At 40.5% G+C, this 144,179-nt stretch overlaps 1 protein-coding gene across 1 annotated transcript; it reads left to right on the top strand.

The window, feature by feature from the left end:
* Window positions 1–48,262: 48,262 nt before the first annotated feature.
* grik3 (glutamate ionotropic receptor kainate type subunit 3) lies at window positions 48,263–134,863 on the top strand (the record flags this gene model as incomplete). The annotated part of the gene is made up of 16 exons (XM_079274648.1): window positions 48,263–48,377; window positions 96,803–96,976; window positions 97,181–97,438; window positions 97,576–97,757; window positions 100,629–100,682; window positions 103,000–103,170; window positions 105,257–105,400; window positions 108,821–108,928; window positions 111,097–111,210; window positions 114,606–114,809; window positions 120,884–121,107; window positions 125,234–125,352; window positions 130,457–130,674; window positions 133,182–133,407; window positions 133,629–133,879; window positions 134,579–134,863. The coding sequence occupies 16 exons, from the start codon at window positions 48,263–48,265 to the stop codon at window positions 134,771–134,773; spliced, it is 2,757 nt and encodes a 918-aa protein (XP_079130774.1). The 3' UTR covers window positions 134,774–134,863.
* Between the last annotated feature and the right edge of the window lie 9,316 nt (window positions 134,864–144,179).

Here is a 144,179-nt window from a genome sequence, read left to right as displayed (position 1 = left end):
ATGTCCGTGTTTTTTTGATCCCTTTGCAAAAGATCAAAGGGCTTTTCATTAGGTCTCTTACAATAAAGATAAAGTCACCAGTGTTTTAGCCTTGATATCTAATTCCCCTTGTTCCACTTCATCCTCGCTATACCATCTTTCACTAACGGCTTCAACAATGGATTGCTGGATGTCAGCACATTATTCACCTGGGCCTGGCAAAGCTGGAGTAAAAGAGGAGGGTGATTATGTGCTGATTTACTTTCGCCGTACATCAGGCCTGTGTTCTGTTCCTCCTGAATCATTTTTATTTCAGGGTGATTAGAAGACAGACTACAAGGTCCAGACCTCTGTTGTACCCTGCAAAGAAAGTAAAACCTTATACCAGCACTACAATTTTATCAGCACTATTTCCAAGTTTCTCTTTTCACAGTGACAGCAATTCTTTCAAACTCCAATCATGATGTAGTCTACAGTTGTTTTGTCTGCTATTTTTCTTTAACCTCAAAAGTCATGATGAGAGATCATGTAAGGATAGATAATACACTCTCACCCGATCTCAATTGCTGTAGCTTCCACACTACAGCTTCACAGTGTTGAGTGAGCCATTTGATAACAATCATCTGTGCTGATCTCTGATGACAGGGCAGGGGTATGGGGGTCTGGCAGAGCTCATCTGATGAATGAGTGGAAAGGGAGGCACAACGGCAAACAGGGAATCCATCTGGCCAGGAGAGGGCTCTGGATGTTAGGAAACTAACAAAGACCCTGCATAGTGGGAAATGCCAGGCTTTAGAAAGCTGGTTAGTTAGATCTGCCATCGTCCTCTTCCTCATCCTCCTCTATACTGTTTTCTGTCTCTTCCACGTCTTCCTTTTTCCTCCATCATCCACTTCTTCTTCTTCTTCTTCTTCTTCTTCTTCTTCTCCTTCTTCTTCTCCTTCTTCTTCTTCTTCTTCTTCCACCCTCTTCGTCCTCTCCACCCTGCGCACCAAGACACCATTAACACCCTGGACTAGTCTCTCACTGCTGTTGAATATTTCAATATAGCTCTGCTTATCTGGCAGCCCCTATGACCTGCCTGGATGAGCGAGGGAGAGGCAGAGATTCGCATGGCGAGCTGTGGAATGGATACTATACACAGTCATATATAAGTGAAGAACTTGCCTCAAGGTGAGCAACCACATGAATACCAGATCTCCCCGCACTCTCATTTGTGTGGACAGGCACTGAATTCCATAACAGATACAGAATTCCATCCTTCATTTGGGAGTTTCTTTTCTGGATTCTGTTCAAATAGCTCAGGCAAAAAATTGAATAAATAAAAAAACCTCTGCTTTTCTTTTGGAAATACAAGTCAAACAGCCACGGGAATAAAGGCTTGTAAATGTAAAATGTTTTCTTGTTAATTCTTTGGTGAATTGTATTACAATTGTTGTAAGAAAGTGAAGTATCGAACTAAAATATTTCACAGTCCAGGTCCGTCCCACTCATGCTCTGTTCAGCACAAATCATTTCACCCCTGGTTAATGAAGCACACCTCTTGAGATGGAGGCTTGGGGGTCACTTCACTGAGGGAATGAATAAAACTATGAGCAAAATACTGTGGAGTAATCTTCCGTAAATATACACAAAGCAGTCACACTGTCGGGCTGCACAATTCTTTTCATCATCCTTTCATACCGATTGTTTTCTCTGTCAGCAAATAGCAAAACAAATGGCCAACCCAAGTTCCCAAAGCCCAGACTGATATCTTAGAATGTCTTTTTCTCTCCAGACAACAATCCAAAACCCAAAGAGTTTTTCTTTGATGACAAAGAAAACCCCAAAATATTCAAATTTGAGAAGCTGGAACATGCCAATTTTGCTTAAAAGATTAATTGATGACCAGAATAATTTCAGCTCTAAAGCAGCTACAATGTAACAATTAGCATTTAACTCAAATAGCCTGAACACTTGATATTCAAATGGTTTGCAAATTGCAGCTATTTCGTCAGAGGCAGCAGAGACTCCAGACTGCACTGAACCGCAAATACCATCAAATAGGATTGCCTACTTGTCAATATCTATTACCATTAGAGTGGTAATTTTATACATGTAGTCCCTGCATCTTAAACACATAGCCTTGTCTGTCCTTGAGTGGAGACTGACATCTTTCCAGAATGCACAATGAGATTGGGGAATTCATTGACCATCTAATCCTGTGGGAAAAAAACCCCAACTCCTCATTGTGAGTGCATTTGACTGGGTGGTTAGTGATCTACTTGTGGGTTGGTGTGTTGCTGTCAACAACAAACAGTGTGGTCTCACCACAGACTAGCAAACTGACAGTCTGGGGGGTTGGGACTGACCGTTGGGGGTCTGGGTGGCGGTGGACCACAGCGAATAGGAGGAAGGGTCTGGACCTCAGATCTACAATGGCAACCACACATTAGGGGGACACTGCTTGGGGAAAGATTTGACTCCAACCAAAGGAGAGGAGTTAAAGTATCATGGGATGGCAGCGTGGGGGGGGCAGAGAGGGTAGAGGACACCATGCTGCCTGTAATTGGTTTCTCTTTCTGGAATATCCATTGCTCCCTTTCTCTTGGAGAGCTGCTGTGCTCAGAAATCCACAACTGAGAGCCCAGCAGAGCCTATTGGATTTAACGGGAATCTGTATCTTAAAGGGGTGCTGGGCTGCAGGAGGGGGGGGGGGGGGGGGGGGCATCACAATCAATAATTCATAAGACCTCTTCTTATTAGGGCATCTTCTGACTGGGCTAGTGGTTCTTATGCCCGGCTCCGTGTCGGATGAGAAGCTTCTTGGAAAGCAAAGCTGCACAGGAACTGCCAGCTCTATGTTGGTTGCTATAGCTGCATACACTCTACCATTCCCATCCTGCACTCGCACCCATTCAGAGCAGATCCCTTTGTTGCTCATGATTTCTCAAACCTTTCAAATATGAATTCAGCTTCCAGCCCTCTTAGCATAACAACGAGGACGCTATAGGGCACTTGATATGTAAAAAGGTATTTGCATAGACAGAACAGGCAGCTGTGAAACTGTATTGTTTGTTCAATGAAAAAAAGACATGTTTTAAAAAAAAGTACAGACTAATGTGGAGAACAAATATGGTTTTATAATGATGCAGTTGTAAGAGTGTTCTGGCAGACAAGCACTTGACAAAACCAAAAATAAATCCCAAGCACCTAAGGGTAGATGCCTGAGTTTGAGTACTGCATGTTTTTACGGGTGAATTGATTTGTTTTCTTCTTTCAAATGGAACATTTATTTTTCATCCTCCATACAATATGCTTGCCGTTCAAGTTGTGAAAGTGCATTTTTAAGTCATAGTTTGTGGCGTTATTGAGCAAATATACAGCATATACATTTAAGTGTTTTTCAGTCAGTGTTAGGGATTTTGCTAATTGACTGAACCAGAATTGCAGAGCCGTTTGGACATGATCTCACAAGGATCCTAAGAGAAGCCCTGTGTGCCCCTGTCTGCATACCGGCCCAACACACGTGCGAGGTGACTGGTAACTGCGGAGTCATCGGGAGCTGGTGGCCAGGTCTCCTCTCTGGGCCTCTCTCATTAGACTGCAGCTGCAGCACATTAAGAGCAGACAAATTACTCATCTGCAATGTGGGGAGATGTAATCAAGACAACGCAGCTCCTGTGGATGCCTTTCTATCATCAGCTCCCCCCAGGTTCTTCCTCACACCTTGTTTGGCTCGTCATCCCAACCCGTAAACTTAACTAGATTTATTATCCTTAGTAGCATTTAGAGATATTACCTGGCAGTTACCGACCCTTCAACCCCAATGGGTTTAAATTCTTTTCATTTACGTCTCACCGTTTTAATCTTTGAAATATTGCGATCACCTTGCAGTGATGAATGCGTTTCTGAATATATTCCGGTACAAGGTCCACAAGGGACGCTGCTAGAGGTGATATTTCCAGGCACATTGAATTCCACAGGTTCACTTAATGCTACTAAAAGTGACTGCTGTGCAGGTAGGAGCCATGATGCGAAACAGATAAACAGTGATTACACTCACCGTGATAAATGAAAGGGCAGCTCGCCAATGAGAGGAGTTTTACTCACCATAGATCACAATTTGTAAGTGCTGCTTGCTTGGGATGCCAGAGTGGAGTGGAAGCCTGCTCTTTTTTATTCAATCAATATGATTTTATGCAGCGGTATGCCACATTAAAAAGGTGGCTGCAAAGCAAAACATTCGGCCTCTGAGACTATATCAAACACTTTCAGTCCATACCACCTTAAAGTCCAGATGAAATGACAAATAGCTTATTTTTTAAACCCTTTTAGATCGCATTTCCGGGCAGATTAGGCACCTATATGGCAATTTCTTCATATGTTTAGACCAAAATCGAATAATCTTTTCTTCCTGTAAAACTAAATATGACGTATAGGCTTACGAAAGCTAGTACCAACCAATAATATGACGTCCATCCATCAATCAAACGGGTTTTAGCGATAAGGGAGGTGTGTGTGGAGCCTCAGTCCTCTGTACCTCCGTATCGCGATACATTCAACGCAGCCCACTTTTTAGTGATACAGTCAAATGCAAAGGATTTGATTTAAATCCCAATCGGAACTTTACGATATATATATATGTATATATTAGGGGTATAACGGTACGCGTATTCGTATTGAACCGTTCGGTACGAGGCTCACGGTTCGGTACTCATGACGAACCGAATACGTTTGGAAAAAAAAATAAAACATTTTTTTTTTTAAAACCTTTATTTAACCAGGTAGTCCCATTGAGATTAAAAATCTCTTTTGCAAGATGTAAGTAACAATACTACATAACATTAAGGAGCAGTTTTTGTTTTTTATGCTTATGTGTTGCTAAGAAGACACCCCAGAAGATGGGTCACTCAGGTATAGTTCCATCATTGTTCAAAGTCAAAGAATAACTTTATGTTGTAATGAATAAATATATTTTAAAATCAAGTACATTTCTCTGGCATTTATAGTTTTCTACTGTACCGAAACGTGGCTCCACTGTATATATATATATATATTTGTTTCACTGGGGAATGTGCCACAGTAAAGAAGAGGCTATAACCTCCATTTTACTGGGACTTTAATGTTAATTCGCAGCGCATGCACCTATGATGATCATTCAAACATTTGAACCTCTTTATCTCTTTTCAGCAGGTAAAACCACATGATTTATTTGACCCTGCTGTTTTTCATAGCATTATTTGAACTGTTCAATGACTAATAACACCAGTGATGTGCGATACATATTTATAAGTACTGTGTTCCAGTACAGTTTTGAGAGACTTAAGTTGAATACTTTTTTTTTATACGCCGTACGACAGCCGAGGTTACTAGTTACTTTGTAGATTAAGATCTTTGTTGCTTTATAAAATGAGGAACATTGTTATAGAATAACTACCCAACAATTGTTTTGAAAGTAACTCCACCGGCTACAATTATATGCAGCTTACATTTCACATAATGTACTGTATATATGAGTGTTCTTTTGAATGCAAGACCTCAGCTGGTAAAGCATGTCATACCAGCAGACAACATAGGCCAGAATGACGAAGACATATAAACAGAATACATGTGCCAGTGGTCCTGCACATATTCCATAAATTACTCAAAGTTCTCAGTTAAGATATCTTGCTAACCAAGCTGCTCTTGACTTGAATAATGAATTTTTATGTGAAGCAGAAGAAGCACTGAACTGGGGTGACAAGGACTTGAATTCCTGCATTTTTCAGTGACTCCAGCTAATCTTGACTGACAAGACAGATAGTAACAAATAATGAAAGTTTGGTTGTACAAGATAAAATATAACCTTTCACTTAGAGCCACCTAACTTTTAGCGATACATGCATTTTTGTTTATTTTTCAACTACATCAGACAAATGACAGCGTGGGGACTGCAGTATGACGTGCAACAAAGGTTGGAATCGAATGCGGGGCGTTGCGGTTAATTGGCACGCACTGTAACCTTTCAGCTACTCGGCCGATGATTCAACATTTTGGCACGTATGGCAAATATGTAGCTCACCATAAAGACTGAAAGCTGAGGGAAAGTCTCTTCTGCTTCCCGTAAACCCACAGCTTTTATTTTTTTCAGTGGACAAAGCCAGGTTAGCTGTCTCGCCCTGTTTCCAGTCTTTGTGCTAAGCTAATCTAACAGGCTTCTGTCTGTAGCTTCATATTTAACAGAAAGACATGAGAGTGGTATCGATCTGTGAGCAAGAAAACAAATTACCTCATTTTCCAAAATGTCGAACTATTTCTTTAACAAACTAACACTTAAAATGATTAACCAGAAGTAAATACAAGTTGAAAATAAATCCCAACCCTCCTTTGATCCACTTAATAATCACATTTATTTCATTACTGTAAAGTGTTCCAGCTGAGTAATGAGAACCTCTGAAATGATTCAACCACTTGAGGCCAATGCCACATAAATACCTCATTTGTATCAATTTAGTGGGAGGGTTCAGGTATCACTGAGTTCGCACCTGTCTTGTCTACGAGTGATCAGTGGAATGCAAAGTCGACGCCTTCGTGGTTCCACCTGGAATTACAATTTAATTTATTCTCTTTTTCCTGCACCTTATAGATCTGCACGAACGGAAGAAGAAAGCGTTGAGTCCGATGATGATCAGAGACAAATCTCTCTCCAGTACAGTACATGTTTACTCTGCATAGCCATAACCAGAGCCTTTCCCTCCAGACAAGGAAAGAGACTGTGCATCCTCTCTGATGCAGCTGACAGTGCTCAGTTAGTAATGAGGCTGATTTTGTCCTTATGGGAACACCACCTGTTTGTATTCAGCCTGTTTGTATTGTAAGTCAGCTGTACCTCTAAATGCTTCTGTCTGAATTCAAAATATTTACTTGAGTAAGTATTAATACCTCACAAAGCTGAGGGGTAATCTGACAAATGTCTCCTTTCTTTACTTCGGTGACAATTTGAAGTTTAAACGCTGGGTTTTATGCTGACAGTTTAGTAAAACGTTAGAACAAGAACAAACTCACACTTCAAAAACACTCTTTGTACTTTATCTTTTTGCTTCCAGGATTCTTTGTTTGTTTCTGACAACTAAAATATCATTTGTTTTATTTCAATAATTGTTGGAAGAGGGAGGGGGGGGGGGCATGAAAGGCTTCTTTGTGAAGATATTCCAAAATAATCTCAAACAAGACGGCAACCATTAGACATTGTTTGCCATGGATATTAATCAGGCTTTGTTTATTGAAACAACATTTTAATGTCTTATTCTGTTTGAAATAATGAACTGCAACAAGATGAAAACAAGTTAATTTCTTAATCCATTCCCCGTTTCGCATTGCCCTATTACCCTTGAGTATTAGCAAGTTTTTTGTTCTTGTACAACAAAACTGTTTTTCCTACTTTAAATGATCTCTCTGCTTTTGTTTTTGTTGGTTTGTGTATTCGTGCATGTTTAACAGTGTGCTTATGATGCTCACTGGTCTAGTCAGATACTGATGTATGATATTTAAGGTATGTAACACAGTGACTTGTGTATTGCTACTTTCTCTGAATACAAACACTGGCCTGACAGTAAAAGTGACCAGCTGGATTTGTCTTTTTTTGTTCAAACCTGTGGTTTATTTGGGTGGCTGAATTGATTTCTTAAACTAGACACAATGGGCATCGTGCAAGACCCATATGTACCAACAAATGAACTGTTAAAAGAGTACTCAATTCAGGCAAACAGGTTTGATCAGATATCCAGGTGTGTCATGGTGAAGTCTGGTAATCTTGCTACTTTCTGACAACACAAGCCCACATTTTTTCATTTCCAAACTTATAGTCTTCAACCTGAACTGGCGCTGCCTTGAGTGAGGTCACGTCCGCTCTCGCATTGGCCCAATGTTTAGCAAGGACATGCAGGGAAAATATGTCATTGCTTTAGTATTCATTTCACACATTGTTTCATGCAGCCGCGGAATGTTGCATTCCTGCAGTATCTCAGGTGACCTAGGCAATCCATTGTTTATTTTTTTTAAATGTGGCGGCTGCGTAGAGGGAGTTGTGTCAGCACTTTGGGGGGCTGGGGCTTTGCCAGACTGTTGAGCTGCAATGACATGACGGATGTAAAAAATTGCCATTGACTGCTCTCCACCAAAATGGGACAATGTCCCTTGATAAAAGACTACTTGGCATTATCAGTTTAATTGTATTTGTGGGTACAGTATATGCCTGTCCATTCACCTTTCATTAACCTCCCATCATTGTTTTATGACAAAGGTTTTCAGTGGGCAGGCTTGACATAAAAAAAGCTGAAGTGACATCTCGGCGGTATAAGGGTGTGCTGCTGAAATGAAAGTGGACTAGCTCATATTCACTTATGGCGTTGTCAGAAAGAGGTATGTTTTTCTTCCTTTTTCATGTCAGTGCCTTTGGTTTCCTGCCTGCTTCATCTCTGCACTGTCACCTGGTTGTTGGGGGGTTTTTTAGCTGATATAAATAGCTCCACTTTCTGCAGCTGTGTGTATTGTTCGTCAGTGTTGCTGTCAGAGCCTGTTTACGCCACAAACAGCCTCTTGCTAAGGTCTGCGGTCCTCATACTGTCACATGTGATTGGCCGTCGACTGCTCGATGGCCCATTCTGCTGAGGGAGGGAGGAGTTGTGAAGCCCCAGAGGCGCCGGCAGTCACTGTCATCGCTGGGCCTGACTCTGGGCTTAGTGAATAAGCAAAGGTAAAGATTGATAGATGACATGAACATGATGTTGTTGGGGAGATGGGGGTTGCTGACAGAATATGCTTTGGATTGTAAAGGTCCTGAGAGGGCGAGCTTGACTTCAACTACACATGACTAACTGCCCCGAAGGCAGGTAGAGAAAAGGCCCTGTCGTAGTCTATTACTGTATCTCAGCTCTCGAGGCAACATTACAGCTACACAGCAAACGCATCTCCGCCTTCTGTATTGGGCTGCGGACAGAGATTTTGAAGTATCTGTGCTCGTTGGACTAAAATATAAATTGTGCTTGTTAAATCACACGCAACACACATTCACTCGTATCCCATGAGTAATGTGTGTGGCTCTGCTAATACATGTTTATCATGAAAATACGGTGTACATCTAATACCACTTGGAGTGAAAGGTGTCACATTATCACTGTGAAGAATCAATAAAACAATGGTGCCCAAGCTGGATGTGCTAAAAGGACATCCAGCTTGGATAGTAAGACTATTTTCTGATGCAGAGCTGAAATAGAAAAGCATTTTCCGAGGATTTTGTGTGTATTAGCCAAATCAACAGCACTCAGCCGAGCTCAATTGCAACACAGCCCCGCTGTTTAGCGCTCATCTTGCTGCGAGGTGCACATCATGTAATCCTTGAACGGTGACAGCACTAGCCACATTCTAATCTTTATTGTATGAATGAGGAAGGTGGTGTTTGAATGTGCTTTTCGTAATCTCCCTCTTTGACTCATACAACTACTATGCTATTAAAACTTTCTTTACTTTGGCACAGCATGATTGTCCATTATAGAGATGATAGGGCTCTCCAATTACTCTGGCTCTATGGGAAATGGACTTGCATTTATATTGCACCTTTCAAGTCTTCACTCAAAGTGCTGTTTACTACATGACATTCACCCATTCACACACATATTCATGCACTTATGGCAGAAGCTTCCATGCAAGGTGCCTCCTGCACTAAACTAATACACATTCACACACATGGCAGAGCCTTCGAGAGCAATTTGGGGTTCAGTATCCTGCCCAAGGACACTTCGACATGTGAACTGGAGGAGCCAGAGATCAAACCCCTCATCATACGGATAGAGGACGACCCGCTCGACCTCAGAGCCACAACCGTAGCTCAGAATAGAGAATCTTTAGTTGTTTGGGAACAGAGAACATTTGGGAAATATCCCAGCCTCCTTAATATGTAAATTCTTCACTTCTGGATTTTAGCACCATGTATTGGCAAATAAGAGGGCTCACAAAATTTCCAAAATGTTTTACCACATTTTACAGAAAGACTAAATTGATCATCCACGATAGCTTCTGGCTCAGTGTGGCTACTAGGTGAATAAATCTGTCCATCAAAGACAATTAGATAATGAAACCACACAGGGCCAGTCCGTTGTCTGCCTGAGGGTATGCCTCCTGTGTAGCTCTCTATGAAAATTAAGACACTTAAAATAGTGATGCCCTGACTCACTGGTCCCCAAACTGGTTTATTTTATCGAAATGATGGGGCTCTGATCTGCTTTCTTTTCACGCAGAACGAGAAGCTGGCATCAGCATGAAACACTTTACGTCAGCTGGTAACGACATGTGTGCTGCACAGCTTGTCATGAAAAAAATGACAGTCGCATGCTGCTGCTCAAGCCTCTAAATTCACTTGCATATTGATTCAATGTAAGATTATAATTCTATGAATATTTACAATATCATTCTGAACTTATACATTCTGACGCTCACTGGAGTCCAGAAATTGTGAATAAACTATAAAATATCGTGAACTATTATGATATGTAAAGAAATTGGCACTTACTACAAGCACCGCTTGGTTGTTTTAACTTAATTTGGACTAATAACAGTAATCAATGAAACAAAAAATACGTACGTTGTATGTACGTTTTCCTGAAAATTCCATATTGTTGACCATTGATTATGACCGTTATTCTACAAAATTGAGACCCTGTACATAAAATTGTATAAGTTCAATCAGAAAACATCAGAGGTTTGAATCAGAAATCTCAAGATCTTCAAAAAGACCTCGAAAAAAGTGTAAATTATTCATCAAATAATCAAAAATTAGAGTGGAAAATCGAGTTTGACATTGAGCCTACAGTGTCTTCACATTTGGATCGGTGGGTTATCCTGAATCAGTCAACGCGCACATTGATTTACAGTCGTGGAGCAATGAGACAGAAGTGAAAACTTTTTTCGTGAGTTTAAAGTGATTAATGTTTCTGTGATCATTATTATTACACCTACCTGTATCTCTTTATCCAGATGGGTGCGTTTTTCACGGATCCCTGAAGTGGTCATTCGCGTGTCACTCACTGAATAGGAGGCTGATCAAGCGGAAGGTGTTGTCATAGCAACTGCCAGAGGTACACAGGTAAGGGCACAGATGATTGCCCAAACTGAAGAGTGTTTGATGAGAGACAGGGGCCACTGTACAATCATGGCTCAGTGAGCCAGGTTCCATGTGACAAAAAATAAGAAGAAATAAAAACCCATTTGGGACGGTGCAGCAGAAATTCCCAAATGTCTGAAAATCACTGATGATTCGTCTGATAGACCAACCAGATCCGTCCGGCTTCACACCTTATGACAGTTCCATCTGCAATCTCAAAGGATTTGGACACTGGTGGTTCGATATGCAGGTCTTGCTGGAAGTTAGTAGACTCTGAAACGGCTGAAAATGCTGTATGTAACACAATGCACTATAACAGTGGTCCTCTATTTGAGGTTGTGATATTTTCTCCCTTCCAATACCTATTTTACAGTGTGAGATTTCCCCCCCCACTCTTGACATTAACCTTGTACAAGGTGTTCTTCTCGACCTTGTGTGAATCATGAGCATACAGCCTGCTCATGTAAGATTATGGCTCTAATAGTCCTCTACAGATGCCCCATTATTGATTCTCACATAGCGCAAATAGTCCGCTTAATGTACCAAGTCAGTGGAGCAAAACTGACATCATCCAGCCGTGGCCCCTTTTTCCCAGCATGGCACATAGAGATAAACGTTCTTCTAAACAAAGCAGCTTATTGTTGAGCCTTACCCCTGGCTGATGGATTAATTGTAGTAAATAAAATACATTTATTTCTCTGTCTTATCGATTTCACAGAGTTTATATACAGAAGGTGTACCTATGAGCAGAATCTGTGAGCATCCAAATCCCCAAAATGCCAACGATATGGAGCTTTTTATCTTTTTGTGCAGGGCCCTGCGTGAAGTCTTGTGACCACGCTGCAGTGTCAGGTGTTGTCTGGGTGAAAGCTGTGCAACAGGCACTCAAAGTCAAAAGCAGCCTTATGAGAAAGACAAGATGTCAGTGGAGGAAACAAAGAGACAGACAGCTGCGCTTGTCACAAGGGGTGTGAAAGATTTGCAATGCCCATGAAAATTGGGTTCTTGTACTTGAATGTCATCAGCCCATTAAAATCACAAAGGAAGTTTCCGTGTTAGTCCTCTCTATCTGTCAGTCTATTCATTCTACTGTACCAGCGTGTTTATTTGCACAAGTTAGGTCAGTTTGTCATAAAAAGCTGATGACAAACCTGGTGACATGTTAATATGGAAATTGTTTTTCTCTAGCGAGGGGAAATCAGGTTTCTCTGACCAGATTACTTGTTCATATGACATTTAAGAAATCAGCTTACTGGAGAAAGCGGACTGTAACTGCATGTATACGCTCTATATATATATATATATATATATATATATATATATATATATATATATATATATATATACACATGCATCCATCCATCCGAGTATGGGCAGTCTAGTATACATAATTTAATATTTCATTCCATTAATTATCTTTCAGCAGTGCACAGTATTTGTTTTGCCTTGTGAAATGTGCTTTGCCCTCATGTGCATGAGATTTTTCACCTATTACTGCAAAGCCAGTAAAGCAGAGAATCTAATTATTGGTCCCCATTCTGGAAGGTCTTTCCATTAAACTATTGGCAATACTATCATCCAATTAGTACTTCCATTTAATTATTGATTTCGCATTGCAAGTACCCTAACCCCCCATTTACATGTAAACAAATGAGGCACACTGAATATATTTCATCCCCGCTGAAGAGTTGCAGATCATTTAAGTTGTATGAATATTAACAATCCAATTTATATTTCTAGCACAAACAAGCATATGCAGAGTGCAGACATTGACAAATACACACATCCAGAAGTTGCTATGCATATTCATGTCACCCCGCTGGGCATTTATTATTAGTCCTGCTGGAATATGCTGTGTACGGAGACATGTGTGTACATGTGTGAGTGTGTGTTTTTGTGTGCACGCACAAATGATAAGATCTCAAATGAGTTCAGGTCAGGGTTTAAAACATGCTGTGAAAGTAGTGCAAGCAAAACAATGCCAAACTGTTTTATTTGTTATTTTATAATCTTCCGCGCAATTATAATTTTCTCAAATTTTGAAAATACTGCATTGCTTTGAGGCAAAGATGATAACAAGAATTATCACCTACATCTGCAGCTTCGCTTGGATTTATGGAGCTTCATAGTGAGTTTCCCTCATAGCTGTCCGAAACCACAAGTTTAAAGTTTTGGCTCATTCCCATAGCATAATTTATGACTGCAGCAGGCAGCTGTTTTCAGAAATAAAAGCCCCAAAAACCCACTGAGCACTACCTGCTCAGCACCAAACAGCAGATAGACACAGAGAATAGCTGGTGAATACAAAGCAGCATTTACAGTAGCAGTTAAAGAGCCACATATTTCCTCCGGAGTTGATAAGAGACCAAAAACAGAGCTAAAAGAGAGTGAATATTAGACTTAAATTCGATGAGTGGACAGCACATCTTTCAACGATGATCATGTTTCTCTATTACTACTGGATGTGTAAATAAGCAAACATTCACGGAAGCCAAGTTAACTCAAACTACACCACTTTCGACGTTGTTACATCGTTGTACTGTTCACACACTACACAACTCCGTCTTGTAATAGTGAGTCGGTCAGTCGTTTTCACATTACATGACTGACTGGCAACAGTGGGACACACACGACAAGATATTTGACCAGGAGGATGCTCGGTGAGGTCTCAAACTACATTTTCTCACGAAACGGCTTGTTCACATAGCAGCCTGTATCCACACATCTTTACTATTTACTAGTGCTGGGCAACGATTCAAATATTTAATCGCGATTAATCGCATGGTTTTTTTGCGATGAATCGCATTGTTATGGCAAAGTTCAATAATGAATTCAAAAGTAGTGTATTGCACACTTTTATTTTAAAAGTACTGCTGTATGATTCATATAGATCAGATTGTCATCCCAATGCAAATGTCCTCCATTACATTTCGTTTTTCAGAGTTAAGAAACATGTAGCGGCTCCTCTGACTCTTTCTCACGTCACACTACAGTCTAGAGAGCAGTCAACAAGGAACAATACTGATGAATAATTGTTTTTGGCAGCATGCATGTTTCAGCAAGAACGCTTGGCGCTGATGTCAGCAGTTGAGCCTATCTGAACATTTTCAGCATGGGTAACTGCAGTCAACTCCAATAGGCTGGCTTTTGTTGACTCTTTTTAAACAGTTTCACCAGCAGGGACTACATTTGACTCTGCATTCCTCGCCCCTTCATTGCATTTTACAGTAGCTTTTGCATAGTTTGGGGCCCACTGTGGGCTCGGTCCTGGCATGAAAATGTCTTCCACGTTGCGCGCGTTGGTGTAGTTTGAAAGGATTAAGTGTCTGATGTTGTGTTGCATTTGTTTGTCCACAGGACAGAAAATAAGCCATCCGTCTGATCACCTTTTGGTGGTGTGTGTGTGTGTGTGTGTGTGTGTGTGTGTGTGGGTTGTGTCGCTTCTCTGTGTGCATGCGTTTTAAACTTTGAGGAGGCCTTTGTCAGTTGACACAGATTGCTGGACCTCACAAGGCTGTGCTGTGAGATCAGACGGGTAACATCAAACTACCCACTTGCTTTTCAGCACGATTGGGTGACATCTGCACCTGCACAGGCTATTTTGGGTGAGAGTCTCTCCTGAACGTTCAAGAGCTGTGTTGTCACACACGCCTGCTGTTGTGCTGCTGAGTAACTATGGGTGTTTGCCTGAGGACCAACAGGAATGTGATGGTTGGCTCAACACCGCTTTATGAAAAAGACTAAAAGATCAGACATTGTAACTTCTATTAGCACAGACGCTGGCCTCCAACCATTTTACCACACACAAAACCACATGTGGTACAATTTACTACAACAAGTAAAATGTAATTAAATCAAAGATCCTCACTGCCACTTATTTCTCATTATATACCTGCTGTAAGTTGTGTTGCTCTGTTATGAGCCACACTGAGGGCCACGCTAGTTCAGTGCCCTGTGCGTGATATTGACTTCATCTATTCAGTGACTCATTCTCTCTTTTATTAATTTATCTAACAGCCTTGTTAATGAAACAAATTTAAAAAACCTTTGCTGCCAGTATAATATGTGATCATTAAATGATTCGATTAGATAGATCCTGAGGTAGCAAAGCCTTGTTTGAAAGGAAAAAGACATGAACATGATGTCCTTCTGAAACTCTGAGCCCGAGCATAAGTATTTCAGCAGTAAGAAACCAAGGTAAGGCTATGCTATTTGCACAATGCAACACTGGAAAGTTATTTTCCTTTTTGTGAGGGAGGGTCATACTGTACCATTCATGCCAGTCCTTTTTTTTTGTAGTTTAAAATGTAAAATACAACATACTCTCTCCAGTATATGTATCCACTATACATAATAGTTCCATTGACAATATCCACTTCAACTACCTGTACTGTAGTTCTGTGAATGTGCAGACCAGGGTGCATGTGAGAGTAACATCTCCGGACTATTCATTTGTTATCATCTGTAAGTCCAGTTTAATGAAAGTGGTAGTAATCCTGTGGTTTTACTCGGAGCTAATGCATCCCGATTGGCCTTCTTCTCTCCAGGCAAACCCGGAGGTGTCAGACTTCATCCGCTCACGTCCTGCCGGAGGGGATATCATCCGGTTTGATAAATGATGAATTCCTGAAGGATCGCCTCCAGTCAGTCAGCAGACAGAAAATAGCTTATAGCTCACATGACGAATGTTACCCTTCCCACACACTCCATTTGACCCGAGGAGAGATGGACAGCCTGCCTTGTTGTTATTTTTACTCTATCTTTTTTTAAACAGCACGCTCGACTGTCAGTAACGCTAACAATTACCATGTCCACCCACTAAATGGGTACATTTTCAGGGGACAGATTTAATTCTTTAACATACACATGGATTGATTGTTAGCTTCAGAATCATTAATTAAAGCACAAGACATTTCCTGGCAAGCGGCACATTGATGGAGAGAAGATCATTTAGTGGCCCTTTGGGTCCTTTTAATATACTCTTCCGACAGTGGGCAATTCAGCAGTGACTTGAGTAGGAGGACTCAACCCGCAAAGCAACCTTGTTGACCTGTAATTTGCTGTGGGCTGGATATCCGCTACACTAAAAATGAGACAGCCTCGGTGTTTCCCAACTATTGCGTTTATGTCAGCTGGTTGGAACTGTTGTGGAATTGAAGCATTAGCCTTTATATGTGTGTAGCAGAATTACAATGCACATTCATGAATACTATTTAAAACTAAAGGAGCATTCCACATATAACTGATAATGTTGATTTGATGCTTTGGTTTTTCTATATTTCAATTTTGAACTTGCAAAATGAACTATAACAAGCACAATACAATTGAATCAAAGATCCTCAATGACTTCTATTTGCTTTTGTCTGTATCTCATTATCGGCCCGCATTCCTTCAGTAAGTTGTGTTGATCTGTTATGACTGGTGTGCCACACTCGGGGCCATGTTAGTTCAATAGCAATGATCACCAATCCTGAAATCAATTGTGTCCTTATTTCCCCACTTGTAAGTATTGGCAGTTTCATAGATCTCATAACTTCAGGGTATTACATGTAATTAAATGCAGTAAAAAGGACCCGTGCGGTGGCAAGGCTTCGCAATTTCAATGACCTCATTTCCAGAGCTCACAGTCTATTGCAAACAGAGGAAGAAAAACGCGTGCGGCAGCATCGACCTCACCTTGAGCACATAAAAACGACGGGCTAGAAAGATGCCACATTAAAGTGAGTGTCCCCACACATAACACACTGTAAAAGGCTTGTGACCTTTACGAGAAGGAAGTGCTCACACTCCATTGACTATGAACTCAGAGTGATGGAGAAAATGACATGCTTTCTGAGTGCGCTATCTCCGGGCGCGCACACATACACACACAAAAGGAAAAGAAGCGATGAATCGGCGGGTTGCTAATTCTTAAAGGGACGTCTCTATGGGGCAGACTTTTTGGTGGGGAAAGCTCCCTTGTGACCCCTGAACCCGGAGAACGGACAGATTTCAGGTCACAAATCAAATGAAGCTCTCGATTGCATCTTCATCCAACATTGATTTCCCCCCCCGATCGAGCAGTTAATCTCAGATCCCTCACACACAATGGATGAGGAATCAAGACAGAATTTAAGGTATAAACCTTTTATGGTGTAAAATGTAATGAGATCCATTCAATATCACATAATACCAAGTCACAAAAAGCCCGTGGGCCAGTTTTACATCATTAAAGCTGCATTTGCCCACAATGATTTTGATCAATCTCAAATGATTTCTGTAAAACCTGTTTTTTGTCCAGGGCTTTGAAACATTCACATGTGAAGGCAGAACAGCGGGTCTCCGAGGCTTTCGGCCCATTTTGTCTTCAGCAAAAGAGCCACTTTGTCCTTTGAAGCCAAATGAATCACGAGTTAAAAGTCTCGTGGAATATTTGAGATCAGCTTCAGTGAATAAAATGATTTGTTCCTATCACCGTCACCTGCCCATGACACGCACTTCTGATCCCCAAATTTGATTCAAACTGTGGACAAGGTTTAGCACAACAAGGACTGAAATGCTGAGGCACAACTTGTGTTGATCATGCCATTTGTATAGCTACTGCCTTTTGAATGAGGATAAAACACATTTACTGTAGATCGACACTACCAAGAACAGAAGCCTCTCTTGAACCCATTTAGCATTTTACAGCTAGGCCAGTATCCAGTGATATTTGGTAACTTGCTGAACACCTTAATAAAATGTGCAGTAAGGAGTTTTTCCCTTCAAGGAGGATGTAAACGGATGGGGTGCTCTCCTAGAGTGGATTTGGGGGAGCCGGCCGAGGCTGACTAATCAGAGGGTGCTTGGGAGAGCATTAAGACAGACGTGTGGAGGGGAAATGTGACACCTGGAAATTACACAATGTAATGGAATCAGCCAAGTGGTAAATGTAGCTTTTAAATAGGTTTTGTGTTCTCCATTAACTTGCCAGACACTGATAAGTCCTGACAGCAAGGGAAAGTGACGGTCAGCATGTTGCCCCCTCCCTCCAGTACAGCCTCTGTACGCGCGTGCACACACACACACACACACACACACACACACACACACACACACACACACACACACACACACACACACACACACACACACACACACACACACACACACACACACACACACACACACACAGTTGGGACACAAAGTTCTTTGTGGGGGCTTCTGAAGCCAAACTAAAGTCTGGCTGGAGCTGGGGACAGGTGATGACGTTGGCTGCTTTCATGCTCAATCTCATCCTTTTGTAGTTGTACATGAAGGATTATAACCAGATCAGATCGATCTCCACTTTTCCAATACTGTTTGAAGTAATCACTTTGCATTAAATAAGTAATAATCAGGTTTCAATTTGATTTGTGTATATTGCAGCACTGGTTTAAATTGGACACAAATCACTTTAAAATAAATAATTGTAATATAGAATAGATTTGGAGTGGTTTGGATTTCCTATATATTTTGTAACCATTCTGTTTACATATTACATTCCTCAGGCAAAGGAACAATGCTTTGGTGAGAACAGTATTGCAGGGCTCTAATTTCTTAGTGACATCTCTGATTCAATTTCCTGCTCAGAGTGGATTGGATTTTTATTGTATCAGTGAGATAGGCTTAACAGGCTTTTTAGTTTGATCATATTTCATAGTAATGACACGAGATTATAATATAGGGTTTTGCAAAAATTATAATATGTTCATTGAGTTACCGTTGTAGTGTTATTTACCACTTTGTAAATGAATGCCATACTTTTGATTTTATTGTTTACGGAGGACATTTAAGTCCTTCTCTTTTTTTGCATGAGGAAATATAAACTGTAATGCTACCACAGTTGTTGTGCAGATTTTACCCCATGGCAGCAGTGGAGTGACATTTAAGAGCCCAGGTTTCTAGGAGACATGCTGTCAAGTTGTGTGGTGTGCTACTGAGTCTTAGCTCTGTGTAGCCTGCATACTGTGTATGTTGACAGAAGGCAGTTGTGTCTTTTTTTTTCAACTTCCCCACATACAGGAGTGTAGTGCTATTTGCTCACCTGTGACACGTGCACATTAAAGAACCACTGTTTCTACGGTGGCAAGTTTACATACATTAAACCATGAATTAGAAAGGATGTCTTGCTGCCTTTTCATTCGTTAACTGTAAAAAGCTACGAGACTGAGAAAAGAAATGTAAGTCACTGGGCCGCTCAATTATCTTCCATTTGTAAATTAGAAGGTTAGCCTATCTTGCTACTGCTAGCACTGATGGAGGCCAGAGTTTCCTTGTCGTTAAGGTTATTTCAACACCTGCTCAGTAACCCGAGGCAGCTCCTGTACACTCAGTGTTTATTACACACTGTATCAGAGGTCACCAACATTTTTGATATGAAGTGACAACATTTTTATCTCCAAGGATGTAACTTTATTCCATCCATATACAGGAGTCTTCGTGAACAGCAACATTTACAAAACACATTTCTGGCAGAATCAGGACATTGTAATTATATATGAGCGCACTATACAACAATCCTGCTGAAAACATCCACATCTGAATTGAAATCATTTAATCCTACCAACCTTCCATTTGTCTTTGTCATCAGCATGAAAATTAACAAATTCTGCAAAGAAGGCAACGAGCAATAGCCAATCAGAGGAAGTGTAGCGTGGGTCTTTGCAGAATGCAGCTGGAGGGAAAAAGTCAATCAAACTAACATAAATAACAGGCCAAGCAACTGCCAATGGCTGTAGAAGAGGTCATTTGGCATGCGGATGAGAGGGCTTTTCAACATGTCCACACAACTCTCTTGCACACTTACTGCCAGTGTGCCATTGGTTCAGCTCAACCGCTGTAATATACAATACAAGTGGGTGTCGTTAGCATTAACTGCGTCTCTTTCATGGGTCCAGTTGTGGTGATGGAAAATCCCTTTCAAAGAACTCACAGCAACGAGTAATCCTGCAACTTCAGTCAGTTACCCTGTGATATGAAGTAAAGTGTGAATTACGCAACGTAAGGAATCATGGTGCAAAATAGGGAGTGCCTAGATTACAGTGCAAAGACGGTACAGGCGCTAATGGATGTTGCAGTCGCCTAATCAAACTAAATTGGCATTGCTGGAAACAAAAGTCCACAGCAACTGGAAAACACTAATCTAGGCGGTGCTATTTGAATTGCAGCTCATACTCAATTCCTACCAATTCAGGCAGTAAAACACTTAGTATGTAAACCACCATGTAATACATAACATATACCTGGGTATGTACCCGAGTTTCCATATCCCGAGTCTATTATGCATAGCTGCCAACGTGAGCTGGGGAAATAAGTGCTGTTTGCCTTGATTTGCTCAGAGCTCTTACATGTTCACCAACATGTGGGAGTATGAACTGACTGAAGGGGGCCCCACACAGTGCCATGAAGCTCATAAACCTCAGCCTTCACACGAACCCTGCAGTCCCTTCAATGCAAATGAGCAAGGGAAAAGAGAGGAGGGCTTAGTTGGGTATGTTCAGTATCTGCCTCCCTGCTTTTGCGTTTCAAATGAATAAATGATAAAAGCCCACTGTTTAGTCAGTTGGTGACTGTCCTCTCTCACTCTCTCTCCCTTTTCATTTACTGAGCTCCCTCACTCTCTCCAAACGTCATCCCATCCTTCCTCTCATTCTGAGTTTGCTGCGACTTTCCCTTGACTGCATGGTTATTCTCCCTCTTTTGAATGTGAAGTTGCGTATGCATAACATCTGCAGCTCATATTAAATTGCTATGTTGACCATTTGTTTGATCTGGCAATTAGCTGCAGTTATTTGATGGCCCCTGAGATTTACAACTAGCCATCCAAATTTTTTTTTTAATCAAAAGTAGATTCTCACTGAAGCCAACAACAACGGTCTGTTCAGCAAAGGCATTCGTGGAAATGTTGCTTTTTACTGTGGATCCCTAGCGACAGACAAGAGCCACAATCTCCACCTTTGTTTCCACTTGTGCTCTGACGCCTTAGCAGCCTGTGGTAAACAATATAGTTGGTGTACATTGAAATAATGGACCCTTACTACTTCTCTTTCTGAAGAACACTCGAGGCCTGTCATGCCAGCATGGTGGGAGGGTATGATTGACACCATGCCCACCTTATGGGATGTGGGGGTGGAAATGAGTATGTTGATGTCAAATGCCAATTGCTGTTGGCACTCTAGATAATCCAGATTGAACTGTAGCAAATCTGTAGCGACTAATATCATATCAGCAATGATTAGAATATTTGTCGATTACCACAAATAAAAACCGTTCGATAAAGCAAAAAAGAAATTTCTGATCTAGCAGGATATTAACAACTATTTAGAATTTTAATATCTCGTCATTTGTCGTGTCAGTCGGAGGCTTTCATTTCAGTGCAAAAGTGGGATTCCATTAAGGCAGTACAGAGTACAGTAAGGAACTATGAATTGGAATTCAGTTGTAACTTTACAATTACTTATCCCAGTTGCTTCAGCAAGGACTCAAGATGTGGGGAGGCGGTGAGCATCTCATCTACCAATGCGCCTTCAGATATGTTGTCTTATTTACATGTTGTGTCTTCTTAGCTGGCTTGCTTAAGTTGGCTACTGGAAAGCTTCCAGTACATTCAGGAATCACCATGTTTTTTAGAGTAGGGGGGTGTGAATCCTGCAGCTTTATCGAACAAGTGGAGAAATAAATAATTGAGACTCGAGGTATACAACAGAAAGAACGAGTATAAAGTTCCCGGTGAGTTCTGAGATCAAGAGCTGATCATAGACTGTATATAACAAGGGGACGGCTTCACCGTGACATTAACTAACAGTGCTGTCGAATTCATACAAATAACAGCAGGTTGAAATTCAACTCATGTCTGTCTGGATACACCTTGAGGGTACTGTCGGCAGATGTTTCCAATGCCAAAACTGTATAGAATGTAAAAGTAGTAGCACTAAGACCAACTGGAACATGTACTGACAAACGGTAGCGGCCTTGGGTATGTTTCACCCCCGTCAATTGAAACGGGCCTCAAACTGACATGCAAGAATCTAATAAATTAAATCATTTTGGACTATCAATAATTTATATTCCGCATTTTAGGCTTATGACATGTATGTCTTGGGGCCCCACATTAGCTCTTGAACCAAGCCATTACATCCCTACTTTATAGAACCCTACTAATAAATCTGGGCCTCGGTTGCATGAAGGTGACACTGAAAAGGCAATGCGTCACTTGTGAATCCTAGATGATATTTTATTTACAGACTATTCATCTCCAGGGACTCGATGAAGAGGTACAGCATGACATTAAGCTCTGTAATATTCTCTGTACTCTTCATGTTGCTCAGTATAAAACATTCTTTTTTTGATGATTTTCTGCATTTTTCGTGAAATGGAAATGTACGATAGTGTGCAGATATGTACAACTCTACCAGCATCAATTGAAACTTGCAAAAAAGATGCATCATTTGAAAACAATTGCACAAAAAAACGTTTCGACAACTCACCAACTATTTCCCCCAACTTAGATATTGTACTGTAAAATGCATATATGACTTTGGAATTGACCTTTTTTTCGTGATTGATGTCAACATGAAAATAAACGGTACGAGCTGTAAACTACTTGTAACGCATGCAGTGATGAAATTAAAGCTCAAACGTTTTTTCCATCACAAGATATTACATTTCGGCTGCAGACGGGTTTGCGAGCAGAAAAATCAGGGACAAATTCATTCATTATTTATCCAGCTTTTATTTCCACACTTTCTTGTCTGATTATCTGCTTTCTGAAATGGCAGCGCTCATTTGCCTTCATTTATTAATAATCCAGATACTGGTGTTCAGACACAGATACTTTCACACTCAGTGTTGTGTAATAGCAATGCTTTGTTTCCTTGTTGCATTCATTTCAGAGTCCAACAACATAGTTGCTCTCTAAATCCCTGTGTGCTGATATTAGGCACCTTTGGAAACCAATTGACAGCACTGCAATGTAGTAAATGTTCATGTTAGAATTGATGTTGTGTTCATGACTGTATCATATTCACCATTATGAGCATGTAGGGAGGAAAGGGTCTGACTCATCCTGAGTGGAGACTATTTTGAAGAAGGAACACAAACAGCCGTGCGTTAGTCGAAGATATTTTGCTTTACAGTAAGAGATGTCTTATTTTTCTGCAGTATTTTCAGAACCGCAAGTTCTTAAGGTTTGTGGCAGCAGCAATTTTGTACAAAAACATCTATGGCCTCTGAAAACTCTCTACCGAATTCACCGTTCCAACAGTAGCTGCTCATTTTTTTCTGCCTTCCAATGTGATTGTAAATTCTCTTAGGCTAAACATATACCACATTTATTCTTAAATGAGACTGGTTCAAATTTCATCACATTTCCCTTTTCCGTAGCATCAGTCAGAATCGTTCACGCCTTGTGTAAATTCTGAAGCCATGATGCGAGACGAGTCTTATCAGTGAAGACAGATGGGATTGTCGATAGTTGACAGACATGCTGATAACGGATTTTGTTTTTTTTTAAACTCCAGTCACTTCATAGGGCGGGAAGCCTGACAGCCTACACCTTCAAAGCGACAAAAGGCCAACAACACACTGTGCTCCAACAGATGGAGATCCTGTGTTTTTAATAACCTCAGTGTCACCACGGCCCGACAATGATGCCATACACGTTGGCGGCAGCAAGGGACACCACACTGGTGTGCCTTCTTGGCTCTCACATCTGTAAGGTGGCAAAGGTGAAAACATCTTTTCTAACATAAAAAAATGGCAATATGGTGAGAGGGACACTTGTAGAGGGATTTCCTCTTTTTGTTTGCATAATGTTCATGTCAGATGTCGGGTCACACGTTTGCATTCCCGAAGGCTATGCATTGAAGTTCATATCATATGGCAGTTTGTTTGTTTATTATTCACTCACATGCTGCGGCCATCAAGTAAACACAGTCAATGTCAGGTCAAAGCCATTTATCTTAAGTAGCGAAGCTCAATCCATCTGACGTCCCCGCAGCTGGACTGACATCTCACAAGCTTCAGCAAAGCTGCTTTAACTGTGTCAGTGACAGTTCCAGTAAGTGCCACAGAGGACCGCAGAGTATTAATGTGAACTGATCTTGTCTCTTAACAGTGCACTGAATTCTAATGCCAACAGTCATGCTCATTTTTCATTAGCAGTACGAGCCGCTGCCTCGGCTCATCATACTGTTGCTCTAATGACTCACTGCTGTGTAGGTTAGTTGTGGCACAACTGATCATTCCCTCAACAACTCCAGGAAAGTTCTCGTTCGGTGATTGACTTCTCTGGATTTTAATCCGGCAAAAGTCAGGATTTAAAACAATGGAGATAATCGTCAAAACAATGGATCACACATACTGGGGCACTTGTGCTCCAGCTGAGGAGTGAAATGGAGAGCCCCGTAGAGAAAAGAACAGACTGTTGACTGGCCATTGATTCATAATGGATAAGTCTACAGTGCAATTTGATGTGAATTGCAGAATGATATATTCTTAATATTTAATGTTTAAAAGTGTTGATGTTATTTCCAGCCATTGACACTAAACGTTACATTCATTTGAGAAACAAACTGAGAGCCTAAGTGAGTGATGGTAAAAGCATACATTACTAAAGTTAAGAGTGTTGAATTCAGCCTCAGGCATGTACAGGTCTCGATGCAGTGTGTGTATGTTTCCATTCTCATTCCAAAGCAAATGCAGTGGTGTTAATACAGTTGTACTTTAGAGCTGAATTTCTCAGGTATTATAGTTTTTTTCATTGCAGACTATTGGAGTATACAAAATATTTAATTTACACCCAAGTTCTGATCTGTTAACAAGTGGACAAACTTGCTTGCTAAAGGAATAACAAGACCACGAGTCTACAGCCACACAAGCAGCTCTGTGAGGCTGTACTTAGTTAAACACCAGGGTGCTTTGAGCTAAATGCTAATGTCAGCATGCTACTCTGCTCACAATGATAATGCAAACTTGCTACAAGCAAGTATAACGTTAACTAGGTTATCCGAAATGCCTTTTTAGCGAGCTAACTTTTGCTAATAACGTGTGTTTCCAATCCATCCAATGATTTTTGAGGCAATTCAGTTTGGACAAACATGGTGGACCAACCGGCAGTGGACATTGCCATCCACGGAGCCATACTGCCTACACGGCAGGCAGGCCTGGTTCTGCTTGCCCACTGCTGTCTGAGTCTGAATCCCTTGCACATTGGGGGAAGTGACAAATGTGTTAGCGCCATTGTTTTGACTGAGTCACTGCTACCTAAAAACGTAATCTACTGCCATAATCCAACCTATCCCTAAAAATGACAGCCGACTGTTGACGCGCAGAGGGGAACCTCAGGCTCAATCAATGCACATCTGTCAGGCAGGTTTGAGCAAAAGCATGCTGCATTATTAATAATGCCCCGCTTAGGGAGAAGCTGAAGGCCAAGCCTAGGGATGACATCTGTCAAAGAGTAGCACATCTCTTTCTAGGCCGAGGTACTTCAGTCCGGACTAGCGTGAAGGAATGAGAAGTGTTCGTTTGAGGGGGGGGGGGGCCCTTCTAGGTTGACTCTCAGTTTCCTTAACCTTTATTCATCAACCATTCTTCCTGCTGATTCTCTTACATTCCTATTCTTTCTCTGGTGCGGTTTTGTGCAGCTTTGTCAGACAACACACTTGAGGCTATTTTAGAACTCATTAGTTTAATTGGCAATAAACTGCAATTATTTTTGCAGCTGCGAACTGCATTTCTATGCAACTACAAACACTGTTAGACTAGCGAATGAAAAGACTGCCAGCACCAGCTTCCCTGGTTTTATCCTTCTACGTCCTGCATGACTGTATAGAGAGATAATAATTACTACTGAGGGGGTAAGCAAGTTCATCTTAAAAGTTCCCTTGCACCAAAGGAGTCAATTTCTTCTCCCCTGCCTTACAGTAATAATAATGCAATTGTGGGCTTGTCTGTGGCTTTCCATGACTCAATAAAAAATAGATGAATAAATAATAAGCTCAATTGAAGCCACTTGGTAGACATTCAAGCTCCAGCTTCTTCTCTCTTACACAGAAACCGCCCTATTCCCTGCTCACATGCATTATTCATACTTTTAGGAATGCAAGTGTGTTTGGAAACCTGACTGATGATAGGGAATTGTACACATGAATAAATTATGTTCGGTATACTGACAACACAATATTTTGTTGGAATTTTGGTATTTTTAACATTACAACCACTTGAAAATCAAAAGAAAATGTTTTAGATAATGCAGTGCGGTGCATGATAGCAGCTAGCGTAGTAGCAGTGCCTGCACATGCAAATATAGATATTAACAGATTTTAAATAAGTGCACAATAAAGTGGCACTATACTAAAGGAAAACCAGCAAATTGTAGGATACTCGCTGAATAAAAATGTAGGTGGCAAGAGACAATCACATTAGTGAAGAAAATGGACCGCCTAAAAGATCAAAACTCATTTGAGGCAAGTTAATGGCCACCTAGCCAACTGTATAATGTACCACAAATAGGTACAAGGTCTGGTTCAAGAATGTTGTGTCAGAGGTTGTGCAATTAACCTATGTGAATGACTATTTACTACACAAGGATGAATGGGTTGTGTCTGTGTGTGTGTGTGTCTACATTTTCCTATGCATTTGTTTTTCATGTGTGCTTGTGTGCGTGTGCACATGTGTGAGTATATCTCACAGGCAATGAGACCTTGGACAGCAGAGTAATTGATTCAGAGAATCTTCAAATCAATTGTTGGACAGCTGGGACTGAGGAGATTAGAAGTGAAGCACAGGCGGTCCGGAGTGCAGTCAGACAGGGCCGAGAGCAAACAGTAATCTCAGGATTATAGACCTGGGGGAGATGTACCTGTTTTCTCTCATTTCGTTCCCTCTTGCTCTCCCAGCAGTGACAGTCTATATTCACAACTAACCACTTTCCTACAAAATGCTGCACTCCCATCCTCCATCTGTAGGGCTTCACAATGTAAAGGTGACGAAAAGCACTTGCTGACATCGAGGTAACAGTTCAATGAGAATATATGAACGTAAGGCAATTGGGGGAGGATGTAGTCTGGCTGATATGTGCTGCCAGATGACTTTTGACCCTTTTTTCTGTCTACATTTTCTTAAAATAAAGCTCATTGCAAATATAGCTCAAAGGAACCACTTAACCTAATGAAGAAAATAAGGCAATGTGTCCAAAGGTCATTTGTATAATTGTTTTGGTCGGTACTGAGTGCAGACGAATGATGCAGACCTTTGTCCCACGGCTGGAATGTATCTCATTGCCCTTTCCAATTGATTGAATTCAATCACAAGAGTAAATCTGTCAGCTTAATGGTGGAAAAATTGGCCTGAAAAGAATGTAAGGAGGAGTTACTTTAAAAAGAGCTCAGGAACAGACAGCACCACAGTTGCAGCTGCAGTTGACGCAAAATAAACCCTTATAACTTGCTGTATGTGCCATACTTGCAGTTTGACTTCAGACTGTTTTTGTAATTCTGTCTCTGAGCAGCCATGGAAAATACAGTATATAAACCCCTAATTAACTAGAGCTGGCAAGGTCCGCTGAATGCATCTTTGCGTTCACAAAACATGGCAAATCCATTATGCCATCGTCAGTATTTTCCAAAATCGGAATTGTTTCTCAGGGGATTTTAATGAACAATACCACAGCTGAACATAGGGTAGTGGGGCAGTGCATAATCACCAATCACTCACACAAGGTATTCTCCAACTGAAATGATGCTCCGTTTCTCATTACCAAGTTTAATATTCAGAGAACCCATCCACATTATATGAATAAAGTATTTAAATATTAAAATGTAGTCTAATATCTCCCACAAATTAGGAGTGAATACACTTTGACAGTGACTCACAGTGTATTTTGCCCATGACTATTTTAACGAGCTGTAGGACAAGTGTTTACTTCCACGACATAGCGACAGGTCTGGAATAAAGAGATAACATTTGCAAAGAATAGCAACAGAATGCATACCAGTACAATTGAGCTGACACCTCAAATGAGCAGTCACCATCATGTTGTATAGTCTTCGGGGACAAATGAGTCACTCATGCTTGACTTATCAGTCTGTTCATCAAACTACCTCATGTTATTTGGCACTGCAACACCGAAGACAGTTTTTAGTTTGAAGTGTTGGACATTTATTCTGAGAGAGGCTATTGAGATGTCTCTGTAGGTTAAGATTGAGCAGAATGGATTGTAGAGGCATCTTCATTAGTGCTGAAATGGTCAGTCGACCAATAAAATAGATTGATCAACAGAAAAAAACAACAATGTAGAATTAGAATTGAGAACGTTTGAGGATCTGCTGCTTTTCTTTGTTTTGTATCTTGATTAAGTGAAGTAACTTTGAGTTTTGGTTCAGACAGAACAAACTATTTTGAAGTTGTCACTTTGGGCTCTGGGACAATAGTAAAAAAAATCCTTCTAAAGCACTTAAAGCACTTTGAATTACCTTGTTGTTGAAATGTGCGATACAAATAAACTTGCCTTGCCTTGCCTTCTATTAATCATTAGTTGCAATCCTAATCTACATATATATCTGAAACTGCCTATTCTTTGAGAAATTTGAGATCAGACCTGCAGGTCCTCACACTAGTGCCTGTGAAAAGTTGAAATTGAAAATGTTCTGTGTGAGGAGATTAGAAGAGGGACAATAGCTGGAGGTTGGATATCTCAGTCAGCATATTCCTGCTGGAGGGAGTTCAAATGAGGCCCTGTAACAGGATGAGACTTCTGTCAGCTGTGTGGTCACATTAATGAGAACGGTGGCTCCAACAATGCTCCGTCAAGGGCTTGACAGGCTCTTAAGATGATTACTAGATGATAAGTATTACAGTCATCACAAGATGATCCCTGATATGGATGTGATTGTTGCTCCACAGTTCATGGCCGCGGCAGAAGCCTCATTCCTGGCTCGTGAGTGAGATCGGGACAGATGAGAAAACCTCTGACCGTGTTCAGTGCACGATGGAATATGGTGAATTCAACTTACACCGAAACCCTGTCGTGATGCATTTTGCAGCAAGTCTCTCAGTCTGACATGAGAGCCTCTTGCTGATCCTGGCTAATTTACTGTTTCTATATCTTAAAAAGCAGGGGGCAGATCTTTAAAAAAAAAAGTTATCATTGGTGGTTGTACCAAAGACATTTTACCAATGCAAGGACTCCAGGGTTGACTAATACTATTTAAACAACACCAAGAATCATGTTATGATAAACTGAGGCACAGCCGTGCTTTGAGCTGAATGCTGTTGCCAGCATGCTAACATGCTCACAATGACAATGCTAATACTGTATGATGTTTAGCACAATGTTGACCACACACACCATTGTAGTTTCGAGTGTTAGCATGCTAACATTTGCGAACTAAACACAAAGTACAGCTCAGGCTGATGGGTATGTCACTAGTTATGCAGGTATTTGGCCATAAACCAAAGTACTGGACAAATTTAAACTTTGACCTGATGATGGCGTAACATGAAAAGTCAGGGCCAATATTATTACAACCCATTCTGCGAAGGGCATGAATACGAGAAACAATTTATAGATATCCATCGAATCCTAGAAACACCTCAGTAAAAACAAAAAATGTCAACATATTCATGAGGATAACTCCTCACGGGGTCATCAATGTGATGGTAATCCATGCAATAGTTATTTAGATGTCTTAGCTGACCGACCTTGTCACCCTTAGAGCCACTTGCAGGGCAAATAAAAGACACATGCTGTCTCACCTTTAAATTAAAAACTACACTTCACACACTATAATCACAATACATGCAAATCTCCTTCCCGATGTTACTGTTGAAATAGTAAATTCCTTGTGAGCTGCACTTTGAAAACAGCTAAGAGACCTTGGATTGACATTTCCCATTTGTGCGGAGGCAAAGTGGGGAATCAAGGCATACTGGTGCAATAGCAGAATGTTGGTGCGACATTTGCTTGGATTGTTCCAGAAATCAGATGTAGAAAAAGAGGAAAGAAAGGGAGACGGGGCTTGTGAGTGGGTACTAGTTGTAATGCACCACTGCATGTGTGCAGTGATCCAAAACCAGGAGGGATCGGATCAGGAAGAGAAATTAGAAGAGCTCCTCACAAAGCTTTCCGCTGGAAGCCATGAGGTTTGACAAAACCGTGTCATTTTTATACTTGTCAGAATGTGTACCAGATGCATGACATGTAAATTAATCTGGCAACAAAACACAGCCAGTGGGCAATGAAGGCAACCGAGGTCTGAAGTTACCCTAAAATTATTAGCAGGAAATAGATTTTGAATGCTGCTGGAGGAGCTCCATTACCCTCCACAAAAAAACATTTGCAGGGTTGAAAATCCTGCCTCACTCGTCTAACATTGCCAGTGGCAGTCAAAAAATCAATAAATCCAAAATAAGACTGCTGTTCCTCCATATCCTCTATGATTACTCCCACGTCACCAATAACTACTGCAAACACTGTCCTTAGCCACACTGCCTCAGATAATCTGATGTAGAGGCCACCATGACCGACAACTGAGCATGAACTCTGTTTAAAGACAGGGACAGTGCATCACATATCAATGTCTCTTTCGCTTCCTTGATAACATGCTGAAACACAAATACAACAAAAGTACATTAAATACTGGCTCTGGCTCTTTTCTTTTGGGGGGGGGGGGGTGTTAGGAGATTATGATGATGATGATACATGATGGCCCTCCAAATATACCTCCAAAATACCTTCAGAAGGAACACCATATACTATATTGTGATTTGGTGTCAAAAATGTTTGACATTTGGAGATTTATGGAAGAATGGCATTTTTCACCAATTGGATGGCGAGCACTTCTATTCCGGAAATTGCTCAGAAAGCCCATTATTGTCAAAAAACCTAGTAAAGCCATACATCCTCTGAGTTTACTGGGTATTAAATTTGTGGTTGTAAAGTTTCATGAGATTTTGATTATCATGAAGGTCACAACGGGTCCTTTTATACAGTGAGGTCATGTTCTAAAGAATTGTCTCGCTCCAATGAGATGGCTACTATGGGGACTAACATCATCACACATGAATACATTTGTGCTCATTGAATCCACAGGAGTCTCAGCATTCCAGTCATACCCAATGTATGTGATTCCAGGACTGTTTAGGGACCACCCCAGCACATCGTAATATTCAAATACACCATTTTTTGTGTATGAATATACATTTATACACATTTATACTGCATGCCAAAAAGCTGCACGCTTTTTGTCCGAAACTGGATGGGATTAGCATATTGGGTTTTTAACAGATATTTTGAGGTGAGAGGTCAAAGGACCCCATGTGAATATGGCAATGCTACTTCTTACCACGCCAAAATATAGCCCAACTTTGGGGCATTATTTATTCTCCTTCCGGACATGCTAGCATGACATGGTTGGTACCAATTGATGCCTTAGGTCAGGGCTTCTTAACCTTTTTGACCTCGGGGCCCAACTTTTCAAGTACAAAGTGTCCCGGGGCCCACTCTGACTATATACATCAAAAGTGTCAGAAAACCTGTAGGTCATACAGAAACAGAGCAGTGGGCCTTTGGAGTCAGTAAAAATTTAAGATTTTTGTCTTTCAGTATAAATAACTGCCGGTGGCTGTATCTGTACAGGTAAAGGACAGTATAGGGCTGTAACTACACTATCAGTGAACAACTGCCTCAAATTTGAAGAATTGGACAAAGTATGACCATTCTGCAGTGTTTCTTCATGAAGAGATCCAGGCGGAGCTCTAAAAGGACATTTGGAGACCCAAATGGACACATGGTAACCACATGATATTCTGACACACTAAAGGTGTTTCTCCCTTTATAGTTTGATATGATATTATTTTCCTTTTATTTTTAGCCTTTGCAAATTGCAAAAACTATGTATATCAAAGTCAAGGTGTGTGAACAGCGGACTTGCTGTGCGTAATGGCTGCGACCGAACGCACAATCGAGTATGAGAATAGCTCAGTTACGCAAACATTGGTTGACGGCTTATATAAGAGGAAGATACGGTTTGTACTATAAGTACTAGCATTTTCTGAAGCCAGTAGCTCCATGGTAACATCCGCTACCACATTGTTGGGTCTGTAATGTGTCTTTTTCCTTCGAAATGCTACAAGATATGACTTGCAGCGGTTATGGCGACTTTGGACAGTGTGTGTGGGCTCCTTTTGTGTAGAAACCATAATAAATGAAAGAAAATCGATGATTTCTTTGCAAAGATGAGGATTTTGGGCATGCTGGGATACCAAACACGGACATGTTTTGTGACATATTTGCGCAAACAAGCCGTAGGAACGGAAGGGGAGGGGACCGAGGATGCCGGTGTCCTTGCGGAGTTGAACAGGCAAAACCCTTGTCAAATAAATAAGTAAATGAGATGATAGAATGTGATGATCACAAAGACATTTATTGTCATGTGTATGTAAACCTGTATACACAACAAGAAGCCCAACAGACTTTCCCACGAGCGTTGGATGTTTCGTCGCTTGGTGTCGCTTTATTTTTGAAGGCTTCAGTGCTTCGTTTGATAGCATTAGCCCACATTCCACACACTGAGCCCTCGGCTCTGCCTCGTTGCCTCCGTTCACAAAGCCGTACTTAAGAAAGTCAAGGTTGTACTTGCGCACACATTTCGACTTTTGGGGGGGGTATGGCACCACTGTCTTCATTTTTTCTTTTTAATAACTTATCCATAACTTTCGCTACAGGCTAGCGGCTAGCTGAGTGTCTTCTTCTGCTTATTGCAGCTTGTTAAACAACTGACTGACGCATTACCGCCACCAGGTGGTGGGAAGCTATATTGTAACTGAGCGTCTCATGGATAACAGTAATATCTCTGGTGTCTTCAATTGATAACCTATGCAGTCCCGCGGCCCTATGGTTAAGAATCACTGCTTTAGGTTGTCTAGTTTTTTATTATCCCACTATCTTCACGGTCTTTCAGCCTGCTAAAGCCTCTGAAAGACAGTCATGTTGGCGAAGGATGTTGACATCCTAGAGGGTTTTAAGAGGTTAATCAGGGTCCCGCAGCAGAGTAACTGCAAGGTCTGAGCCCATTTGGTCACAGCACATTTTGCAGGATTGTGGCAGATGTGATTCTCACCATATGCTAGCTGGCAAAATCTCCAAAGTGGAATTCTGGTAGGATTTCATGCAGGCGAAGAGAGGAAAGAAACTGCTCAGCAACTCGTCTCTGATACAACTCTGACACTCTGATACAATGTAAATGGATGTAATGTCTTTTTTCAAAGCACCATTTTGTGACAGGTCTTGTAATTTACCTTTTTCCTGTGCCTATGTTTTTCTTTTATACAGTATTTATCCCAGAATGACTTTCTAAAATACATACCCAGAGATGACACCTGAACTTTTGTGGTTGAAAAGATTGATAGCAAAATAGTAAAAGTAATGAAGTGAAATTTTTTCAGGTCACAAAAAGGTGAGTTGAACCCATTACTCAAAAACCTGCCCTTCGTCTGTGATGCATTTCTTCCTGTATGATTGCTGAACATGGAGGAAACAAGGTACGTCTAGAAAGAGGTCCTTGCTCTCTGCATCTCAAGTCCTTACAATAAAACCTGATGTTTACATTTATGTTGTAGATAGCTGAGTTTCTCTCTATCAAACTCTAATATAGCTGCTCTGAAAATATCTCAGTCACATCACATGTTCCGTGGTTGACCAGTTATCCACAAGAGAACAAAATAATTGGCTCCTGTCCACTAATAGCTTTAACAGTGTGACAGTAAATAGATTATTTTCATGAATATTTCAATAAAATATCAAATACAGAAAATGGTAAGATTAAAAAATACGAACTTGATAATTGAAAATGATTGTTCTTTCATGTGCCACCGCTGTCTTCGTTAGCGAAATGTTACTTGTTTATTTGACAAATCCTCTTAGAAATCAGCTTTTCACATACATGCTCACCACCACATTTGATTTCAGGAGTTCGTTATGCATTCATGCAGCCTCTTTCTTTTTCCAATTTTCAGGACAGGGAGCACATTAGCGTGATTAGCAGGTGGCCCCAAATGCTGATTAATGTGATTTTATAGAGGGAGATAATTCTGCCTGATGCCTAATATTTAGCTGATCCAAAAGACAATGGATATTAATTATCATCGTTACTAATGCTTCTGGCATGAAATGTTCTCATTACCTATTCCCATCTAATTTAACACCAGGAAAGGCAGGCCAGTGAGACGGGGAGAGAGAGAGTGAGAGAGTGAGAGAGAGAGACATACAGATTTAGCGGGCAAGAGAAAATATGAAGAGAATGAAAAACAGTAAGAAATAATCAAGTTGGACAGACAGATATTTTTTCCATTTCTCCACATGGCCTGGAACGGTGATGCTATCAAACACGCTACATTATAACTAGAATTACTACACCTCGGCAAACATCAGCTCCATTACTTAGTCTTGGTATTTTTTTATGTTTTCAGCAAACTCATATTCAAAAAGGGAACCCTGCAAAAATTGTTCTAATATTCATTAACTTAGAAATGACTTCAGGCTGAAGTTACATGTCCCTACATCGTCAATGAAAACACAACACTTATCTTGAAGTGTCAGTATTTCTTTGGCTTTAAGGATGAAGCTGAACAACAGAGTTCCACAAGTCATTTCAGGTAAGTACACACATCCAATATAGAGCAGGACAAAGGCAGTAATGTTGCTGTAACTCTGGTACAGTGGCATCTACCGGTGACACACAAGAGAAAAAGACTAAAAGGGTCATCCTGCATTCGAGCCTGAACAATAATAATGTTGTTATATACAACTGTGTATCGCTGTTCTGAATTGATTGAGTATTGATTTTATAAGGGATATTTTAGTTCCAATACCAATATGGTTTGGATATGAAAGAGATTCTCAGAAAACAAAAGCTGTAAATTGTACACGGAACCTTCTAACCTGGTGCATTGTTATCAATGCTAATGTTTACATTAATAGCTGTGCCAAAAGTTACATGAATGTAATACATTCATTTTAACACATTACCTGCCACCACCTAATGATGTCCTGTTAAGAGGTCATGGTCATTTCATGTATTTCTGTGACAGTCTGGACGATCACTGTTTGGGGGGGGAGGGGTTTGATGAACTGTTAATTGAACGCAACATGAGCATTTTATTGCCGTTAAGGAGAGAACCTGAGCTACATTTGTCTATTATGATGTTTGTAAAACACTGAAAGTGAAAAGCTTCAGGTGACATTCCTCACTTTCTTTTCACAGACTCATTGCTAAGATCTGGTGGTCTCATTCAGCCTGCATTGTGATTGTTAACATCACACAACGAAGAGGAATTTCAAACACTTGCACCATCTTTTCCTCGATGACGACTTCAATTTAGTAACTGATCGAGGACATATTCTGAGCCTGTAATACACGATATTTTGTCCTGTTGAAGTGAGATAACCAATCCTTAGGCAGCGCTCAAAAACTGCCGCCTGAGATGACAGAAGACCTGTGCAATGCCTCCCTATCCAGCATTCAATGGGAAAACAATAAACAAGCCAGAGGGAGAGACGGAGAGATTGATAGGCGTGCAGTTCTGATCACTCAACCAACAGAAGCTCACTTTACCGGTTCTGTGCTTTATGCACATTTGTGTTTATGAAATTGAAATCGATTGTTTCAATTACATGCGCGGTTAGACCATGGCGTTGTCACAATTGATGTGCGACTCCGAGTCAACCTTTGTAAAAAATCATTCAAGTTGTAAGTGGTGTAGAAAACCTATTTTTGCTTTTCATCATATCCAACTGAAGTCTGAAACACTGCAGTAATACCTTACACAAACACTTGACTTGTATATATACTTTTTATATTGTTTTTGTTGTTGGTCATATATATCGTTCTGAAAATACCTTGGAGTCAAACCACCATTTCTTCACATTGAAAAGAATCGCCAAATGTGGATGGTGCACCCAAAAATCTTAAAAGAAGACAAAGTATGATACGCAGGATGTTACTTCCTGGTTAGAAGCCACTGAAAGATCAAGAAAGCCACATAAACTATCATGGCTAAAATTGTGTGTCATAAAGAGTGCTTATAGGTCTTGTTTTGTACTGAACTCAACTAAACAGTTTGAAACAGCGACTTTTGAAACTTAGAATCAGAAACTAAAGTCAAGACTGACCAAAAGAGTGTCCTCACAGTGTATCGGACGGTAATGCAATAGCTTACTTAACCCTCCTGTTACTTTTGAGGTCAATTTGACCCCATTCAATGTTTAACGTCTCTAAATAAATAATTTACATCATTTTTTTTGCTTCATATTTAATGGCTTTTCCTAATTTAATGGGGACAACTGGGTAAACATAAAATGAACACGATGATATGTTTTCAATGTCCTGTACACATGCTGTACGCATCGGTGTTCTTTGGGGTCAATTTGACCCCAGGCTGTTTTAGCTGTGTAAAACATATAAGGTCATCCACAGGTCAGACACAAAATCTGCAGGTGCAAGCACAAGTACTTGCACCTGCGGTATATTGTCAAACAATCTACAAAGTGTTCTCACGGCAGTATGTGAGGTCAAATTGACCCCGAACAGAACGAATGTTACTAGTTTTAATAACAGAAATAGTTTTTCATTCAAAACTTTACAGATAACATAAATATGTACTTAGAGATAATATAAAGCCATTAAAACACGAACAAATTATCTCTTTTAAATGATATGTCAATCAGTGAGATTTTATTCTGATCTGCATATTTCTCCATAGTCGCTTAACAGGTATTCCCGGATGTTTAAGGGGGTGGGTGTCTTTTTTTCTTTTTTTATTTAATGCGCTATTTAGGTAGTCAACAAACAAGCAAAAAGTTCCTAATCCATGAACTTGAAGAAAAATTTGAATTATGATAATTTTCTGGAGGTTGAAATTGCTTGGGTCAAATTGACCCCAATAGTAAAATATGTTGGTAAATTTGAAGGTAACAGGAGGGTTAAGTGCGTTGGTACCAACTCATTGTGTTGTGTAGCTCTGTCAGGAAATCTTTTGTTCATTACTACCACTGCATCTGTGTTTAGTTGCTGTGTACTGTAGATGATTTGGTGTGTGTCTCAATCAAGCTCAATTATGCTTTTCGTGTGTTTTCTGTATGTTCTTCTATTTCCTAATTTTGGTGGGACTTCTTGTTTCATTGTGTAGGGGCTGCAGAGACCTTTGAGACTGTAATTAAGGGCAATAATAAAATAACGCCCTCCTGTGCCACCTTAATTTTCAGCATATTGCGATGTCGGTCCTATTTTCCTGTTTCTTTACGTAGTTATAGTACACAGGCAAAGACTTAAACATCACAAATACCCCAAAATTACAAAAAAAACTTGTTGCCAACTCATCACTCCTTTCCCACAATATATAGGACACCCTTCCTCACCCAAAGTCTTTCAATTTACTGAGGTAGCACTAAGGTGTTGCTGGGAATTTCATTGACTGCACACAAATCCCTGCCTCTAATCCGCATAATTCCAGCATTTTGTATTGTCATTAACCACTCACTGGCTGATGCATTCAAATCCTTTCACTTTGCAGTCCGTGGATAATTGCTGTAGCCTCTCCTCAGACGCGTTTCCATGGGGAGAACCAAGCAGTACCCAGGAAACAGACACAGTTGCACTTCATACCATAATACGGAGCTACAGTAAACTGGAGCTCACTTGGCAGCGGAAGGGAGGGCCTTGGACAGGTCTGCCATCACTGACAGAGCAGACACAGTGGCTAATAAGACCTTTGCAACCTCCCAGTGGTGAAACACTGTGTGTGGTCTTTGAGTTGAAGCTCCAATCTTAAAGGCTGCTCCCTGGTGGAGCCAGAGCTTGATCTTCTGCGGTTTATTCAACAAAACGGACTTCGAACTGAAGCTCCACCACTCTGCCAGCGGAGAAGGGTCTAAAAATACAACAAGGAGTACAAACTGATTCTCGGTTGTCAACAGCAATAAACCAGTTATTATGTCATTTCAAAGGGATTAGAGACAGAAAAGCAACATTAAGCTTAATTAGACAATGCGTCTGCAACAACTTACATAACATGTACATTCACGTCAGGTCACGCCCTCTCATTGACTGTTCAAGTAAAGGAGGAGCACTCCGTTGCACTATTTCCCAAAGGGCCTTCAAGGGTCGTTATCAGGAACGATGTAGGTTAATTAATTCTCATGAGACTTGTTCTGGTCTATGATGACTATGAGATTCATGAAATTACAGAGCAGACAACAAAAAAGCTTAGCTTAGATATGAGCATGTGACAGCAGAAGGAGCATCAGTGGAAGCAACGTATGATGAAATAATGATATTCTCTAATGATTTATAGGATCATGTCATTCAGCAACAGTTGATATGAGTATTGTTGTTTTTTTTATTAATATTGCTACGGGCCCGTCGCCGATGTTGCACTCTTATGCCCGCCTGTGGAAAACCACATACCCCCCACAATACACCCCCCTCAGAGGTGCTGATGGTGTGTTGAGATTTTTTTTTCTGTCACGTTACATCCCTCCTCTCCTCCTGGTCCATGTCACCTGCGATATCTATTGTTTTAATTATTGTGAGCAGCACAAGCTTTCCAGATGGTTTCCTGTAATATTTTGTAAAGTGTCTTGTAGTAATTTGTCAGTAGGCCTATTGATCTGTTGTGTTAGGAGGGGTTTGGAACAGATTCAAACGGCCTCTCTAGCATGAACAAAATATAATTTAAATGCAGCTTCCAACCATCAGCGGCACTTCAAAAAGGTGGTTCAGCCACGAGTGACGACAACTAAAGTACCCTACATTTCTACGCTGTCGCATTGTTTCCCAGACAAGACATACGGTGCTTCTGTAAAGGGCTGAAAGGGCATTATGACAGTATTTTGCACAGAACTGTAAAGCGGTGGTTTTATTGGCTAAATTACAAATGCATTGCATGCAGAAAATCACATTGCATTACAGCCTCTCACAAAATTAAATGAACTTCATCAATTCCTCCCTGAATTATTTCCGACAGTATATATATATATATATATAAACCAATACATTGTAAATTTGACAATATTTCCATTATTATTAAATGGTGTTGTTAATGATTAATAAACATTAAAAAAAAGAAATATCAGATGCCAAGAAGATTTCTCAGGCTGCAGGACTGTATTGCTATCACTTATTGATTTGTTTTTAGGGATACTGTATATCTTGAATATGATCTCCATTTATCTATTTAATCATCTTGCAAATTTGAAATATATCTATTTATTTCTCAACTCTCTTTCTAATGTAGGGAGCTTATTATTAATTTTTTGTCAAAGAAACTTACATTGAAAATCTGCTAATTTAACTTAGACGTGATTATTTATGAACACTTCAAACTAAGAACTCCCACCAGAAATCGACTGTCTTTAAACTCTCAAAGACCTATTTGTCTTTTCAAAGCCTCCATTGCAACTGATGAAGCCGATGTCTTTCTTTAGAGCAGTGTGTATAACGTCTATATTGGTGTTTAATTGTGGTTGCAAAACAACAAACTCATTAGCGCCACCATCAGGTCACCAGTGTGTTAGATGGACTAAGATGGACTTTCTTCTATTGATCTCAACAAGTTCAGACTTAATTGTATCTTCACTGACTCAGTAACTGTGGCATCATATTTTTCTTTCTGCTTTTCTCTCCCTTCTATCACCTTGTGACCACTTTGATTTATCTCTCTGTCCGTCGTGGGTAAAGTGTCCCTGAGGGTGACCACAGGTTGGGAAAACATGTCTTAGACTATAGTGTGCACTTCATTAGGAAATCATGCACACAATACACACATTGATGAATCGGCTACGGTTCATTTGTTAATGAACTGCACATGTGAGTTAACTTTACTCTCTCTCTCGCTCTATATATATATATTATATATATATGTAAATTGGTTGAAGTTTATAAACTTCAACCAAATTACAGTAAGTCTATCATCGATTTAGAATTACATTCCAGCCCCCTATTAAACAGAGTCAACATCAAACTATAACCGCACCGATGTGTGAAAAATGATTGGAAGAAAGTGCTTTTGATGTTTTCAGCTCCTCTCAGATAACATCACATGTGACGATCCAGCGGATGGAGTCTGAGTGAGACTGACTCCTGTAACTCAATATATGCAAATGTCAGCCAAGCTAGGTTCTCTTGTAGCAATTATCCATGTACAAGATCTGTGATTAAGCCAGCACAGTGCAGTGTACATTGATTGAAAGAGCACGTTTCCAAACGACCCCTGTCTCTTGTTACGTTTCTTTTCTTTTTTTTTTAAGGGAGGTCATTTTTCCAATTTGCTTAATGTATGCAGTCATAATCAGTCAAGCATTAAATAGGTGTTTCATACCTAAACACGAGAATGCCTTGTAAGCATCAACATAAATCTTCCATGAATGATGTCTTGATGGTAAGTGTAACACAAAAAGAAATCAATATTTATGAACTTAATATCAAACTCACTACACCTTAATGGTTTCATCATCATGTTCATCGCATCAGATGTATCCCAAAGGTCTACCTAATACTCTCTGGAAAATATGTCTCATGTCATTTAGGATATTGAGAAATTCCAGAGGGAAGAAAGTGTACGAACAGGAGATTTGTTGGTGTAAGATTGCACGTTTCCAGCAAGTTCCTTACATTATCCACCCCAGTACATATCTGACAGACTACTGAAATAATTCTTGTTGCAACTATTTTAACTGAACAGAATCTGATGTCTACATGTTTGACAACGTGAGCTGCAGAACAAAACTGATTCAAATGAGGATAAATGTTTTTAAAAACAGAAAACATGTCTTAAATGTTGCTTTCTGCTCTTTTCCAGTGTTAAAAAAAAAAATGCCAGTTGATTTATGTTTCATATCTTTATATGTTGGTCAAAACTGGTCGTGAAGCAATCATGCTCCGATGTGTTCCCTAACTCAAGTGTGACAAGAGGGACTTGCCCAACATGAAACATGCTGCTGGTTGGTATGTGCTTTACTTCACACTCATCTGCTCCTACGATGATGGACAGCACACACACACACACACACACACACACACACGTTCGTCTCCACAGGGAGAGCTGTTTCAGGCATAGGCCATACAAGACATAAATGATCCACGCTGCCCGAGGAATACGTTACAGTGGGTTCATTCATTCATGTTGTCAGCACTGTATCTCTGCTATTCCCTTTCTTCAAAAAAAAAGAAAAGAAAAAGGACTTCCGCTCCCCTGCCGCCTCCCAGCTTCGGTAAGCATTACACGGCTTTGACACACATTATTTTAAATTCCTTATCATACATAACACAAAGAGCAATCCCTCACTGACATCAACCAAGACCACGGTGTGAGTTTATCTCAGTTTAATAAACATGTTTTCATGATTTAGGGAAGCTAGTCCTTGTACACCACCAGAGTCAATGTAATCGTTCAAGACTCCAGCAGAGACATTTATGCAGGAGAGCGTGTGCACTTTGTAACATAATTAAAAGTTGTCCAGGGGTAGGGACTGCTGCCGGCTGCAATTACTCATAACTGCCAATGTGATAACATGAAAGTATGCGGATCACTGTATTGTGCACAAATGCAAGCACATTTCAAACGTTTCTTTTACAGGTTGTCTGAACGTTTGCATGCGTGTGTCGGAGTGGGACACACACACACACACACACACATTTTGAGACACACGCCGATGCATGCTGTCTTCAAGCTGCCATCCTGTGTGACCTGTCTGACGTGAACGTGCGCTCTTTTACCAATACAACCAACTTGTGTACGTTATAACAAACAGGAATAGTAAAGTTGATATCAAATGCGGCACACCTCAAGGTCCCTCTCACCACATAAAAAAAAAGATAAATATTGTGTTCACTCTTGTTTCAAAATATTTGACAAGCTCATGTCTGTCTGACATTGAAGCTAAATCAATGGAGATCCCACAAGAGGATACTCATATACAAAAAGAACAAAATGCTGATTCTTAGTGCTGGCATGCTCTGCAAACAACTGCGCTTTCATGATATCCTTTTTATGTTGCTGCAGATTTTTTAATGGCCCATTGATTTGGCAGACGCAAACGAAAACAAGGTGGAAATGCATTCTAAACCATTTATAATGTAGTTTTGATGCCACTAAGCTCGTCAGGGTTGGATGCTGCATATAATTAATTTCTTATTGTTTGCGTTAGACAGGGTCATTGAGGTTAATTGAGTCTTACTTCAAAATTCTGGCTGGGAGCCACACGTGCAGTCCTTACTGTACATTCATTTTAATTAATATAGAAGGAGTAGGCAGTCTTGCCAAGCCTAATGATGGGCAAACGCTGTGTAAACAACAACAAAGGCTGGCCCTGTTCAACCAACATAGCGTCTAATCGTGCTGTGGCTGTCACCGCTGCGCCCTTTCCGTCACTGATAGATAGGCTACTCGAGTGAACTGAGTGGAGAGCAAAGATAACCTCCGAAACAAAGCCTTGTGGGTATTGGCTGCTGGAGTATTTGCAAGGCATGTCATGATACCGGCCTCTTACTCCGCCTCATTTTAAAGCTCTGAACGAACTCTCTGGAGATGGTAAACACACTTGAAGGGTGATTCGCTGATGGCCTTCTAATAGTTCTGAAACAAAAACCCATAATTAAGTTTTTTACAAAGATTCACATTGTGGAAACTGCCAGACGTGATACGTTGCATGAAGCTCAGCACAAGTCCACCTACCAGGAAGGAAATCAGCATCACGGCAGTCTTTGTACAGCATTATAAAGAAACACACCAGCTCATTGTGACATCAGGGTTTGATGCCATTTCATCTTGAGTGTTACAGTTGACCCTCACTCTTGCTTCGTATATATTTGAAAAAAAAAATACTATCCAGCTTCTCAAACGTGGATACTTACAGCTTCTTTGTCTTATATGATAGTAAGCTAAATATCTTTGGGGTTTGGAGTGTTGGTCGGAAAACAAAACACATTTGAAGTCATGCACGAGCATTTTCCCCCACTTACTGACATTTTAAAAACAAAACAATTAACAGGTGAATCAAGAAAATGATCAGCACATTTCTGAACTATGAAAATAATTGTTAGTTGCAACCTTAGATACAGCATGTCCTATTTTGATTGTAAATCAGGTAGGTGGGTGTTCGTGTATGGATTTGTGGTGGGGTTATTGTTGTTCTTGATATTTTATATTAAATAAACTCAAGTGAGGTTCCAGCTTCTCTTACCTTTGGTATTCTGTAAACAGAAAATTGAAAAACAATTTACTAACAAAGGCATAGCAACAGTTACAATACAAATAGCTGAAAATGCTCAATGAAAGAAAATATATATGTCACATGTTGCAAAATCAGTTTTAATTACCAAATGAAAACAAATAAAAGAAAAAAAACTGAAGTGAATGAGGATATTTTGCTCAAACTTTAAAAAGCAGATACCCCGTGACTTCAGTATCAGACCAACATCAAATACATGTGGTGAAATATAATGCAATAAATCATTATTTCTTTTTAAATATAAAATGTAATTATGACTTCAGGTTTTATAATCCTGAATCCTAAAAAAATGTCTTATTTTTCTTTGGTATTTTTCTTTTGTTTGATCGGAAATGCGGGGGATGACATGTACCAATGGATGTCAAACCTGTGATTACATCTGCACTTTAGACTACTAAGCAACAGGGACGTTAATATATATTTACATTTTTTTACTTTTCATAATGCATGAGTGAATGTGAATAGCTTCTGAATACATGCCTTAATAAACATTCATATGGATGGAGCACAGTGAGCTGAAAAAAAAAGGAACCACGTAAACAAAAACATGACCCCAAAAGAAGCCGACATATCCGAGAGGTGATGCAAATGATATGACCTCAGCATCGGACAAAAACAACATCCTGGCTGTGACTACATTCCGAGCGCAGCATGAGTGTAGGTCAGGACCAGTGATGCATACGGTGCACGCAGGGTCAAGAATAATCACAGCGGGTTTTGGGAGAAAATGAATCACTCAGTCATTGCACCCTATAGGTTCTCCGACCGAAGTGTTCAAGTGCGATTTGAATTCCCCCGTTCACCTCCTTGACCTTAAAGGTCAAGCACCAGTCACTTAAGAGATGAACAACAGGATTCTGTTGCAGCAGGAGAATTGTTCTTTATTTGACAGGCTCATGTAAGTATATTTGTAGCAACGACATTCATCTTTTTTTATATATATTTGCTCAAACTCCAAATATAGAAGTGTTGATTTAAAGGTCATGAAACGGTGTTTTTTTTAATACATGGTACAAACTGCTCCACAATTTTTAACTGGCAGTAGTTACAGAAGATAAATGACGGGGATGATAAAGAGGCTCACACTAATAATTCAATTGATAAATCAGGTTGGGTCAGGAATCTATTATTACTCGGTGCCTTTCTCATCTATAACCAGTGGCTGGAACCCCGCTAGCAGTCATTTCCCATCTCACAGACTGTCTGGATGACTGATCAGGGTTGTGATTGTCTCCCCTCTCCCCCAACACACCACCGCTACATACGTCAGCAGCAGCACATACATCTTGAGCAGTCTCTAACTCCAAGCCAGAGCAGCAGCCCCAGTAAACGTTGCAATCAGCGCCAGAATTGGGCCAATTCCTCATAACCTTGTCTGCACATGGCACCTTGCCTTGAATCATAAGAGCGTGAGGCTGTAGCAAGTGTTCAATCTATCAGCAAAGCTGCTGTATTGCCCTAGTACAGTTGAAGAGGGTAAATCGACATTTAATTATCTGTCTGCCCACAAAAGCTGCATGGGCATTGTAGTGATGGAATGGAGTTGCCACAAACCCTGTCACGGCAGCAATATGTATACCAACAGCAGCTGTATGAACATTGAATCGAGTTGCATAAGGTGTTCCATACTCGGCCTGACAGCGGACATGTATTTGGAACTGAAGCTTTTTGAAATGTTTGAATTCTTTGAAGACACAAAGCCTTCGCAAAAGAAAGAAACATGAAATAGACATCTCAGGTGGGCTTAAGTCCTCTCACAATGAATACCCAAATATGGATTATTTATTCCCAAACATCAAGCTTCTACGCCTTCAAACCGATTTGTGTTCTTCCGAGAGATCAATACAACTCCCTCATAGTTTGAAAAGTTGACTCTGTGGCTTTTTGATGAAAAAAATCATCTTTTATTTTAACAAAGCTAAAGCCACACCATCAAAAACAGTGAATCCAATCAAGAAGACTTGGGGGGGAAAAAAGCATTTCATTTACGCAGACGTAGACTTAGAAATGAGTTCCTATTGACCCATTGTTGAGGGGAGATGTTCGATCTTCAGCATTATGTTCAGTCTGGTGACTGGAGTTCTATATGTTTCTCTTGAAGAGAAAAGCAAAATCAATGGTGAAAATGTTTCATTCATTTTTTTGAGGCTCAATCGAAGTGCAGCAATTTTTCCAAATAATTATGAACAATCTAACATCTTGGATTGCACATCTTCTCCAGCCAATCATAGGTGTATACGCAAGCAGTGAAAGCCGCCGTGTGGAAATTGATTGTCCTCTTTCGCCACTCTCACAATCTTCAAAAACGGAACAAAATGTGCTGATCAATGCAGTCAACAAAGTACACCTCTTGTCAATATCTCTAGCTTCACAATGGGGACTTGATGTTTCTGAAGCCATTAGTAATGACCAACTTGCCAGACGAGGCATTGATCGCTGGCCAATTGTAAATGCAACAGCAATCATTTCACAGGGAGAAAAGTAGAGCCGACGGTGCTGTCGTCTATGGATAGGTGACCTGCTTAAAAGTGTCAACTTAAATTACTTTATAATTTACTCAAGTTGAGACTGGCGTGAATTATTTCAGCATGTTGTTATACTAGACCTCTGTGTCCTTCAGTCACTTTTCCCCTTTATTTAGCATCAACATTGCCTTGAACAGAAATCCGATAAAGACCATTTTACAACATTTGAGCCAAACAAACACAAACAAAGCAAATTTCCTTCAACAGCTCTTCCAAATGTAGAGAATCTAACTGCGGTACTACATCTTGTGCTTCCCGTCTCCTCTCTTTGTGTCACAGCGGGGAACTCTCCAGCTCCAGGGTCTGACTCCCTCCAGTTATCAGCCCAGGTGATTGAGAGCACAGACCGCCATCTCTCTATAGAGGGCACCCACAGACCCAGAATGTCTTGTTTGCGAGAGCTGTGTACATTTTGTATTTGAAAGAGCAGCAAGTCAATGAATCTCGATAATGCGAGAGCCGGGCCACATAACTCACGTTGATAGTCCTTACATTGTGCCAAGAGGCGATAAATCTGCTCTGGGAGACATGAATATGCAGTGGCAGTCAGTCTGGCTTGTTCTTGCTTGCATGCCCCCTGATGCACAGTTTATTCCTCTACCCCATTCCAAACAGAAAAATAAAACCAATGAGCCACAGCACCATCTCATCAACAGTGTTCTATTAAGCACAAAGAAATGTAGCAGCGCATTGTCAGAATATGCTTAAAAAACGGCAAATCATTAGTGTAAAAAATGCAATCTATGGTGTTGGTTTATTAGGAATATAGAATATCTCCTATTTGTATCATCATTTGTGATGTCAAATGGGTTCAGATTTTTTTCCAGAAATCTATCTGTCTTCCTATCTGCATATTAAAAATGTTCTTTGTCTAAAAGGTGATTAAGCAACCAGAAAATATTTTTTAAAGAGCTTTCAGCTTTCTGAAGTTGATTTCAGCATTTTGATGATGCGTTTTAGTTATCTGTTTTAGGAAAAATGCATAATTCACTGACTGCAATCTGTGCCATAAACAGGTAATTCAATACCTTCAGCCGGGCTTTACCTCCTCCACTGCAGTGAGAGAGGTATGAGTAGCACTCGCTGTGTCATTGTATATATAACCTGCAGTTTGTATTTGAGGGCTATTTGTAAAGCATGAAAAATGGACAGCCAGATATGGCAGAAAGCAGTTATGGGGGTTTAATGTACTCATTGACATAGACTGAATGTCTCAAAGAACAGCGATAAGAAGCCTGCTTTGTCAATGTCCCAATCCTCAGCTGACACTTATTTCCCTCATGCAAATAATTCATCACATTCACAATGCAGGCGGGGGTTTCCTACTTGCTTGAGGCAAAGCAAATCCATCTCAGAGCAGTAAATAAGAAATAAATCTGCATCTCTAAGAGAACACAAAACCCTAAATATCATAATATCAAATGTATAATGTGCATTTATATAATGTATACCATGTTGCAAGTGTATACAACAACTGTAAAAGGAGAAGACCAAGTCATTATTCGGATCCATCTCACCTCCATAAAATACTTCTTGGACATAGTTGACAAGTATGCGTAACGACGCGTGCCTCTAGTGGCACCGTGGAAGGAGGGTCGTCAGACGCACGCAGATGCACGGCTTTCTGCACTGCCTTTCCATCCAGCACAAACTAGAAGGCTTTTTTTTAAATGAACACTGTGCAACAAAGAGCCTATTTGTACAGATTTGGACGTTCTTCAACAGCCAGCCTCGTGCCATCACCGTGCGCAACTGGAGAGGAGCGTCGCGGAGCGGCTTTTCCACCATCTGAAAGTACATCTGTGTTAACAGTTCTCATGACTGGAATGGGAGACTGGAGTGATTCAACTGCAGAAAGCAATATTTGAACGTCTGAAGTGCGTTCATATTCCTCAGCACTCATCGTGTGACGCTTTTCTCTGTTTGTCTTGTCGGGCGACAGAATCGTTCGAGGCGACCCAAAGTTCCGCAGGCGCAGTTCTCCTCCTCTACAGCGTTGCGGGAGTCCGGCTCGGCTGTTTCCGTGGTACTTGCCAGTAGACAGATATCATCGGAGGAAGGAGGGGATACAGAGACTCCTGCAGGGTAATTGTAGCAGCCTGCGTTCGCAGGTGTATCGCTGATCCGCCTGTGAGGGGCTGGGGGCTTCATCCTGATCGAGCCGCTCTCAGACTTGTGAGTAACAGAAAAAAAGAAGAAAAAAAAAACCCTGAAGAATGTTGCACCAAGTACAATGAGCGCAAATTCATCGAAGACACCAAAATCCATATATGCTCCGTCGAATTCAGTTTTGATGAGCAATTCTGAGTCGTATTTGGAATTTTAAAAAGTGGATCTCGCGACTTTACAACCATGCGAAATACTTGGCTGTCTCCCCGGAGTGCGATTTGGGAATACTGGACATTGCTGATTGCATGTCTCTTTTGGATTCACTACTCTAACGGGATGCCTCATGTTATTCGAATAGGTAAGTGTTACACATTTATACACACACGCGCGCGCACACACACACACGTTTCTGTTCTTGAAAGTTGCCCCCTTATTCCGCTCATTTTAGTGCGGGTCCTCATTCGTGAGGTCATACCGGTAGCGGGTGTTTTTAGTGCATTATGGCTGACGATTGCCTGTAAAATTGAGGATGCCTTCTCCACTCAGAGACCACGCCATGACATATTGTGGGTTCGTGTGACCTCTGTGCACTCTGCTTTGTCTGTTCCATTTTCTGCAGCCAGCATGTTGAGTCACCAGCTAAATTCAGGATCATTGCCATGCCTTCTGGGAGTAATGTTTAGCTTTTAAGAAGTCTGTTCAATTAAAAAACTACTGCATCACATGACGGAATACACCATGCGAAAGTTCCAAACAATTTTTCAATTTATTCAGGGGAGTGGAGTGTAATCAAATCTTATTTTACATTATTTGATCTTGTCACTGCAAACAAAACAAAGTGCTCACACTATATAAAAAAAACCGATCTGTTCAAAGTTGCATTGCATTGCACCCTTAAATCCTGAGTCCTCCCTCCGGATCTTTCACACACACAAAAAGAAGAAGCAGGCTCTGTGCTGGTGTTGTCTTTTTCCAATCACTCACTGACGAACAATGTGAGAATTGTCATTTGGAGGCTGGCGATGCGATGAAACATTTTGCGCTGCCAAGAGACAGGAGCAGAATGAAAATCAATACGGTTTTTGTCACCAGGCAAATCGTTTTTGACATTTGGCGGAGTGCCAGGCAGGACAATTACTCAAAATGGCATTGGCCCACATTAACATACCACTACAGCAGCCGGGGTACAGACAGGGAGTGAGTGCGGCTTAATGGCATGGAGCTCTTTGTCTTCGAGTATCAATTACGGGTGAAAGTGGATGCATGTTATAAAATGCATATTCTATATTCCAGTGCTCTAAGAGAGGCGGATGGCCTTTCCAAATCAGTAGTCTCTTGTATGACATATGTGCAAACCAACATCCCACTCTGATTTTGTAATACGATTCCTGTCAAGCTCAGCGTGTGGTTACTGAGCTACATTTATTCAAAGGAAAGTTATTTGACTTTAACAGGATGACGTATCGCTATATATCCATGAGCTGGAGTGAATGTTGTCCAGCCTTCTGTATATTTTATACAAATTCTAAAAAAGCAATTCAGCAGAAACACGCAGAATAAAGTGGACGACTGTAGAATAATGTGTCGTGCGAGGCGTCATATGCCGCTGTCAGGCAGGCCCAGGACGTCCCTGTGATTGACTGCTGCACGCTGAAGAGCCATGACTTCTGTGACATCGCTGTGCATGGACTTTGGTGATGTCTTAGAAGCCGCATAAATCCTTAAAGCTCTCTCTCTCTCTACTGATCTGAACTGAAACCGTTTGGTCAAAAGGACATCTTTTTACGTTTTCTTTTTGACAGTGGCAGCAGCTCAAATGAAAACCTGAAATAGAGTTGACAGGCTTTGTTTTTAAAAATGTCAAAGTGCTGAGACAAATCTACCTTGAAATGTGCTACAGTCGCACTATTGCTTTTTATAGAATCTATCAATGCTTGTGGTGCAGGAGCAGTTTCTTTTTTTTTTGTTGTGTTCCTATGATTGTATTTTGACAAGGTTGCTGAATTTGCCTCAACGCCAAAGAAAAAAAACATCTAATTCAGAAGGCTTACGTCTTCATGTGATCTTTTGAAGCTCAGTGTTTACGTAAACGCCCATGTGTGCCTCCATTTCATGCACTCAAAAATAGACCTGTGTGAAAATGTGAGATACTATTCTATAAAACTGAATTCACACAATTAAATTGTATCTGTTTTAAGGGGGGATAAGCTTTGGGGTGTTCATCAGATAGGCCATGTGTATTATTGCAGCAAAACTGTCGTATTTTCTCAGAGAGGACGTTAGTGAATACTAACGTCCTCTCTGATTCACAGTCTGTTGATTCGTTTTGGGATGAGCGCTTTTTTTTGAGTGTGTGTGTGTAGTGCCCCCTTTTTTCGTTGTAGTTTGGTTCTTAGTGTGCTAGTGTGTGTGCGCTCTGTGTCGCAGCCACCCCGCTAAAACCAACAGAGGGCTCTCTTATAGTCGGCGCACGGTGGCCAACGTCGCTCCTCAGCACTGGTTACCAACACAAACAAACCAGTGAAAATCATCGAGGTGGGCGGTGGTATTTGAGCACGGCGCTCTCTGTCTGTGCTGGGTCTGCTCTTGGTTAGGTGGCCTGCATGTGCAGTTCTCCAAGTACACCATCTGGGTAATGGTGGGCATCCAAGGTAGAGTTGTTGCCATTGATTTTAGTGCTTTTACAGTGCACTGCTCTAAGTTGAGGCCAGATGGTCGCTCCGTCTTGTTCTGCAGCTTCTATTTGTTGGAGGGAATAAAAGACTGCTCCTCCAGTATTTGTCCACTTACATGCTGTGCTTCTCTTTATACTCCCTCCGTCTGCCTTTCGTAATTATTTTTTTCCAAACCCTGAAATGTTGTGCAACCTCTCATGTCATAGGAGCCATTTCAGTGGATAATGCAATGTTGGTATAATGAAGAAGAAACTCAGTACCTTCAGAAATAAGACTCAGTACACCGATGATTTCATTGAATATGATGGTGGCTTTTTTTTGTGCTTTGTTCTGTGACCCCAGTGAGCAGCATTCAATCTGCACAATTAATTATAATCCGAAATACACTGCATTCCTCTCCATCAAATGGGGATTACACAATTTTGATCACATGAAAATGCATCGATCTTTTGTTAAAGCTTACAGTAATAACAGATTATTATAGATTGTGTCTTTCATCTGTGGATTGAAGAAACTAATTCATCATTTGGTGTCTCTTTCCTCTCTCGGTGAGGTTATTCACTGCCTGACAGGGATTTATTGTATAATCAATTACTTTATCTACCTTATACTCAAAGCACTTAATCAGTGCCAGTTAATCAATCTCCCTCATGATTTCATGTTGATTTCATTTCCTTTGCTCCTTGCTCTGCCCCGACAACACCTGGTCACATGCACTTTTCATTTAGCCTCCCAAAAATGCTTTGGGCAGCCATGACTGCAGACTTAATCATTGTGTGTGAAACAGCCTGGACATTTAAATGTAAACTGACAAATGTGCAGCACTTGAAGCTGCATGCGGTGTGACCACTCATACGCTTCAGTGGGATAAATCGGGTCTGTGGTCAACACTTTGGTTGAAGTCTGCAAACACAGAGCCACTTCAGAGGCTTGTCTTTATCCCCGCACCAGCAGCAGAGAGAGACCGAGTAGTTTTCATGTGATTAACGCTTTAAGCGAGCTATTGAGACGGCACTCTCTTCTCGCATGCTCCCTGAGATCCCTACTCCCCGGCCGGGTTTTTTTTCCGCAAATGTCTCATCTGAAATGACTCAGACATATTTCAAGAGACTGCGAAAAGCATTCTCTTGCAAAAAAAAGCATTGCATTTCTGCTTTTGACGAAGTGAAACCCAAAGGGCGGCTTGTTTTGAGAATTGCCCACATGAGGATGGTATGGCTGGCAAAAAGAGGGAAGAGGAGGACAGTGAAATGAAATAAAAAGTGTTTGGTGATGAAGAAGAACAATGAGGAGATGTTGCATCAAAAGTTGTATCAAATAAAGATGGCCATCAGCTGCTGAGTGGAAATGAATATTTCATTTTCATCAAAATTGAATCTCTCCCTACAGAGAGAGGAAGCAGGGAGAAGCCTGCTGGTGGAGGCTTGGGGCTGGGGAGTTGTCGTGGTGAATATGAACAAAGGCTGTTAGAGGTCACAGAAGAATTGGATACAGGGGGAAGCTTCTTTGATGTGTAATTCCATTATCTGTTAGCGAAAGCAGAGATTAAGGGGGAAGAATACAACGGTTGTTTTACCTGCGCTTACACACTCCCCCTTCATCCACTCGTATAAACATCAACTGCAGAGAAAAAAGCAGCGGCCCGTTTTCTACTACTCCAATCTCATGTGACATGTGTAGCTCACCTTCCACACACACACGTACGATATAGAGCCATACTCCATCCACAACATTTCCCAAAACATATGTCTGGTCTCACTGGGCCTCTTGTACACAATCCAATTCTATTCTCTCTGTCAGCACACTCGCCGCTCGTCATTAACTTCAATCTCGCTGATGAGAAACGGCAGATGTTCGCTTTGTTGAGCAGAGGGCCCCGTCTGTGAACGTCTTCTGTACTCGCCTGTGATCCGGTTTAGACGCATCAGAAAGGGACATTCTACTTCCACAAACAAATATGTGCTCCAGGCGTGCTATAGTCTGTCTTTTCTGAAGTGCAGAGCCTGTTTTCAAGTCGGTAAATCCAAGTCGAACTGTAAAAAATGAACAGTGTGTTTGTGTTTAAGACAAGGTGAAATAAATGCGTAATGCTCTGAAAATGTGCTCATAATGTGTCTGATCACTAGCACTAACAAGACTTGACTGCATCCAGGAAGTGCAGGTACTTAGCTTCTTGTTCAGTCACACATAATAATGATCATCCAATAATCCCAGCCACTAGGGGCTAATAGAGCGGATCTACCAACCAGTAAGATAATCCTGTGACACAGCAGGGCCCCATCTAGCCCCAGCTAGTTTAGCCTAGCCGTTGCTAACACACCAGATGGTGTTTTCATATCGTACTACAAAGTGGGTGCTCTGCAGCGAGGCCTGCTCCAAACATATGCTTCTGATGCCTAGTGACATAAATAAGGTGCTGAAGTCCTTATGGCTATACCTTTAATCTTTTCATTCAGAAAAAATTGAGGAAATCACTGCTGTCATAAGGATTGGTAGATGCTATTTTGCAGGCAATATTTACTTTGCTGTCATTTGTAACCATGCGGGGATGGTACAGAAGGTCAAGGGTCATCTTACCCAAATCACAACAAAACGTATTTCACTAGCGCTAGGAAGCCATGAGGATAGTTTTGGTTTCACATGCTTTGGTCGCCGCTGAAATTTCTACTTCTACCCTAGTACAATGCAAGTCAATGGAATTTTGTTTGTTGGGCTTACAGCATTGAGAAACAACATTTACACGATTTTAATTTTACTGTAGATAATCTACATAACCCACTTTAAACAGTTTCCATTGGGACTATTTATGAGGTAGAAAGAAATCCCAATGAAACTTTTTTTCTTATTCATTTCTTGAAACGAGGGATGCACAGATCCAACTTGTTCTGTCCCGATACCCGCCGGCTGTTACAGAGTACTATGTTACAGAGTACTATCACCTGAATAATATATCAAGGATTAGAGGACTTATGTCTCAACAGGATTTGGAAAAACTTGTCCACGCATTCATCTTCAGCAGACTGGACTACTGTAACGGTGTGTTTACAGGTCCCTGTAAAAAGTCCGTCAGAAAGCTGCAGCTGATTCAGAACGCTGCAGCTCGAGTCCTCACTAAGACCAGGAGGGTGGATCACATCACTCCAGTTCTGAGGTCTTTGCACTGGCTTCCTGTCCAACAAAGAATTGACTTTAAAATCCTGCTGTTGGTTTACAAAGCACTGAATGGTTTGGGGCCAAAATACATCTCTGATCTGCTGCTACCTTATGAACCATCCTGACCCCTCAGGTCGTCTGGGACCGGTCTACTTCCTGTTCCCAGAGTCAGAACTAAACATGGAGAAGCAGCGTTCAGTTTTTCTGCTCCACATATCTGGAACAAAGTCCCAGAAAGCTGCAGGTCTGCTGAGACCCTCAGCTCATTTAAATCAAGATTGAAGAACTTTCTGTTTGCTGCTGCCTTTAATTGAACCACATTCAATTAATATATTAATCAATTTCCTGCATTTCTGCATTTTACTACTGTATTTTATTTCTTACACTGTTCTTAATTGCTGTTAAATCTCCTTTTCTTTTGCCTTATGTTTTGATGCTTTTAATGGTTTTAAAAGGACTGCACAATATATCGCCATTTCCTCCGGGACCGAGTTCGTGCAAGGCGTACACTATAAAACGCAGATCGGCAGAGATCTTTTCCAGACGTGGTTTGTGTGCGAGTAATTGCAGAATTGCGGCAGTGTATGGTTGATTGCGTGCAGCGTAATGTCTCAGGGAGACATTGTTTCAATGTATGTTTTAAATCTCCTTTACTTTTGCCTTTATGCTTTTAATGGTTTCATGTGAAGCACTTTGAATTACCTTGTTGTTGAAATGTGCTATACAAATAAACTTGCCTTGCCTTGCCTTACCGACCAGATACCAGTGTTCAATGAATGTATGCCTCACTGTGTGGACATGACTGGGATTTAGTGCAGTCACAGGCTTGACTTAAACATTGTTGTTTTATTTTTTTTAAGACAAAATGTAACAGGCTAATTGAGTCTGTATCTGATATCGGTATCAGTGAATCACTACTAAATGTACGTTTTTAATGCTGTGGGCACCAAGAGCAAAACCTCATTTGTATTAAAATATGGAGGCAGAAATCTCACAGACAGATGATATTCACACAGCACCTTTTGAAAATATGAAGTGAACAAAGTGCTTCAAAACATACCAAAAATGTATAACATACAAAATAAGAAGAACATAAAATCAATGCAGAAAAATTAAGGATTCAAATACCAAAGGGAAGGAAAGGGAGGAAAGCAAACTAGAATACATGAAACAGAACTTTAATTAAGAGCCAAGAAACTTAATGACGACAACAATAAGAGTCCTCTTAAAAGCCACCGAGTGTGTCTATGAGTGTGACAGAATATCTTATGATGTGATAGAATAAAACAAAATGTATGTGAATCTCCCAATCCCAATAAAGGTAAGTAATAAAAAAGGGGAATCATTTCTAATTTGGGTGAAGCGACCCTTTCCTACTCAACGTGGAAACGTCCGTCAGAAACAACAGCCTGATTGATTTGGTCCACAATCGGCCTGAGTCCCCCTGCAGGCCCCTCAGGGACTCGACGTGTGTTTTCTGGATTTGACAGTGTTTTGAAATTTATGGCATGTCAATGTTGGCCATTTCCCTGTGAATGTTTCCGTACCACGGCAATGAATCAAATTTCATGCTCCAGCCATTTGTCTTTATTATGTGCCCTTGTCCTTTCTGTTTGACTCTGCCATCTCAGCCGTCCTCGGGGCTCTGCTGGAAAAGTCAAATAACATCGAAACAGTTTGATCACGAGGCATTTCGCTCTCAGGGCCAAGCTAGCAATATAACATAGTTAATTAGAATGATCTTGTTGGAGGTAATTTGGTGATTTTCCGGTGTTCTTTTTTTTCTTTTTGTACATTTCGGCATTGGGAGAAATTTGTCTACACTTTTTCAGACGCATATTTGTTGGCAAACTGCACACACGGCGGCATCGTGGGCACATGAAGTACAGCAGCAGAAGAGACGGCGGGAGGGGGACAGAGAGAGGGTGGTTACATAGATGAAGCCAGGGGACTCTTATTTAGCTTGTTAATTAGCTTGAACCTTTTGATCCCAATTTTAAAACCCGCCACGTTGCAATGCTGGCCGCCTTTTGTGTGTTGCCCCAAGCCAGATAAAAGTAAGCTTTATTCCTGTGCCTTTCAAACACCATGGCATTCACCGGAGCAGTATTAGCTTTGCTTTTCCTCCCCACGTTAGCGGCATCCTTATCTATTCCCAGACGCTCTGTGTAAACTTGGTCACCTCTGACACCTCAGTTACATGCTGTTACTCACCTGCATTACAATAACAAGACCTTTTCTTTGCGCTGCTTTAAAGCAATCAGGAATTGACAGTGGAGGTATCAGCCTCAATGCACTGGTTTAAATCCTATTTAACTTCGGCTGAGGACAATGAATGGACTATGACACTGTTTCATTCTGCCCTTTTAATCAAGCGCTCATTGTTATAAATGTCAGGTCTTGGGTGTGTGATTCCCTCAAATTGCTGTTCCATGACTGTAGGGAGATGTGTGTGCATGAGTGTGTGTTTAGGAGAGAGAGGGAGTGTGAGTATGTGCATGACAAGGGGATGTATAAGGGGAGCTGGCATAGAATCCCTGGAGCGTAGCGGTAGAGCAGGAGTTACTAATCAACTGTGAGAGAGTGGGCTCGAGAAGACTCACCCTCTATGTTCCCCCCAGAGAGAGAGATAGAAGCAACAGATAAGACAAACCTGTTCAGGCCAACACCACTACAAATTAATGGCTATCACCAAAAATATCAGGGGAGAGACAGAGATATTTCCTCCACATTCTACCTCACACGTCTTTTTCTTCTTCTCCCCGTCTCTTTTTATCCCGGCAGTAACAAATGCGAGGACGACCGCAGAAAGTGCATCAGACTCGGCGGTTACCTCTTTAGCCCCTGTGCTCATCCCTCCGCTGATGGATAGCCAGGAGGTTGAAAGCCAATGTCAATTAAGTTAACACAGCCAATACCCAGAAGATTTCACTCAGCACTCGCACTGCGTGTGTGCAGGCAAGACAATGTGGGTTGGGCTCTCCTGTCCAGCCAATGTTTTACCGGCTGCGGATCTACTGTCCAGGTCGCCCCCGGAGAGCAGCGCGGTTAACCGCGAAATGTTCCCCTGTGACTCGTCTGAGGATGGCTTGTCTCATGTGACCAACCCCAGATATATGGAACAGGACAGAGATCATCATTGACAAGGAGGAGAAGAAGAGAGGAGACTCTGGGCAGTTTGTCTTGCGGTACATTATAGTAAAACTATAAGGGATGTTTGTACGAATGCGGGCCTTTAATGTAAAGCCAGAACAAGTAGTAACTTAACTGTCCTGCAGGTTTTCACTCCTTCAGATAAGGTTTGAGAATTAGAGATGGCTGTCATGGTAACCAAGTAGAAAGTGATGGTGGAGATTATAGCGTGTGATTAGACTGTCTTCTAAGCGGCGACAGGTATTTTTTATTTCTTTTGTCAAATAAATTTTCTATCAGAGAGAGTTCATGAAAAATGCAGCTTCTGATTGCTTTGTTCCTAAATCACGTTTTACAGTCTCAAGTGCTTCTGTTTCTTCACTTCCAGCTTCAATTTATACTTTGGTAAATTGGTTCAGTAAGTTTACTATTTTCTCATAATTTGGAAATTTATTATAGCTTACAAGCAATCATTGTAATGTTTTGACATTGTGTATTATATATATATATATATATATATATATATATATATATATATATATATATATATATATATATATATATATATATATATATATATAATATATATATATATATATATATATATATATATATATATATAATATATATATACATACACACAGCAGGTTATACAATGTGTGTTTTTGTTTACCTCCTCAAAAATTAGAAAACAGAAAACCCCCCCCCCCCCACACACACACACATTAACGTGAACACTTTAACTCCTCAACCCCAGAGTTTTTACTCATCCAGAGCAAGAGGGATGAAGGAGAATTAATTTTGTGAAAGCTGGCTAACTTCTGTATAAAACTTGGCAAAATATGAGCGATGCTTCTAATTGCTTTTCACCAAGAGTGAAAATAATACCGTGACATTTTTCTGCATCAAAATGGGATGCAATCAGCGAGTATTATCTGGTGTGATGACAAGGATCAGTTGAAGTAATGCTGCAATAATCATATGCAAATTTAATGAGAGACATCTGCAGTGTATTAGGCTGACTATTTTCCTTGGCAAAGCAAACAATGCAGGTCCTTCTTGCCTCCATTTTAGTCAAATATGCCATAAAAAAATACCATAAATATAATCTGTATCAGTAAACTGTTATAGGATACGTAGCAAAACCTGAGCTTCTTCTCCTGTGATATATGCTAAATATAATTTTATGTCTCACAGAAAACGTAAAACAAAGCTTTCTGTGAGCCAAAACAAGGACAAGAAAAAAGCTCTTCACTGTTATTACACGTCTAGACTGACAAATCTATTAAGACAATTTAGAGCGCAACAGAGTTTAGAAATGTCAATATTCTAAATGTCTTGAAAGGTCAAATATAAATGTCAAAAACTGTATGTAAGTGGAAGCAAGGTTTCTAATGGTGGCAAAAAAGGACCTCTATAACCATCATCAAGCTATTACTCTGAAATACATTTCTACACTACGTATGTGATGCACATTTCATTTCCAATCCAATTTACAGGACACATTTCCTTTTGTTTTCATTTCAACAACAAAATTGCTGTTCATGCTTTTGCTCTAGACTTTCCTTTTTGAGTGCATTTTCCATTTCACCAAGGAGCTTTTGTTAGCCTGATTGGTGCTTGGAGAAATTTACAATCATCAGAACATTGACCACATTTAAAATAATTGGCATCACGCTGGCATCACAGAATTAATGCTCAGTTAATGTCCTGCTCAGCCTCCCTCTGCACTGTTCACATATGGATCGGCTGTCTGCCAGAGGGGTAATTACTTCAAATGTGGTTAGGACCATTCCTATTGTAGAACTGTAGTCGTGGGAGAACACAGGCTACAATATACAGCATAAAAAGCAGCAATCTCTTTAATGAAGCCATTTAAAATAGGGCAAAATGATGAGTCAGTCAACAGAAAAAGTATTTTTTTAGTCATTAATTCAGTAAAAATAGAGTTGTTTACTATGTCATTCACATTATCATAAATTTTATTATTATTTGGCTATTGGTCAGTCCACTAAACATCTTACAGCTGTTTTAGCATTTTATCCACAACATATAATATGAATAAATATAGAATTGTATGAATTTAATGAATTGTCCATACAAATCTAAAGCAAACATACCCAATGTCCCCCTTTTTTGTCATTTCATAGACCAAACGATCAAGGAAATAATAAACACATGAATCAATGATGAAAATACTCATTAGCTGCAGCCCAAAAGAAAGATGTTCAGCAATGATAAAGCCAATTGTTTACTTTCAGCTTTGTCTAATGCCCGTATGCAAAATTAGATAATAAGTAGACAGTATGTTTGATACAGATTCCAGCACAAAGACTTGGAAATGTCTCAATAGAGAGTATTATGTTGTAAGACTTCAACATGCCCCTTTGTTAGATGAGCGTGTGTCCTTTGCACCCAGCATGGTGCAGATTTAACCACACAAAAAGGAGGGATGGCTTCAAAGAGGGAGGAATATGATCTTCTTTTCCTCTATCAGGGCCTTCAGGAGGCCAAGTAACAATCAGCAGGGTTTGTCAGCTGGATTTCGAGTCTGTAATGATGGTGTGTGTGTCTGTGCTTTTCTGAGTGGAGCCTATTAGTGCAGTGGGGCCTCTTCAGCCACTGTCAAACTTAAAACAGAGGACAGGAGGAGGTATTACCTCTAATTACGTGCTGTGATGCATCTGTGAAGCCCGAGCACTATCGAACTTCCGGGCTGGCAGACTTTTGTCTGTTAATGAATTAATTTTTGTTTCACATTATACGTATCTTGGTGACAGAAAAGGAGCCCCCTCTTCGCCATTTCTTGTCTCCTTCCTCTATTACCCACCTTCCTTTCCTTGAAAAAAGAAATAACCATTTATTTGAAGTCATGTTCTTTTAAGAGGGTGAAAGATAAGCTTTTGTTTGGGTTTCATTCACTTTCTCTTCCTCCTGTCTAACCACACAGAAGATGTGGCTCTAACATATGTCCATTGTGTTAATCCCTTGCAGGGTAAAATGAAAACTCCCTTTCCTCACCTTTCTTGACCCGTACCCCTTCTGTCTCCTCAACGCACTCTATTACAAGACTTACATTTCAATTTGCAAGCCCAATCACAGGGATCTTCTGTGCTGCTGGTTGGAAAGCAATTGCGCCTCATTCAATCTGTTCCCCTCATGTTTCCAATCCATTTATACTTATTTAAAGATATTAAATGGCTTGAATTAACTGCATGCAGAACCAAAAGTTTTTTCTCTCTTTTTCTTTCCTTTCTTTTCGTTTTTTTTCACACTTCATTTGATTGCACCCCCACCAGCCACCTTTGCCTCCATCCAGTGCGTCCCTGGTCATCTGTGCACATTGATTTGAGAGACGAATGTGGGAGGTGGCAATAACAGCACATGGAAATGGGCTGGTGATTGCCTTCCTCCCCGCATGGTGATGGAGAGCTTGAGTGATCGTTCCCCTGAAGCCCCTCCTTGGTGGTTGATTAGCTGTGAAGTCCTGGAGCTCCGGAGTGACACACTGGCTCATCAGACCCTGCTCAGCCTGTCAGGGACCCCCTGATTGGATGGTGCTTCATAATTGTCCCCTATTCTGGGTTAGGGTCCGGTGTGCTGCCATCTCATCTTTGTGTCAGAGAACGCACCACGCTATGCTCGACTTTTCCTGTTGCTTTCCAGAAGGTACACACTTAAAGATTTTGCCATATGAAAAGGATGCTTCATAGAAATTTCATCCATTGGGAGGATTGGATTTACTAACAGGAGACAACACGGTAATGCTCTTCCATACATTCAATGCACAGTATTCATTCAACCGCCTTCAAAACATATCTCTTTGAGGCCTAAAATTATCTCACAATGAACAATGAATAGGAAGTGAAACAATCCATTACAAATGATGGTCAAAGGAATGCTGTGTTGTAATAATGCACATTGAATTGTGACATTTATTCCTCCCTCTCCTTGCCAGCACCAGCAACTGCAAATGGGCCCGGTGTAATGTCCTTTTTTTTTAGGAAGGCAATTGGAAAAGAATTGCCATCATGGCATTCATAATCATTGAACTGGTCTACATGATTGACAGTTAAAGCAGTCAGAACGGAGAACTCTGAGGGCTCAGGCCCAGGTTATTGATTCCCGTAGCTCATGTGGGTAAAATGCCCAAGGTGTGGAGCTCATCAAATCATTGACTGTCTTGATTAATTCATGTTCTGGCATCAGTCTCTGAGGACACTTGAATTTCTTGAATTTTTTTAAAGACTTGTGCCCATGCCATTGCCATCAATCTGTGACAACTTGGCTGATATTAGTCTTTGGACCCTGCACTGGACATCTGTGGGTTAGGACTCGAAATGTGTGAATTGATTGAAGTATTCAAAAGGTTAATTTCACACAAAGAAACTTAAAGCTTTGCTCCAAGATTAGAGTGAAAAAAAATATTAATTCACGAATTCAAGATACAAATGTATAAATACATGGACAAATGTAGACGTCAATAATCGATCATTTTAAAGCAAAATAAACAACAACATGTTGTACACACTCGACTGCAAATACGCAAATGTGCGGCGCAGTGTGCAGGAGTCACCAAGGATATTGTGCGAGACCGAAGTTGACCATCCCAAAAGCCTGAGGGAAGAGGATTTTCTGAGAGTAGAAGCTGGCGTACTGTGTGTAAATCCTGCAGAGTGGGGGAGTGGAGATGGTATGCGTGGCTGGGTGACTCTGTGTAAGGCTTCACGGTCCTGAGCAGAGCAGATCCCATACCAGTTGGTAATGACCCTTGCTTTCCACAGCACAAGATTAGAAGGTCTTTTGGACCCCAGAGAAACTTTTTAACTTCTTAAAACTGTCAGAGGTGGTAAAGGGGTTGTCCTTCTTGCCAAAATGTCGCTGTATGTGGACAATGTCAGAACCTCGATGATGTGGACCCCAAAATGTAAATTTTCTCGGCTGCTAACTCCAACAATCGCCAGCTAGCTCCTTGATTCTGCTGACTTTTAGTAAGATGCTGTCGGCCATACTGACAGGTCTGCCACCACATCCAGGTAGGCCTTCTCCTTATTGCTGGTTATCATCATCAGGAAGCTTGACGATGGAGTTGGAGCTGTTCCTGACCACACAGTCGATAATGTATAGGGAGTGCAGTAGGGGCTTAACTACACTATGTTGAGGATGAGGGGTTTAGAAGATTGACTGCCCACCCCGATCACCGAAGTTCTGGCAGTCGGGAAGTCCAGGATCCAAGCACAAAGGGAGGCATGTAGTCCCATTTCCGTCAATGTGCTGCTATCCAATATGAGTCAGAGTATGTTTTAGTGTCTAGTGATGCAAAAGACTGGAATAGAAAGACATGTGTCTTGTCTCAGAGTAACTGTCCTTTCTACATCTGTTGAAATGCCCATCAGGTCTGACATATCCACACATAACTGTAAGGCTTTTCCACTCACCAGATAGTTGAGATGACCTGCAGTCACTTAGCTCCACAGCTGTTTTTTTTCCACTCATCCATGACACATGAAATGACATCTCTCTTCCGTTTTGGCTCCTAGAAGCCATTCCCCCATGTTGAAGACACCACCGGCACCAATGGAGCAAAACTTCAAATGTAAAATACGAGCTCCGTGTTTTGTGGAAAAACTTGCCCGCATCTCTAATGTGTGCAATTGCATTTAACTGCATGCCAGCTTTTATCATATTTTGTACCAAAGAAGTGGTGACTGCAGCCACAGGCTTTATCATGTTCAGACTTTTTACTCACCAAATTGGCTTTTTCCTGTTGTCAAGCTTTGGCTAAAATGACTGGCTAGCGTTGTTGGTGCGTTTTCTTTTATTTATTATTCTAATTTCCCTCATGCCAAAAAGGAAAATGATGGTCTTCGATGACTCACGTTTGTACTGGCCTTTTCTCTGGCTTTGTGTAATGGAACATTCGTTTTCTCCACCCATTACAGTTTCAGTGACTTCACCTGCTACATGTTTACTAGATTTTTGAGCAAAAACCATGACATGAGTGTTTCTTTGATAGAGATTATAATGTCACAGCTCTCAAATACAATAGGGCTCAGTGTCAGCCTTGCACGGGATGATGGACTTTACAGTGCCGGAGGACTCTTGTATTGAAGAGTAAATCCACCATCATATTCAGCACAAACATTTACATAAGAAGTAGAACGCTGGAGCAGATGAGTGGTTTGTCGTAACATTACACATTTGTTCAGTCCAAAAATGAGTCAAGGTGTGTGCGGTGTGTCAAAAGAGAAGCCTCCGTGAAAATATTGGCTTTGTAAGATCCCTGAAGAGTGCTGCAACCAGGGTAAAAATTACATGTTGGTTTATACCAGCACTCCTTGGGTGTCTGTGTTTGTATCTGTCTGAGTGTGCAACAGAGGGATAAGGAAGATACATTGGGTGATAGTATTGCATCTTTGCACAAACTGGCTGTCGAACTTGATATTTTCTATTTTCTTTGTATTAGTGAAATGAATTAGGTCAAAAGTTCAAAGTGTGCTTTACTGTCAATTCCACAATGTACTGAACATACAGGGGAGTTGAAAAGACGTTTCTCTCTAGTCCAACATAAACATATAAAGTGAATACTTTATGGCAATGATGCATGGGGGTACATTCAACAGTGTTTTGTTTGATTTTGTAAAACCTTTATATATCTCCCCCTTTGTCTGACACATCTGAACTTTGTGTGCACTATTTAATTGGCAGATCTCCGTTTTTTTGGTTATTTTCAGGGCATTGACAGAATGACGGAGACAGACACATGTTACGGTGCTTTGAGCACAGTGAGGTTAAGAGGTGAAAGTTTAGCTAAAGAGTCTTACATTTGCTGATACAGCCTCAGCCTATTCTGTTTGAACAGTCAAGCAAAACTGAGGGTAAACTTTAACATTCGGTGAAGTGTTGACCAAAGGGAATGAGGGACACTTACACACACGCACAAATCAGTCAAGTGACGCCATTTGCATTTTATCACGTACGAGACAGAAGAGCAGTGTTCATGGAGCCTTATCACATAGACACGGTGTGTGCCGGTGAACAATGCTAGATAAGGGTTGGTATTGAAAATTGCTTCCTATTTTTTGAGAACTGGAGATTGATTCACAATTGTGCTTTTTTGATTCCACTCTTCAAAGAGTCGTGGGAGAGAGCGGTTCATCATCCTGAAGTAGGTGGTGCTGGTAGCTTGGTTACATAGTGAATACTTTCAGGTCTTGCAGTAGCTACTGTTAGTTGTGGCTATAGGGCCATTTGTGGCAAAATGGATATAGAGAATAAAGCTCTACTGGCGTTGCTTCTTATTTGGCAGAGCAGGTTTACATAAAACCCGGTGGTGCTGTATTACCTCAAAGGTCAACACTATCCGGATGATTTGAAATGTATTTATTTCGATTTCGTTTTTAATTGCTGTATGTCGCAAAAAACCTCAACAAATTAGCTCACTTGCCGCTTACACCATTCCTCCTTTGTTGATGTATTGTATACGGACCGACATCATCAGACCTCATTTCAGCTTTGTGTAGAGCGGATGCAAAAACATTGAGCCTGCTTCCTCTAGAAATGTTGACTGATTGGTGATGCGCAATAGCAGGCATTTATTATAGGGGAAAATGAGAGCTTGAAATACATGTGTTTTTTTCTTTAAATAAATACGTTTCTTTTATGGCTCAAATACAGTTCCAGAACAATCACGAGTCAAGACAAACTGGAAGTAAAAACCATGAGGTGTTGCTTGGATGTCTGACGTTTTTGCCGTAGCGTGTTCATAATTGTGAGAATATAAATGAAACTCAGCCCTTACAGACATTACTGTATGTAAGGCAAACATGATTTCACCTGCTGATGAAAGCTGAACACATGACTCTTCCTCATATTCCTCCTTTACGAGCTGAATATTATGTAATACCCTGCAAAGCTGCACACCTTCCTGTTAATGTGTCACTACTGGAGGCAGATGCACTCGCCTCAGTTCAAAGTAAGGCATGTCATTTTGTTGACAGGCTGTAGCTGGGAGCCTGTGAGCATGTCTGTGCATGGGAAGACATGTAATTCCGTATTCTCTCTCAGTAAAAAAATCAGCATCGTGACAGAGAGTCTGTCAGTGCTGTGCGCTCCGATCACTTAACTGGAGTACCAGAAGTAGCTAAAAAAATCAAAAGGCCAAGTAATGATAGACCTGATGCAATGTTTAACACAGAAGCAGTTGCTTATGCATCCTGCTATTACAGAAGCAGGTAAGAAACAGTGTGGGTGGGTGGTTGCACAGAATTAATAGATGCTTAACAATACAATGCTAAGGAGAATAGCGCTTTTCCACCTTAAAGGTCAGCCCACCTTTAATGGGCCTCATGTGTCCACGACAAGGCACGTGACAGCAGGGCTTCTAACTCTCCTGAACGTATATGAACTGTGAGTTTAGCTCTGGTGGTAAATGATGGATTTAAGCGGTTTGTGCATCGAGTTATCGTTGAAGCTGAGCGGCGTGTTAGGCACTTCAACCACATTAATAATTTGGGACAAATGATCTCGTGTCGACATTTTTGGTGGCTCGTGGTTGTCCTTCCTGAGGGAAGCAACTCAAATTGTGAGTGGTAACAGGTTAACTGCCTTGCTCAAGGGCAGGTTTATTGTGGTTTTTGGAAGTGAGATAAGAACTCCTTCAGGCTACAATACTGACCCAAATGGCCTACCTCATCTCTAAGCCACATGAATGTGAACAGCAAAACAGTAACCTGTGGGGATTGTGTGCATTGTGGCTTTGCCCCTTCCAATGCTGAAGGTCAATGTTGATGTACATGTAGCATTGCCCAACCTGTGTTTCCCAGACTACACTAAAACACTGAAACAATCATAAACTCTCTGTAGCTACAAGGAATGTGTGAATCAATAGTGCTTGCTGTTGGCACTGTGTGGGCTTAGTGATTAACTTGCTCAGAAGCTTAAGATACTGTATCTGTGCTCAATTCAGGACATGGAAATATGGGAGATATTTATTTTCTGCAACTGAATTTGGTTCAAAAGCAAGAAGTCAGCATTGTGCCTACTGGTTATTATCTTGTTGTGATAATAACCAGTTGTGAGTCCTTCCCATTCTTTGCAGCCTCTTTCAGTTTAAACGCTCCTGGTACTTTGCCATTCTGTGCATATCCAGCAGAGTGTCAACATTATCACTTGAACACTTTTATTGTTAAAGTGTAATTACATCTTACCGTTTCAGCCTGCATGTCTCCACCTAACACACACTTTTGAGAAATGACCTTCAATTAAATTTCTGCCAAAGTGATGTCAGTGTATCTCCAAATGTAATCAGTGCAAAGTTTGTTCAAATATAAGAAGGAAGTGATACTGCTCTTCACTCCCGGTTCCGCTTAATTAACAAAAGGGTATCTATTGCACCCCCTCCCATATCACCTCATGGTTGTCATGTTCTTTGATAGTGTTTAATTAAAAAAGGGTCTCTCTGATTTTCTTACCAAGTTCATGATCAGCACAGATCATAGAGTGTGTTGATGTTAAGTGAAACTTGTTTTGTTGTTGCAATCATTCCAGATTTTCTTAATTTTCCAGCTGTTTTTGTGGATTTCGAGCGAGTCATTGTTAGACGTTGAGCAATGCATCCTCGACGGTTCGTATAATATATTACGAAAAGGTACTCCTCATTTTCGTGCGTTTTACTACAAAAGCCATCAACACAATTTCCGCTTGTTACATGCATACGAAACTCAAGTTAGGTTTAGGCAACAAAATGTACTTATTTAGGTTTAAGAAAGGTTCATCATTCAGGTTGAAGTAACCACAGGAGTGCCGTTACTGAGGTACGCAAGTTACTTAACAAAAACATCAACATTGACTTCTCGTTTCACATTGGGAAGGAACAGTGGTCTCCTGGCTGGAAGATTGCTGTTTGTAGGATCTGTAGGCTTTAGCATCTATCCTTCTCGTTTATTCAGCTGAATCATGACAACCTGGATATATCCGCAATGTCTGCGGTTTGTGCTCACACAAACTGCTCTTTAGCCGTTCTTTCGCTTCCCGGCTGATAAAAAGTGTCGCTGGATAAAACACATCACTTAAGACAGCGTTACATTGTTCGTGGAGTATAGCTAAGTTACCTAACTAGCTAGCAAGCCAAGGTACTGGCCATGCTGGTGTTGGTGACGTATATTGTGCAAGACGAGAGATGTAGTTCACTGAGTGGTTTCATATAAAAACGAATGGTACGACGACAAACCTGCGATAAACTGTGACTTTCTTGACTTACAAAATTAAGTTTTAAATTCACAAACATCATATGTGTAATTCATGGCACAATTCAAATTGGATCAAACATTTTTTTGTCTCTTGCCGATGGCTACTGTACACATTTTTTCCCAACTTTGGTCCAATCGGGGACACCGAACGGTGTGGGACTTTGCTACTTGATGAAGTTTTCATTCAAGTATTGCAAGTAGTATTGTTGTGGAATCAGTATCGAATTCAAGGTATTGGTAATTTGCCAGCCTTTATCTCCCTCTCTCTTTTTCTTTTATCACTTCCTTCATTTTTACGCACACACGCACCTACACACATACACACACACACATGCAAACCTTCACTCAGGTAAGATGTTTGTGTTTTCCAGGTTGTATTCTCCCATCAGGCAAGCATAGATATGAGACAAGTCAACCATTATACGAACTTGATTGGTTCTGTCGTGTCAAATATCACAGCCCCATTTAATAGCATCACCACACGCGCACACACATACACCTCAGTGCTTCCTGGCCCAGCCTCTTTCATAATTTTCTTGTCAAGCATAGCAGACAGCCTAATGTGAGAGGGCAAGCACAGAGTAAACAGTGGATATATTTTAGATGTATCACTGTAATGGAGTAATTACCTGTCAGTGGAGGACTGCACAGGGATTTTTTCAACACTCTGGTTCAACAGTATCAAAATTAATCTTCAATTGAGTTGTTCAATTTTAATAAGCTTAGATAAGCTTAAGCTTAGATTGTGAAAGCATAAGTCAGTCCCCTTTTTCAACCTTGATGCTATTTTCCCATCTATCCTCAAATCGTCCACTATACATATGACTTTGAATAAACAGATTGATGGTACGTTATACTTTAAAGTATCCGCTGACAGAGTGATGTAATGATATACCCTGAGACAATACTAATTTGTCCCCCGACTGATATTTTGCCAGGCTCTTTATACTGTGATAACATTCACTTTAATACCTTCTTGTGCTGAAGAAAGAGTACTTCTTTATGAAAGCATTGCATATTTCAGTCACAAAGTCATAAAAGGTAAGGTACTTTGATTTCTTCTCAAACAAAAACAGACCTCTCTCTTGTTTTATCTATTGGCAATTTGTCGATTGATTTTTGTTGACGTGATAAAAAAAATGACTGAAATTGCGATAGAGGATTTTATCACTGTACTAGCCCACACAAGTACCTTTATAGCAAAGCAGTTGTCAGGATCAGGATGGAGTTAATAACCATGCTTCAGATTTTCCTCTCACTTTTTCTTTTCATTGGGAAGCATGCACTGGGAATTACTCTGGGAATCACTCTGGTCTCCATAGTTTGTGGCGGCTGCTGTACTGAAACAAAAATATTAGATTTAATAGTATGTAGGGGGGAGAAAAGCAATGAATAAATAAGAGGTCATACAGTGATGCAATGCAAATTAGCCTTGGATTCAATTTGTCGATGGAATGGTAATAGTACGGCCGGAGAGAGGAGGCAGAAAATGCAATATGATTTCCCCCACTCACTTGCATCACACCATGCTAATTTCTGTTTCATGCTCTGCAAATGCAAGCCAAACTGCAATTTTTCTCCCCCTCAATCCTGGCGCACAATAATGCTTTATTTTTGTTCGTATGTTCTTTAATTATTTATTAATCCATTCGGTTACTTGGAGAGCGTCAACGCTGGTTTTGGTAGTAATGGTGAGAGCTGAACAGCTGTTTAGTAGTCTTTCACAAGAACTACTTTCAGCCCGAGTGGTGGCTCAAGTTTCATTTTCACGATGTCTTCGTAGCCTTGTGGCTCTCTTCAAAGACCACAAAAAAAATGTGTGAATAAGAAAAGCACAGTGTAAATGGCCCTCCTAATGACTCTCAGCAGGACTACTTCTTGTATCTTTTATGAGGCAGGAAGAAAGGCGCGCATCATTATACAGCGCCCATCTGAAATCCACCAGCAGCATGATGCTCAACAAAAAGAATCCCCTCCCGGCAAATCGGGCGTAATGGGACACATTAGCGTATCGTTAGCCTGTTAGCATGCCTGGAGGTCAGACACTGGCTGCCAAATTCCTGCTGCTGCAGAAAAAGAAAAGCTGGCTCTAGATGTCTGTTCGTTCATTTGTGAACAGATAAAACACGAGCGCCGACATGTCTCTGATATTTTGAATATTTTTCCAGGATTTATCAGTGATTAATAAATACATTCACATTCATTTTGTCGAGAATAGACAATTGACCAACTCAGCAAACACCGACAACAACGAAAGTCTCTCAGTGCTAAATGCATATTCCTCAGAGTAGCAGCTTAGTTCCTCATGCTGAAATACAAGCAATGGTAAATGTTAGTAAAGTCTCCTGTATGTATTCGGAGCACATTTATTACTTGTTCTCTCACTTAAAATAAACTCAATACAAAATGAGTGTAAGTCTTTGGCAATAATGTTAGGTTATGGAAGCACTAACTGAAGAAAGAAATGCAGTTTAAAAGAGGAATATTGTATTTCTCCATCTATTCTTGGAATCTCTGGTGGGGAAATAACGTACAGGTGCGCTTTGTTTAAAATGTCACCGGTTAGAGCTCAGCAAATGTGAGTATATTACAGAACACGAGAGGCTGCCCATCAATATACAGCAATCAAAGCAAATCATTCATATTGACAGATGAAAATGGCGAGTTCAGTATACATCTTGAATTTGCCTTTCTGCGTTTTGCCTCATACACCCTTATGCTGCAAGAAATGACAGCGTGAAGTATGGAGATTGGTATTATCTGTGTCAGGAATGTGTAAAGGAGCACACAGGATTTAGGTCACTAATGTAAATTACAGGACAGCTAAGTGGAGATTTATTGGAAGATGGATGGAAACCACAGCAACAGATGATGTAGATGACGGTGGAGAAAGATTGATGGTTGTGGTCAGGGAAAGGTTAATAAGGAGAAAGTGAGATAGGGTAATGTGGGCTGTGACTAGCAGTCACCTAGTGTAATCTGTCACTCACTCTAAGGTGCTCTGTTGATGGGCCCGAACCCCAAATTATCATCTAATTTGATTCACCTTCAAAATGATATGCACCGTCAGAGGCACCGTGTGCTGCATTGTGGGAACATTTCTGAGTGGTAAAACAAATGACCTGCTAGGTCTAGATGCAGTAGGCGATGCTTTGATATCCGAGGAATGACGCGCGGTGTTTCAATGTGTCACTGTGCAATCTAGTCAGGGGTGAAGGGTGGGAGAGTGGCGAATTGTAAGGCTAACAAGTGCAGGGGCTCGTCAGCAAATAATGGGAAAGCCATCTGTGAGAGATGACTATCAATTAAAGGCACTTAAGGCACTAATGATCAGCAAAGGGTTCCTAATGAGGATATGTGAAGGTGGGATCACATCTCTGGAAGTCAAGTGCAGTGTTAAGATTCCAGCAGTACGCTAAAAGCCATGAATGCACACAAGGCCCACTCATCACACTATCAAGGTCATTAGACACTGTAATCAACTTAGCTAGTGCCATTTCAGGGAGAAACAAAGTTGCTACATTTAAAGCAGCGATGGGAAGCCGTCTGACGTGGTACTGCGGGTGATTACATTAATTAGATCCTACTGTCAGCTAGAGGCAGTGAAATCGCCCCGTGTAGCGTTTGGTTGGAATGAAAACCTGCACGCTCTCGGCCATTCCCTGTTACACGGCTGCTTATTCCTGCCTTATAACAGAACATTGGAGACAATGAGCTGATCTTAACCAGTTCTCTTTTGGCTGCTTCAAAAATCAAGGTTGAAATATTACCAGCCAAGAAAAAAACAAGTATATTCTGCTATGAAATCTATTTTAAAAGGGACTGTAAGACAAAACAGTGTGTCATGTCAGACAAACTAAATAAAACCTGTTCAAATGCACTATTCAAGCAATACATTTTACATCATGATTCTTCTAGATGTTTTTCTATATAGCTGCAGGATGTAGATTTCTGCTGAGCACCAGATGTTTCAAGCTTTAAAAAACCCTTCAAAAGCAATACCATATTCCTTGTGTCTTAGCACAAGCCTAATGGGAACTGTAGCAAACAGTCTTTCATCTCTGTTAAAGCTCCACTAATCAACGTTTTTGAAGTGAAAGTGGTTGCTCACGAGGCTGAACTCCAAATTCGATTTTTCATTTTCTCTTAACTTATTGTTTACTTTTTTTTTACGGCCAGCCCGTTCATTATCGTACATCCTCCCGCTCGCAGCAAGCCTGCTTCCAGCAGCCCACTGTAAGCTATCAGCTCAGCACCAAGCCGACAGAGCTCGTGAACAGCTGCTAAAGAAAGTTGAACATCTAGGAAGCTTAAGACTTGTCTTTAGCTGGGTGCTGCCTTTTCTCAGGGATTGGTGGAGACCAAAGCAGAGATTACAACAGAGTAAATATTGGATTTTCGCTCGTCAAGGTAGCGAAAAACATGACAAAAAAAAATGCTTTGCTCTGTGTTTGAAAGGCAAAAGTCTGATGTAGGATTAAGAAAACAACGAGGACTTATTTTAGCTGTCCAATGTTTCCTTTCCTTTTATTCTGTTTTGACAATAACAATATATTATTGATGAACACATGTATCTCTGTAAGAAACATGCTGAAATGGTCAGGTCTACATGAGCAGTGTAGGCACAGCGTGGCTGAATGGCGGCTCTGTCTGGGCTTTAGGAACACACCATTGTCTGGACAAGAAAGAGCATGATACAACTGAGCACTCATGATCTCCGTAGCAACCTGCTCACTGATGACCCCCATTACCTACCTGGCACACAGGTCAGGCAGGTATTGCATCAAATAAAATGTACATCCTGACAATCTCACACACAAGGCCACAGAAAATGTGGAGAGGCTGGAATAGAGTCCTCAACAACAATGGAACCACCTGTGCATCTATGTGACCATTTAACTGTGAGCTGCACTGCTATATACTGTATTGTCGATCCCAGATGTCCGTTTGGAGATCAATTATATTTTTTTAATATTTATTTCTGCTTCGGGGCAATGGAAGAGCTTTACATCCTGCTTTGCAAATGCAATTTCCCCACCACTTCACTCTGCTAACTTCATGTTCCAAAAACATACAAGAATAATTTAGAATAATACACACCTTTATTTTGATGGTTATGCAAAGGGCTATTAAAGGACAGGAATATCCAACATCCAGGATTAACACTCAATACAGCGAATGACAACTTTACTTAGATTGGATTGACAAGACTCATTAGGGGGGATTTTGTCTGACCTAAAGTGTCGCCACGTTTGTGAAATTTGGAGCACACTGAATACTTTGGGGAAAATGGAGCAACAACATGCTGGTTTGTATTTGGCCACAACCATGAGGATGTTGTCTGTGATCAAGAGCTGATAGTGTCCATGTGAGAAAACGCTCCCCTCCATTACTTTTTCATTTTGACATGACCACAGGTGTGAGGTTTGCCATGTGCAACAGAACTAGGGCACAGCAAAACTATGTGTCTCCCTCTGTTGGTCCTACAACTACAGAGTGTAAATCTATAAGAAACCTTGTCTAGATACTGGCATCATTTCAACACCAGTATTTGCGTTAATGAGAGCAAGCTTCCCCTCCTGAGAAAAAAATAGAAAGTGTGATTTTGTGGGAGCCAAAAACTGTAATTTAATGTAACTATGAATATAATTTTAATCGTGGTATTTTTCACCTTGTTTCCATTGGCAAAGAAGAAGCGTGACTGAGTATGTCTGTGTCATTTGCCCATGTGGGTGTTTTGGAATAGAGTGCAAGCTTTCACATATCTTGCAGGTTATTTTTTCATTCATTCAACTGTGTTAAGAAAATGGGAAAAAAAACATGGGCCATACATCAGTTATTATGTTCCTCTCATAATAACAATGTTTGGAAAATGGCCCTCCGCGTTTCACAATGGATTATGTTTCTCCTGAACTGTAAAATGAAGTCATTCGCAGTCTGCCTGTCACCTTAACGGCAAATACGTTTGTTTTGTGTCTGTGTTAGTTCCCCATTCATCATTCCTCAAACAATACATTTAGCCGTACTGTTTATCATACTATGCCACGCTTCATGACACCCAATTTAACTGCTTAGGGTATTACATGCAGCAAAACATATATATACATCTCTAGTTCCTGCAATGTTATGGTAATTAAGGACAATCTTTTAAAAATCAAATGGAAACTGGGCCAGGCACATTGTCAACTTATACTGTGCACTACTGACTGGACGTCATAAATAAATCGGGTTAAACCTTTTTTGTATGTAGCTTGGTGAAGTCAAACAGTACGGTGGCCTACAGAGACTTCAAATCACTAACGGGACTCCAGCGGTACCATAAAGTGTTCAACAAACTGAGCTACAGTCATGGCCCCTAGATCAGGCTCTCAAGAGAAGTCCCTAACACCCTCCCACACCTGCCAGGGACAGGCCTTCCTGCGGTTGCCTCTCCTCTTCCTCCTCCCACTGGCAGCAGGGCAGGCGGTAATTAATTTCCACATTTTAACTGGGAGGCAAAAACGCTAACGTCCTGGGACTGAGGCGCGTGCCACGCGCCTACATTCTGGATTCAAGGGATTAGGATAATTAGCCCTCGGAAGAGTGGGCAGACAGATGGAGAGAGGAGATGGTGGCATCTCGTTGCCGGGGAGGCTGATCCCTCCTGTTCCTTCCTCTAGCTTATGGAAGCTAAGAAGCTGTAAACAATAGTTTCTTTACCGAGAAAGAGTTAAAAAAAAAATATCCAAGCGCAAACAGATTGCCAAATAGATTTGCCCCAGGACAATCCATCTGATGTGTCATTTTTTTCCATGCAGCACATCATTTTGGAAACAATTCAAACTGCTTCCTCTGCTGTGGACAACTTATCGTGCTAACTTGTAGCAAACAGGGACAATTCATGCAATATTGCATGTGCGTTTTTTTAGTAAGCACAATGTAAGCAAGCCCTGTTTTATCTCAAAATGGGTGCCTGCTAATGTGTGTGACGGTTGGGCAGGGTGTTTTGACAGCAGCTCTGCTCCCTGCTCGGCACAGCCTGCAGGATCCCTCAGTCACTTAATGAAAAAGAGAGTGGACTTGTTGCAAGTCATTGATGCAGAAAACAGATTAACTCAGCTGGGCTGTACTTGCCCAATATCATGTACAACAAAAGCATCACCTCAATGGTGGGCAAGAGGGGAGAAAGCACAGGAGGCATCGAGGACGGGTTTATAGTATATATGCTGTATATTGGGGTTGAAATCAATATCACAATATTAAAGTATTTCTCTCAATCATTGTATATTACATCAAACTGTCATTGACTCTGTTATGCATTACGTTGGACCAAACTCTTTATATAACACACAAACTTTACACACATTTATTTGGTTATAAGTAAGATGTATAATTAGTTGCCAAATACCACAGCACGTATAGTCTGAGTAAGTTCACAATGCCTGTCGTTGGATGCTCTTTATACAAATACATACAGCTCAGGACAACATACAAACCCACAAAGATTAATACAATGAAAATAATTAGAAAATGAATTTAAAGCTAATGGACACCTGAACATCTTAGAGTCAGGTCTGATATCTATTCAACACTTGTTTAAATTGGTCCCATGATGCTGAGTTCTGTGGTGTGTAAGGAAGTCCACTTTGACTCCCAGAGCACACCTGCAATTCATCCGAAGGAGGTTTTTCTGCAGATGAACCTTCAATTACTGAGCAAGAAGCCTCCGTAAGGTTTCATTACACTGCAGCACCTTGGGAGCCTGGTAATGCAGGCATTCATTGTTGGAAATTCAAACACCGAAAGATGCACCGATACAGATACTGATATCGGATATTGGTTCCAATACTGACTCAAATAGCTGGTTCAGGTATCGATGACAATGGGTCGATCTGGTATCGGATACCATTATTTCAATAAATAACAAGTCAGTACATTTAGATCTATGTAATTGTTTGAGATATTTTGTTGAACAAATCTAGGAAAGCAATGTTTAGGTGCAGCCTAATGTTGCCTTATACATAAAAGAATGATCCAGTCACTTCCACACAGTGAGGCATACAGCTTGCTAATTAAATGCTTTATCAAAACTGATAGTCTGATAGGTGCATCCCCAGAACAAACCTGCATTAACTGATTTTTGTTTTTGGTCCATTTGTGGGCAGTGCAACAAGCTGTAAACACAGCGTTGACATATTTGCCTCATTAAGTTGTGAATGTGCTCATTTACACATCCAGCAGATACAGAGAAACATGAAACTTCATTCTAACCTCTGGCCATCCGACAGATGTAAATGCTCAATGGAATAGAGCATTTTCCCCGAAAACAGCTGTCTACTATTGCTGAACATGGGGTTGATGAGTGCAATGAGGGAGAACAAGAACAGCTTTAAAACCAAAACAATGAGGTGAAGACGATACAATTCTCCATAGTAGTAGAGGGGAAGTGCAAAGTCTGGTTTATCATCATGAGTGACACCTTTAATATAAGTTCATAATTAAAATGCAAGTGTTTTGTTTCTTGTGAAAAGGGCAGCTCCCCATCCATCTTTCCTAATGATAAATAAGATATAAGGGATAACAATGCACACACAGCCATTGCTTTCATAATCCCCGTTAGCATATTGTGGCAACATCCCTGGCAATACTAATACTACATGCCTCCTACCATGTGTATGCTTTAATGATTTCTAGCACTGGCTGACAGCTCTCGCCATATCTTTCCTCCCCGAGTGTGTTTCGGTGCTTTCCGCTCTTTTTACTCAAGAGAAGCACAGGGAAAAATAAATGACGGTTAGCTCCGGAGACTCCAGCGCGGTGGTGCACTATGTCTGATGCTGGCATCTGACAGAATGCAATAGGAAGCCTGCAATTGTGAATATGCTTTGACTAGTGATGGGGGGGGGGGGGGGGGTGGCATTGAAGGAGGGGGCCCAGCAGTACAGTAAAGGCTTTTGACAGGTAGACAGCAGGTGTGAGGAAAAAGGATATACTTGTTCCTGTGAAGAGCGGCCTTCAAGTGTTTCTGATATCATGTTTTTGGTTTTTTTTAATTGGCGGGCTGTTTGTAAAACTGTGTGGACTGTGTTCAGTTCTCGATTATTGCACAGTTGCACTTTTAAAATGTCAAAGTAAGGGGTTGTTGTTTAACAGTAATTGTAGTGACCTGCTGCAATAACTCGTGTCAGTCTTTCAACTGTATTGGATAAAAAACAGTGAATGAAAAACTGCCTTTGAGGTCATTGAAGTGCCACTGTTTCCATTCTGTGGACATGTATAATTAGAGTTCACTCTGGATTAAACAGTTTCACATGAATTCATTTCCTAACATTTCTAACTATACTCCTAATCAAGTTGCCCTTCAGTTTGCATTGAATTCACAAGCACCGCAGCTACTTCACTGTAACGTAGGACTTCATTGTTAGTCGTGCAAGCGTGATGTTTATTTTGAAAGACCTAGCTGCAAGTATTATGCGCTAACTCATATCCAGTGAGGTCTCATAAGTAAATAGCCCTGTGATTTGTAGAACAACGCTGAACATGTAATGAATACCCACTCTCTTCAAGTATAAGGTGCTGACCCAAGCATTTTCCTGTCTTCATTTAGTTTCGCATGAATGCTCTCAAAGGCAAATAAAATCTGCTGTTAGTGTCAAATTTCATACGGTGAGTTCACTACAGATATTAAGGCTAAATGTGGGTCACCAGAAGGAGAGAGCGGTGGGTGCTGAGCAAGCTTAATTGCCTTGGTTTGAAGGGTAAGAAGGTAAATGTCTCCTCCCTTTAGTACATTAGACTAAAGTAAAATAAACCTCCAGGAAAGCATGACAACACTATTTTAATCAAGACACATGGCTAAAAACATGATTATTTAATGGCCTGTGTAACATTCCAATCCTTAATATCTTCCAAAGAGATCAACAACATCTATAGAGCGCATGCATCATTTCCATAGGCTCCTATCTAAACTTAGCTATTTTTCATCTTTTGGGAAATACATAGACTGGTTCTCTTAACAACAACACATGTCAGAAACCAGATAAACCCTGTAGATGCTGCGCAGTAGACCCCAGATTGAAAGAAGACTAATTATGTCCAAATTACCTGGGAAGTAATCATTTAATTCCCCTCGTCACGTTGAATAAGAATTAATTTGCAGGCAAATATTACACAATGAATTATTGAATAACTCATCTCCCAAGTCAAATTAATCTTGAGGATTGATGGCGTGGATGTAACCTGTGATCGGAGTAACGTATTTCACGAGTCATTGGTGGCGCGCTACACGTTCAGAAGGGCATTACCAAGTGATGACTTGATTTTGACTGACTGTCCCCATTTGAATTCAGGTTATATAAACAAACAGGGGATGTCAGTCGACCGAATTATGATTGCAGAGTCACTCAGCTTTTTAATTAAGTCCTTTGACGGATTATGACAGTGCCTTAAACATCGCATCACATGTAATGACTCATGAACCGTTGCTTCCTGATTCCTCCAGACACCCGAAATGATTTAGTGCAGTGTCCTTTAAAAGTTGACAGTGTGACTCCCTTGATGTTTGGGATTTGGACTCGGTGATGCACAACAGTTATGCAGCTGTACAACTTAATATTCTGCAGTATGCCATGCCCCCTCAGAAAACTGTAACAGGATATTATGGACAAGGTAGAGCAGTTCAGAGTTAGGTTTCTTCAAACATCTTCGTGCTTCAGGCCCTCTCTGCTTTGAATGACAAAATAGGTCCTTGACTCCATCCACTCACTGGCTTTACAGTATCTCTGCTTCACGTTACAAGGACTGCCGTTAGAGTGACTGTTACTAAACTAGTACCGTGTGGAAGTCCTTCAGGACTTTCTCTGTGTGCTCGTCTCCTCTTCCCGCCACACTGTTGGCTCTCTTTAGGCAAGGCACTAGGCTTGCTTCGGTCTCTTGATCCCATAAGCACCCTTGAGACTGGCCAGGCGTATTTAGTAGCTGCCTCTTGGCATATGGCCTTTTTTATACTGCGTTCGATTGGGAGAAGAAAACAATTGCACTTTCCTCCCAGTGTGTTGCAGGCTATAGCGCAGGGTCCCACCAAATTGCAAGGGTGTCCGCAATAAATACATAACATCCCACCAGCATTCACCAACCTCCCACACAACAGCCCTGTTCCCTAGAAATGGCTTTTACTGACACGTTTCTTTCAGTATACAAAGTGCTGCATTTATGGGCAGCGAACAAAGCCAAGGGTTTGACACCAGGGTCAGGGGTTAGGTTTAGCCAACAAAATACATTTTGATTGAAGGTACCCTGTGAAGGTTTTGACTATTTGTTTTCTGATTTACCATTTGGTTAAAATAAATGTTAATTGTGGGTCTGAAAAACAAAATGGCCACAAACAACTTTCTTCATTTATAAGAAAGGTTTTTCCCTCAATAACTTTTAACCATTTGCATTATCAGCATTTCCTGTTCAGTCACGTGGAGCTGATCATTCCTGAGCGTCGGGTTTGATGAGTTATGTCATTTAAATTTACCCCGAAACATTGAGCCGAATAAATTCATTCCAGTGTTCAAGAGAAACCATAATCATATTCTAGGTTTTTTAATAATGACTTCACAATCAGAATTTCAAAACATAGACGCAAATAATGAATAAATAACACAAAGGCATTCCGCCGGTAGGAATCTGTCCTGCGCTTATAAACAGGACACAGAACACAGTATCAATACTCAAATGCAGTTTGTTGAACAGGTGTCGGGCTACGAGAAAACATCTCTACTCTGGCACTGATGATGACTGTTTGTCTATATTAGTACAAGTACAGTTCATGTTTGCAGACACAAACTCTGTCAAAAGTCTCTCCGGCTGTTGAAGCCGACTGACAGCTGATCCAGCTGTGATCAGCGGTCGCCGTCATCAGAAGCAGACGTCGCTTCACGTGACGCTACAGAGGAAAGGACGTCTCATTTCTCCTCAAACATATTTCCTCGTTTCTCCTGGTGAGAGAGAATAAGACTCAAGGAGAAGATGCATGTGAGGGAAACGTGGATGCAATTTATGTCTTCATGAGTGGGTCCCTGTCTTGTTTCTATCAAATGAGGACACAACTAAAAACATGTAGGAATGCTGGCGTGGTGGCATGGTGCCATTGGTTGAACGCTATTCCACTGACAGTTGGTGGCGGTGACGTGCCAAAAAAACAACAACATCGTAAAGCACCAACAAATGCAGTGTTTTATGAGGAAAGAGATGCAACTGAGATGTTTGTTTGACCTCAATAATAAACACAGTAGGTTTTTGGGGAGAGAGAATGTAAACATAACTTTGGTTTGCTTACAGGGAAACTCCACAGGGCACGTTGCGGGGAAAACTATGGTTTCGGTTGACTTTAATTGAAGTCACTTATTTTCACTTTTTCAATATTTTACCAAGACAACAATCTTTCTCTAACTATCACCAAGTGCTTTGAGTGGCCACAAACTAGAATAACAAGTGATATACCATGTAAGTGACCATTCTAATGATACGTTCAGTATCAACATTGTTGTGACTTGAAAGATACTTGAATTAATAACGTTTTGTAAATATGTTGATAGAAAAAAATTCAGCTACATTGCGTTTCTTAAAAAAAAGTATTGGCTGTTGGACATCACTGTATATATAAAGGTAATTTTTAGGAGACATGCTTAAACGGGCCACTGTGCAGTCTCCTATGAAACCCTCTCAGTGTGTTTATATGCACATGCATATCTTGCACCTTTGCATAATGTGCGTTTGTAAAGTCATCCTTAAAAATATCTTGATTTCATATTCATCAAAATGCATTTTGTATGAACCTGACAAGCTGCAGCCTCTGCAGCTAAACAATGGAACAAAACATACTTGGTTTGAAAAGTAACAGCATCTATAGAAAAGCTTGAGTGTGAGAAGAGGAAACATTGGATTAAAAAACACGACCTCGATTTGACACCGAGCCACAAGCAATGTGGTGGCCAGACAGAAATTGCAGCATGTGCAGTTCTTTTTTGAAACCTTGTATTAGTAAAAGCCTCATAAGAAAAGCTGTTAGCCAGGTGGTTTCAGCGGGTAATGAACTTGTCAGCTTTCCGGTTTTAGAGTTTTTTGGCTTTGTTGGTTTTTGTTATTATTCAATTCAGCACCTCGGTCGCTCTTCTCCCCCAATGGATTTCTCAAGTCTCCCCTTGGTCGCTTGTTTGGCACCGGGAGCACATTTTAGCTTCTCCCATTGGACCCAAGGTATCGAATTGCCTCTCATTGAAAATAAATAATCTGCTCCCATAATGCTCCTACGGTGTATTCTCACAAATGCTAAGCAGCCAAAATGTCGTTGTAGCAAGGGGATTTTCTATTCTTTTTCAACAGCCCATCAATATTATTAGGCCTGCAAGATAAAAGCACTGAGACTTGACTGCACAAGAAGGTGAGGTCAGTATGAGGTATGGATTTGCCTCCGTCCTTTTTCGCCTAATTTGAGATTTCTTGCTGTTTTCATTTGGCAGAGGAAACATGCCGTTGGCTCAGGTAGCATACATTACTCTGCATTGGGTTTTTATGATGTATCGTACAGCATTGTGATCATTTGGAGCAAACTCATGTAGAAAAAGAAGTGAGAGCTACGTGATAACCGCCCGATTGTGTCATAACATTGTACTTTAATAACAGTGTGCCAAGATTTCACTCTAAGTGGGTTGGAAATACAATTAAACCCACAATACATAACAGCATCACATTATGACATTAACCAGCCAATCACATAATTGTCAATAATATTGACTAATGGGGTATTTATGTATGTTTAAGGTGTGAGTTAATGTACATTTATTTTTATTATTATATTTCAAGTATCTTTAACAACATTTAAGGTGGAATGTGTAATGCCTGGCTACGTCTTCTACTTTACAGTCATCTATAATTGAAAAAGAATCCAACTACCAACTAACAGCAGGGCACCAACAAATAAATTCAACTAAACTGCTGAAACTCTGCGAGCCGGTGAAGTAACTCTGCTGTCTTTAATCTTCACATGTGGTGTCGGCCTATAGTTCACATTAAAGCCTGCAAAACTCAAGTTTTAAGACTATAGCAGCAAGAAAACAATTACATCAAAACCCATATCTTTTGGAATGTTTTTCGGTAGAGTTTGTGATGTCATTCGTTGCATTAAAGATACATTTCGCTGAGTAGCGAAATGCGGCACAGTGTGTCTGTGTTCACTGTGACACAGACAGCAGGCTGTATGGACTTTGACAGTTTGTTTCCTGGATTAAATCCAAAGTGGCGGAAACAAGAAAACAACTCGTGTCTTTATTTCGTCCTCCCCATCCCCAGAAGACTACTTTGCCAAGAGGAGAGCATGCAGGAGCTCGGGGAGACAGCAAGTCAGTTAGCAGAGCTGTGGCAACTAGAATTCAGCCGGCACGTCTCGTTCCTGACACTTTGATAAAACGTGGCAGAAACAAGACGTGTTCCTGTCACTTTTTATAAAAACTGTTTCTTTTCCTCATCATTTCGATAATGTTAAATTATTTAAAGTAAAATGATGTCCACATCTTACACATTGCACCTCTAAAATGTAGAACTGGACTTAGCCATTGAATTCATTCGCAACATTTCCTGTTTTCCTCGATTTGATATCATTGCAAACTGAGCATGTTTGGGTTTTGGGCTGTTGGTTGGCCACAAGATGTTTGATGACGTCACCCAGGGCTCTAGAAATGAGTGATTGACATTTTTCATTTGACATTTTATAGACCAAAAGTAAAATGAATGAATTGAAAGCACAATCAGGATAAATTCAATGCTGGAAATAATTACTAGTTGCAACCCTATTAGCATCACATTTCCTCAGCTTATTTAGCATTTAGATTTACTATGAATGGAATAAAAAATAAAAAACGGTGCCTCACATATGAATAAAAAACAAGGTCAAGAACACAATATTAGCAGGCTTCATTGGAAAATTAAAATCATAAAAGTAACCCACGTTTATCATGCTCCAAAAGGTATGAGAACATTTTCAGCTCCTGCATTTTTTTCTTGCCATAACAGATGCTTTACTTGACCTCGCTCAAGCGGAGTGACAGCGATTTCAAATATTCAACAAACATCTAAATGCCCGATAAACAACAGCATTCTCGATTTATATCTCACAGTGCATTTATTCCACATACAGTTTCTAGTCTCAAAGTTGTCTGAACTCTGATTATAAATCCTTATTGTGCTCCAGACAGTTTGTTCAAGTGGATGACCAGACACGACGCACACAGCTTGTTGTATCGCCGATTCGCAAGGTGCACACATGTTATGTGTTCTTTCAACAACAGAGTGTTGGCTGATTGTCAGTACTCCACGCGGGAGGCTGCTTTAGCGGGATGCCATGTCCATGTCAGGGATCAAAGCAAACAGTGAAGACAATTTATGCTGTGCAGCGTGTGTGACCGCGTGTGGAGGAAGTGATGTGAGAAAACACGTTGCGTAGTCGATGTTTTGCAAGAAGTCAGTGCTGCTGTGATGATGCCTTTCCAACCCTTAAAGTCACCTACAAATCATGCTTTTTCAAATCAAATAATATTACATTTTAGTTTGATAAGGATGGACGAAGGGTAAGTCAGGGCTACACGTTATGTTATCATCATACAGATTTCACAACACAAAGACCAATTTGATAAGACCTATTTAAGAATTATTTAAACGTCTCACACAAAGTTGTTTTTGAAACATGAGATGCTCGGAAGCGAGGCTTTTTGAATTATTATTTGAAGATAACATTCAAGATAACGTCAGTGACCTTCAGGCTGGAATATGAGTTGTGATGTTTTATTAAAATATGTTGAAGTACGTCCTGTAAGGGCGTTTCTATAAAGTAGAGATAAATACGAATGCTCGAAGGTATGAAAAATGTATTGCAGCATTTCGGTTTCAAGGACACGTGCACCTGACAATCAAATGTTTTTGGTGTATTTAAGAGAGAAAGGCAAATAAAAAAAAATCTGAAACGTATTCCACGGCATAGCCTTCGGACTTTATCAGGGCCTGTGTAATGAAACACGCACTTAATGGGTTTGTTTAAAAAAGGCCTAATGGTGTTCTTGGGCTGCGTCCAAAAGATACTCGGAGATGCAATACAGGAACAATTTAGACATTTAACTTTGGGCCGTATATTTTTGTCAAGTTCACTGATCTCATTAGAATTATTCCCTGATGCCGCTGACTGACATTGCTTTTTTTGTGCTTTGGCTTTTGGACTCACACGTGTTTCTTTGATTTCGCTTTCACCGCGATCGATGGTGCGAGAGAACTTGGCACGATGAACAAAGATCAGTGATGAGACTCGTTGCACCTGTCAGAGTTGACCAGATCAGGTAATGAGGAAAGTCCCTCAGGATGTTAACGAAGCCATTAAGCACTCATGTGTGAAACTACTAGGACGCCGGCGTGTTAAATTGGAGCGGGCCAAATTAAAATTCACTGCACATGGCACTGAAATGTAAATATCCTGCCGTTGCAAGGATGAGCTGGCCTCCTTCTCTGTGCTCTAATCGGCTTTGAAAAGACGGTGCAAAGTGCTGAAGAATGATGCTTGTGCTCTGTGATAAAACAGGCAGCCTTTTATTATAAACATACAATAGTCGAGCCATGTTTGAAAAATAACTCAAATATAAGTTCTGCGCATTTTGTTCTCCACACTGAGAATAAATGGCTCTCATTCAGCACATGGCATGTACACGACAATGTCTTCTCATTTTTCTTTTGTCTTATCGTCCCGAGTACAACTCTGAGGTGCCTGGAAGCTGTAGATCGATAAGTTTAATTAACAAGTGGGTTTTGAAATAGAAAAAAAAAGAGTTCCTGTATATCTGTGTGATTTAAATATAGACCGATCTTGCCTTATCTGTTTCATGAAACTACATGACTCGTCGTCGACAGTGTGTTTACAAGAGAGGCTTCATGTAGGCTGTCAATCACGTCAGTGCAGTCATGAGGGAATGTGCTTTGAAGCTGATCATTAGCGATTTGTTTTCTAGCTGTCCTGGGCTTTTTGATATGATATATTTGACTGCGGTGTGTTAAAATGAAAAAGGTCTACCTGTAGTAACTTCAATTTAGATTCTATAAATGTTGAATTTCGTTCAGAAGGTATCAGTTAATGTCCCTCGGTTGACTGGTCCCTCATAATTCATCAGCCCGTGCCTTCTGCTAATCCTCGTGAGTACATGGCCCCTTCTACGTGCCCTGAGCGGAATAATCTCCCTCCTCATACCACCAGAAAAGTGGAAGAATGTGTGTAGAAATGAGCGCCCCGGGCTTCAATTCAGATGTGTTAAGATTGGTCTTGTTCCAGAGGATGTGAACGCTCTCGCAGACGCAGTGAAGTTCCATTTGAGTGCCTCCTGTCCCAGAAACTAGCCAGAGGTGTCCCAAATGATCTGACCTGCACCTCCCCCTCATTTGTCTACATTAACTTTGCATGGGTGGTCCGTCCAATGAGAAGTGGGGCAGATTTATATTTGGCTGCGCCTGCAATGACTTTGAAAAGCAGGGCGACTCTTGTCTTCGGACCCTTGTCAACCTCGAAGCTCAAAGCCCTCATCCGTCTCTATAACATGTATTTGAGCTGTATTCTTAATTTTGATATTAATCAAGATTATTGGAAATATTGAACCGTCCACATCTTTGTCATTACTTGGGTTGCATTCAAGCTTTAGCTTTCCATCTTGCAATAAGATAATGCAATAAAAGCCTGCCTGAGATGTTTGCTGCCTTTCATGAAAGTAAGACAAGAGATCATAAAAAGATACTTACGTCCTGTTTTCATTATGCCCCTGGCAAAAGACACTCATTTCTGTGGGTGGGGGACGACAATAGCACTGTCAAAGAGTTTTATACGTAGCTGAACCAAACTCTTGTTCTAATCATGTTGAGCATGAAAGCAACTAAGTGGTTCTCAAAACTGCACAGTGATGAGGTGGCCTAAATTAAACAAGGCCTTTCCATTTTAGTATGGCCTTTGAGGCAGCCGGCAGGGATAAACACAGGCCTTGATATTAATTGCACCTTTAGTTGTAAAATCAATGTCAATTACACGGCACCATTTTTGCGACCCGGAGTAGTTATCTAACCTTCCACTTTCCAGACTATACATCCAACTGTGGTGCTTTAACCCTCAGGAGGAGTCAATCGGTCTGCAACAGGTTTGCGACAGTAAAATTAAAAGGCCCTTTCAAAGTGTTTCTAATGAAAATGAAGCCCTGGAGTTCCCAAGTGACCCGTCGTCACAAAGAATATGAACATAAAACTCTGCGGTGAAGCCTTGATGTGGAAGGCTATTACGCTCAGCCTTCAGGGCTGCTGACACTCTTCACATTATATTGATTGGGACATAAGAATGTAACATACAGTAATGAAACAATGAAAGCACTTAAAAGAAGTTCTTCAAAGTGTTTTCAGGAACTTAAAACTGTCAGTGTCGGCCATCTTGTACCAACTGCTTGGAACGACATGCAAAGAGAGAAACTTATCAGACTTCTGAAGGCAGTTTGAGTATTTTGAGAACAAAAAGTTAGATTTGGTGAGCGTGTTTTACATGGAGCCGAGTGTGACAAGTTAGCGAGGGCTCAGACTGAAAACAGCCCTGCATTAAGAATCTCAAGGGGCTGCGTTGGTGGGGCCGTGTTATTGCAAGTTCCAGTGAGATGATGAGACGCAACACAGACCAGTTTAAACAGTAGATCCTTTACGCTGAAGGCTTATCACATGCCAACACCGTGCATATAACATAACACTGTGAAGATGTTACAACTCTCGAAAAATATCACCGCGTATAATTTCATCCTCCGTCTTTAGGATATTTAGGCAAAGAGTGCGCTTGCTTGTACCCCCACTTCATTGGTTAATGCGGCGCTTCGCCACGTTATCGCATTACACTGCAGACAAAGTGGAGCCAGGTTGTACTTTTTTTGCCCAAATCCCTCTGTGGTGGCACCCCCGGCTGTGTTAAAGCAGTGGTCTCATTGGAAGGACGAATGCACACGGTGCTGTTGCCTGTATCAACCCGGCATTTACTCCGCGCTGCAGCAGCTGAGATGCTCAGAGAAATCACTGTGTTTTGCTCGCATGGCTGATGCAGCTCACTTGGGGGTCTGACTGGCAAAAGGAGCGTAGCAATGTGTTTATGGGTGACAGCATTGCTTTTCAGACCAATCTTAAACAAACAATACTCAGCTGCCCTGCACAGGCTGTAGGCTGGTTTGTTTTGTGTCCACTTCATGGTTGTTACTTTTTTTTTTTTGCGTGTGTTGAAGATTTCAGTGCATAGAGTCACTTGCAAAAAAATAGTTCTCTTATGCCAGTTTCTGAAAACATCCTGGAATTAGCCTTTTAAATCATGGTCTCTCACTTTATTTCCTGTTTGTTTTTGCACATTCAATGTTATGTCATGAATTATTGATTTGACTGACACTTTTCTTTTATGCATTACTTGCTTTAGTGTTGAATTAATATTTGCAAGTTAACTGTTTCAAGGTCAATTTACAGGAATAGTTGAGTTTTGCAATTTTCCCACATGGATGACTGCTGCTGACAATATTGGGTTATGTTGAGATAGCGACAGAGGGTATACGTGGCCAACGGCAGAATACAGTCAGTAAGAAGTAAGAGTCTTCACAGCTGGTGTGCGTGACTCTTCTCGGCAATATCAGGTTGCACTGAGGTTAAAGAGATTATTTTAAATGAATTAGCCAGATAAGACCTTTAATCACGGTATATATCCAAGCTAGGTATGTGGGTTAGAAATATTTATCGCAAAACAAAATGTACATTTAGTTTTGTATTACAGGACATAGGTTCAGAGGCGATTTATTGCTATTTAACAGGACTAAACACGCACAGCATTGCGTACTGTATTTTTAAAACACAGAAAGAAGAGGCAGCCACAGCATAGCTGGTGAGTACCGGTAAGCTTTTTTGGGGTCATGATAAAAATTGGTTATTGACAAATGTTGCCAAGGATGCAATATGCTTCATGTAAGTCCACTTTGCCAAACACACACACACATACACCCTTTTTAAAGCTGTTGTTTATGCACAGTGTGGGGCTTTTTTGCTGCTGTTGGCCACCTTTGTGTCCATCTCTGACAAACCGCCAAGGCTGCAGGTCTGCATATTTCCTGTTACCATGTGTGGACAAAGAAAGGCGGCAGCGTGTGAGGCGAGCGATGGGGGTAGGGATGGTGATGGACATAGGTAGCTTGGCACAGCTCGGAGCCCCCATCCACCTGGCATTAGTGACCATTGTCTCGCTCCCCGTTTTCCTGGCAGAGCCTTTTGATTGAACTGGCGGTGAGGTGAGGATTTGGCATTGGGAGGGTTTTACCTCCGTGATAACAATAGGCCACAGACGGGGGAGGTGTCTGTTTGTATCAGGCATTGTGGAGCAGGATTGTCAAATGGAGGATCACTGTGCATTGTGCAGTGTTTCTGGAAAGGGATTTGTGGTTTGTAAAAGGGCATCCGAGTCCCACCTCTCGGTTTGGCAAATCAATTCTGTGTCCTCGCTGGGTTGTCCCACAATTGTCCTCATACAGTATGAGGCAGTTTCTCTTTACTAAGGAATCTAATTGACACAGCCAAGTTTCTATAGCATGCAGGGAGGAAGATATACTCATTACTTCTAGTTTGGCTTAAAGGGGGGAAAAAAGGGATTTTCATTGCAAGCACGCCCCGACACCCCTAATCATGACCGGGGTGCCCTGTACGGTACAGGCACAGGCTCCCGCCCTGACAGATTATCCGGTGTGAATGTTTGGGAATGATAATGAGATCAAAACACCTCACTAAGCTGGGAAGAGAGGGTGGAGACTGGAGAGGGAGGGGGAATAAGGGAAAGTGAGCAAGACCGAGCATGGGAGAGGGTGAGCGATAGCTGCGATAAATTGCAGAAGCAGAACCACTTGAGCATAAAATTAGATTTTACAAATGTGTTGTTACCTGACAGTCCTCTGACAGAGGAGATATCACAACATTATAGGGCTGCATGAGTACTACTAATCGTATCAAATAAATAAGAATGCCTCTCAGCTGTGAGGGAGCAGGATGGATATTCAATATGGACAGTGAGTTAGAGGGAGAAATAACATAATTAAAACAGCCTTTCCCATTATGGACTCAAACATTAGAAGCCCAAATTCAATTTATATGATAATGTATTATACGTTAAAGCTGTACACACGACGCATTTGTCCAAATGCTGTGACACTTAAAACATTGTCAATTCACTTTTAATTTCACATTCTGAAGAAAAGGTTTTGGGAATTTAAAAATAACCGTTTTCTGATGGTGATAATTCTCTCCTTGATGTGCCTCTCTGTCATTATTTTATAATGTTTCTATGGAAAAGCTTCAGGGCGGTCTGTGCGGCTCAAGGACACATGCGTCGGACAAATACTTGATTATTTAGTGGGCTTGAACCTGAATCATCTGTCCCTTCAATTACCAAACGGTCCTGCTTATCAATTATCGAGATGCGATTGTTTGGAGATAAGAATCTCTTTGCTTTGGACCACAGTGAAACTAGTTGATGATCCATTTAAGCCGTCAGTGGTTACAATAAATAAGTAAATAATACAACAAAACATACATTTACTACAATCGCAGCCTGTCAAAGTAATACATATAAATCCCCACTCTACATCATCGATTGCTGAGAGTATTTGAGGTAACAATTATTTGCCATGTTATTACAAATAGTAAGTTAAATACATCATTAAGGCAACAAAGAAGACTGCATTAATCAGTCTGAGTGACAAATGGAAGCTCTAATTCAAGTCGGCTTTGCAGAGAGACAGTGTGTGTGTGAGAGACACACGTCACTGAGGCAAACTTTGTCTCCGGTATGCTCCGAGAAGAAATATTGTGTGTGTGTGTGGAACAGAATAAATAGATGAAGGGTTTTATTCCCCAAGCTGATACATCTACGGGGAAATAATTGACCTGATGTTTATTGCTTGAGATTTCAAATAGATACGTATGGTTATATCGGTTGTAGCGCATTGGTCTTCACACTAATAATGTCAGTAGTAATCTGTTGAAATACACTTTTTATTATTATTTTATATATTTTGGAACAGTTGGTTTTATGTTTTTTTTTCAAAGTATTTCATATTGCATTTGGAAGTAAGTTTTCCACATATGAGAGTAAAGTCTGTCATTTAAACTTCCCTGCATTCAGACCAGATGCCAGTGGGAGGAGACTAAAGACAGATTTGCATGTATTTGGCATACGTGTCAGCCAAATACAAAAACTAACAGGATGCTCATTTCTTCATAATCTGGAGTTGTGACAAATAGTAAAGTGGCATTAATTAATGGTTCTAATTTTAAGACAACTACTGAATGAGTTCATACTCAAATATTTACAACCTTAACAAATGGATCAGATGTTGTGGGTATCATTTAGGTGAGTCAGAATGTCCATTTCTTTCATGGTTTAAATATCCAAACCGTCGTTGAGGAGCTGTAAAAGAAACGGTTACATTTCTCTTGGTGAAGTTGCAGTTAAACTGATAAATTCACTGTCAAGTTTATGAAAAAGGAAAGTAAGTAACCCATAACCAATCTCCTTACTGACAGCATGGCTCGAGTTGCTAATGTAGAGGGTCAGTTGTCAGGGCTAATTTGATATTCCTATTCTGGTTTGAATGGAACATTAGCTCAGTGAAGTCTTAGTTGAATTAAATGAGACTATTGGTAAAAACCGGTCACTACATTCTGATAAATGTTTTGTCATTTACTGACACCTGGTACATTCAGTTATCAAATACAAATAATTGATATAAGTGCTACTTATATTTGATATTGAAAGCAGAATCTAGCAGTGCTGTCACAGTATTTTCATACTGCTCAGTGACATTTGAATGTGTCAATATTAAAGCATAATTACTATGCTAGAGAATAGAAAGCCATTTATAAGTATGAGTGTTGTCCTATATGATTATATGATGAATACACAGTTGTTTTGTTTTAAAGGGCTTAAACAGGCATTCATAAGAGCTTAGTATAATGTCATTGTTGACTAGAATTGTTGAGGCTACAATGAAGCTGCCATTGAATTTAAGTGTGGGCTTTATTCTTCGATTTATTTTCATTGATTATCAGTGAACACAAACACTTAACAGCAGATGTCAACCATAACACGGGCCCTGTCATAGTGCAAGCTTCATCACTGCTTAGCTTACATAGTCATCCACATTACCAAAAACCTTTTGAGAAGTCCTTTTAACCGATCTCTTCAGAAAAACATACAACTCATTTACAACAAGAATATTCTCCTTTTAGTGACAACATCTTTATATGTCTGTAAACAGTACTGGTAAGACAAAGGCTGGAACATATCGAAGTGATATATGCAACCTATTTGATGGAAGATGTGGCCGATAGGCGTTAGCTTAGCATGTGGACATTTTCTGGTTGTCTGTCACTATTCTATAACACACGAACAGTATATTATTCGTCCCATCGATTATGTTAGGTGACTCAAAGTTGGAGCACTATTCTGCAACAGAAAAGTGTTTTGAATTCTTCTCTTTGGTAACGCAGGTTGAGGATCACAGTGTGGTGCTTGAAGCCTTCCACTATGCTAACATGAAGGACAGAACATGGTTTCTCAGGAACAAAGTTGGAAGAATTAAAGCTGGGCCGAATACATTAAACCTAAAGGATTGTAACATCATCCAGGAGAGTCATCTGTTTCTATGTTCAGTAATATTGAAGCTATTTATTTTTAGTGTGAACACAGAAAAAAACAGCAACATGGGGGAGAAACATGGGGAGAAGAACCAAAGCTAAGGTCAAACCCAGAACCGTCTTGCTGTGAGGTGACTTTGCTAACTAATGAGCCAACATGCTGCCAGACACTATTCATTAACGAGTACCCTTAATTTCCTCTCATGATACTCATCATTGATTAAATCTAACAGATAACTGGCCTGCTTTTTCTTTTACCACTTGCGGGAAAAAAACCCCTGCAGTATTGGGTATCTTAACCGCTGGTCTCTGTATTGTATAACAGTTAGTCCCAAGTGTTGTGTTGTTATCCATAATTATGAGGGAACATATTGTTCTCGGAATTGGCTGCATTTCCAAACGTTTGTGGCGGTTTGTGTGTGTTTGCTTTGTACTGGTCATTATTTGCAGCCATCATTGTGTAACTGAGTGTTGTTGCACATCCAGGGAGACAGGAAGCTATTCACAGGGAGATTGGGAATCCCACCAGTGAAAAGAAAGTACAAAAGAGCACCACTCAGAGATGCAGTGGGCGAGCACATACTGTATGTATCCAAGAGGATAATGAGCTATAGTCTCATTGTTTGGGCTTCCACATTGGTTCGTCTGGTGGCAAGGAGTTTGTTTTAACAAGCAAATTGTCTCATAAAATGGAGGGCAATAAAACTACAATATGTGCTCCATCCACTTACAGTATATACCCATCTATTACGGTCGATATCCAGCAGTTATGGACTTTTATATACTGTCGAAAGATTTGTTCATTTTGATTTGCAGTTTTGGAAAAATAACTTACTGTAGTATATCTTATTTGTTGTCGATTTCAACTAAAACAATAAAATCGACTGCTCTGCTCTTGAACACCCCCCCCCCCCTCCAAAAATGGAGTTACACGGGTTTAGAAGGACAAGTGAGGTAATGACATCATATTCAATGTTTTGTGAAGATCGTTGCATCTGCAAGTAAGGTCAGATTGTTGCTTGGCAGAAAATAACAGAACAGGTTATCGATCTTGCCTTAGATTTCATGTTGAACAAGGGCAATGTTATCACAGCTTTTACCTCAGGAGTAGAATGTGCAGATGCCAAACATGACCTTGCCTTGTGGGTACTGCATTTATTTGAACACATGTTGTTGGATGGAACAACAAGAAAAAAACTGTTTTAAACTCGAAAGTGATATTTTGTCTCCTGAAAATCAAAATGTTCTGAGTCCCTGAGACATTGGATGTTAATCTGACCCTCTTTTGGTTGTGTTGTTGTGTGATTATTTTAAGGACAGGGACAAAAATGTTCACGTACACACCGATGTTTACATCACACTGCAAACAAATATGACTTCTCCAATCTTGGATGCAAGCCCAAACAATTGAATGAATAAATAATCATAGTTGGGAAAACAACATACCAGACTCCATCCTAACGGAAAGCAGCTTTGCTTTAAATTAAAAATCAGCAATATATTTAAGCTACTGTACTCAGATTGTAAGAAAAAAAACCCCATCTTTTAGGTAATTCAATTTCATTAGAAATTAGAAAATCAGTAGCATCACCAAGTGTAATATTGCAGAAACATGTTCAATTCAACTGTATAATGTTGTTATAATGTTATAATGTTTACCATAATGTTGTAAAAAACCATCATCAAACCATAAAACTGAAATAGCAAAAACAACCCTGACATCAGTCTATTTTAATGTTGCTTTGTTCTGTCATTCTGTCACTCAGATCAGTCTTTCACGTCTTTAAATCGCAGTAGATGTTAAAAATAAGTATTTTCAGTGGTACCCAGTTGATTCCAACCTAAGATGGCTTGCAGGCAGTCTGCCACTCCTTAAACGCAGAGGGCGGGTTTATGCGTGTGCACTTGCCCACGTTGTTTGAACAGAACATGTGGGGCATAACATGTGGGGCTTTCATGCTACAACAATTTTCATTCACACCACAGTTTACCAAAGGCTTTCATTTACATGCAGGCCATGTGTTTTATTAATGTATAATTTATTAGCTTAAATATAAAAAAATGTTTGCACTTGTAATCTGCATTTTGGTCACATTTCTCAGTGGAAGGGTTTTCAAATCTTTCTGAATATTATGTGTTTTTGGTATCACAATTTAACAGTATATACTGAATGTAGCTGTTACCATGCAGTTGCCGGGTTAGCTGCACTTATACATCCTGGCTTTGACCTTTGTTAATACCTTTGCATTGTGTGACGAGGTCTTCAAGTCACCTTAACGCTATGATACATGTCAGCACCGTTAAAACACCACTGGGTGAGGATTATCATCTACAGAAGTGTTTTTCAGGTTCATTTTGTTACTGAAGCGTCGGGATAAAACCAGCAGTACAGATTTGTGAAAAAAATTTGGAAAATACCTGAATAAAGTGACTCTGATTGACAGCTGACAAGCCTTATTTGTTATATATTAAATCATTCTACACTGAGCAGTACTTTAGCATTCATTTCATTATATTTTACACTCCTGTAAAGTTAGAATGGTCTGGTTTCACTTCCTGCAGTTTAAGAGTCAAATTTGGGTCGTCTTCTCCTCACGTATATCACTCTGTGGCTTCTGAATGCAGCTGATCCACTAAGTCCTCAAAGGACAAATTATGGAAACAGCTGCAATTAGCAGCTGATTTATATATTGTGGTAGGACCTTAGAGACTAATTAAAGCCCTTTGTGTACTTGTCTATTGGAGGCATGCTAATTTAAAGCCTTTTGACTGATTCACAAGAACAAGTCTGAAATTCATGCATCTCAATTTGCAAACGCCCACCGCAATAACGAACATTCAGTGCGGTTGTTAAAATGGGAACTTGTAAACATATTCCATAATATTCTAATCTCTACATCATTAGAGTCGATTTTGTGCGATGCTGAAAAGAACCGCTTATCCCTTATTGGATGAAAATGCGGGAGCTCTTGTACATTAAGGCGTCGAGTCCATTGTGCTTATGGCAGACTTCTAAAAAGGGAAAAGCAAATTATCTGCAGGATTTTCCTCCTAAGGAGCAGGTTTCCCCCTGTTTATTAAATTTGTTAAAGTGCTTCTGAGCAATGCACATCTTATCCTCTTAACAGTCAAATGACTATATACTCCAGCAATTACTTAATGTACTCTAATGAGATTTCCCCATGAAATGGAAGGATTCATTTATTTTAATGTGACGCATTCCACCGGGCGGTTCATGCATCACATCCCTTTGCAATCCAGGGAGGCTTTGAGCATGGCTTCCAGAATTGCCACTCTGCCTACAGGAGCCGAGATATGTGAGTCAGTGATCCAGTAACCGGGGGTCTATTCGGGATCATCAGCAGGTCACAGGTGCTATCTCCAAGCTCAGCTCTCTGTAACCAGGTATTCTCTCGGATTAGTGAAATAATACCCGGTTGGCAGGCAGTATTTGTGTGCTAGGCCATGGGAGTGCAAAATCCTGAACACAAATAATGCAGAAATAAATCATTCTGTGTTCCTTAAATCCCATTTGGCCTAATTAATTTAAAGCCTTTTTATACATTTGTTCCCTGTGCCTTTTGATATATAATAATGGTGTGCATGTGAATCCAGTCACTGTTTGGGAATAGTGTACCTAATTCAATATGTTTCAAGATTATTTCAAGAAGTATTTCAATCAACCAATTGAAGGTAAGAATATCAATATTCCAGTGAGATGTACTCCAACAAAGTAAAGCAACTGCTGAAACCATTGGTCGATAAATCGATTAGTTGATCGTCATTCTGATTATTTCTGTCAATTATCAAGCAAAAATGCCGAACATTGTCATGGGTCCAGACGTCTTAAATTTGAGGATGTGCTGCTTTTCTCTTTGCTGTTTCTTTGTCAGTTGGATATTTCAAGGTTATCCTGAAGAGTGATCTGAGTCAAAATCAGCATAAAGAGGCAGCAGAAATACATTTAAATATAAGATAAGACTGTCGAAATGTTGTGATCTCATTGCGGGGGAAAACGGGTTTCAAAAGGCTGTCTCTGTAACTTAAATGACGGCCATAAAATATCAACTTAGTGAACCTTTTTTTTTTTTTTTGAATTGCCGGAAGATGGCAGAGACATTTTGCTTTGTTATTGAAATGGCTGTTATGATGGGAGTGGAGGTGGAGTAGCCAGACTCTCTATAAGCTGATGTTCCCACAGGCATCTTTTAAGAAACTGTCGAAACTGTCTTCTTAGAGGCTGCAGCTGAGCCACAGAGAGCCTTTGTTGTCTTACATTTGACAGTACTTGTAATGTTTCTTACTTTACCAATTACACACAAATGGTGGAACTTAGAGTTTTCTTTTAATGTTAGATGCAGAGGTTGACATGACAGGGAAAAATTGCCAAAGAAAATACTCTGACTACTGAATAATCTGTGTTAAAGTGAAACAAAAATAACTGAATTTCCATACATAAATTACTAAATAGAGCAACACATGGGGTGATTACATCTTAAATAAGGTCTATAAAGATTTATGCACGTATGCAAGGCTGCATAAAGTGTTCATCACACACACCGAGTTACATCACAGAACCTTTTTCTCTGGGTTTCCTCCGTAAGGGACAATTCAGTAGGAACTGGAAGTGCACTTCCATCACAAGAGACATCACGAGATAGATTTTAAAAGTAGAAACGGAAGTTACAGAAGGAGTGTGAAGGTGAAGTCATTCAAAAATCTGAGTTGGTTGTTTCAAAAATGTTTACAGGTTAAACAAGTCTGCCTCTCATCCATGAGCAGTGTCTTAAATGAGCTATATATATATACAGTATATGTTATAAAAACATTGGATCATACATTTCTCAATATGCAACCAATTGTATCAATTTGCTAACCCCCGGCCTGTTCAATTTTCACTTCTTTCAAGCTCTATGAAATACAAGCTTTCAGTTATACTGTTATGAATTGCAAGTCTCCATGGCCATCATTATGACATCATCATTTAAAAAGCCAATTTTAAAGCTACAGAAGACAACTGTTTTCACACAATGAGTAGTACTCTCCATATTAAATAAACTGGTCTAATATTGGTGGAGTCCCACTTTAAGTGACCTGAAATAAACGTTATATATTGTGGTTGTTTAAGCTTCATTGTGGGCCCTGCAAGTCCAATTTATCATTACAACTTCATTCATCTGGCTAACTATTGAAAAAAAATATGTATATATTTCTTTGCTCTACACTGAAGGATGTAGTGCAGCACTGATGGTCTGATACACACCACTATCTCAGGCGATGCTCTACTTTGATGTGCACATGGACATGCTTTTTAAGTTTTGAGCAGGAGTCCAGCCCATCAAATAAATGGAAAAATATTTTCCTTTGAATTTGATATAAAAGAAGAGTGCTCGCGTCCAGTTGTCTGCTCCTACAATGTGGTATTCCGGTGAAATAAAAGGACATTTTAATGGAAAGACAAGAGCCTGAGATATCCTGCTGCCCTGATGGACCATACAGACAGACATACAGACACACACACACGCACTCACACACACACACACACACACACACACACACACACACTCCTTAAATCCATTATGGCTTTAGACTTCAAAGCTCATATTGGTTTTTTTCAGCATTCACTGAAAATGGAGAGGGTTGCTCCATGTTTGCTGAGCAAATTTAATACCTCTTGTTATGTGCACTGCTTCCCTCACAGTCCGAAGTGCAAACGCCCTCTCAAAATCTTTCTCCATTTAGACCTGGAATTGTGTATGAGTTCCTCCTTTTGCTGTGATTATGTTTTGAGACCGATTGTCATGGTCCTCACGTGTCTCTCTCTCTCTCTCTCTCTTGTTTTTCAGGTGGGATTTTCGAACAAACAGATGGACCCGTTTCACTTGTTAGCCCAGAGGAGCTTGCCTTTAAATTTGCTGTCAATAACATTAACAGAAACAGGACTTTGTTGCCAAACACAACATTAACATATGACATTCAGAGGATTAATATCTACGACAGTTTTGAGGCATCAAGAAAAGGTCAGTGGCTTGTTCTGTGTTCATCTATGGACTGTGATTACATTGTGGAAGAGAATTTGTCAAAAGACAGCAAAAATCTGTTGTAGCTTTCATGTCAAAATCTGGAATTTATTGGAACAAATCTTTAGTATTTGTGAATCCTTCCTAAATGGACTGTGATTGAAGAGCTATATTCTCAAGCTGTCTTCTCTTGCTCCTCTCTAGCATGTGACCAGCTGTCTTTAGGTGTGGTTGCAATATTTGGGCCCTCGCATAGTTCCTCGTCAAATGCTGTGCAGTCCATCTGCAATGCATTGGAAGTGCCGCACGTCCAGGTGCGATGGAAACATCACCCCTTGGACAACAGAGACAGCTTTTATGCCAATTTGTACCCAGATTATTCGGCACTAAGCTATGCTATCCTGGACCTGGTGCAGTTTCTAAAATGGAAAACAGCCACCGTCGTATACGATGACAGCACAGGTGAACAGACTATTATATTATTATATGATATGTTCTCACAAACAGGGTGCACATGTGCAAAGTATGACACGATAGGATTGCATTTTCTTCGTGACACTCATGGCCCTGTCTTCATGTGTGGCATTTCTCTTCCTCAGGTCTGATAAGACTACAGGAGCTGATAATGGCCCCGTCCAGGTACAACATGAGGCTAAAGATTCGCCAGCTTCCTCTTGACACGCAGGACACGAGACCCCTTCTCAAAGAAATGAAGAGAAGCCGGGAGTTTCGCATCATCTTTGACTGCAATCACCAAATGGCAGCACAGATTCTCAAACAGGTTAGTGAGAGACTGTGGAACACATCCTCCTGATGTTGTATCTTAGTGTTGTTGCATTTGGCCCTCTTCCACACTCTCACTGGCACCAGCTGATTCTTCAGCATTCAGTTGATCAAATGTGTTGAGGATGAAAAGATGGAGGCTTTGAATTGGCAAGAAGGCGTGGAGGAGAGCATAGCAGCAGAAGGTGTGTCGGTAATAATGAAGACGCATTGAAAGTCTGCTTTGAGAGTATGGGTTTTCCACTTGTGCCACCTGCTTGCTGAGACAACTGCAGTCATGTCCAACGGTAGATATCAAATCTAAAACTGATTCATTGATATTTGAGAACTTGTGGAAGATATACATCTTGGAGTGAACAGAGAAACCTGTCATAGTTTGATGTTGAAATGTGATCAGTTGTGATGCACAGCTGTTTATTTTTGCATCTGTTGGCAGCGGCTTTGTTGTAGAGTGTAAAACAATCTCAATGTAAATGAGTAGTTCTCACAATGTTCTTCACCATTTAATGCAACCAGGTGTTAGCCAGTTAATTCTCGAGATCTAAAATTAAATCAAATGTAGAATATAGAAAACAATGCTCAAAATATGCTTCTTCTGTGAGTGTTCAGGTATGGCCTGAACATGTTACTGTATGTTTGTACGTATTCTGATCTTGTTTAAATGATTTCCAACTCTCTTCTTGGATGGCCAGACTTTCACATACATCCCACAAACAGGCATAAGATCAAAAATGCTTCATTATCACAACATGTTTTGAGACAAATAATTTTCCGTCACAAAGAACAGTGTGATGCACAGAGTAGATATTGTGTAGTTGGTCTAATGCTCTATAGATGTCAGGAACAGGCTGGTGGATGCCCCCCCCCATCCACCCTCCATCCAGTGTGCTGTCAGCTTTTGTCAACATGTTTACCAAATGCATCATCTCCTCCGAAGTTATTGAGATCTAAGTTGACATATATTCGCTCGTGGCCGGTCGGCACATCTCGCACCAAAGAATCGGTGTCCTCTTGAGAGGAGAAATGAGAGAAGCTTTTGAGGCAAAAATTCTCCCGACAGTTCCAGCCCATGAGTGCATTGTCGGGGTGCTGTGCTATAGCGCAGGCTACAGCTTTTAAAATAAGGGAAAGCAGGTGATTGGTTATGAGTTTGACTGCCTTTTGAGCATAATTGGTCAGTTACAATACAGCTCTACCATGAATGTGTGAAAGCTTATGTTGCTCAATCGTGTACAGTATGTGTGGTTGCAATTGAAGGGTTGTTTTGTTACATTGTGCTGTAAAGAAAAGCTCTGTGCGGATTTAATTTGAACAACTGAGGTATATTTTCATTACTTTTATTCCATCGATTTGGTATGTTAACTGTCAAAAATAAATGATGAATGTCCATCACAAGTAAAAAACCCATAGGTGACGAATTCAATTAGCTTGTCTTCTCAAAACCAAGAGACCAAAACACAAAAACATTTATTGGCAAAGAAACACAGCAAATATTGACATGTGAGTGTCTGGAAACTTCAGAAGAACTTTAGAGATCAAAAAATTCTAACTGTCTGGTAAATTCGGTCACAAATGATATTGCAGTACAGAAAGTATGATCTCTCAATACAATCTGATGTGACAGTCATGTCAAATAACTTTCTCACGAAAGAAAAGTGTGGATATCATCTTTTTGATTTGCAGTCAGCAGTGACAAAATGTACCAGCTACTGAACTACAGTAAAATAAGTTTTTCAGGCAGATCCATTTACAGCTTTACAAAAAGGTTGGTCCTATCCAAGACAATGAGGAGCGCTCAAAGGACTGAACTAAAATGATGTGTAATCTGACTCGACTGGTACAGCAGCTGCACGCGTAAAAAGGAGGATCTAACGCGACTATTTTAAAAGAGTTTAAATGTCTAAGTGCTGCATTATGCCCTTGGAGTATTTCGTTTTTCATGCCATGATTCTTAACAATGCCGGGTCCTGTCTTCACCCTGACAGGCTTACCTGCATTAAACCTGCCTCTGTTCAGTTATATTCCCTCTCAGATTGGATAAGAACGAGGAAGACGGTCCCCGGTGTCTTTTACAAGAACTCTGTGTGCCCTTTATTGTCATATGTTTTGAACCTGCTACTATATTGGTGGGCGCACGGACATATGGAGGTTTACCAAAATAAAATGCTGATGAATAGAAATGACAGAATTATATCGTATAATATTATTCAATGTGGAAATAAAGAGGAAGTAAATACTTAAGAAAAGAAAACTCCTGCTCACAATACAAAACGTGACACAAAGTTTCAATGTCACGTATTTGGCTTGATGTCGATAGATGGAAAAGGGAATTCGTCTCAACATAAGCATAGCATCTTATTTATACAACCTTGGCTTTTTTTTCTCCACGGCAGATGGTACAATTAAATAGGCAGAACAGCCGCCATGGGAATGTGGGGCCTTTGAATGTAGATTGAGTGAAACAAGTGGCAGTGATGGAGCGTTCGGATATGAGGCAAAGATTACCGAGCTCTTTTGATTGAAGGCTCTCTCCTCTGCTGGAATAATGTCACGTGCCCCAAGCCCTTGCAAAAACCATTTGAATGCAAAGAAAAGCATCAAGTGCTGCTGCTATTTTCTGTAATTCTGTGGACCACATATGGTGCAGGAATCCCGACAAGCGACAACAAAAAGTTGTCCACAAAATGATCGGCGTGTTCGTCAATATGCTCATTAAAACCTGGCCATTTTCCTCTTCAATGATGAAGTATTTTTGTCCATCTCTTTGGTGTGGTTTGTTCTGACTGTGACGTGAAAAATTACCATTTTCTCGATCCTGTCTGTTCATTCACAACTTACTTTCTCATTCTCTGTCTCCGTATCCTTGCAGGCCCAGACCATGGGGATGATGACAGAGTATTACCACTATATCTTCACCACTCTGGTAATGTACCACGCTTGTTTATGCAAATAGAGTCTCGTTTGTTCTCATCTCCCTACCGCTTCAGTTTTTGATGAATAGTGGCTAATTGCCAATGGGGTTTGGATCCAGTCCATAATATCAATTTTGTTTGACAAGCTGCAGGCATAATGGCGTCTCCAGTGTGCTGTAGTAAACACTGCCCTTTATAGTGAAGTCAAACAAAGTCAACAGCTCTTACATTCTATAAACTAAAGTCACAATATATTTAATATTAAATGTTAAAAATATATATATATATCGACAACCTTATCCTTTAAAATGACAATTGATTTAGGCTTGAACATCATTTTTTTTCAGTAACAGATATATTAAACGTGACTTGGGTATGTCACTATTCTTGAGCATTTTAAGTTCTCACTCTGATAAAAAAAAAGAAAAAAAGATCTCCCGTCTGACGAATACAAGCAGACCCAGCAGGGAGCCGCTGCTGCTCGTCACTGGGACGCTGCCTATCTGGAGACAAACAGACTGAATGGGAATGAATACCAGCATGATCTGTGCTGCTCCTTTCACTCTCTGTTATCATCAATGTTTCTGCCTCTCTCGTGCACACACACACACACACTCCCCTGTCTCTCCGGACTCATCCAGTCTGTTGTGATACTGTGACGTGACTCAAAGGTCCAGGCATCACGTGTGTCATCTTTCACACTCGACAGCGTGGCTACGACACTGTTCCGCCAATACGTTGTGTTTGTATTGCATGTCTATTGCTTAAAAAAAGGGATTACCTTTGAAACTTTTATTTGATAGGATTTTCCACGACAACAGCATTTTTCACATGAAGGCAGGATATCTTTATAGAATCAGGAGTGTGGTATCAAGCTGATGCTGCAATAAGCTGTAATATTGATAGACACACCATTAAGGAGATAACACCTGGCGGCTTGATTTGATGCAATATGATGAATACTTGTGTGGTGTACATGGCAATACAATTTCCTCTCGATGGAATCCACTGCTGTCTGTGTTTTATCTTCCGAGGTGAGGGAAATGCCGACTTATTAGAGCGTGACAAGGCAACGGCAGTGGTATGGGGATAATAACTTCCTTGTCCTCTAAAATGAGTCTGTCACAGCTATCTTTGAGAACCTGAAGCTGAGAACTTTGTTATGCTGGCCACCTCCACGACACTTCTGTATGCACTCAGACACCTACAGCATGTTCTCCGGGTAAAGATTTCAGTGTGATGGTGCTGTAGGATTTTGTGTTTTAAATGTGTGTGTGTGTGTGTAGAAGGCAGCAATGCAAAACAAATAGACAAGTGAACTAATAATTGGAACAAGTCACTTTTCTGACATGTCACAAAAGAAGAATTATATTTTTACAAACAATGCTGTCCCAGTTAGTTTGGATTCTTAGCTTCAAAGAGAGAGGGAACTTGTAACCTGATCTACTTTCCTGAGCATTTTTAAACGTCATCCAGAACAACAGTGATTTACTTTGATCTCTGTTCACAAAAGACATTACTGTACCACGATCAGGTGGGACAGAAATAAAAGAGGAGAAATGTTTCAGAGACTGGCGGCGACCGTTCCTCAGTAAGTGTCTTACACGCTGTCATTCCCCCAGCTCTAACCCCACAGGGTGCTAATGAAATATCTATGTTCATCCAAATGTATTTTCCAAGCCCCCTGGCCTATTCCGGCACGACATGTGTCAACATGTGACTTCGCACTTCAGCTACAATGGCTGCCCCAGAAATTACAGCGGCTCAAATTGAATCGCTGAGGGAAGTTGCCAAGGGAATGCAAGTGTTGAATTATTAATATGATCCAACGCAATTTGTGTTTGTTTTTATTCGTGTTCTTTAATATGTCTATGCTACAAACAATAATTACTCCCATATAAGAAATTTGCACCCGTAAAGATTCCGTTACGTGAACATGATTAAGAACGACAAAATATATCACAGGCTTGTAGTTTGTGCAGTGTAATTGACTGTCACGGAGGCACAAAAACAATAACAATTTGTCAATTCTAAAAGGGTTTGCCAGCAGAAAAACGACTCCGCCACCAGAGCCCTTTTATATTTAATTTATTACACAGACACTGCGTCCAGACGCCATGCTTAAATCTCCTGATTTGACATTGAAAACGACTGTTTCTCCTCCCTTTCACTCTATTTGGTCTTAATATAGCATCTCTTTAATGAGCAGCTGCGTCATTCTCTTTTCATGTGAGGAGAAAGCATCCAGGATGAATACTTAAAACGAGGATGCTCGATGCTGGCAGACTAAACAAGAATCCGTCCTTCGTTGCTGTTGTCTCTCAAAAGGACCTGATGGCCATTGACCTGGAGCCATATCGCTTCTGTGGCGTGAACATGACCGGCTTCCGCATCATCAACGTGGATAATCCCCAGGTCGGATCCATTATGGAGAAATGGTCGATGGAAAGGCAGATTCCACCTAAACCTGACTCGGGCCTGCTGGAGGGCGTCATGACGGTATGTTTTATTACTTTTGTGTTCCATCTAAAGTCAGCCACAAAAATGTCAATATAAAGGGACCACCGCATCCATCTATCTGTCGGTCTATCTATCATGGCTTTTGCCCATGGTAAGAAATGGCTTTAACCTTAACACCAAACCATGAACACAAACTCTTTTACCTCAGCAACTGCTATCATAGTTCATAACCACTTTAATAGGTACACTTTCTGACCTGTTCAAACAGTTTGACTCTTTCAGGCTGTGGCTCCTGTATGAAGAAATAGATGCGTTATGAACAGATGTGAGAGATTCAGCGACAGTTCAACGGAATGTTGAATGGGGAAGATGTTTTAAATCATTTAAAAAGTGGCATGACTATTAGTACCATACCGACCAGTCCACCTAATCAACAACTATTGTCCTGGAATGTGTCAATGCATCCTAATTACTCATGTTTCTTGTTGATTAGAGAGGTTAGAAGACTAAAAGCAGTCAAGCTTTCATATAGCAGAGGTATGCAAGGTATGTGCATAACTTAGTGAACCATATACAAGAGGTCTCAGAAAGGACAAGATGTCGCGCATTAAACCCACGAACAGCATAAAAAGAGGGAAACAATCACAGTATTAAAAAGAAAAACTCAAGAACAGCACAATACAAGCACACAACCATAAGACTGTACAAAAGAAATAAAAAAAGAAATCATCCAAAAGGTAGAAGAAGTGAAACTATTAACATAAAGTAAAAAAGTTCACTGATGTACTCTGCCACTGAAGAGGAAGAAGAATATATTCCTGGTTCTGCTCTGGCTTGTTAATGGCAGGGTCAAATATTGGCAAGAATAGCACAAATCCACTGGGTAATCGTTTACGCTTTCAACTGTACAGATGGGGGTGATCTAATGCTGTGGAGAACATTCATTGAGCCCTTACGCACCAATTATTCCTCGGACACGCCAATCTCCCTTCACATTGTTTCAGAACAGGTGCATCCATTTACAGCCAATCTTTCTCAAACGGATAGTTTATAATGGATAATGCACCATTGTCTCAATATGTTTCTGGGAAAATGATAGGGACTTTGGCTGACTCCAATGGCCACACTGTCCAGATATCAAACCCACTAGAGCCCGTTTGGGATGAGACAGGACATGAATATGCTACAAACAAATGTGCAGAAATGTAATTATGCCATCCAAACAGAAAGATGTTTATGGAAGGCATCCAGCGCTTGTTGAACTCATACCCTTAAATAAAGGCTGTTCAGGCTGTTCAGGCTGTTCCGGTGGAGAACTGTTACAGATTGTGTAGCTACAGTTGTGTTGACAGTAAATACATGTACAGTATGAAATAAATGATTCATTTTAGTGCAGGTGTTGATAAACAGTGGGCCATTTGTGACGTATTGACTCTTTTGTGGTGTAAGTCTAACATGTCATAAATATAGACTTTATTTAATTTGCCAATTTAAGGTAAGCAATAAGATCTTATTTATATTTGAAATGTCCTTTGAATTTGCACTTCTCATTGTTATGAGATTACACATTAATCATTTCATTGAAATGTTTCCTTTATTATTCTGGAATTAAGTTTTTAAAGGTCTGTCATCCAAAATGCAAAACTACATATGCTGGCCATCACCATGAGTTCAAACGAAAAGGATTGTTAACCTGCTTTTAAATCGATGAAAATATTTTTGCTGTACGCTGGCTAACAGCAACTAAGTCCAAATAACCAATGCTGTCTAAAGGTGCAGAGGGTATGTTATGTAAACAAGACGAAAACAACAATATTTACTGAATTATCAGGTGAGAATATATATATATATATACATACATTTTAATAATGAAATGATGTATGTTAATACCTTTTAATATTATTGTATAAAGTACACCTTTAAAGACTCCATAATGTAATAAAATGAAAGACAATTGTAAAGTATATAATTGATCTGAACATGAAATGTCTGAACTAAAAAGTGATTTGAGAAAAATCCTGTCAGAATTCCTTTGGCTGTTTCCATGTTAGTTTGATGGTGACCAAACCATTATTCATGTATTTCCACAGGCATCAGCTGAATTAATGTTCACCCCTTATTCCAGACAGATGCGGCTCTGACCTATGATGCAGTCCACATTGTATCCATCTCATACCAGCACGCTCCACAGATGACGGTAAACTCGCTGCAGTGCCACCGCCACAAACCCTGGAGATTTGGAGGGCGCTTCATGAGTTTCATCAAAGAGGTGATGGGACATATTTGGCCTGCTGTTATTTGATTATTGATATTAGAGCATAATGACTGAGTGGCGAACATGACAACAGCAGTGGATTTCCCCCTGTATTCATAACCTATTTTCCAGAAAAGCACGTACTGTAACCTTTTGAAAGCACAACTAGTGTAATCTGCTCTTATTTAATCTAACATGAGAGTCGGACACTGCCTCAGAATACACAAACAAGCCTCTGCAAAATGGCAGATTAAGGGTGTGCAGAGATGCTTCTATTTGGATCTTGATTTGTTCAAACAACAAAATCATTTGTATTTTTATTTGTCCTGGGTGTGGTTTATAAACGGTAGGAATTCCATTTGTTTTTCCCTCTTATAATTGCCACTATTATCTCAAAATTAAAGCTTTAACCTCCTGGATCTACTGTATTTCACACAGGCTTCGCCCTCCAACCAGGATCCCTCATCTGTGGTAACTGCCCAAGAAATTTACATATACCCACAGAGCAATCAGAATGATGGCTATGGGGGGCTGTCCATGTCAAATGGCAGAGCTAAACCTCTTTCCTCATCCACTTATCATTAGCAAAATGGCTGACAACTTACGTTCAGTGCCCATGGCTTTGTTCAAAGATTGTGTCCTGCACAGGTTAGGTCTTGACGTGCCTCAGTGCTAAGCATCCTGCCAGCATATACAAGTCCCTAGCATGCTTTGGCTTATTTTTTAGGGATGATCCCTCTTGAGCTTTACTGTGATGACAGTGAGACTGCGGCCATAGATCTCCTCAGCCCTACTCACCTAATCATAGCATGACGACGTCCCTCTCCATCGAGATGCTAAAGACTTTAAAAAGTAAAAATGCTACAACACTGAGGAACCAAGACCAAAGTAAGAGGAAGCTGCCATTGTGGCTGTGGCTGGCCACCTTCAGCTGACACAACAAACATAACTCCTCTGTCGTACTGTGCCTTTGCCTGGCCTGCAGTTTTCGTCAAATCAGAAAAAGGAGGGAGCAGTGGGTAAGCAGTGTCTTTCACATCCCGTAGGTCCACTGATCTGTACCTTCAACCCAGGTGCACAGAGGCATGTGTGTATGCCCCTCAACCTGTGGCGCTAGAAGCATCTGCTTTGAAAGAAAGTATGGATAAGTGGAAGGTTTGAAATGGCAACGCGACATCCTTCAGAGAGCAAAGGCTGCTCTTCCACAGTGGTAGCAGGCTCGTTCTCTAAACTGCTATTCAAAGGCGAGGACCAACCATTTCCTCTTGAGCTGCAAAGATAGCAGGGGTTGGATAGATGTCCTTTCTGTTCAGGAGCAAGGATGACAGTCCATGTGTATTCAGGACATTCTTGAGGTCCGTGCATTGCACTAAAAAGGGACTTGTCAGGATTTAAGACTGGTGCTTTTTTGTTTTCAGTGCACCACACTTAGACCAGTGTTGGCTATTGCCCACAGCTATATATAGTTGTATTAGTTGTGTGTCTTTTGTCTTCTAGTCTTCTACTAAAGCAGTCTCACTTGGCCACTCCAGAGAGTCAAGCTGACAGTTATCATGCATTTATAGAGGCCTCTTAGATAGATAAACCTGTGGGAATCTACAGTAAGCCTGGCTCTATGAATACAGCTGGGGGTCTCAAACCAGCCTTCCCTGCTGCTTCCTTTAGGTTCTGAAGACTTACTAAATAAGGGGGAAAAAGAAGGAGGTGGTGAGGGCAGGCCAGGCCTTTAGGGATGAATTGAAAGTACATGTAATCTGATTTTCAGTATGCAGTTTGGCAAAAAAAAATAGGGGCTCAAGCCTACATTATTGAGGCCTGTTGTCTGTCTTTATAGAGCTAGAATTACAATGTGTAACCATCTATTTGTAACGACGTATCCACAAAGAACACATTGCTGCATCTTTATTTTTAGTATGCCGGAAGCTGAGAAAATGCAAATGCTAAATCCTTCCACTCATGATGTGGCTGTTTTCAACCATTTCTATCATAGCAACAACGTATTGTGTAAAGTGTAAAATTGCGCTCTGGAATGCCCCATATTATTATGTTTCTCAGCTTCACGTCGCCAACTGGCACAACATCGATGAAAACTATTGTTTGTCTATGAGTTGTAGCAGCGATTCCGGCTTGTCTGCCAAATGTGCAAACATGGTATCGCAACAGGCCTACACCATTGCAATGCACAACAAACAATGTCTTGTGGTGGATAAGGTCAGTTGAAACTGTGAGCATTGTTAGCTACCCCAGCGAGCTGTACTATGAGGTGCCTGTAGCGATCACGACTAAAGCCAGTGAAATAGTATTGCGTAGCCCCTTTACAAACGTACTGTAGTGTTTGGTTATAAAAACACATACTCTGGGCTGATTTACACTCTCTTCTAGACAGGCGTCTGACATGTTCTGAAGGTCGACTTGGCCCTTCGGGTGGGATGTGGCTGAGGCATTTATGTCACTCTCTAAATTAGAGCTGTTTGAACATGCCACCCACCTCGGTGGCGATAGGCCAGATGGAATGAGGTATGAGGGGGTTTGAAAAAGGAGAGTGCCACAAATGTATCCTTGAAGCTTCGCTCTTCCTCACAACACATTCTGGCAACGCTACAACAAAGACAAGTGAGAGCTATAGCCTGTAGGGTTGTGACAGTTTGGATTTTTAAAAATCATAAAAGCGCAGCAACTCGACACACAGGGATTGATTGCTCTATTGTACCGATAGTAATTTGAGATCTAGTGCCTGCATCACAGACTGTGACTGAATGAAAGTGACACCGCCAGACAACTAAAAACCTGTTGATGCAGAAAGATCACAAGAGACAAACGGAGTGAACGAGTAAGCTGAAAAATATATCTTGTCCATGTGTGTCCACCACACATCGCCCCCCCCCACCCCAACTCCCCCATGGGCAATCAAGCAAAAAGAGGTGGTTGTTAATTAAGTCCGTAGTCTGGAGGGAAATGCGTTGGAGGCGTTGAGATGTAAAATGTAATTAAAAAAAGGAAATGCAACCTGTACGGTTTGTGTTCGTACTTTTGATCTAGTAAGCTAGAAGTTAGCGGGTGTTGTGGTGTGTTGTGCTTTGTTGATAGCCGTTGTGCATTGCTCTCTGCTTATTTGTAAATTGTTTTGTCATATTGTAATGTGTATCAAATTCTTTGCTGTAGACAGTAGGTGTGACATAATAGTGGGAACATGATATAACGCAATGCATTCTAAACTACAGCCGCAATACTTGGCTGAATCAGCATCTCTTATGAGATCTGATTGGTTATCAATCAGGCATTATAAGCACCCCAAATGTATTGATTGCATCAGATTGTACAGGTTTAGACTCTTATGTGCAGTATTCTACATTACCAAAACACGGTTTGTAATGTTAGACTTACTCCATGAATGTGTTTGAATGAGTATAACTGTGTAGACATGTTATCTTTCAGTCCCACTGGGATGGTTTGACGGGGAGACTGTCATTCAACAAGACGAGTGGTCTACGTACGGACTTCGACCTGGACATCATCAGTTTAAAGGAGGAGGGACTTGAAAAGGTACATTTTTGTCTGTTGAATTTTTTGCTTCGATGGAATAAAAGCACAGCAGCAATGTGTCACCCCATGCAATGTAAAATAAAATAGAACTTCTGTGATGAATATTCCATAAAACAAGAATTTAATGGATTATTGATTTCACAAATACGTTTCAGATTTTTTCCTCTTGATGTGGAACGAATAATGCAAATTTGACGGTATCATTTACCTCCTAACAAGGAGGCAAATTGGCTGTTTCAACATAAGCATAAGTTAGTGGATCATAAAGCAAATTGGATTAGGGTACACATTAGGGTGTTAATTGCAGCCTCTCTTAATGATGATTTGAGGTGATGCCCAAAATGCTGTTTGGTGCTAATGAGCTGTATAAACATGTTTTACAAAAAACGAACTAAATGGTTGGTAATGCAGAACTTATTTTATTATACTGGAAGGCAACGTACCCCCTGGACTATAACAGTGTTTCTCTACTAGAGGGCTTTCATACATTATGAATACATCAAATAGGGATAAGTCCCATTATGACTTCCTCAAGTACTCCCTCAAGGCTCCACGCTATAAAATAGCAGCAGCTTTTCAGCTTGTAACCCTTCTGTTCAAGAAAAGAAAAAATTGCTGCTTTGAAACGATTCTTCTTTTCTATTTCACTGGCATCTTGTCCTGCGTGTGGTCAATCACAGACATCTTGCAAAAGGATATATGATGCCATATTAACATCTTCTCATTGTGTCTGTGACAAATCCCACGCTGGAGCACGTTAGCGCTGATCCAGCAGCGGGCTGAGGATTTTTTTCTCTCGTGTATATCCGTGGAATCGGCTTTAACAGTTTGAGCCGGTTAAGATGTGGACTTTTCTCAACTAATCCATTGTAATAGAATATTAGCCCAAGTTTGAGCTTCTGCTGGAATTATGAACAGGTCCACAGAGTGCCACTTCCACTCAACGCCAGCATACTCAGGAGGGTGAAATAAATGTAATGCTCTCCATGCGGTTGCATGAGTAAATAACTTTTATATCAGATATTTGGCTAATCATGTTTAGTGAATGAAGCTAATTGTAATTGGGTACAATTAGAAGAGAATTTTGCAAAGCCGAAAGCATTCAGAGATATTTTTAAATCTCTCTCCTGGAGTCCTCTTTGGTTGTGTGACAAGCTGTAACTAATGTGCATTTCAAATTGGAGCACATGCCTCTCCCTGGATTAGGCAGGGAGGACATTAACAGACGTTTTTCATGCTTTTTTGTGTGTGTGGGGGGGGGGGGGGTGTATGTTTTTAAATGGATCGACCTCAAGCACAAACCCCAGTGAATATTAAAAGCTGTGTCTGTAGTAATAAAGAAAGCAAGAGGGATAGGAGTGTTTGGTGGAGGGCTCGACTTGCAAACAGAGATTGTTACCGACAGCCACAGGACTATTTGTGCTAATGATATGTTCCAGAGTGTGTCCCTACAATATGCAGAGCTTTTTGCCTAAGGGTTTCTTGCATGTATAAATGCCTTTATTTCTTCAAATCTCTTGGTTTATCTCACTGAGGCTGCAGAGCAAAAAATTATTTTACAGTGCAGTCCAACCTGCAGCTGTACCTTCAATCTACCTTCATTCAAATTAACTGTAACCTTTTTTTTGCAATAATTGCTATTTTTAATAATGTTCTGCTCGTTTCAGCACCATTGTTTAGCCTCATATTTATTTTGCATGCACTTTTACACCACGTCAGAAACCAATACAACATAATTCATCATTATTTGTCTGCTTAAATTGATTCATGTAAAATATGCCAACATCTGCATGAAAAAGTGGCACAGCTTAGTTTGAAGATGAGGGAAGGTGATTCAGTTTACATGTTTTGAAAATCTCATTGCAATCTACAGGATGTTATTCTGTTGAATAGAATATTCATTGTTTTAACATATAATTCATCAAATTATTCCGGTTTCTTTGATTTTCCCATCATGCTTGATTTCTTTCAAGATACACCTTAATACCTCCTGCTTTCAAAAACAACCTGGCTTGCTGCTATAAAGGTGACTCAGCCAATCATCTAATGCTGCTGGAGATGTGTTCAATGGCACTAATGTGGGAGACTGGTTGGAGGGGCAGTCTGCTGGGGTCACAGCCCACCAACAGACACAGAACACTTAGCTACATGCTTTTCGTCTTCCGCAGGTGGGGAAGTGGAGTACGTCGGGAGGTCTTAACATCACAGAAGTGCCAAAGCGAAAAGGGATGAACATCACTGATTCCCTAGCTAACCGCTCTCTCGTCATCTCCACCATCCTGGTAGGTCAACCTGTGTAGCCTTGTGTAAAATATATCCTACCCTTCATGTCTCCTCAGTTTTCTGTCAGGTAATACACTGAAATTCAAGCTTCACAGCAAGGTCATATATTTAGCTCTTTCCAGCATTAGCCACGTCTTATTCTGTAGTTACAGAATAACTAATAACTACAGAATAAGACGTGGCTAATGCATTTGGAAGTAGTACGCTCAATTTACATTCGCTCATTTACCTGGCTAGCTTACGAGTTTTCCCCCACTGTGGGTGAGCCACTATTTAAGAGTTCAGACTAACGTTGGTGGCTCTGTCTTGCTCTTTATTTGTATTAGGGGAGGTTTACATTCCAGGTTCACCAAAGAAATGGCTTTAAGTTTGTCCAACTTTTTGGTAACCTTTTACTCCTTTTATTTCTTGTTTCTATTAAAAGTGAAATAAGAATATGTAAGTAGACTGCAGTAACGTGACCCGCCAAGTGCAAAGCTGTGGTAATGCTTTTTGCCTTGTTCAGAGGCCATCATTACCTTAATGGCACTACTATAGGAGCAACGGAAGTCAGACGGCACCTGACGGTACCACGGTTTTGCACTCTGCAGGTCAAAATGCAGTTTTAGAAGTTTGTTGGAGTACCATGGTGGCCTTCAGGTAACACCAAAACGCAAAAGGCTTTGTGTTTGGGTTACATGGCGGTGCAACACGGCGGACTCGGTGAAGAGGAACCGCACTCTATGTAGATATGAAGGGCTCATTCTAAGTTAACATACATATGATTCTTAGTTTCAGGTGATTATTCACTGATGAAAACAAAGCTATGAATGCTATGTTCCATTTCTGCTAATAAATCCCTGAAAAGGCACACTGGCCCTTTTAGACACTTTTCAAAGGGTTCTAAGGGTTTTTTAAAACAAGTTTAAAGAAGTGAGACAGCGCTTTCAACCACCTCATTGAGCTAACTTGAGCTTAATTAGCTAGCTAGCTACAGCTGATGAAAGAGATCGTAATGAGAAGTCTGCTTTTGTCTAAAACCGAGGGCTCATTGTTTGAAAAAATTCGAAGAATTGTAAATGTTTGATCTGCGACCATCATTACAAACTGCATAGGTATGCTGTGCAATAATGGGAGGCTTTACAGGTTTAGTAACAGGACCCTAAATTATCAGTGATTCAGACTCGATTCTAAAGTCACATCATGAGCATGTTAAATGAGGCCTGGAGCACAAAAAAAACAAAGTAATAGACAGTTACACAGAATGAACTATTCTTGAGAACGCAATAATTACATGTGCAGATAGAAAGAACTAGGTGAACCCTCCCCCAGCTCCCCATCGCATTCATTTGATCCCTGGTTGTATGTACTTAACGCTGTCACTGGATGTTGGGGTCTTTATGGAGCTACCAGGGAGGTGCTGACACAGATGCTCCCCCTCCTGCACCTTTTCAGGATAGATATACAAGCTGCAAGGATAAACACCATCATTATGCCTATATTGGACCACAAGGCTGTAATTATGACAAGTGAGGTCAAGGCAGGACATAATTAGTGCCTATCAGGTGCCATCCATGTTAATCCCGTCTCAAAGAGGAGAAATTGAACAAGGATTTAAGTGGTATAATGTTGAACCACTGCACTAGGAAATGCCGGTATTGGCTGATTTTATGTTGCAGTTGAAGGGGTGTTAATGTAGATGTGTATCAGTTAGATTTCAAGTTACCTAAAATGTTTGATCATATTTTGTCTTGAAGTGCATTTGAGTATTTTTGACATTTGCTATTTCGTTGGGATTCATTAGTTTAAGATGATAAAATTGCCTACTTTCAAACTGCTGAAGAGAGTTTCAACTTTAATATCAATCTCCCCCCCCCCCCCAATGTAATGACATTGCATCAAACTGATTCCAGTGATGCATGAACAAGACGTCTGACAGCTTTATAGTGATAACTTTCTCAAAGAGATTAAGGCACTTAATGTGTTTTCCCTCTTACATTAATTGTTTGCACTCCATTGCCTGTAATGTCTCCGTGCAAGCCCACCTCCCTCCTCGTTCTGTTATGCACGCCCATGCTGCGACTGTGAGGGTAGAGCTGGTATAAACACTTTGATTTGAGTCCAAACCTCGGGGAATAGCAAAAATTGGAAGTCTAGAAACAGATGGTAATGGCTTCTTCCCTTAACATGCAAACTTTTTGATCAAGTTAATTGGACAACTTGAGCAAAGTTGGTGGCTAAGCATTTGCTCTCTAAATGCATTGTCATCATGTATTCATAACTTATTATTTATTTAAGAGGCCATCCTAATTGTGATGTCCAAGTGGCTTCATATTTTGATCACAAACAATTCAAGATGTTCATAACTTATGCATGTATTTCTCTGAACTTTATTTTGTTCGAATTTACAGAATAAATTATGCCCTGCTTACTGTTAGTTTTACACTGTTCTTTGCATGAAACTGAGCTCAACAGACTACCAACACATGTTTTATTTTCATTGCGCCCAACCTCCACCCTCATCACCTCCACCCATGGAAGTTGCTGCCTATTTCCTCCTCTTTGACTATATCGTTTTACTTAGTGCCACACAAGCTGCAAAAAAAAAAGAACACAAAGCAAAGGTCACCTTCACCAGAGAATTAATTACGCTGCTACTGATCTCAGTAATAGCGCCTGGCTGTTGGAGGCTGTAAACTGCATACATCCTTGCATACATGGACCAACATGTTTTGCAATGCATAGTGGGACATGCGAGTTTATCAGGCAGGGAAATAGCAACAGGCACTAGATAAAGGAATCTATTTATGAGCAATTCTGTGTCAGTCATTCTCACTGCAGGCTTCATCTCTGTTGCTCTCCCCTGGAGATTGGTGTCAATTGATGAAGGCAACATCGTGGGCATGTTCCATTTCACTGCGGCATTCTGTTCCTAATCAAGCTTTTATATAGCCCAAATTATGAGCAGCCAGGCAGGACATTACAGGCCAGTAAAGAGTGTCAGCTACCTGACCATAAAACGAACCGACCTGTACACCAGCTATATAGGTCAACACACAGCAGTGTGGGGGAGAGGGTAGGTTTAGTTAGCTCAACACCACAGGCACATTGATCGTACAAACATTCATTTTATGGGCATTGCCATCACTATAGCAAGACACTTTACGTCACAGACTTAAATTAGCTGGGTTCTCCTTTCTTTAACACATCAGGGTAGGAAAAACCTCAGCCGTCTTTCATATTTGAACACTCCCTGTACCCACACGCTGAACTTGAATCTGCTGTCACTGCCTGTTAAATGCAACAGCGACTCATCAGCTCAGATCTCTTTGCTTCAATTAAGTGCATGTGCTGAAAGAAATTGAAAAAGCTGACCTCAACATTGCTTTTCATTTGATCTTTTGGGTCTGTGCAGGAGGAGCCATACGTCATGCTTAAGAAGTCTGACAAGGCGTTGGTTGGGAACGACCGTTTCGAAGGATACTGCGTCGACTTGCTCAAAGAGCTGGCCAGCATCCTGGGCTTCACGTATGAGATCCGTCTGGTGCCTGATGGGAGATACGGCTCCCAGGACGAGAAGGGCCTGTGGAACGGCATGATCAGGGAACTTATAGAGCATGTAAGTCGTACTTGATGTTGTCTGCTTCACATTTTTTCTTGAAGGAACAGTTTTGTAAAGTATGTCCATTTGCTTTCATGCCAAGTTGCAAGCTTAGCAGTTGCCAGGGAACTCCAAGAAGTTACGGCTCTCAACCGAGGAATAGTCCAGGATATTAAAAAAAACCTGATTTAGTTTTTTGTTGTGATAAAACAAATTAAGTTTTGTGTGAATTAGTGTGCTTCAGAGGTACTAGTTTTGTCACCTTTAGATGGGGCCAGGCACATGTTTACAGTCTTTATGCTAAGCTAAGCTAATCGACTGCTGGCCTGAGCTACAGATTCATTGTAGGAACACGAGAGAGGTATAAATCTTCTTGTCTAACTCTCAGCAAGGAAGCTAATGAGCGTATTTCCCAAAATGTCAAACTATTCCTCCATGATGTGCTGCATCTCTCAAATTATGCAGCTTCACGCGCCGTAAAAAAATATTTTACATCACCACGCAAACTTAGAAAAGCATGCCATTGAACTAAATTGAAGGTTATGTCCTCTGTGTGAGCAGTGATATAGTTATGATTGAATACAAGTCAGGAAGAGCCTGCAAAGCTGTCAGTTACATTTATGACACAATTATGTCAAGGTTGCCTAAAAGTTACAAGTGCGTTGATGTCATTCAGCGAGGCAAACCCCACTTCCTTCGGCTGGATGAGCCAGAGATCCAGGATGAGCATGTGATCCTGCATATATTGTCAGGATGCAGGAGAACTAAGCGACAATCATCTTGGTGAGGCATAGTGGGCATTTCAGCTGTCTTTCGGCCATGAAACAGCCGCACACACCGAAGTGATGGTGGCAATTCTCTGCTGGCATTTCATAAGTGTCCCTGTCGGTGCTCTCTCTTTGTCCTCAGCCCCGTCGGGTCAGCGCCGTACTCAGCTGAAAACTTGTAATCGCTTAAGTGGCATTTAGTGCAGGGAATCGTATGGCAGGAGTCAATGGCTTGGTGCTGAAAGGGTTGGGAAAGGTGGGCTCCCACTGCAGCACTTTATTTCTCCGTCCAAGCTTTTTCGCTAGATCCATGTTAACAACGATAACCTTGAGGGGAACAAATGGATTACTAAAGGGTAGAGAATTCAGGCGAGATATAGAGATGCATGACTCCATCATTAAACAGCACATATGCTCTCTGTATTAGTCTGTTCGTGGTTTAAAGGGAGATTTTGCTCGTGGTCACAGAAAGTTCACTGTCGTTACAGCACAGCAGAAAAAAAACGGTGTTTTTGCCGTTATTGTTTGTGACATATGGTTTACATGTGTTTTGTGAAGGTGTAGCATTAGGTGATGACTGAGACGTCTGGACCGAGCTTACTGTAAATATGACCGGAAGCTGGTGAACACACACACACATACCATACCACCAATTTGCTCCATTGTGTTTTACACAAGAGAAAGAATCAATCAGCAGAAAAATACAGTCGAAGACGTGTATAAATGCAAGAATTTTCAGAACGTACTTATAGATTTGAGCTTTTCAGTATAGGTTTATTGCCTTTGTGAATACCAGCAGAAGTGAAGATTAGAATCTAGACCACTATTTATTGCTTTTACTGCTCCTTATCGCATAACCAAGGGTGCATGAAGTCTGCTTTGTGGATTTTTAGTGGGTTCTATTTTGTGGTCTGGTGCTTTCCTTACCCTTGTCGGTATGGACAAGCTGATCGGTGACTCAGCAGACCAGAAACATAAACTTTCACTCAAGCTCAAGAGATGTGACCCTGGAATGATATGAGAGGCTACAGATTCCTTGGGAGTAAACCTCAAACTACAGCATCGCCATCACTGAGCTCATGCCTTCTGTATGTCTTCCCAACTCAAACTAGAACTGTTACATGTGCTGTAAAATGCTATTTTCTTATACATCTATCTTAAATACAATTGATGAAAGATATTGTATGCATGAATTGCATTCATTGTGTACACCATACACAAAGAGATAGAGAGAAGGGAAAAGTAAAAGACTGCTACTGTCATAGTTTTTATCTGTTCAATTTGTATTCATAACTACTTTCTATTAACCTCTTAAAAACCTATTGCCCCCTCATTGTTATACAGACGGATGAGATGTATAACAGTTTACGGGGGATCGGTGCGTTTGCCTAAAAATGGGTCACAGCATTAGATAAGGTGTGAGGTAGAAAACTGGGGAAAGCGGTTGGTTTGAGCTGATAAAACTGGGCTAACCACAAGGCTCATGCATTAATGCTATCAGCTCACATAGTGCACCATCGTAAATCACAGTTCCCCTTCACTGTGCATAATGGGGAGACTCGGACACACTGGACACATCACATCAACAAATCACAACATTTCTACTGGTAGCATCTAACTATCGCCAAGAAAACTATTCTTTTAAACTGGAGAAACAGAAGCAAACTTAACATTTCACTGTGATTAAATCTTTCAACAGAACAGATAACAATGGAATAAAACTCAGCCCTACAAAAACAACAATTTGAACAATTCAATGAAAAGCATTTAAATATTGTTACTGTCACATATTGATTTCCTGGAAATGTCGTTCTCCCCACATTCATTTCGATGTATTTATTGACTCATTCATCCACGCATATTATTCAGTCTCTGTCGTCCGATTAACCACTGCCGCCACAATTGCCTCAAATATTTTTATGCCCAAACTAATGCCACACAGCTGCTTCCCAACAGTTATTATTCACCACACATCTTCTTCCCCATGCACAGCTACAGTTAATGGCTCTATTTTAGTATTCTATATGTAGTTAACCTGTATCCAACCCTACTTGCCAATCTGTATGTCATTCCTGTATCTTTGTTGTTGAAAGTAATTAAAAAATACAGCGAAGTATGTGTTTTGCCTATATTTTTGGACGCGTACTAGAATGCGATTTTATTTTTCGACAAACTGCAACGTTGTCAATTGCAACGATTTAGCACTCTGTAACATAAAGCCTTTATTTAGTGTAGTCACAAAGCTCACTGCGGTGCCAAAGGGCATTGTTTGGAAGGTGCTAAATGATGCAACAGGCCTTGTTAAACTTGATTTAGTCATAATAGATGATCACTTTAATCATGCTGTGATGCAAATGTTAATAGTGTGCTGAGCACATCATTTGTTTCTGTCATTGCAATTCCTGTTTCCCTCGCCAGATACACTGGGAGGTTGTAGCCAGTCTACATCATCGATGAAAGACACTGACTAGCCGACTAGATTTAGGTCTGAATGAAAGGCTGCTCTATATTATGTGTATTCTGGTAAAAAACACACATTTTGTTTTGTTTTTATGCTTATCCAAGGTTTTTTTTCTGGTGATGGTGGAAAGCATGTGACCGCAAGTGAATGGACAAGTGCGACTTTGATTTTGATCTGAGACGACAGGATGACATGGTGGTGGGAGTGACTGACCCAGTAGCTGCAAGGTCAAAAGTTCAACTGCCTCAACAGCAAACATGTCTGTCCCGTCTGTCAAAGCCCCCTTAAGTAAATCACAGTTCCAGGCCATCACGCTCTGAATGCACTGCTAATGCATGGCAACAGTTGCTTGATTGTATTGCATAACGCTTCATCATTAGCCCTTTGTGTAGCATGACATTAGACATAAGAGGCATATCTACACTGTTATGCTAAGAAGGGTCACACTGTGCATCCATTTATCATCATGGGTCTTGATGGGAACATCATGCATGTTCAACTGGCGAATCAGAGCTTTTTATATTTCCTCGGCATCCCTGTGGCAAAAATTGCTCTGTTATCGGTGGTGAGTGAAGCAAAATCTGCTCTCGTATCTTCTCTAAACGTTTGAAAAAGGAGAAAGGGAGCAACAAAGGGATCCCTACATGCAAGTGCTATACACTTCTTGTATCAGCATTGTGATTTCAAGCTGTAAAATACACATACAGACCGTATAGCACAGTGTGCAAATGTTTGCTGAGAGATAAGGTTGTAAGCAGTATGTAATTACTGTGTGTTTGGCACTGTAGCAAATGGACTAATGTCCCTGGCTGTATCAATTCATAAAAAATAAGAATAAGAAAGAGCTCACGGTAATAATGCTCAGGTACTGTATGTTCAGTGTACAGTCGATGGATTGAAGTGGCATGGATCGTCTAAGTTGTGACTTTATCATCAGGTGAGGAGGTCCGGAGGGAGAACACTACTAAGCCCACCATCTGCAAACCCAGATAACACAGAGCCATGTGGCACGCAGCAGGGCACATCAGGGAATCTTGATTGTGCCCAGTTTGTGTGCCTAAGCAGAAAGCAGAACAAGGACATGCGGCATGTATATTAGTACACCGTAGGGATGTTTGGAATCACATGCTGGTTGATCTTCCAGCTGAGTGGCAGGTTGGTTCAAAGCTGCAGTTGGCAGCAGAGAACAGAGGGACCAGTATGTGATGTACAAATTTGAATAGTTTAAGAGGGACAGCAGATGCACGGCAGGAATCATCGGTTTTCCCATCTTTCCATCTCTTCAGAGGCCACCGTGTATTTAGCTGCCATGGTGCTGACCACAGGAGTGCACAATCCGCAGTGCCAGACCCAAAGGTGAAATGTTTCCTTTCTGACCTTTGTTTACTGCCATGTGGTAGTTATCACATGAATCTGAGGAATGAGCTGTGTAAACCACAGGGAAAGTCAAACTCATGTTAAGAACAGCCTTAACGTGGTTTTAAGGGTTTTAAAAAACAAATAAGTTGCCATGCAGTACAACCACATCGCAAGAGGTTTGCAGAACATGGCTCCATCATTCAGCTCCATCTCTTTTCGTCGAGATTAAAGCTATGTGTGGCTTTGGAACCTGCAGATTCAGTTCCTGTGGGATCAGGTCTAACGATTTTGCATAAAGACCCAAAACAAACATGAGATCTCATTGTATTTAGTGAAAATGCTGTACGGTGAGCGGTGGACAAGCCCTGTTCCTCTCTTGCCCCTCAGTATGTAGGAAGAAAAGAAAGCCTCCCTTTTTTGAGTTGTGTCGTTTCTCGGAGGAAAGAGTTATCCGAGCGTGAACCAAGCAGCTGGTTTCATTAACCTCCTGTCCAGCCGGGTTGCAGGGGAGTTGCGGGGGCCGCAAATTTAAATGGTAACCTTCTGAATATGCAGTCAAACGCATATAATAGTGTCGGCAACTTATTTGTCATGCTCAGCCGTGTCCATTGCATAAAGCTATATGGTGTCATATGTCATTCTATTGACACTAGATAAGGGCTTCATAGATGGCACTACATCTGATACATTGGAGCAATGCGAAAGGCATCATCAAAGAGACAGAAACATATTTCACCTTCACATTGTACGTTTCACAGAGAGTGCCACCGCCGTATATTATTGTGTGTATCCGAACTTCAACTGAAAGACACACCATATCTAACCCGGTTGTATCCTCCAAATACATAATTGACAGTATCAGTGATATAGCATGAGGAAGAGTCTACAGTGGCTGTGTGAGAGACAGTGCTTGGACATAGCTGAGATATTTTTTTAGTTTGCATGCTAACATGTTCAAAAGTTCAACGCTAGCATGCAGCATGTATAGCGTTCAACATCTTCACCATCTCATTTGAGTGTGTTGGGATGTTAAAATTTGCTAATTAGCACTAAAAGAAAAGCTGAGGCTGATGGGAACGCCGTTTGTTTTGCAGTTATTTGGTCATAAACCAAAGTATTAGAAAAAAAGTGTGACATGACAAGTTACAGAAGTTAAGAAAAGTCATTCTGAGGGGGACATGAAGGTCTGCACCAAACTTCATGGTAATTCATTCAATAATTGTTGATACATTTTACTCAAAGCAGGTCAATCTCATGGTGGGACTACAAGAAAAGTCAGGGGCTCACCAAAGTCATTAGAATTCATATTCTAGGGAACTACAAATGACTGCCAAACCAAATTTCATTGGTGCGATACAGTATTTCAGTCTGGACCAAAGTGGTGGACCAACAGACAGACGTTGTGAACTCCAGAGCAACGCTGCAAGCTTTGCCAAAAAAACACTGTCAGTATGAAAATAGAAATCTGATTTTCTCTATTTATGTTCTATGTTTTTCCGCGACAGAGAGCTGACTTGGCAGTGGCTCCTCTCACCATAACCTACGTGCGTGAAAAGGTCATCGACTTCTCCAAGCCCTTCATGAACATGGGCATCAGCATACTGTACCGCAAACCCAATACCACCAACAACGGCTTCTTCTCCTTCCTCAACCCCATGACTCCTGACATCTGGGTCTACATCCTCTTGGCCTACCTGGGTGTTAGCTGTGTCCTTTTTGTCATTGCCAGGTAAGTCCACACGTTGCATACTGTTTGTCGTATCCGTCCTTCATGCATTTCTCCTTGAGGTCTCTCAATAGACATAGTAATTTACTCTGATATCATAGCAGGCGGGGATTTGTGTAAACCAGCCAGTTTATCATACTGTGTTAGATGCTGGGTAGTGATCAAGGCAGTTATGTCTGCATGGGCTGTGGGGAGGACGAATAGAAATGAAAAACCTTCAGTGAAGTTGCAAAGTCCCATTCAGTGTGCAATTTCTCATTTCCTGTGGTATGTCTTTTTCTTATTGGCAAGGCAGCTTTACGACGCACTTTAAAATGATCACTTAAAATAAAGAAATACTTGCTGAAGCAAAAACAAAATCATAACTTAATGATCATATTCACAAGTACAAAGAGAAAAGATAGACACACCTGATGGGACATTTCATCAGTGGAAGCTATTTATAGTTGATCGTTAGCATTTACAAAAAAAATGTAATGCCTGGCATGGTGTTGATTGACTGAAAAGTTGAATGGCTGAAAAGTATTTTTTTTCATAAATATGCTGAATATCCCGTTAGTGTCATTGTGAGTATTTCCTGCTGCTCCTTGTGCAAAATGCTGCTTGAGGAAGTTCTAGAAAAGCGGGAACTGAAAGGCTTTCTCGGGCTCGAGAGCAAACAGCTGCACTCCTCTATCCTCATTCGTTGTTGCGAGACCAAAGAAATTCTGGAGTGGCTTCACATAAGTACTAAATCATCTTAAATTGTTGCATCAGGTTTTTTTCGGAAGCCGGCCCTAGAAAGCTGGAAGGCTGCTGCATCCCTTAAATCGTGTGAGCATAAAACAGACAGCGGTGAACAATAAGAGGGCTACTTCAGCACAAGTAGGTTGTTTTAAATACTGGACTCATGTCAAGGCATTACCAACAATATTAGGCAGAAAACACTTTGGCTTTCAAAAGCTATGCTACGTTACAATAATTATGTTGCAAGGTACCCATCCAAAGGCATATTTTAGTCCATAGCTGGAGATGAACGGCATCTAAAACAGCCTATATTTAAAAGCGAAGGATGATTTAAGAGGACATTAAGCAAGAATATATTTTGTCTCTCTCATTCAAACCCATAGCTCGAAACCTGGAGAAACACATCTGAAAAATGATTCGAAGATTTTGGTGACGTGTTGATGTGGAAGAACATTTCAGCCCCGCTATAAGTGTGTAATGATTTGAGTTTCTCCATGTATATACTTATCATCTCTCATAGTTACACAGGGACCTGGTTTCGGCTTCTGTCTAGGCTGGTATGGGTGCAAAATATCTCTTTCTCTTAGTGATTGGAATTATGATTCTACCACCATTTCCAAGAGTGATAACAAAAATATTCAAAAGTGAAAGTGTTTGACTGTATAAAAGGTCGATGTATTAAAAGCAATTACACTTGTATTTTCGGAGAAAATGAAACTGTTGTAATGAAAGCAAAACAACATTAAATCACTTTGTGGATCCGAGTGTGTTGCGCGACGTCTATCTGTAGCGACTTACAGCCTTTGCAATATATTTCAAATGGCTGACATAGCAACACTTAGTGTTTCCATTAACCATGCAATTTATTTTTGGCCAAATATATGACATGTAAGTGTCTTTGGGTATTAACATCTTGCCAATGAACATAAACTACTGATGTATTATAGCTGCATATTAAATAATTAATATGAGACAGAAAAAGTACAGTGTTATTGGGGTGTGAAAATAAATTGGAACTGCAAATGAATGGATGTCACTACCTGTTGCTGCATGGGGCTGAAGTAGTTATGTTTGGACACCAAGCTGTTTCGAGACCACCTCCTCTACTCTACGTGTGGGCTGCACTCTTGGCAGACAGCTAATGGTGTTGTTTAGCAGACAGTTTTGTGTCGGGGTCATTCAGCTCATGGCTGTGCTAACCGACACAGCCTTTTTAGAAATTCGCAGAAAACCAGGGATATTGAATACGCACCAGCACCTTGTTTGTGTAGAAGTTGCAATTACATGAGTGAAAAGGAACATTGCCCTTTTCTTCCCGTGTGGCCTGTTTAAGTCCAGTTCATGTGCAGTTTTGTATTGTGCAGAAGGCCTTTCCCATTTCCCATGCCTCTTCACTATTACATGTCATTTGACCATGGCTTTCCATTTCACATTGAAGTCAAATGAAATGAGACTGAAGGAATTAATTGGAATGGTAGGGAGAACCAAACAGCTGCCCAAGGCATCTCTGATTTCTGCAAATGTTATGAAGGGGACATGAATATTAAGAGAAACACTTTGAGATGAAAACACTAGACCGCGTATTGTATTTTAATGCACAATAAATAAAACTATGGTATGCCAACATTGACTAAAAGCACCCTCGTATTGTCCATCACTTTAGATGTCTGATTGCTTAACTACGATGAGAAATACTTTGGCTGGAAAAAGCTCCATTTTAGAGGCTTTTAATGATTAACCATCAGTCCTGTTCAGTGTCTGATTAAAATAGATTGCTGACATGTTCGAAAATATCTCTGCACCATGTAATTAGATTGAAGTGTAACTATCTGTTGAACAATATACATTTCAGTCAATTAAATCTTTCTAGAGAATTCTAACTCAGCACTTGAGGATACACCATTGTGGGTTCCAGTGTTGTGGACCATTTTAGTTACTTATCTAGCTTTTGAAGAAATAGTTTTTTTTTTTTCTGTCATTAGCCCTTTCTACTCTATCTCATCAAAGTCAAAGATATGCCACTTATTGGGGAGATTCTATCTGGAATCTAACGGATCCAATTGTGCCCAGAGTAAAGAGGCAGAAAAAGATATTTTACATGATATGAATTTTAAAAAGAGGGGGAAAGTAGTGACATTTACAATGTTTTATCTCAGAATCTGCCTCTGAAAATGGCTTGTGCAATGAAAGGTGTGCAGCTGGTGTCAAACTAAATGGCAGAGATATGGAAAGATCTTCTTTATGGTTTCATTGGAGTCTTAATGCCTCACATTCTCAAATATGACATTTTGTACTCTAAAGAAATGAGATTTCTGAGCCCTTGTTGGTCAGCTTTAGTAAGGCAAGGCAAGTTATAGCACATTTCAACAACAAGGTAATTCAAAGTATTCAGGTACAAGGTATACACATACTGAATAAAAAACTGTTTTGAGCTAAGGCTAAATCATGACCAGAAATTTTAAAAATGTTTTTATATGACAATATGCAGAAGTTTCAGAGTGTAAAAACCCAAAACGACTCAAAATGTATGGGTGGGTGATCACATTGTTCCCAACATGTGAAAAGTAGAGTCACATGAGCAATGGATCAAAAAACTGTTTGATTTGAAAGCTGTTGCTCATAGTGATGAACCCACAGAAAACTGTCACCCAACTCTACACTTCCCCTCACCTTCATAGAGCTTTTCAACGTCAGCACATCATGTTGGTTTACATGGCTTGCAGCTTAATAGCTCGGGTTCAGTCTTACTGCTCTCATGAGCTGTGTTTGGAGCAGCAGTGGGCAGTTGTTCTCGGTGAAAAAGCTCTTATCAACCGACTGTATGCTGATCTCCCAGCCCCAAACGTCCGACAAACAAAATCTGCGAGGAACTAATGAACATAGTGGAGCACGTAGCAGCTAAAGAGACAGATATTAGTATTCGGAGTAGGTGGAGACCAAAACAGAGTGAATATTGGACGTTATCAGGTAGCCACAAACATGCATTCAAACAAATGCTGGTATTGCTCTGTGTTTGCTGGATATTTAAACATCCAAATTGCTAACACGTTTGCCAAAACAACTCCTTCGGGTTAGTCAAGGTTGTGTTTACTGCTTGTTCTGCTGCCACCAAGTGGCCCAAAGCATCAGTTAATGCGGGTACTGTTTTGTCGAGCTGCTGCTCTACTGCAGTCATCAATACTGTAGTCGTGTTACTCCAAACCAATTAGGTGGAACTCGAAAACAGCTTTAACTCTCAGAATAGCTCTCAAGCTGATATGATTCAGTTTTTGAGATTCTACTTGAGGAAGGAATGGTGTTCAAGAGGGATCAGGAACATATTCTTGTGTTGTTATTTTTTTTAGATCTTATAAAGATAAAGATTTATTAAAAAGAGCTTTCCAACTTCTGTTCTTGTTCTCAGGTTCAGCCCATATGAATGGTACGATGCCCATCCTTGTAACCCTGGATCTGATGTGGTGGAGAACAACTTCACCCTCCTGAACAGCTTCTGGTTTGGAGTTGGTTCCTTAATGCAACAAGGTTTGGTAGCGCACACATGCTCTTCCCTGTCAAAAACGATAGTGTCAAACCACCCCCCTTTCCCCATGTGCTGCTAGCACTCTCTTTCTCCCTCTTTAACTGACAAGCTCCATGGTTTCCATTCCGTGTCTGTTTCATAAGACATTTATCTGTCAAGAACAACTGCAGAGCTCAGCCTTACATGACAAAGGAAGGCTGTTGTCACCTACCTGCTGTTTAAAAAGGTTAGAGCAGGTGCCAGGCACTTGTCAGAGATTGTCAGGAAAGGATGGAAAACATTGCTGCATTTATTTCCCCGTAACGCAGTTGCTGGCCCTGCTCAAGAGCTTTCCGAGTGTTGGGACGAAAAGGGTTAGTTGAGGAACATGTCTGACAAATGCCAGCTGTCAGCCATGCTAGAGCTGGCTGGTGTGATGTTTTCAGCACTGAGAAGGTTTCTATGTCTCGCGCCTAACTGTCCAACAAGTAGCCTAACAATTAAATGTCATTATGATCTTTAATGGTGCTCAGCTATTGATTGTTGGGGCCAACCACCGATCGCTGGAAGCAGGATCGTCTGATCCGATCACTGATTACGGGGTCTATATGAAACCATTTCACCCATCAACAAGCAATTATGCTCCTTTGCTCTTCGAGTGTGTATGTGCGTGAGCGTGTGTGTGTGTGTGTCCACATTAAAACATTTTCAACCCGGTCCAAAAACTGTTTCTCCCTCACGAAAAAAAAATAAATCAAATCAGACGGACGGCACGCATGTGTTTGTCCAGCTGTGTTGCTCAAAGAGTAATTTAAAGAACAGGAGAGACAGCAGACAAATGAGGATTGAAATAATTTCAACTTAGAATTGATGCGACATCGCCGACATCGGAGCACCCTTAGTCTTGTTTGATGTCGATGTATAATGCTGAAAGAAGTCTGAACAAAATAAACACTTTCTTCATTCAGCACGAGAACCCACCATGTATCACGAAACCTCCCACTGCAGATTTAACTATACCTTTTGCCTGAAAAACCAAAGGGATACAACCCAAGTTTTCATTTACTAGATGTCTCTTTAAGGGATAGGTAAGTAAATTAAGGCCCAGGAGTATAATAATGAAGTCAACTGTGGAGGAAAAAAAAGACCCGAGTAATAAAATGCTTAACCTCAATGTAACAAGACAAATCAAAGAGGCTTAGAGAGACTCGACAGTGGATCTTTGCCCATAAGGATAGCAAACACATTCAGCAATTCATTAAGCACAGAAGCTCGGCAGCACTCTTGTGAAACTGCATAGCAGCTCTGCCAATTTGCCAGTGCAGGCAAAGGGCTGCGAGTGTAGCACCAGCATGCCGGCAGGGAGAGGAGACAGAAAATCAAAACAAAATGAGCTAGTTCGTTGCCTTTATTATGAAACTAAACTGGGAAGAAGTCCCTATTATAATTTGTATCATGGCTCACAGGGTTAACTGAAACTGCTGCTGCTAATCAGTTTGTATTCACAGTTCCTTAAATAAGAAAATGTCACAATTGGATATCGAAGTTAATATTAAGATCATGTGTGTTTTCCAGCAGGTTTATCTGCATTGTGAATTGATATGTGGTGGGTGTATTTTTCATGTTTCATTGAGTATTGTCAAAATTACCTTCACGATGATTTTAAACATATAAATATTTTGAGTTGAAATTGACAGAGAGATTCTGGCTTCCACCTTGTAACACATGCTGCACGGCGGTATCTGCAGCAGGGTATATTTTGCCTGTGTCACATTAACAGACAACCTCTACTTGTCTGCCAAACACAGTGACAGCAGCTGAGACGGAAGCCATTTCCTTGACATGTTTAAAATGCAAATGGTCGTGTTTGAGGAGATGCACAAATAAAAAAAAAAAAGAAATTCTGCCAGCTTGTCTGTGGGAGGGAGGTGTCAGAGACAAGACAAAGACCGCAAAACATGAGGAGGTGCAAAACCAAACACTTTGTGTACTTCAAATGCGTTCCTGGGGGTCTCAGTAGGCTGTTGCTCACAACAAACATATGTCTGATCATTTCCTGCAAATTGGTTTCTCCACGTAAAATCATTTTAGAAAGTATGTTTGATTTATGAGTTCACTTATTCCCAATTCTCGCATTCTCACTGACATTATTCTTTGATTTGCTAAAATATATTTATACTCTAAACATCACCGAGATGCGTAATTAAAGCCCAAAATATTGTACTCTTTATTTGGTTCTTTATGCGAGGACTAATACGCGCTGACATTTTGTCTTGCGTTTAAGAAACTGCAGTTGTGACATTGCCCCTTCTTGAGATTCAGAACAAGATTTACTTGCAATGGAATAAACATTTCCATTCACAAGTGGTATCATTCAAAAGCAATTAACAAGTAAAAGCCTCAAGCTTTGGACGGGAGTTATTGTGCAGTGACTCCACAGAGCGAATGCTAAGTGCAGGCAATCATTCTCATGGGAAAGCCTTGTTTTCTCATGTTAAAGTGAGGCCTTGCTAGTGGGCAGAAAACTGGTACTTCATGTTTAGCATGATGCACGACTGAATCCACAGAGACCAGCTTTTTTTTTCCCCCAGACCAAAAATTTAAAAAAGCATCGTTCGAGACAAAGCATTCTGTTCATTTATTCAAAATGACAACAGCAGTGTCAGACTGACTTCTGCATGATGTATATACTATAGATACTATACTATACTGTATATACTATAGATATAGTGTATCCATTATACATTAACTCCCCTTGTGTGTATCGTATTCACAGATGCCGCAAGAAAAATAAATGAATGGAATACAGGAATTCAACCTCAGTCAACATTAAGTTTAAAACCACTGATAGTTTCCTTCAGTGCTGGTTAATTGAGAATATTTATGCATGACTGAAAAACTATTGAAACAGACTGGAAACACAAGCCTCGCAACTCTATGTTCACGTTGATATATAAATCATAAGGCTGGATGATACAGCAAATCTTAAAGGAGTTAAAAATGCAACAGCACAGTTTTCTTCCGACCTCAATTTAAAGTTGAAAATTCAAGTCTAATTTTTTATATAATCAACAAATAAGCTCTCTCAAGCCTTTTGATGCTAGTAAATAGGCCATGAGTTAAGTTTTTTTTTGTTTTTGTAAAAGCACTTTTGAACCATCTCCTGGGGAACTAAGAGTTTATAAATAATGGCAAACAAGATAGATAGGAGCTTTTGCACACAACCCTTACTGTGAGTAGAAGTTAAAGTTAGGATACCTCAGATTCTCACTTGTATTTTTTGCAATAACAAACAAATGCAATTTTGGGGTTAAGTGTCTTGCTCAAGGACACATCGACATGTGCTGAGTGGAGCCGGAGATCGAACCGTCGATCCTCTGATTGAAGGACGGCCCTGCTCTCCACTTAGCCACAGTCGCCCTATCATGAACTTGTGTTTGCCACAGACCTTATTTTCTGCAATAATCCAAAATCGAATGGAAAAATCCCATCGGCTTTTTGTCTAGGGCACCAGTGCAATGCTCACTTCTAGGATTGGCCTACAAAGATACACATCCCTGCAGCACTCAAAGAGACAGTAAAGTATTACTGTTTACGAATTTAAAGCCTGCATCTACATCAGTGACTTTACGAAGCACTCTTAATTCAACTAATATGGCATAATAAGGATTTATTATTTTCAATTACAAGAAAAAAATCTAAAATGCCAATTTTGGTACAACACATATCCTGCAACGTTACTGGCACCTCAGTGGTGTGTAATATGTATTCTTAGGCAGCTATTTGCAGCATTCATGTGAATGAGCAGTGCCACAGTCAGTGAGATTGATGTGATGTTTTGGTTACTGAAATAGAATAAGTATCGTCTTCTCTGAACGAACATTTATATTACCTTGGCTTACAAGATACGAGTCCTTCCTCAAGCATATGTATGGCATATTGACACCGTTTCATTTCCCTGGCACCATATGACTGATCTGCGTTTTGTATTTATTAGTTCTCTGTTCCAGCGCCATATGCTGTTCCATGCTGGCAACAGCACTTTATAGTGTGGAATTCAATTGAGTTACCCGTTGTTTCATTTCATTGTTGGTGCAACAAGAGAATGCATTTGGATCCTTACGCTGCAATAGTGAATTAAGCGATGCTACTGTCTTCCCTTGTTTGTAGCCATGTAGTCTTTGTCAAACCACAAAGGACAATTTGGTGGAAGAGGTCAAAGAGCTGACCACTCTGCCCCCCTTCTGTGGACTTGTTACTCTTTAGAATTGCCCTCATAAATCTTCTCTGTATAGTAACAGTGCAAAAAGCACAAGGGTATTTTAAAGGTTGTCAGATATGAGATATAAAGTAACTTCAACACCAGTCAGTGAGCCATTATAATCACAGTATTACTGAGCAGAGGACCACTCAAAGTCACTGCTGATGCTGAAGTGGACTGTCAGTGTGGCTATCCATTACATCTTGATTTTTAGTTTTTTTTATACAGACTAATGATTTGACTGCAAAATATATTCGTGTGGACATCTGGTAAACATGATGAGCCATAAATGACATAATAGGAGGATGAAAGGAAACCGTAGTAGTGTGAATTACACATATGGTTCATCAAATCTCATTTCAGATGAACGATTCAGTCCTAGACTATAGGATCAACTGCAAATGGTATTAATCAGTTCATCTTTTATGTGTTAGCGACAACAATTATGCAGCAAATGCCTCAATCCAACTAAAGCACACTAGAAATAATGAAATACGGTGTAGGGATAGATTTTATACTCCTTCATTCAAAGTTTTTGATACACATATTTTCAATAAAAACACTTTATTACCAATGTGAGTTCACAATATAAAATGACAGTCATCTGCCAGTGTTATTGACTACATAGTGAGTATGTGAGTTATTGTTCAGAACCGAGTGTAGAAGCCTGAGGAACACACACATTCTGAATAGTTAAATTCGATTTTGGCTAAACTGCCAAACTGGCTTTATTTCCGGTGGCACTGCCAAAAACATTTGCAGGCTTATTAACAAAAACGCAGGGCATGATGTTCTGCTTTTGTGTTGGCAGGTACAAGTTCATCTCGATAATTGCTTCATGGCCTCTCACTTTGTGTTGCGTACAGGCTCAGAACTGATGCCCAAAGCCCTGTCTACCAGGATCATCGGTGGGATGTGGTGGTTCTTCACACTCATCATCATATCATCCTACACAGCTAATTTAGCAGCTTTTCTCACCGTGGAGAGAATGGACTCGCCTGTGGACTCAGCCGATGACATCGCTAAGCAGACCAAGATTGAGTATGGCGTGGTCAAAGATGGCGCAACCATGACTTTCTTCAAGGTATAGCATGAATACAAGTTTGATACATCACTGAAGTTACTACGGAGATCAGATAAGATGTGTCAACAGCAATAGAGATCGGTTCCAGTGTAAAAACAGCCATAGTGTAGCTGAAGCATGCCTCGTGCAAACATGTACAGTAGTAATAATAATGATGTGAAATGTATGTGAAACAATTACTTTAGAAAAAAAATCAATAACACAGAGCAATGCAGAGGAGACTATTAAGTTAAGATGTTGGTTCTTTAGTTATTAGTGATATATACATATGTATTATATATATATATATATATATATATAATATAGTTAGATCTTAATTCCCACAGCAAAGGAAAAATCTTCAGTTTCTCCACTTTTTTACACTGTGTGATGTGTTCCTCCATGATGATTTTTTTATTCCACAGTTTCAGCGTGCCTGCAGGTTCTTCGAATTTATTTTATTATTTTGAGCATTGCTTTAGATGCTTCTGCTTCTGCGCTGAATAACACATGTAACAGAGTTACAGTTTCTCTGAGTAAGAAAATGAAAACACTGCACATTTCAATTGAAGGCAGTCCATAAGTTTATGAAATGCAATAGCAGGAAAGCTAACAATTCTTCTAGGGCATCTGTATGCCCTATTTTAATGCCTAAAACAATTGTAGTGTAGCTCAGGAACACTGCATGCCTCATTGTTGAATCTGCAGAATTGTTTGTGTTCTGAATCCCCCAGCTTTGATGATGTTATTGGGTTCAGGGTTGTTGCTTATACCATATAGATTTAAACAATAGTGGTGACTTGGAATTGCAGCCACATGCAAGCCAAAAAAATCACAACACTGTAAGACAACTTACTTTTTGCATCCCATGAATATGAAATGTCATGTAATGACAATTAGTGCACCTGGATCCAACTCAACTCGTTGACACTTTGAAAAGAAATCAACCTTCTGTTCCTCTGAATAGCCACGTCGAAGAAACTTTAAAAGATCATTTTACGTTCGTCGATAAATCATCCTTGTGACTTCAGCGTCATAAATAGGAGAAACAGGTGTTTAATTACCTCATCAGAGTTGCACGGCTCAAGTGCCCTCTGCTCCCCCTTGCACTTCCAGAAAGGCCTGATGAAGTAAATTCAATGAGCCAGAAAAGCATGATAAATACTGAGGAGACCGTGAAGTAGATGCAGGCTTTGCAGATGGATGTAACTGTATGGATTTGGTCCTGAACTCGTGATTCGGTGACATACTTAAATCGTCTGTTTTTTGCTCTCAATTCGGCTCAATTTTTGCAATTCCAAAAAACACTATACTGTAGTTATGCACCTCCAAATATGCATCCTGGCCCTAAAAGACGGAGTGAGTATATTGTAACTTCTCTTAGATACATGAATGAATTCACCAGCGAACTTCAGTAATGGCTGACCAGAAACTCTGACAGCCAACAAGAAGACATTATCTACTGTACAACTCGATACGTCAATGGCATTAAGATCCTGTTGAAACAGACACGTTGCTTTATAAACGTCATCAGAGGTTTGTAGCCACTGCTGGCCAGGAGGTTGTCATGTCACTCAAAAGCCTTCTTTTCAACAATCTCAGTGTAAAGCATCAAAAATGATAAATGTTATACTTTTACCCTATTATTTTAATGTAAAGTGGATATTTGCATAAAACAGGAAATGCACATATTTTAAATGAAATACTTGCTTCGTTAAAACACAACTAAAGCAAGCCTTGAAGAGTAGAATTTTTTGGAATTACACATCGCAGCAATGTGCCATATGGTCCATCTTCCATTCTGACCTCATCTTCAAATCTCCAGCGACAAAGATGCCAACTTGGCAACACTTGCTATACACCCTAATTGGTACTTTTACGTTTTAATATCAGACTATCATACCTTCATTTTAGGCAAGCAGGACTGTGTTTCTACTGTAGTTAAACATAATGGAGGGCTTCTTATAACAGCATCTTTCACAATTTGAAATGGCTTATAGTCTTTAGACAGTAATTATCTAGGATTAGACATGGCATACATGTGACCTCATACAAAATTGCATGAAATACCACATAGCCTGATGCAAGACTAACGGAGAGGCATTATATTATTGCTGCTTCAGTAGCACTTATGAGAATAGATGGGCACAAAGCTTCAATTTACTGTCCTTTAATCCCGAGACAATGGCGATCAGCAGTATGTAATCATGCATATCTATTTCATTACTGGCTGAAATCTGTATTCTCTAATAATGTAAGTGAACAAATATTATATGTACCTTTTCTATTCAAACATAAAAAACAGAGGTACCAGTGAGATTGTATGGTTAGCAGTATGTTCAGCTGTAACACCTTTGGCTATAATGTTTCAAAGTAATTCTGTTCAAGCTCAAACCTTCTTTTTTTTAAATGGTAAGAGCATTGTATATTGTTCAACCACTTTTTATTCACTTGCAACCAGGTAGATTGCTCAAATGAGGTTCAAAAGGCACATGCTTTCTTTATCTGGCTCTTTCTGTCCCTTACAGAAATCGAAGGTTTCTACTTTTGAGAAGATGTGGGCCTTTATGAGCAGCAGGCCGAGCACATCACTGGTGAAGTCTATTGAGGATGGGATTCAGAGGGTGCTGAAGTCAGACTATGCCCTCATAATGGAGTCCACAACTATCGATTACATCACTAAGAAGAACTGTAACCTGACACAGGTGGGAGGGATCATCGACAGCAAAGGCTATGGCATCGGCACTCCCCTCGGTAAGAACCTGTGAACGTTTGAGGCTGCCTGCTAAAAAAAAAAAATCAACCTCTTCAAATATGTTGCCTTTTGAAGGGGATTTCTTTTTTGACAACGCAGCAGCATACGTTTTTTTTTGCGACCAGTTAGACGGTATGCCACAACGTGTTTATGAACCTTATTATCACAGACTCCAGATGGCATTTCTTCCAAAGTAAAACAGGCCTTATGTTGCTTCCAGGCTCCCCATACAGGGACAAAATCACTATAGCAATCCTAAGCATCTTGGAGGATGGGCGCCTACAAATGCTGAAGGAGAAGTGGTGGAGTGGGAGCAGCTGCTTGGATGAAGACGATCACGAGACAGGCCCCATGGGGATCCAGAACCTGGGTGGTATATTCATTGTGCTGGCATCTGGTCTCGTGCTGTCTGTTTTTGTGGCGATTGCTGAATTTGTCTACAAGCTAAGGAAGACTGCAGAACGTGAGCAGGTACATGTCCCCATAAATCACATGCCTAATGTGTCATTGTCTTTATTTGATCTTTACTCTGTGGTTTGGAACATTAGCCCGACACTAATTTAATTACATTCCGCTAGCATTTCAGTTTAACTCACCCTCGATTTTAGCAAAGGAGTTGCTAACTAAGCCTATTTTGTGATGATACTTACACGTAGCCTGTAAACCAACGCCGTGCTCTGGCTTTTAGTTCAAACACATTATCAAAGGATTTTCCTGCCTACTCGGGCCATAACGCCACAACATTGACTTATTTTAACAGGCATAATTGCAAATTGGAGCATAGAGAATGAATCCATTGTTAGTCATTGGAGTTGTCAGAATAGCATGAACCCTTTACTGTTGTGAATCACTAATTTGAGTGCGTAGTTGCATGCATGCTCATGCACCACACTCTTCCTGACACAGCAGCAATAATGAACCGTGTGCCGGCTACATGTGGCGGTGGTGCGATTCGACATTGCTGACAGCCATGGACGCAGGCGCGCACATACACGCACGCGACCACTGGCACAACGCGAATGTTACGTTCTGACGCATGTTGTGCTCTTTAGACTGTCGACACTCTGCTGTCAGAACAATTTAAAGCTAAAGCATTTACCCTCCCCCCCCCCGTCCCTTTACCCTCTTCTCCTTCTTGCTCCCCTCCCCGCATCCTCCCTTTTCGTCCAGAGGTCTTTGTGCAGTGCCATGGCGGACGAGATCAGACTGTCGTTCACCTGCAACAGGCGGGTGAAACACAAGCCTCGGCCTCCAGTCATGGTGAAGACGGATGCAGTGATCAACATGCACGCCTACAACGACCGACGACTCCCGGGAAAGGACAACATGAGCTGCAGCACTGGGATGACTCCCGTGTTTCCGTGACAATGTGTTCCCCCCAGGGCAAGAACCTCCTGAGCAACTTGTCAGGGGTGATGCCAGAGACTAGAGACAATGGCATAGACGGGATCACCAGATTCATTAACCACAGTGACATGGGGACACTAACAAAACATGGGCAACTCAAAATGGCAGCATCAGCCACACAGGTATGACAACGTTCACCACTGTATTCCAAACCACAAGAGGTACAAATGATATTTATAATATTTGGGGGAGGTTTTAGGAAAACAGTACACCCCAAAAAATCAGTTTCAAGTCTGATGTTTACGTGCGCAACACAAAAACACAAGAAAATACACATTGTTAAAGGAATCCTCTCTCAGTGAAAAGACTGAAAATGTTATTGGAAAATATGGACTAAAGTGAGATGAAAGGCTTTGTTACAAATGGCAATAAGTGACAGATTCATGGAGAGTCGTTTTCATCAGACAAGAGTTTTGCCATATACATTAAGATTATGATATCAAGTTCTCACCTTCATCAAAACTCCTGAAAAGGCCTCTGAAGGCAGGAAATATTGTTACCTCAAACTTGTCGAGGCTCCGGTGTTTATCTTTGAGTCCTAAGCTGCAGGTTATGAGACCGGATCTTTTGAAAGCATGGTTCACAGGTACACATAGGATAACCTGAAGGAATACTCAGTTACTGCAATATTATCGTTGGTGGAAACCCATAGAGAGACAGAACTGTTTCACGGTCATGTGAAATGAACTATGTTGTTACACACAAGCAATTAATCATTGATACAGTGATTGATTGGAGCAGAAGAACATTTCATGTCTTCAGGATTCTTTTTACGTTATTGAATTTTTAATCAGTTCACAAAATTGATTGCCAAAAGATCTGGCCATTCAACAGAACTAGATACAGTACAATTCGGGCCAATTCCTGCTCACTCTGCTTTTTAGAAAGCACTACCCTTGCGTTCAATGCAAAGTAAATTAGAGTGGTTTAAAAGGGACTATTAAGGGATCTTTGCTAGAACAGTGTTTCCAACCATGCAGGGTAATATGTATTCAAAGCAAATTGTAATTGGCACAGTCGTGGCACTGTAATGTATTAGCTGGTGCAAACCACGTCACCTTAAAGTATGGTGAGCAACACTATAATGTGAAACAATCATAGCATGAAAAGCATAAGAAAAAAATAGAACCATGGTCCTGTGTAATTTCTAAAAGGATAACGACAGAAATATTGAGTATACGGAACAATTTTAAAAGTCCGTGCTCAACTCTGATGAAATGGTAGCATGTCTGTACTTATATGTGTATATATGTTATTTTTGTATATGCATATACAGTATACAGACTGGGTGGAAGGCATTGGAACAGGTATTTCTGTTTATATGTTTAATAAGTAATTGTAAGTCACCGATAACGGGTAAGAGACTGTGACCTTAAAACTAAAGAGCATTTTTTTGAGTGCATTCAATTGTGACATATCCATCAAACTTCGTTCTGGACTTGTGTGGCTACGGGATCATTGAATGTCCAAAATACGTCTGAACACATTTTTTGAACAGTTACTTCATTTCTTTCAGGTTGATTTTTGGCAGGAAACTGATTGTTTTGCATTACGGGCGTTTATGAAAACTTCGCCATGGTTTGGTTTGAAGGTTATCTCAGTCACCAGCTTTTCCTGTTAAATTACCTGGTGTGTGGACAGAGTCAATCCATACGTGTAGTGTGTGAACATGCCGAGTTGATAACGTGGTGAATAGATAAAAGACAGATGATGATTTTGTGTGGTCATGTTGACTTTAATACCGATTGAATAAGTGTTTATCTTCAGCAAATGTCATGCCGTAGGAAGATCCGAGGAGTCTATGAGCTGCTATCAGCCGGGAGCCCAACGAACAGCAAACCTCTGTGAGGTTTGTGAAGTCAATAAGTCAAGACAAAAAAAAACTAAAAACGTACCCATCTATGATTCAAGAAAACTCCAATCTGTATAACTTAGCGTTGGTTTTGGTAGAGATTCACTGTATAATTGTCTATGGATTCCCTTCTGCAAAGTAGAGTATGTAGATAAGATCAGCAGGAGAAAATGTATTTTGCTAAATTTATACTGTTATAAATGAATTCTGTTCACAGTCAAATATGTTATAGATGCTATTTATTTCATTAGAGAGGTCTCTTTAACTTACTTCCTCACTTTACCCCGGTTCCACAGCCCCCAAACCTTGTTTATTTATTTAATAGAAATGCATTATAGTATGGTATATCAGAGTGCTATCATCCAGATGGGAAACTGTATGTAAATCTTCTTTTATGATGGCTGATATATTTCTTTAAGTTGAATATGAAATGGAAATAGAGCTTCCCCAAGAATTTCGGGGACACTCTCTTGAAATAGGGAAAATAGGATTTATCTTGTGTAACTGGACCTTTACTGCTCTTGAAATCCCGATCAGGGCGCGATCTAAAGTACGGCCGCAGCTGATGCGTGGTTATACGATATTACTGTTACCTTCATGTGTACTGTAGCTTCCCATGCAGGTGATTCAAAAGCCTCTTGTGTTTCACCTCTGTAATATGTGAAAATAAGAAAATAATTGAAAATATCATCATAATCCAAATTAGTTGGTATTACGACAGAGTTTTCTGATTTGGCTGATTCAGTCAGTTTGGTTGCTGAATACATCCATCTTTTTTTACAAATTTATGTGAATAATAATGTCATTTTCAACAAAATTCATGAAACGTGGGCGAAAAGTAACGCAAAATGTAAGCTACATAACCTGTGTTCCATTAGCAGTGTGTGTGTGTGATATGAGTTTTGATTTTCCAGCTGTCACGACGGTATGCCTTTTTATGTATACCTTTCTTTTGAGTTGCACAGCTAACCATCATTTGGCGGAAAACCTCACAAACAAGATGATAATTATGTTGGTGACAACCAGGGTTTTCTTTGTGGACATGCAGAATTTCTATGAATATAGTTTTTGTAAGGTTTTGTAAAAAAAAAAAAAGGGAAAAAAAGATGATTCTGTTTTCCTAGTAACTGTATGTGTTAAGAGTACATTAGAATAACTGACATCTGAGTAAAACATGGGGAAATGCAACAAAATATTGAAGAAAAGCTAATGAATTATTTTCTTTTTAACGCATTGTGAATAATTCAATTGTACAGTTTGCTGTATGGGTTATATGAAGTTTTAAATAAAAAAAATACAAACCTTATCTCCTGCTAAGCTACTGATTGATTGGTGTTGTGTTATGTCTCCCTTTTATCTTGATATTGAACTATTTTTGGGCTCTAATTTGAGTCACAATAAAGAGATTTCAAGCAATGCTGTGATTATGGTTGCTTGGTACTCGGCTTAGACCTGCTTCAGTATTACGATTCAGAAATTTGACATGAAGTAAAATATTGATTCCAACTCAATTTTAAAACCCAATATTTTTTTATGCTGACTTTTCTAAATTAACGGCAGCATGATTATAATACTGAATATTATATATTATATATTATACATAATATCCCCATGTAAGGACATCCTAACGAACAGCTAACGAACATCCAAAATACAATGAATAATCAAAGCAAATGTATTGAAAATGAATTCAAACAAATGGAAAATCTGTTACTGATTATGTCTTATTCTTATTTCTAACTGTACTTTGCTGCTATATTACCAGATGCCAGATGGAAGAATGTATGCATTTTGCAGATGTTTCCATGCATGCAGATATGAAGATATCACTGACTGAAATTAACTAATTTGCAAGTTGCAGATTTCATTTTCAAATTATTATTTCCTTTGAAGAAGACAAAGGATCCCACTTATTGACCATCACTTGTACTCACTTTATTCATTTTATTTTTTTTCATAAAGTGAGTACATGTGATGAGAGTGTGCAGGATTCTTTGTTTTCTCAAAACAAATGTGGCTGAAGTTTGGTCAACAGATCATTCCAGACAAAATATCATCCGGATCCCAGTATTGAATGTCGACCATTTGTGGCGGATTAAATTAAGGGACACATTAACATAATAACATAAAGCCATTGCCAAGATCGGCAGCATGATACAGGTCAGTAACTAACAAACAGGCTGATGCATGTGGCAGCCCTGTGTGCCGAAAACAAGAAATGGAAGAAGCTTTGAAGGGTGAACATGTAAAGACCTCTCAAAGGTGTGTCATCCTGGACTAATATATATTGTCTTATACAATAAACAAGAACAAATCAGCATGTTTTATATTTGTATTCAGTTTGCATGCAACAGCTGCTGCATACGGCTGGGTATATCATGTAAAACACAGAGTATTGCAAAACTAGAAAGGGAGAGAGGAATAAACATGTTTGCTTCAAATGGTGTTCATGCATGAATGAATATGTGCTTTCAGGTAGCCAATCGACTGCAATAGGCAGAGATTAACCTGGCTGGCGTTAGGATGACGGAAGTGCGTGTTTAAAAAGGCAGAGGGAACTCCAGGCCATGGCGTTAAGGAGCAACGGGCGCATAATGAGCGATGGGCAGGGACCTTGCGCCTAATGGTAAGATTTATTATCTCTCACTATCAATTAATCCCTTCGGACAGACCGGGGCCAGCAGGAGCGCATCAGGAGTATGTAAAAGAGAAAGAGGGAGGATGAGAGGCAGCCAGTTGAAGGGAGAGAGATGTGAAAGGACATGAGAGGTGGAGGGAAGATGAGCAGTGGAGCGAGAATAGAAAAAAGTCAAGGAGAATGAGGATGTGATTTGAAGATAATACACACAAAGATGTGAGAGCGATACAGACAGTGAGGGGAGAAGAACAAAGGGTTAATGACAAAGTGAAGAAAGAGGTATAGTTTTATAGTAAGATATGAGCCAGGAAAGACAATGCAGGCATGCAGAATCACATGAGATAGAAGTAAAAGAGAGAGCATATAATGAGTGAAGCAACAGTAGACAAAGAGAGCCCACAGTCTATGGTCTATGGGAGACTCAGGGAAACATAAAACAGAATGTGGAAGACTGATACAACACTACGAGCTACTTTGTGCGCATGTTTTAAAGATCATATGTTCAACTTGAAAAAACAGAGCTGGACTGGTGATGCAATAATGTAGATACTCTGGAAGTAGGTCAATGAACGAGTAACTGTTTTAATAAGTAATGAGCCTTTTTTGAAAATTAACTACAGAATTACTAAATGGATTTTAATGAAAAATAATTATTCCATTCAAAGAAAGATGCATGTGGTGGTGCTCAATTATGTTGGAGTGGCTTTCAAGAAAGGACATTTTCTTTTTTTTTATGATGGAAAGTCTGTTTGATTTAATATTAATGGGACAAATGGGCTTACTGTAGAAACATAAACTATTTATCTAGAGTGGTTTTACAGTGTTGTCAATAGCAGAGGCAATGAATGCCATGAGGGCTTTGCAGTACCTTTACAGTTTTCAACATCATGTCCCCAGATTTATCCTCAATATATTTCACTGTACTTCACCGTGTACGATAGGAGAAGGGCTGCATGGGGAAAGCACAAGCTAAAGCCGACCTCCATCGTCTTTGCCATTATGGAGACTGCTTCGGTCTGTTGCTCGTGCACGCTCGGGGCGGTTTTTCTCACTCTGATGGCACATGTCCAGACCAGTGCTCTTTTTGATGACCTTGACAGGGCCGTCAGTGGGTGATGTTCTGCTTCACACTCCAGGGCGATGTGCCTTAGCTCAATGGCTGAGCATCATTGACCCATTTGGGGGTGAATGAATGCCCGACCCATGCCATGCCCATCTCAGTGGTCCCACTGGGTGAGAGACCCATCTTAGCAGAAGCTGCACCAGAGATTGCCTTGATAGGAGAGCCAGTGTGCACTGAATGTCATTATAGGCAATGCCATCATCCCAGAAAACTGAATTCCCTCCAGGAAGTGGAGGATATGGAGCTGTGAAGGATGCGGCTGAATAAAAATTGCTCGAGAAATAGGAAGGCAGATGTCACCTTCGAACAGAAGACCAGAAGGTATCACAAACCAAGGCATAGAAAGTTAAAGTTATGATCTAAAGATTATGTAATAAAACCCCATTTATGATAGAAAGTAAGGTCAGCATTTCAGTAATTGCCATTCAGTGTGTTTTTACATCTGTAATTAGTTCTCTATACAGTAGATTTCATTGTTGGTGGCGGAGTCGTTTGAAAAGGAAATAGTCGCACACTCGTAGCCACGATGCAAAAATGATTTACCATTTATTTAATTGATTTGGTAAATGATTGAATCTTTTTTGCATTGTGGCTACGAGTGAGACTATTTCCCTTTGCACTTGTGCTTTCACCGTTGTCAGCCCCTCTCCAACACTGGTCTTTGTTCCCTCTCTCTCGCATCCAGAGAGAAGGAATGGCAGAGTGGGACTGACAACGTATATCATCTTAAAAAACAACAACGGAGGAAAACGTTTTTTTCGTCAGTGGATGATTTAACATTTTTGCAAGGGAGTAATGGAACAAAACAGAGCCACAGTGAGCGGTAAGAAGAAGGCGACAAGCTGCACATCACCAGCTCCTCAGCAAGGAACAGTGTCGTTTCCAATTATCGATCACGTGCAAGATTGTATTGACTCTGATACATTTTCACTTTCATATGTCCCACAGAAGCTGGATTACAAGACTATCAGAAGGTCGATAGCACTGTCCATCCCGATAACGTTAAAAATGATAAAGAATTAATGAGCGTGTAATTACAGCTCACCATAATGCTGTAATGAAGTAGCACCACAGAGGGAACACTCATGCATATTCTACCTTCCATAATGAGCTTGGCATTAGGCTACATGTATCATGTTTGTACAGGGAGACACCATATGGCAGAATGTCTGAATGAGAGAAAAACAGTTTATTCCAGACCCCGACACCACCAGTATCAGAGCTCGAGCCACACACCATCATGTTGAATTATCCAGTTTGACTTTAGGTGAAATAGGCTGATCGAGACATTGCCCATGAAATGCCTTAGTGACTTGCTCTTTCTGTTCTCTGTCTTTGACCCTGGTAATGACTGGAATCGAGGGTTTTCATGAATATAAATACAGTACTAGATGAAAGGCAATTTTCTCCAGTGTACATAAAATAACACCCTTGTAATGCGGAGTAGTTTTTGTCAAGAAGGTATTGTGCTTTTGCAGTTTAACATTGCGTCGTGCACTCAGGGCCACAAGACCGCTTCATTTACCGCTTCATCTACCTGAGGAAATACTGTCAGTGTTTTATCCCAAGGATGCATGCAGCCTACAACAAGGCTGTTTGATGTTGGCTCAGGACCAGACTTCATTCGGTTCCAGAGGGGGATGAAGTTCACCAGCAGATGATTTGCTATTCTCTATCAAACTCAATCCCTACATTTCCATCCCTCAGCTTGGGACGCTGCCAATACATCCAGCATGTAAACCTCTCCAAAAGAGTTGTTGTGAAACAAAAAAAAAAACATTATGATTGAACAAAGGCACCGTTCACCATTTATGGTTTGACTTAACTTTGGCCATTATGGGTGAACGGGTTTGTGCTGGCGTCTGTGCGCAGCCTTGTCAGTTATCGGCTCAAGGTACATTTTCAGAAGTAATTATACCAGAAACTAAATGTAAGTATGTCTTTCGCTGTTTCTATCTCCTTGGTAAAACGTGAAAAATCCTTCGTGATGGAACCCAGGGAGTCTCTCTTCTCTTTCTTCTATGAGAGGACATTATATGGCCTGTCCACAGGGAAGGTGCTCGAGGGTGTCTGGCTGGCTGGGGGGAAGTTTATGGGCTGTGAAGGCCAATTTGAGCAGCCTGCAGAATCCAAAAACCGTCATGTCACGTTATTCCCTCTATCGCTATGCAGTAGAACATGGAAGAAAAAAACCAAAGCTATTATCACCAAGGAAACAAAACTGCTGTTCAAAACTATTTGACATTTTGAGTGGTAGTGGCTTGGACTTGTGTACCGTAAATTGCTCATTAATATTAAACAAGTAAGTGACAGTTGGAGGGACTTGGCATACACTCTTGGCACCTCAAGCAGGATTGCAAGTGATGGCTGGGTGCTTTGTTTAACCCAATATGTGGTGGTTAAGTGAAAGAGCAGCTGCTTTGGACCTCTAAGACCAAGGGTGCTGCTTGGCAGTGTCGAGATAATGTGGGCCAACTGCAAAAACATAAAATGTTAAAATTACAATTCAATGTATTTACTGTTATTTATTTATGATTACTCTTCTAAATTATATCCTGATACATGTTCATTCAGAGTTGGTTTCAAGTCTTTTGGATCTCGTGTTTTGTAGTATATTTTAGCAGGGTTTCCCTTGATTCAGACAGTAAACTAACATCACCTTATGCCACACGATTAATATGCAGTTGCTAACCAAGCCGCGCACTGTAGCCATAAAGTGCATGATTAAAATGTGTCCTGCGTTCAGTATTTATGGCAGATGACTTTCGTCGTGCTAGACTGGTTTTAATATCCACACAAAGCTACAAAAATGTTAATGTGTAGCCACTGAAAATAACAATTCATGTCCCCCATTGTGTTTTATTTTTGTGGCTCCGTGATGCCTGTGTTTACGGGTAAGGCCAAATGTAAAGTCATATTTAATTACAGAGCATTATTGCTCAATGAGGCTTTGTTAATGCAAGCTAGTGTTTCTGATATAAAAGATAAAGAGACAGCACCTGTAGCCGAGCATAAATGGGACAGTGAATTGCGGTGACATGGAAAAACGGACCAATTCAATTTGTCAATCCCTTTACAGCAGTGAATTTTAAGGTGTAATGATTAATGTATATGTATGTCTTGTTGATAAAATTAGATGAAGCACTGAATTGTGTTGATATTGTTGATTTGTTAACTGAAGGCGATCAAAATTAATATGGGTCTTCTGACTGGAACTCCTCCAACCTCTCAAGTCATGCTTTGCAGTAAAAAGCCTGCAGGTTTGAGAGAAGATGTGGGGCCACCCACAAGAATTCCACAGCAGTGCCGTTGTCTTCCCAGACTAAAAGACCGTTAGGAGATGCTGTTTGGCACGAAGCGAGTGGCATGGGCTTCGTTGGCGGTTTGTGGCATTGGCATATGGGAAGTCCTTCAAAGTCAGCCGTCGTGCTGCAGGCAGCATTCTAATGAGATAATCAATAACCTGCAACAGCTGCTCAGAGAGAGAGACCTCATCTGTTAAGCTCTAGCCACCAGTGACTCCGCTGTAACTGAACAAACCGCTCCGAAATAATGAGAGCTATTCTATGGAACATACAGCACCACCACCACCACAGAACCATTCATTGGTGGAACTGCAGTAGATTTTAAAAGAAAACAACAAAAACAGCAGTGACAGTAAATGAAAAGGTTGCATGTAAGTCCCTCAGGAACTGTCACTTGTCCATTGTGATACTTTGGGAGGAAAAGCCTCTCGAAATGAGGCAACGGT

Source organism: Melanostigma gelatinosum, assembly GCF_949748355.1.
Source record: "Melanostigma gelatinosum genome assembly, chromosome: 9".
Classification (NCBI taxonomy): domain Eukaryota; kingdom Metazoa; phylum Chordata; class Actinopteri; order Perciformes; family Zoarcidae; genus Melanostigma; species Melanostigma gelatinosum.
Note: the sequence above shows the minus strand (reverse complement) of the source record. Positions and strands in the feature narration are given on the sequence as shown.